Source organism: Thermobia domestica, chromosome 7 (assembly GCF_964235325.1).
Source record: "Thermobia domestica chromosome 7, izTheDome1.hap1.1, whole genome shotgun sequence".
Lineage (NCBI taxonomy): Eukaryota > Metazoa > Arthropoda > Insecta > Zygentoma > Lepismatidae > Thermobia > Thermobia domestica.
This window is the reverse complement of record NC_137460.1, coordinates 47,345,869-47,490,047: the sequence shown is the minus strand read 5'-3', so window position 1 is coordinate 47,490,047 and position 144,179 is coordinate 47,345,869. Positions and strand designations below refer to the sequence as shown.

Below are 144,179 nucleotides of genomic sequence, written 5' to 3'. Positions count from 1 at the left end.
TCATTACGTAGTGCACCACCCCAAATTTAGGTTGATTCTCCTAAAAAATGTTGTGCTAACCACTCTACATTTTCTTTCATGAACTTATAATGTTTTTTGTAATCTCCATTTACAACATTTCTATGCAGTTTATAAGTTATCACCAATGGGTGATATCAATAAAACGGAGAAGTTACTCATTACGCCCAATTTTGTAGTAGTTACTCGCATTGGTATCAATAAAAAGAGAACTGAGCACTACTCATCTCGGCTGACCTCGGAGAAGCCCCGCCCTTTTGAAGTAACCACACCTCTATTCTCGAGCCGAGTAACTACTCCGCGTTTGATATCAATAAAAATCAAAGACTCCTCTGTGATGCTAGTAACTTCTCCAAATTTATGGAGCAAACTAAATAGGTGACTCCGTGCGAAATATGGCAGAGTATATGATTGTTTTACTACGTAGAAAAACTTATAAACTGCATAGAAATGTTGGAAATGGAGATTACAAAAGCATTATAAGTTTATGAAAGAAAATGTAGTGATTAGCACAACATTTTAAAAGGAGAATCAACCGAAATTCGGGGTGGTGGACTACGTAATGATGAAAAGATGCGGGTTTTCTTCAAGGGCGCCGATCCTGTGGGGGCCCGGGCCCCCCAAAGCTCATGTGGGCCCCCTATTGTATTTATGAATATACAATATTTGGCATAATTAGAGTGCAATTTGTCTTAAAATCCTGATATATATAGGCTACCTTGTGCATCTGAATGCCCTCCCCCCAAATTTACAGAGAAATCGGTGCCCTTGGTTTTCTTGCGTTACGTGAGTGATCCGGGATTCCAGGTCGGAATGTCAGGGGATTCTGGTGTGGCTCAAAGTACTGTCTATGACTACCTGAAAATGGATTGTTTCCGGAAGTGTGCGTAATATACAAACAGCAAAGGCAGAGTGGCAAGAACAATATACATTTCCGGGTGCTATCGGAGCACTTGACTATATACAAGTGGCATTAAAGAAACCTAGTATTTTGGAGAGTAATAAGTTAATAGGAAGAGCTATTTCGTGGCTAAGCGGTTAGCGTACATGCCTTTGTCATAGGAGACCCGCGTTCGATTCCCGGCAGGAGCTCATGTGGTTTGGATTCCACGTTAATCAGTGGGTTCTGTCTCATATAGGCACGCTACTGAAAAGGACGTTAAACTAATAATCAACTCAACTCAACGTTGATAGAAAGGGTGTATACATGAGAATGTATTTTGTTTATGTCAAGGCGAAAACCGTATGGTGTGGAAAACGCAATCAGATGGACGTGAATTATGACGTGGGTGGCTGGACTTTTTTAAAAAGAAAACAAAGGAGCCAAGTGTCTGATTTCGTTCTTAAAGCCAAACAATCTACAAAGACCTTGGACAACACGTGATATGCGCTTGTCGTGTTAATCTTGATATTGCAGGATTCCAATCAACATCCATCAGCTCAAATAGGTTCATTCCCATGGTTTCAGTATTACTTTCTTCTTTCCCGTTTTTTTTTTTTTTTAATTTTTTCTTCTTTTTTATTTTTGTTTTATTCTCGCTCGAATATTAAAGATTCTCTTTTGAATTTGTGTCTCAGTCGTAGATAGATGTATTTGATATTTCGTTGCATTTCACTGTAATTACCTTCAAAGTTTCGGCTTTCCTTCGTTTACTTTCTGGTAGCTGTGACTTTGAAAGTACCACTGGAAACTCTTTTACAATATCCACAAATGCACTTTGATTGAAGCTATCGTTGCTACTTGCCCGTTTCATGGCTTTTAAGATACTACGCCATAGGTTAAAAACAACGAAATGACTGCGCGATGAATGGGAGAAATTAGTAATCACTTCTTTTATTGATACGACTCAGTGCTACGTGCAGAGGAAGCGCGAGTAAACGTTCACAAATCTGGAGCAGACTAGATCTGACTAGTGGCTTGTTTTATTGATACGAAATTGAGGGAGAAGATTACTCCAGGTGTAGTTACTCCGATTCTCGAGCAGGACTTCTCAGGAGTAGTTACTTATTTTTATTGATATCACCCAATACTTCAAAACTGCAATTATTCCAGAGATGGAATGGGTCAATGCAGCGCCGTAACTTAGATTTTTCTCTGGGGGGTAGGGGTAGGGGGCAAGCACTATACGCGTATTTGGGCCCTTAGAAAAAGTTGTTTCTCTAATTCTTGGGTCTCCTCTTTCCATCTTTCTCTTACTCTTTATGGGCCCCCCGGAGCCTGTAGGATCTCCCGCACATAAACGTCTGCGAGGTCGTTAGTTACGCCCCTGGGCCCGTTCCATACATGACAAATTAATTGAGGGGACAATATTGACAAATCTCAAAGCCATATGAATAAATATTATTTCTAGGACCCCTAATAGTAGATACTTTTTACTGAAAAGGGCTCACGACTCATTTTTATTTTATTTATCTTGTGTGTGCTGTTTTGTTTATGTAATGTAGAGAACCTGTTTGATGCTGCATTTATAATTTTATGTTCGTATCTTATATGGAGTAAGAAAATTTTGTTTTACAATGGGCACCCTTCGAACGGCGGGGAGCTTCCCTGGGGGGGCAGTTGCCCCTCCTGCCGCCACAAGTTACGGCCCTGGGTCAATAAAAACTTGACCCACGATCCACCGTGACGCACTCTAACCCACAACCCACCACCCACCAAAACCCATCGTCATTAAATCTGGCCCATGATCCACGCCCTTCTCTCCACTGAATAAATAGTTTACACTTATAATAAAATAAGGCTGTGAAATTATCACTAATCGGAGTTTGAATTTTTACGGCCAATCACTCAAACTCGGTTCTGTTGCAATACCAGTGGATCTGACCTTTACGATATAAAATGGTAAAGTGTTTGTCATGGGTCGTATTACAATGAATTTCAATTTAATCATCATACATAGCACGTCCAGAAACTAAGTTCCATTTCAATTTATCTCCGCTGCAGCGCTGCGATCGCAGTTCCGCACATGCGCGGTAGACGCTCTGTATCAAGGAGAATAAACGTGTGCCATTTGGAGATCGCTGTCAGTCACGTACGCTTTGTTGTGCTTGTTTACAATGTCGGTGTTGATTGAAAATCCCGCCGCTTGTGAAATCAGAGCGGTGATTCGTTTTCTGGTTCACGCGATTGATGACAAGATCCAGGAAAACCGCAGGGTTACTTTCATCTGTTTTTACATCTCACGTCTTTCCTTGGCGGTCAACACTTCAACAATGACGACGAGCTGAAAGAAACTGTTTCCAACTGGTTGAAGACACAGGCGGCAAACTTCTATGAAGAAGGTATACAAAACCTTGTGCCACGCTATGACAAATGCCTGCAAAATTTCGGCAGTTATATGGAAAAGTAGTTTAAGAGTTGTAGAATTTTGTGCAATAAATAATTTTTCTGTATTTGTACACAATTTAATTTTATTACCAAACGGAACTTACTTTCTGGACGTGCCTCGTATATAATTATTTCTTGTTGAATTACAGATACTTTTCAGTGGAAAATACGATGAAGTTTGAAAGTATCAAATCAAGTCAAAGTAGGCCAACGTAAAGGAAAAAAAAGTGTAGAATTTGACTGTCTCGAAAGCCAAGTAGTAAGTCTTATTGCTATTATTATAATTACAAATATCAATATGGAAAAGTACCTGAAGTTCGTTTTCCACTTAGATATACTCATCTCAGGTAAGTAAACAGAAACAAATGAAAAAGGAAGAAAAATGGAAGTCTTGAGAGTAAAACGTAGACAAATTCACCAGTATTCAGAAGATGCTGTCTACAATGCACTGAGCAAGGTTGATCGCGTCCTGTTGATCCACTCACAAATCTTGACCCACGACCCACTCTTATCTCTGAATTATTCATATACCGACCTGATTTTACATCTTCCTTTTCTTAACCCAAAGCAACTTTAAAAACTCTTAATCCCAATTATCCGGATTTTTGCATGTTCGAATAGCATCCACAACTTGTTGCTTAGAATAACTGAAATTTCTCTGTACTTATTTAGCAGTGGTGCCCACCCCCCCTTATGTCTATGACGCACCCCCCAAATTGTCTATCCGTAGGTGTTCTTCCATGAAAAAATATTCTTTTCGATTAATTTTACCCCCCCCTCATCAAACATATTTATATAGATTTTAACCCCCCCCCAAATATTTCAATGACGCAGTTTGCGTCATAGCCCCCCTTGTGGGCACCCCTGTATTTAGATTGAAAAGGATAGCAGTAATTTATGGAAATTGTTCTCAGTCTAAATAAACTCGAGTAAAGGTAGTAAAGAGTATCACGTGAAACGAATAATAATAATAATAATAATAATAATAATAATAATAATAATAAACTCTTGCAGTACAAATATATATATATATATATATATATATATATATATATAGTGAAACCTCCCTTTACGGACACCTCTAAAATACGGACAGATTTTTTTTGTCCCGGCAAAAATATATGTTCTCTTACGGAACAAAACCCTCCCTTTTACGGACACTCTCAGATACGGACGCGGACAGTCCTTTTTTCCCCCCAAACGTTTCAATAACCTCTTCATAACGGACAGGAATTATTCTCGGTTCTGCGATATATTACAGGAGGCCGAAAGTATCACACACATTCCACAAGTGCATCTATCATCAAACAGAACAACTTCAAGCTAAACTTGAAATCCTTTTTTTCTTCCCGCAATAAGCTGCTTTCTGGTGAAAATCCTAGAAAACCTTCAATAAGTAAAAACACTCATGCAGGGTTAGTCGTATGGTCAAGAATTCTATACGGATCTTCCCTTCCCTAACAAATTTGGTCTTTTTCCTCTGGGCCTTGCATCTTTTCCGATAATTTCATAAATAACAAGAGAAACATTAATCCAATGTTCTCGGGATTGCTGCCAGAGTGAGTGTTGCTGTGCTGAGCTTTCATTACCATATAGCGGCAACATCTTCAGAGCTGTGTGTTGGAGTGAAACAGAAACAGAAAAGCTAGAATACAGAGGGCCCCTTAGCAAGAAAGCTCGCCCCGTGAGTGAAGCACCAACCTATATCTACGTGCTCCTCCTGCATGCGTTAGTAAACCTAAAGCATGTGTCGGTAGGTGTGTTCCGCGGTTTCTATCGTTACGAGACATTTACACGCGAGTCTGAATTGTGTAAATAGGAAGAAAGAAAGGTAAGAAAAAGAAGATAGGAAAGCGCGAGAAGTTTTTACACATTCTGAGATTTGATAGAGGGATAAAAAACCTGGTAACCAGGAGAAAAAACCCAATCGGTCATGCTGCGTGCAATAGTCTATTTACATGGCAAAACCACACTTGAAGGGGTGGAAAAAATCCATGTAAATATGTCTGCAGTAATAAATTAATAACTTACCAATTTAATTGCAATCTATTTTAAAATCTGTTAAGTGTTAATACAAATCTGTGTTGTCTCTAGAGGGGAAGTGTTTTGTTAGTGTGATTTCTGTTATTTTTTGAGCATGCAATGCCGCTGTCTTGTTCCTTGTACTCGCCTTTTCGTCTTGTTGATCTGGAGCTACATCTGTAAAGAGACTAGGTGATCTGTTAGCTTTTGTGGTCATGGCTAGAAGCGTATTACACACATTTGGAATATACCTTTTATATACATTTGGCATGGAACTATATAGTCCTTTGTCATCATTTGTTATATATATTGATATATATATTTTTGTTTTTTATTTATTTTTTCTTTTTTATTTTATATTATATTTATTTATTTATTTTAATATATTGAGCCTAGGTACATATATACACGCATTCATACTTATACTTTGATACATATATACACACATGCACACATCTCCACATACACATAGATTTAATTTTTTTTATTTTTATTTATTTATTTATTTTTAATTTTTTATTTTTATTTTTATTTTATTTATTTTTTATTTATTTTATTTATTTTTTTTTTTTTTGCGCAGTACGACCCCCGCGTACTTTAAGTCCGCGAGTGTCGCCCCGCGCCGCGCACACACACATTCTCACAATCCTCCCTACGCTTCTAACCTTTAGATATTCATATAAGTGTATAGGTTAATGATTGTTTTTGGTTAAGTTAGTAGTTGTTTGGGTCGTCTAGGTTTGTCATATGGTCCTATGTCGTAATCTCTTTTATTAGTATGTTTTCTGCGTAATGTATGTTGTTGTAAAACTGGGCTGTGAGGTTTGTTATTTCTTCGTTTATAGGTAAAATGTTCATTTCCCTTTGTAACGGTATTAATCGTGTGTATCTCGGTCAATTCGTTATTAGCTTGGTGATTTTATTTTGGAATTTTTGTAGGTTGTAGATGTTTGTTTTTCGAGCATGCCCCCAGGCTGGTACAGCGTATGTGAGTATCGGTCTGATTAGCATTTTGTATAGGATTGCTTTGGCTTTCTTACTTAGGTTTTGGCCACAGAGTAGACATTTTAATTCATTTAATCTACCTGTTGCTTTAGCAATTTGTCTGTTTGTGTGTTCTTCGAATGTGAGTTTGGAGTCTAATTTATACCGAGGTATTTTACTTTGTTGGTCCATTGGACCTGTTGGTCTAAGATTTCAATGTTTGAAGTAGGGGATCGTCTACGTTTAGTGAAATAGATTGCCTCGCTTTTATTGGTGTTGATTTTGATTTTCCATTTGGTGAACCAGTCTTCCAGGCTTGGAATGTGTTCCTGTACATATTTTGTTGCTTGGTTCGGTTGCCAGCTGTTCGCGTATATACATGTGTCGTCTGCAAATAATGCTAGGTTTGTTTTGTGAAATTTAGGTATGTCGTTTATGTGTATACTGAATAGGATTGGTCCAAGTAAGGATCCTTGGGGGACTCCTGCTAGTATTTTTCTGTTGGTGGAGGATGTATTTGAAACGGACACATAAAATTTTCGTTTCGTTAAGTAAGAGCTTAATAACCTGATATAAATATCTGGTAATCCCAGCGTGATTAATTTGTAGATAAGTCCTTTGATCCATACTCGGTCAAAGGCCTTTTCGACGTCTAAGAATAATGACGCAGTTCCCTGATTTTTGTTAAATTTTTCTGTAATGTTTTCAATAACTCATATAAGTTGATGTGTGGTTGAGTGCTTGGATCGGAAGCCGAATTGTTCATTTATGATTATTTTGTGGTTTTTAAGGTATTTCATGATTCTTACTAATATGACTGATTCTGTGAGTTTAACTAGGGTGTTGAGCAGACTTATTGGTCTATAGTTTTGGGGAAATTTGTTGTCTTTGCCTGGCTTTGGTAAAGCTATGACTTTTGCAAGCTTCCATTCTAGGGGAAAGTGAGCTAGTCTCATGATGGCATTTATTATATTTACAAGAAATGATATCGCTTTTCCCGGGAGATTCTTAATGCAAATATTTTGAATTTCATCGTGACGTGCTGCTTTAAATGGCTTGAGTTTCTTGATTAGATTAATTATTTCTTTCGTCGTCGCTTTTTTTGGGAGATGTTATTTGATTACTGTGCAGGAAGTCGTTAACTGTTCTTGAAACTATTGCATCATGTCTTCTATTTTCATCTAGGTTGTTTGGTTGAAAAGTTTTCTCTAGAGCATCCGCGAGTGCATTAGCTTTATCAATTGGAGAGTATACTAGCCCATTTTCTCCGTGAAGGGAAGGCATAGGGGTGTACGGTCGCGTTAAGTTTTTTTTTTATCATTTTCCAAATACTATTATCTTTAAGGTTTAAATTTTCAATTTTCTTGTCCCATTTGTATATTTTGTAGTTTTTGATTTCTGTTTGGATTACCCTTCTAAATCTGTTTATATGATGTTTTAGAATGGGGTCTCTGTTTCGTTGTTGCGCTCTTCGTATGTTGTTTCTTAGAATTATCATTTCCCTGATTGTGTCTGGAAGGTCAATTTTATGTCTGTTATTAGTACAGTAAAACCTGTCTTCAACGGACCCTTTATTAAACGGAAAACTGTCTTGAACGGAAATATTTCACGGTCCCATGAATTTTGGAGAACAAAACGTGTAAAAAGTCCCTTCATTAAGCGGAAACTGTATTACGCGGACAACGGAAAGAAAAATAAACATTTAACGGAAAATTCTGAGTTCCGGACTACAGCGTTTAGAAGATGTTTAGACATTTTGTGAGACATATACATTACACTGTCTGCGATAAAATGTTAGTTCTTTTGTTAAATATTTCTGGACAGTGTTTACCTTCCCCAACCACTAGACTACTCATATTCACCCCCACAAATTGTCCTTAATCCCCGCAACTTAATCAAAAACCATACGGAATATCGGAAAGAAGAAAACGAGATAGAGGAAGAAGACGAATACGATACCGAGTTCGAAGAAGAGTGTAGAATAAATACATATCAAGATGCTCTCAGAAGTTTAAAGCAGCTGAAAGATTTGTCTTACGGAAAAATGATTCTGATTCACTTAGTATAATTTCTCAGGCTAAAGCGTATGCGGAAAGTCAAGCAGCCAAGCAACAATGTACACAGAAAACCCTGCTTGGCTATTAGAAAAGTAAAGAAAACGTGTGCATAGTATATTTTGTATTCATTTAAACTTTTTTGTGTATTTATTCGTAGAAGAAAGAAGTACTGTAATCGAACAATGTACGTACAGCAATATATTTTCAAAGTATGCCCCTTTATAAGCATGTATTTTTTTTTTTAAAGAGGTAAGGTCTACCTTCACTAATGGAAACCTGACTTTAACGGAAATTTTTGCAAGTCCCGCTCGATTCCGCTAAAGACAGGTTTCATTGTATTTTTATTGTTAATTGTAGGAATAGTTTCTTTTATTGCAGTTTGTATTATGGTGGTTAAAACATTAACTGCGTCGTCTATCTCTTCTTTCTTAGTTATTTGGAACTCGTTTGGAAGGCCTGCTTCTATTGTAGATTTGTACTTATTCCAGTCCGCATTTTGGTAGTTTAATGGCGGTTTTTCTATTGAAATATCCGGTTTGTTTTTGACTGTAATTATTATTGGTTGATGGTCTGAGTCGAGCTCGTTTTCGGTGTGAATTTCTATTTGAGAATTGACATTTTTGTAAAGTGCATAGTCTAGAACATCTGGTGTGTTACCGTTAGGTGGATAATGTGTGGGTTGGTATTGCGACAAGACTTGTAACGGCGAGGTTTGCAAGAAAGCATACAATCTTCTACCATTATCGTTTGTGTTAGTACTGCAAAAGAGGGGATGTTTGCTATCCCAGCCTCCTGCTAAGATTACGCTTTTTCCAGTATTGGCTAGCTTTTTTACATCTTCCGTGTTAATTTGGGTTGATGGGAAGTTGTACACCGAAATAACATTTATGGCTTATTATGTATGAATATTTTAATACCCGTTGCTTCTATTGTGTTTAGAGCTGGAATTTTTAGTTCCTCATATTTCATGCTATTCTTGATTGCAACTAGTGTGCCTAAGTTATTTCCTACTGAATGTTTATCAGTTCTAAAGATGGTAAATCCCGGGATTTTTACCACTGTATCTTGCTGGAGGTTTGTCTCGCTAACTAGGCCAATACTTATGTTGTTTTCTAACAAATACTCCGAGAATTCGTCTATTTTATTATTTAGACTGCAGGCGTTCCACGCGAGTATCCTGAGGTGTTTATTGTTATTAGTATGTCGTCCCATGAATGATACTGTGATTTAACTAGCTTATGTTTGGGTTTATCGTCCATTTTTACTGTTATTCAGTTTAAACACTACCAAATTTATCCGTGGCTCTGACTATCTGTTTCGCGCGGTTTAGTATCACATTTATGTAATCTTGCAAATATTGTACTATTTCTTCTCTGCTATTTCTATTTATTAAGTCCAAGTGTATGTTTGTTAGTGTGTAGTGAGCTTTGTAATTATTTTGAGAGTTTATGGTTTCTTTATTATCAGCTACGTTGCCTTGTTTATTTACATTGCTATTTTTATTTTCTTGATTTGTATTTTTGTCTGTTTCTAGTTCTGAGTCAGTTGTGCCTGAGTCATCCTCTCTACGATAAGTTCTGGTCTTAAATATGTTAGGTCTGTTTCTAGGTATTCTTTGAGGTTTCTGTGGTTGGTTTGTTATTGTTTCAGGTTGAGTTAGGTTGGTACGTTGATTGGATGATGTTGAAGGTTGGTTTTGATCAGTAGATGGGGATTTATTGGTGGGGTTTCTGGTTAAGGTCTTGTGTTCCTGTGTCCCTTTCTCTCGCAAGCCGCCAGTTTTCGCGGCCAGGGCCCTTCTATAAGACTCGCACCCACGATAGCTGCTGGGGTGGGGACCCCGGCAGTTAGCACAGGTGGGGTTCTCATTCCGCTGTTTCGTACACTCCCTGCTCCAGTGGTCTTGTCCACACTTAACACACCGGGGTTGGATAGTGCAGTCGCTTGCGGAGTGAAAGAATTCCTGACAGCGATGACATTGTAAAACTTCGTTTGGGGGGGGGGGCTATACTCTTCTACTTTAACTGCTAAATAGCAGAGTTGCTTGGTCCCTAGTAGCTTGCTTTTGTAAGCCGCGTCCGGAAGCTTGACGAGAAATAGAGGCATTGGAACCTTTTCCCTACCTTTCGTCCTGTCCTGTTTGTCTGTGTAAACTCTCCTAGACATCTGAGAAACCTGTACCCCCGTCGTCTCCAGTAACAAGTTTATATAGTCTTCTATCTCTAGTGTCGGCATGTCAAGTGGCAGTCCGCGGATCACCAACTTGACTTACTTTGGTTGTCGAGTCCTGAGTATACGTTCTATCTTATTATTCTCTATGTAACTGATTATGTCATTGTAGGCTATCTCGTTCCATGCTGAAATTTGATAACCCTGTTTTACAGTCTTACCATGCATATTACCCTTACATGCCTTCCTGATGTTTTCAAAATCTGTCCTATGTCTGACAATAATAGGTGGATATGTCTTTTCTACCTTTTTAGGTTTCCCTGCGATGGATTCTTCAGTACCTATCCTACTTTTGTGTTGATTTTTGCCCTTAGGGGGCCTAGATACTACGCTTGCATAGCTCTGTACTGAATGCACACTTTCGGACCCTAAAGATGTTTCTACGTCAGAACATACACTACTGAGATCGTCTATATCTGCACTGTTAATAGAAGTATCTGCTAAGTCAGACTCATTACCTGCACTATTTCTGTTAGCTAAGTTTTCGTTTGGCTCTTCTAGAGTTTTTGAATTAGGAATATTTTTACTGACCTGAATTAATGTGTCCACGATTGTCCTCGATGTTGGAGTCAGTTGGTAAATGCTCTCCTCCACTGTTTCCTCTTTACCTTCCATGTCTGATGATCCACACGCTTAGCACAACTTTAGCACTACTAATCGAGCAAGATATTTGAAAACTATTTGGTTCTCACGCTTTTTTTTTCGGGCGTTAAGCGTCTTATGTGGTCCTTGAAAGGGCCTATTCGATGGGCAGTTTTCTATAGAGATACTTTTGGAGGCGGTCCCCCTTCCCTAACTCACTGGGTCCAAGTCTCCCTGAGAGGGTAAAGACCTAGATCCGTACCCCAGTGCACTTCCGGATACACGAGTTACTTTGTCGTCACTCAAGGGCGGACAAGCACGATTGACGAATTAATATGGCTTATTGAACACTTCACACGCTTTTTCTCACTTGATCACTCGCGAAGCACTGAACACTAACTGTTATGCTTGTAGTTATATTATACGTTAGGCTTCTTGTTTGTTCCTTGAAAGGGCCTGCTTATTGAACACTAATTACTTCACACGCTTTTTCTCACTTGATCACTCGCAAAGCACTTGAACACTAACTGTTATGCTTGTAGTTATATTATACGTTAGGTTTCCTGTTTGGTCCTTGAAAGGGCCTGGCTAATTGAACACTAAATACTTCAAACACTTTTTCTCACTTGATCACTCGCGAAGCTATTGAACACTAACTGTTATGTTTGTCATTATATTATACGTTAGGCTTCCTGTTTGGTCCTTGAAAGGGCCTGTTCGACGATCAGTCGGTAGTACTTATGTTTCAGGGCGGTCCCTCGTCCCTATTTCACCAGGTCTAGATCTCCCTGTAAGGGTAAAGAACTAGTTCCGTTACCCAGTGCACTCCCGGCCGCGCGAAATACTTTTTTTTCATAGGAAAAATTGCCTGTGTGTTGGAGTGTGCAATTTATATTGTTGTCTTTAAGAATCGCTGTTTTTATTGGTTGTTTTTGTTGGCCAATGGCGTGCTCTGATTTTGCTGGTGGAAACTGCTCTCTGATTGGCTGATGGTTCTTTTCTACTGAGAAGCTGGATCCAGATGTCAGGTAGATGATAACCTTCGTCTCTGTTGATGGATGGCTTGTATGTACGGATGAATAGAGATTCATGTATTTTCCTGTCCCAGAACTGTTTGCTTTTCTTTAGTACTTTAATTTGGTCCCACATGGCCGTATGATTGTATTGTATGCAGTGTTCGGCTATTGCAGATTTTTCAGGTTGTTTAAGTCTGGTGTGTCGCTGGTGTTCTTTCATTCTGTCTTCGATGTTCCTTCCTGTTTCACCTATGTAAGTGGCGTTACATTCACAGGTGATCCTAGATGCCTGGTGTCTTTAATCCCAATGAATCTTTTGCAGTTGGTAGTAAACTCCTGATCTTCGGTGGAGGGCAGTGTACAGTCTTGATGTTGAATTTCTTCAATAGTCTTGCTAGTTGGTTGGAGGTTTTTCCCATATATGGAATAACTGCAATATTTTCCTTGTCTGCCGTGTTGTCCTCTTTTGTGGTGCAACTTCTGCTACTGTATTTTCTCATGGCTGTCTTGATCTGTTTCGACGAATATCCGTTGAATTTGAATACCGTTTCCAGGTGAGACAGTTCTGTGCTTATATTATCTGGATCTGCTATTTGGTATGCTCTGTGTATTAGAGTATTTAACACCCCCATCTTCTGTGCAGGATGATGAAAACTGGTCGCATCGAGGTAGAGATCAGTGTGCGTGGGTTTCCTGTAGATTGAATGGCCTAGACTTCCATCTGGTTTCTTGTATACGAGTACGTCCAGGAACGGGAGTTTTCCTTCTGTTTCTGTTTCCATTGTGAACTGAATGTTGCGGTGTATAGAATTCAGATGCTGCAGGAATTCGTCGAGTTTCTGTCTGCCATGAGGCCATATGACGACGATGTATATATATATATATATATCCTTATCCTTGTATCATAGGCAACCAACAATGCTTTGCTACTGCACAGGTTACATAGAACCTAGAGTGTCATACAGTTTAATGATACAGTAGGGTCTATCATACTACCCTTGAACATGCTTACGAATTGACTCCATTTACGAACACGACCAAGGTGAGTTTGCTCTAGCTATCTACAGCAAAAACAGAATTCAGAAGTTCAGTTTCGTTCAAGAGTTATAGTGGAGTAACGGACAAACTTTCTAACAGTATTATCTTGTAATTCGCGCAGCGTGATCCTCATAATAATTTATCACTTTGAAAAGTACCAGTATTAATGTTCGAATTATTAATTACGAAATGCGCAATTTACAGTCCTTGACATATTTCTACTCATATAGTAGTTGTTCTAACTTCTATTGACTTTATCGCTCTCTACATTTGTTCATACTTTTCTATCTGCTTTCTAGTTCATTAAGTAATTTCTAATTGGCTCAAGTGTGACGTAATATTAGATCTTTTGCAATCAGAAGAACGGCAGAAAGATACATGTAGAGCAAAGAAGCGGCAGGCAAATGTACGCCCATTAAAAAAATCGACTATGCTATCGATATTCCTATCGATTTCTCAGAGCCTGGTTTACTGTAAGCTCCTTGTTCTATTTTCTTCTTCGAGGAGAACACTCAACTGTGACGTCACAATCATCCAGTTGGAAGAAAATAAAATTAAATCTTTAATTTAACGTTTCACAGCTATGCCCCTTAGGCTGGCGTATCGGAAACAGAAATCCATAACCTCCTCGTGGAAGTCTATGGACCTGATGTGATGTCGAAACAAATGGTGCAGATATGGTGTTGCCAACTCAGTGAGGGGCGGCAGCAGGTGCTGGACACAGCGAGACCTGGAAGGACGTGCAGGCCACTACAAACGAAAATGTCAGGATGGTGGATGACATGATTAAAACGAACCGGCGTATCACCATCGATGAAGTAGCGGAGGAACTTGGAATCGGATATGTGCGAGCTCACAAGATCATCCATGACATGGTTGGCTAGTGGACAGTGTCAGCATGATGGATGTCTCGACAACTGATCTCGAACCGCAAGAAACAACGCATGGGCGTCAGCCTGGAACATCTCGTGCGTTACCATCGTGATGGCAATAACTTTCTGTTCCGGATTCGAAGGGGGAATGAAGCGTGGGTCTATAACTTCACACCCGAATCTAAGGTCACATCAATGGAGTGGGAACATCCGTCATCACCTGTCCGCAAAAAGTTCAAAACAACGCCCTCTGCAGGGAAAATGTTACAGTGTATTAGGATGCCCAAGGGGTGTTGTTGCTGGACTTTTTGGAGGTTGGAACTATCACTGCTGCGCGGTCTGTCACACCCTGTCGAACTTGAAGAAGGTGATTGGGAAAAAGCGGTCTGGCCTTCTAACACCTGGTGTTCTGTTGTTGGATGCCAATACGAAACCACACTCAGCGACGGCATCGCAAAACCACATTGCAACTTTTGGCTGGGAGTTCCTTGCCCATCCACCATACAATCCTGATCTCGCACCCAGTGACTTCCATCTGTTTCCGGCTTTGAAGAAGACTCTCGGCGGCAGGCGATTTGGAAGCAATGTTGAAGTCACACAAGCTGTTCAACGCTTTCGTGTGCAGAGACCTGCATTTTTTCTGAAAGGGTTTTTGAAGTTTATAGACCGAAATGACAAATATCTCAATGTACGTGGTACTTCTGTGGAAAAATAAAAGGTACGTCTGATCTTGAATGTCACATGATATTTTTGGTCTTACGCCCCCACCTCTGTCCACAGTCGCCTGGAAAATCTTATTTTCGGACTTCCCCTCTTATATACCCCTAGTTTCGCCTGTACACAGTGTGGCAATTTGAAATCTAGACTTATTTTTTCTCAATATGTGGCGAAGTTGTGCAAATAAGCTGTGGTGCAAACAAGAGGAATGTTTCGTGAGTCTGATACCAAGTGCATTGATCTTGACTGACAGCTTCTTGTGTGGGCGTGATGAGTGTAGACAGGTGCTGCTAAGATGCGTCGTGAGTTCGACATGGAACAAATAGCGAACAAAGTTTTGTAATAGTCTGAGTGAGACTATTACAGAAACTTATCAAATGTTGCAACACTTGTTTATGCAATGCGTCTGTATTTGCATAACACGGGCTTTCAGGGAGGGATCGGAGTTAATTGAAAACGATGAACATCCGGGTACAGCAAAGACAGTGGGGACATACGAATTAGTGGAGAAAGTTTGGGCACAGAAGACCAAAATGCGACACTGTCAACTAATAACATACATTTAATAGCATGTGTGGAATTAAAAATTAAGTTGTTCATTAATTCCTGTTTCAATATGACTTTTGCAAAACAAAGCATCATTATTTATTACTGTGATTAATATTATCCTTTCTATTTATTTGTTTTGCAAATTTGTTATTCAATAATGTGATCACAGTTTTCCAAACAGAATTTTAAGATGTTCATGAGCAAGGAATAAAAATCTCTTCTTACACTTTTGTTGTTTAAGAGTACAAAGGGCTACTACCTACTGGCGTTCCTCTTGCTCTTGTCAATGTACTTAATAAAATATGAAATACTATATACGGTATTTTAACTGAAAAAGATAGTATCCTATTAGCTATACAACCTTTTGTCAAACAAAATTTAGAATCAAGCAGGAAAACTAACATTTATATGCAAATATTCAGATCACGTCTTGCCCCCCCCCCCCCCACTTTTAACGTCCAACTGCCGCCACTGTATACACGTATGTATGTATGTAGGCCTATATACTGTATAGAATCGGAGCAGATTAAATCGAGGGAACCAGCACCACGAGTAAAGACGAGAGAATCGAATAAAGGTTTCTAATCTCAATTTGCAACCACATTTCCACCTGTGCAATTTGTGTACCTATTTGCATTTCCAGGTTCTAAGTCAGAACCATTAAAACATTCCTCGTGTTTGTGAGCGAACAAATAAATAAATTACTATCTTAAATGCTTTTGAATGAAAATTTCATGCCCATTATGAAACGAGATTTTCTTTCCTAAATCTTATTTAAAATATACACGCTAGGTGGCAGCACACAAAGCTACTGTTTAAATGACAAAACTGTGAACTCAAAGGAATATTGTTTGCAACAATAGTAAATGATTTAAAAACAAATTGTAAATTCACCTAAATTTTCTCAGGAAAATTAATACAGAATACGAGTAGTGTAGAAATATTGTGCTTCTTTACAGCTTCTATAGAAATCTGTAATAATATTGCTTATATGCGCGTACACAGGGCGCCTTTGAGTTTATGACATTAGCCATTACATGCCGACCTCGTGGTCGGGGATCCGTATTGTTTTTTGGAAGGGCACAGTTATTTGTGCTTGTTTAGGATAATAATTTTGTTATTACCTGACCAGGATAGCAGTGCGGTTTTGGGAGGATGGCGCTGCTGTTGTGTTTACATCAGTTTCTTGGCAAGCGTGGTGGGACAGGGGAGCGGAGAGTTTCACTCTGCAGTGTATCCGACGGTTTTTAAAAGTTGCAGTTTGGATGTTATGCATAGCCTAATCTCTTTCCGCTTAATAAAGAACGCCGTAAGTTATATGGTTGTAGTGAACCATTCCTGCAGTAATGCAGATGTATTGTGAATAGTGATATATATGAATGGAAATTACCAATTTAAGAACAACATAGCACAATTGACAATTCAGTGAGGTTCTACCGTGTATTAAGCAGATTGTATAAAAATTGATTACGTTTTATTCGATGTCATTATAAAACAGAAGCAGCCTGTAAAACGCTGCTCGCTAGTTTCTTCGCAAGTTAATATGGAGGGTGTATTTTTGTTGTAGTTGGTTTTTTGCTTGTTACTTAAGTTGTTCTGCAAATAACTTCAATAACTTTTAAAACTGTTTGTCTTAACTTGAGCCAGGGGCGGATCCAGGCTGAATGTTTGGGAGGGAGGTTGTTCGAAGTCAAATCAAGGTAAGAGTGTATTGCAAAAAAAAAAAAAAAAAAAAAAAAAGTAAAACAAATTTAGAAAAGGAGGAGTAGATATTGTCTACAATTTCTAGAACAGAAATGGCCACCTGCGATTTCGAAGGTGGACATTTCTTTTTTAACAAGAGCGCCAAGGTAAGTAATTTTTTGCAATTTATTGCTTTATTTGACTTCTGCAACGTAAAACAAAAAAAGTAAGGCCTACCTATTTTAGGTTTTATTTTACATTTATAATACAAAGGTGAAAATTCTTAGGTTTTATTTTTAAAATAAAAATATGCTATTCTGGGGGGGGGGCAATCGCCTCGCCCCTGAATCTACCCATGTCTTGAGCATATGCGTGAAGTGGTTTATTGCGAACAGGACAAAAAGAACTGTGATAGCTTTATTACAAGTAATCCGGTTAGAAACACTGCTGCTAGCATTTAGTTCCAAAACCGGCCGCCCGCACTCGTTCGCTGGTCAGGTAATAGAAGCGTGGAAATTTTGTTAAGATATCAGAAGGATCTGCAATGGAAGCAAATTCTAAAATGTTCATACATTGTTCTCTTCTAAAGACAAAGCCATAATATTATGGTAGGCTATAAACCTGCAATATATATATCTAATCTTATTGTTCATAATTACATAAATAAATATTACATTCCATATTTTCATCCAACATGCTCCCCTAGACCCGGATCTAGTGGTAATTCCGGCTTTGTACATAATTACGAATAAAATATTAATAAACGCAGTGGCGTATTTACGATTTTGTTTCGGAGGGGGCTTTGCCAACTTTCGAGGGGGGGCTTTGCCTGAAAATGCGAAAATTCAGCAAGATATTTTATATACTTTACTATAGTAAGATTTTGGGGGGGCTTAAGCCCGGAAGCCCCTCCCCCCTAAATACGCCACTGAATAAACGTGTTTTTTGTATATTTTTTTTTCTATTAATACTTTCAGTCATTTCTGAGTTTCTTTTAAAAGTTTAACATACCATGGTTATACCCCAAGGCTAAGTAAGGGAGATGGAGATGGTACTGAAAAACATTGTGGGATGAAGAGAGGGGGAGGAAACGAGAAAACGTACCGACATAGTTTGTGTCCATCACAAAGCCCATTTAACGGTAACTGGGATCAAATCAATAAACCCACGCATCAGAAGTAAGTGCTCTACTACAACTGAGCTACCGCGGCCCCTAAAAACTATACCCGAGAAGTCATTGAATAATATGAAAGTCCTTAGGCTTCACCATTCTAGTTTAAAGAAATTATGTGCGTCTACGTGTAAAAAATCGATAGTCTACAATTACACGTAGAGAATGCGTATTGATAGTCTAATTATAGATAGATAATGGAAACAGTGTAGTCTAAGTATGTAAACAATAGGTTTACATATCGATAGTCTACGTTTATATGTAGACAATGTAAACAACGTAAGACTGTGTAAATTATTTAGACGATGCGTAATCAATCTTATATTCAAATTGAAAAATATAGTTTTTAGTGGAAGAAATTGAAACTGGAAGTTTTGGTCTCTCTCTCGCTAAGAGTAAAATAGAAATTCGTTATTTTCCTTTGTAACGTTAAAATATGCGTATTGTTCCAATAAGTAGCCGTAAACTGAAAATTACATTGCACCATTTACCAGAGGCGGACTAGGAGTACACACGGAAAAGAAAGTATAGTGGTTTTCAAAGCTAAACCAAGTTTTCTTATCAGCAGTAAAACTGTCATACGGTTGTTAGCGGCCGCGTGCGGTTTGTCAACCAGTTGGATGTTGGCGGTATTACAAAAGCTTAGCCGCTCTCCCTGTCGCCAGGGTAAACAATGAAGTCTTGAACTATCCTTTCTGAGTGTAGCAAACCAATAAGCAGATACATAAAACCAGAATAACCATTTAAAATAGGGATAAAATACGTACAGGTCATTCAACAAGTAATTTTCTCTCCTATTAATATAATAATAATAATAATATTTTTACGTCCGTGCCGTTTCGGGCTAATGTGTATTTTCGGTAATGCTCGGAAAATAGAATAGATCTTGGACCGCAAGTTGGACCGATATTGTATTTTTACCCGTATGAATCGGGTTTGCCCAATTGAACCATATGAATAGGGATAATCCCGTTTTTATGAAAACAAGCTTAGTCTGTCATTATTGTAAATGATGTGTTGTTTCACTTTATTATCATAACACAAATTGTTCTAATTATTATGTACGAACTCATAACGAGTCTATCGGGTCAAACGGTCCAAACAGGCCAAAGAGGCCAAACACGGGTTTATCAAGTCGAGTAAACCAAACGCAAAAGGTATCGGGCGGGTACAGTTTACCCGAAAAGTTCAAGCACTAATGATAGGTTAAAGTCAATACTTAAGAGCTCTAATTGTTTGCATTCACTTTTTTCTTTTTTTAGTTAGCCGACCAACAAACTTGCGGATACATAAATATAAATGCTCAAATCTAAATTATTGCATTATATTATTGCAATGAACATCAACGTGATTTACTATTAGGAGTTAGAGTGATGCACTAATGTTATAGTCTTTTATAAATCTTATTATTATTATTATTATTATTATTTGTTTATGTACTCTCAGTAACTAGCAGCAGTTTCGTTGAAATATTTTCCTACAGAGCAAGAAACCACAAATAAAAAAGTAAAAAAAAAAAAAAAAAAAAAAAAGAAAAAGAAAGAAAGAAATTTCGCGGAACGTAGATAAAGCTTCTACAATACTAAATTTGACTATCCCCTGTTGACTAAGATTAGTAGTCTCTAAAGAAGCGACCCGCAGATCATGTATGGGGCAATCCAAATGAAATCGACCAATTTCCAGGTCAAACTTTGCTAACAACATTCATTTATTTTTTTTTAACCTTTTACGTAAGATTGTACCATATTCAGAGAGTTGAAAACGGGTACCGGTATTCATTTCTTTTTTAGCTCCGCAGGTTTGTTTGTGGCGGCCATTTTGTATAGACGCCTGAGCGAAATTCGCACTTTTCAGAGGATTCCGATAAACGCTGCAACTTTTAAGGTTTTAAAGATCGAGGGCCTTATGCAGAGTCGTTTTGACGTGTGATTAGTGACATGCTAAAGAGTTCGACTAACATATGTTTCTTGCAGTAGTCAGGTCTTTAGTATGACACTAATCATATGTCAAAACGACTCTGCATAAGGCGGAATGAGTTTAAACCAAAACCATATGAAAGATAATGAAATGAACAACATTCTGTTTTCTGTGCACATTGAGACGTACTTTAGAACGTCAAAAAAAAAGAAGCTCTGAACATTGAGGTTGGAAACCTAGAAATAGCCCTGTTGGAATGAACATTTTGAAACGAAATAAATAAGACTCACCTTCAATTCTTTGTCTACATAAAGACTGGAGTAAACAACGTCCTAAACAAGTTTCAGATCTGAAAACTATATACTTGATATTTTGGAAATTTTTACTTTGCGAATTTTCGAAAATCGTGTATTTTCACAATCAAATATCTCAGGGAGGACAGAAATGAAAAATCCCAAATTTGCACTAAATAGACGATAATTGTGCAGTAAGAAGTAACTAAAATTGTATCACTGAGACTTGAGTAGTTTCTGAGTTATAATTTGTTGCAGTGATGTGAAATTCGCGGTTTTAAAAGCTGAACAGATGTGCAGGTTTTGTGTTGATATAGTATCTCAGGCATACAGTTTATCTATGTTTCATCAGAAGTGCAGTCAAACAGCAATAAATTCGAGATTTGCTACGTGTAAAACAATTAATACCAGATCATATCATAGATTTGTACCTCTGGCGAAAACACTAATCAGATGTTATGAATACTCACAATCAGATAAATTTACTGATTGCAGTACTTCGGTACTTCCAGAACATAGCATATTGTCATTTGCACCTAATGATATCGTAGCCTGTATTTATGACAGAAATGGTGGATTGGGGGAATTGAAGACATCAGTCAGGAAAATAACTATCTTTTCGATAACTTTTTCCATCCCCATGGCCCAAGAACCTCTTTTAAACTATGTACGAATGACAAAGTGTGGGTGCCAATCACTAAGGTTCGCCGGAAACTCACACCTACAGGTCGTACTTTCAATAGCAGTGTCAAAACTCTGCACAAATTATTCAACTATTTATCTCACTGATGTCTTAGCAGCGCTATAGGCAGAAAAGAAATAACAAGACTTTCGTTTTTTGTACAAGATACGATTTATAAATGATGCACATATTACCCATTTAACATTACTGTCGTGTTATTTTGACTTTTGTTACAAAGTTTATATTCACTCCAATGGCGCTTCATGATATTAAGTCCCAGTGAAAAAAACCTTATGACTCAGAAACTACTCGAGTCTCAGTGATACAATTTTACCCACTTGTTACTGCACAACTATCGTCTATTTTGTGCAAATTTGAGATTTTACACTTCTGTCCTTCCTGACATATTTGATGAAAATGCACGATTTTCGAAAATTTGCAATGTTCAAAAATTTCCAAAAATTCAAGTATATACTTCTCAAATCTGAAACTTGTATGGGACGTTGTCTATTGTCTAATCTCTATGTAGACAAAAAATTGAAGGTGTTTCAAAATATACACTCCAAAACTGCAATTTCTGGGTTTCCAACCTCAATGTTCAGAGCTTCTTTTCTCGACATTCTGAAGCACGTCTCAATGTGCACAGAACATAGATCATTGTGCATTCCATTATCTTTCATATGGTTTTGGTTTGAACTCATTATGTTTAAAACCTAAAAAGTTACATCGTTTAACGGAATGCACTACAAAGTTCAAAATACGCTCAGGCGCCTATACAAAATGGCGGAAGACAAAACCTGCACAGCTAAAAAATAAATGAATACCCGTTTTCAACTCCCTGAATGTGATACAAACTTAGGTAAAAATTAATAACAAAAATTAAAAAAAAAAAAAAGAAAATTTTGTCAGCAACCATCATTGATTGATTTCATTTGGATTGCCCCATTTGTATGAAAGCAACGATGCCAATGAAATGATCCTTGACGTTATAATTCGTGCAGATAACGCAATAGAATGCGATGTTGTTTGAGAGCAATAATGCCAAATAAAGGGTTAATTAATTTAAGATAACTGAACGTTCTCACACGATACTTGAGTAACTGAAAGACTTATCAAATATTAGTATACAGTAAACAGTATTTTGAAAATGGAAACATGCATGTTATATCTTAGTAGCAACATAAGTAACACTGCTGACACGGATGATTTTCGTTGCACATGTTATAAGACTGCCATTCTGAAAAAGAGGCAATGCATTCCTCAGGTTCACTTTCGCCTCACTCAGTAGCACTGTCGCATTTTGCAACATTTCCATCGGGTTTGTCAGTACAGTCTTTATTTTTGTTTTATCACAGTAATCTGGCAGAGTTTTCTGAGTTTTTCAAAAATGTTAGCAAAATTCAACAATTCAGATTTCAAATTTTCATGCTCAACTTAACATTTTTCAGCTATCTTCTGCTAAGCACTTTCTGGAATACTCTCATTTAGTAAATCAGTAAATCAGCAAGGATCAAGACAAGAAGCATCAAAGATTAAGAAAACTTACTTTTCTGAGCAAAAAGCCTGAAGAATATGGCATGAACATCCATTGGGGTCCTCGTGCCCAGGGCCAAATTTAATCACTGATGTGCTCAAGGGAAACTGACCCTTTCCAATGCAACCACCCACGTCCAAAAACTTCATGCTTCATTAGTAAATAGAAGAGACTCGACACTATACTTTCGGGGTCCGATATCTGGAAACATCAGGCCCCGGGCTCGATTTTTGACATCACCGCTGTGCTGAGGGGACCACCTTTCCATTGGCACCTCCCACGTCCAAGAACTACATATTTAATTGGTGAATAAAAGGGACCCCAAACTTAAAATTTTAAGGCCCGATTTCTGGAGTTTCGGGCTCGTTTTCTGATTACCGCTGTGCTCATTTAGACCGTCCAACAACTCCATGTCTAGCATGATTTTCTTATCGTAGGAGAATCAGCTCCATGCTCTTTATGTTATCGATTGCACATCACATTATTGAATACATAAATTATGGACGATATTACATTTTCGAGTTAATAACTTATATGTAATTTTGAGACATGTAATTAATTGTCTTATTCATTTTTCAACAACCAAGGCTACAGGTTGGGCAGAAGCCCCCTTTGACTAGTGGTCCCCCCTTCGCTAGCAGCGTGGGCCCATTAGTTACGCCACTATTTACTACGAACGAGAACGGAATTTTGAATTAATTATAACTAATCGAGCAATTTCTTAAGTGATTTTGCAGAGGGCAGGGCCCACCTAGAAATTTCCGGGTATCCGGGTGACCCAGTCCGCCTCTGCAGTTTACTGTAATTTACTATATCATGGCAAATTAGCCAAACATCTACACTCTGCAATATGGTACTGAAGAAAGTGTTTCATTACTTTATGTTAGTTCATAAGTACTGCAAATATATACAGGGTGTTTCAAAACAATACCGACATTTGGAAGGTGATTCCTGACACCAAGATAAGGCAAAAAGTATAGATCAACCTGGGTGTAAAATTCCGTCATTTCGGAGTTATAGGCTGACGAAAACATGAAAAAATGAACTTTAAAGGTCCATAGCTCCAGAGGTATGGGACCTACCGTAGTCGGGTCAAGACTTGCTTAGGAACTAGTATGTGCCCTATCCACATATCCATGTTTCAGATTTATGCGGTACTTCCGCAACAATTTTTAGAGAGATAGTTGATGAGTACTTCAAATGATATGTTCGTAGCCAAACTCCCTCTATACCGTAGAATTCCGAAACATGGATATTTGGATCGGGCGCTTAGTAGTTCCCAAATAAAGCCTTGACCTGACTGCGGTTGGTTCCATAGTATTGGAGCGGAAAACCGTTAATTTTTCTTCATGTTTTCGGCAGCCTGTAACTCCGAGAGGAAACATTTGTGCATCCAGGTTGGTCTATACTTTTCATCTTATCTTGGTGTCAGGAATCGCCTCCCAAACGATGTCGGTGTTGTTTTCAAACACCCTGTATAAAGAATGGAGGGAAAATGCAATTCTCTCTGTACAGATCTGGGTGAATTGTGATGCACGTAGGCTCACTTTCTTGGACTTAGTCTCTGAAAGGATTTCTAATTTTTGTGTACAAAGGTACACTCGTGTCCAAAATGATTGTCGCATATCTATAACTGTCTTGTTGTAAGAATATAATTTGATAATGATTTTGCAGAGTATTTTTAATACTGATATTATGTGTATAATCGGGAAATATATATTTGTGGTAAATTTCATAGGAAAAGAATTATAAATACGAAAATTAGAATGAGTAAAACAAAATGTTGCTAATGGACAAGAAAGTTTTTTTCGTTTTACTATTCTTATTTACTGTCCTTTTAACATGAAATTTGCCACATACATGCCTTTGCCGATTATACATATACTAACATTATAAGAAATACCGGGCGAATTTGTTATCAAATTATATTCCTAGAACAACATATTTATAGACATGCGACAATTTTGGACATGAGTGTACATAGGCTTACAACACACACAGTGCTGCTTTTAAAAAAAATCACTTATATTGCTTCAATTACTGTTATCTTTGAGGCATGTAGTCCCTAGTGTTCAGAACTAGCATCTATGTCAGCAAAAAATTCTTTGAGCCCTGCCTCTATAAGGTAGGAAGACAGAAAGTGCTAAATTTGGAATTATTTAAAAATAAAATCATAAGAGTTTCCTTACAGAATCGATTTATTTTGAGTCTATGTAAAACTTCTTTTTTTCTTTCTTCATTATTTTGATGCATTTAAACAACTTTGAGCCAGATAATTTAATAAATAACATGAAATTAAAAATGTGAATTACATAACAAAAAAAAAAAAAAAAAAAAAATGTGCCAGCATTTGAAAGTAATAGCAACTATTTACTTGACATTATTATTTTTCTTTTGTTCAGTTATTGTTTTTTTTAACTTCTTTACAAGTAATGCTACGCACAAAAAAATATCAAATGTAAATAATAATAATAATAATAATAAATAGCTTTACTCTATCACCAAAATCAATTAACTAGAGTTTCTACTTAAGAATAGATACACAATTACAATAGATACCACTCATGTGTGTATGAATATATTTGATATCGATATATGTATGTATATATATAATTTATTTTATATATATATAGTAATAGATATAAAATGACGATATCTTTTTTTATCTGGTCTAAAACATGACAAAAAAAATGTATATCACACACCGACAATTCGTCTCTATTTTTTTTTCAATATTCGATTTTCCTAAAAGAGAGAGAAAAAAAAATATCTTACAACACTTCATTATTTTTAAAGTTTCTGATAATAATTTAGAAGTTCAGCGACAACTAAATAATGGATAATAAAAATTATACTAACATTTAGGAACTATGGAATTTAAAGGCTTGTTGTTGTTGTTTTATTTTTCTCCTAAGAATTTATTTCATTGATCCTGTTTTGGTATATAACAAGGTATTCACAAGTAACATCATCAGACTTTGGTAGAGGATTCCTTTTCTAAAATCAAAGGGAAAAAAAAGTCTAATACATCTACGGCTAAAGACACTTCATTTTGAGCTAGCAGATTTGCTGACAGTTTTAAGGAAGCTATTCGTAACACATGGCTCTACTGATGACAGTTAACTATAGATAATTGTATCTATTAAGAGCCTAACATACTAAAAATAGTGCAAAATTTAGCATTTTCTTTCGCTTGTTTTTCATAAGTGAAAGGAGGTAATGAAATGCAACTTACCACAATAATAGATAATGTTATTCTACGACAGAAAATATGAACCTGAAGAATTTTCAGTGTTGCCATCCATAGAAATTATAGTATTACCAGAATAACATTTTCCCAAAAATCTAAGTTAAGGCAGCGACTAAAGGAGCGAACTCAATTGCATTTGATTACGTATCATATTGTCTTGGAATCCTGTGAACTAATTTTTAAGTAATAGTTGGATTTACTTTGCAATTAACAAAATAGTTTACACATGCAGTTATTAAAATTAAATAATAATGTTATTTAAAAAGTAGTTCACAGGATACCACAACAATATCATACGTAACCAAATACAGTTGAGTTCGTTCCTCTAGTTGCTGCCTTAACTTAGATTTTGGGGGAAATGTTATTCTGGCAATACTGTTATTTCTATGGAGGGCTACACTGAATATTCTTTATGTTCATATTTTCTGTCGTAGAATAACATTATCTATGATTGTAATAAGTTGCATTTCATAACCTCCTTTCACTTATGGAAACAAGCAAAAGAAAAATTGTAAATTTTGTATTATTTTTAGTATGTCAGGCTCTTAAAGGAAGTAAAAAAAAAAAAAAAAAATCATACACGTCAAATTATTTGGCAAATAGCTGCACAAGTGACTTTGATTTCCAAATATACAAATTTGAAACTTGGTTGCGTTACGTCGCCATATGCATTTTTTAAATACAATTTATATAATAATTGAATCAGATTTGAAGAGATTGAGAGAGAATCCATCAAATGTCAGTTTGGTCGTCGTTATTTTCTAAACATGTTCTCAAAAAGTTTCTTTTATATATTATTATCAAATACAAGTTACAACACATTGAACCGTGAAGCAAATTCCAAGATGGTTAACCACTGTTCATATATTTATTACGGTAGCATTTAATTACTATCTTCCTATATCTATACACCTTCTCTTTCGACCAATGTTCACCATAACTTTTCCCTTTCACTTTGTACAAGGAATCATCTCCAAAAAAGCTAGAAATGTTATTTACCAACACCTTGTGTACATATATTTATATATTTTTTTTGTAAAAATGTTTTATTTCCTGAATGAATTAAAATGTATCACTAGTCTATGTATTCACGTAGTAGCATATGAACTAGAAATACAATATCACCCCTGATTACATAGCAATATTGCTAGTAATTCGTAACCACATACTGAAACATTACATATTTTATTTTACATATACCGAAAAACTACACAAAAAAGTTTGACAGTTTTCTTTAAATATATATATAGATATAGGTTTATTTATTATAGACAATATTTCATATTTTCATGTATTCTCCATTTTTTTAAATCTTTCTTTCAGTATTTTATCAGTCTATGATTACAGTAGAGCAACAGTTCGATTCATATATATATATTTTTTCTTCTATTGTAGGACAAAACTATATTTATAATTCAAACAGGAGCATAAAAAAATAGTTTTTTTTTTAAAGTTGTAATAATGTAATGTGAACTAAGTGGAATATTTAATAATATACTTTGGTATATTTAAAAACAACAGCAATCATCCCAATATCAATAACCCTCTCCTTATTATTAGATATAGTACAGCCTCTCTGCAGCACTATCATTGCATTATCCTTATCACAACAGATCTAGTTTTATTACTTTTAAAAATACGAAAAAAGTAAAGAAACTTAAAAACAGTTCTACATGCTTTTAAAATTACACATAAAAATGCATCGCCTAGCACGTACTTCTCTATTACAGATTTTTTTTTTTTTTTTTTTAAAAAAAAAAGGAAAAGGATAATTTGGTTTAGTAAATAATGATTCTGCTTTTAAAATTTACCATATAATAGTGAGCTTGATAAGAAATTAACAAGGTACAGCGGAAGAAGCAACCGATTACGTGCTTCTTATCAACGAGTTACGTGCACACGCGCACACACACCACACACACACATATATATATACTCATATATTTGTGTGTACACATGTATATATATATATATATTCAAAACTTATTACGAACATAGCACACAACAGCAAAAGTACACTTACTACGATACCCATCGTATTACTAAACATGCAAAAGGTAGAACAACCTATATTTTAAAATAAAATAAAAGATCAGACTTGACGCATATAATGTGATAATTAATAGGTTTTTTATTAACAGACAGCATTGCAAATAAAAGGAAGACGTAATTTCTTATCAGAATTACCAATAGTGCAGTCATTTTATTTGAACATTCTGAAAATCAATAATCATTTAATTATTTTTGTTTCTACTTATTGCACTGTTGAAGTTATTTTCTGGCAGCATTTGTTACTATGGGGGAAGGGGGAGGGGATTCATCTATTTAGCTAATTGAGAAAATAATGATTGTTCAAAGGCTGTAAATGCTTTGTTCCAGACTATATACGTATATACAATATTTCATGCTACTACCACTACTACTACTACTAATAATAATAATAAAATTAATTATAATGCTGTTATAACTGCCCTAATTCATCTCATTATTCACAGCAAGGTTATGTGCAGAACTTAATGTACATATAATAATTAAAGAAACAAGAAAAATACAGTCACTGGTAAATTGACAGCTTTGGAATGTTTACTTTGGCCCTTTCTTTTTATGTTCTGAAATATACACGTCTTCAAGTAAAGCAAATTGAATCACCAGAACATTATTTAAAAGATTGTATAATAATAAATTTCACTACTGCATGAAGTAAATCATATTTTTCTTTTTCTTTCAGTTATTGAATAGGTTATGAAAAAGTTATAAAATACATTTGTGACTTCAGTTATGTGAAATGGGATACTACAGTTGAACTAGCTGCATTTCTTTTTCTTCTTTGACAAACTGTTTTATGTAATTTGTGCAACTCATTAACTCTCGAATATTTGAACAATAAAGAGAATGTAACATGAAACATACAGGAGGGAGAAAAATATTAAAGGTAATGAAGGAGTTACGCTTTTTTTTTTTTTTTTTTTAACCCTGCTTGGGAAAATTGTATTTTCGTATTTCATTAGATCTTTTTTTTTCTATAAATTTTAAATCATATGCGGCAAAAAGATTACTACCAAACACTATTCAAGGCCGTTATCTTTCTTTGTAGTTATTAATTTTATAACATGTCTAACAATTCTTTCCATCATGGTTCTCATTTCTACATTTATTATTACCATTATTAGGTACGAAAAGAATGATTTTGTATATAAGATGCGTCAAATATCTTGGCAAAATTAGTTAACTTTATCTTAAAAAAAAAAAAAAAAAAAAAAAAAAAAAATTGGAAGTACTAAACTTGTATTTTCTCTTTTTTGTGGTTTGTGACTAGAAAATGATTTTGAATTCAAAAGACGTTCTTAAAACACTACTTACTGTCTGACTTTCAGAAACAGAAATATATCAAGTAAATCACACTATCATATTTGTGAAGGTCACTAGGATTTTTCTTTTTAAATAAGATAGCTACCTCATTAACTTGATCGTTTATCTGTGGAACATATAGACAAAACCATAAGCTATTAAGCTGACCACTTGTGCACGTTTGTACATTTGCTGTGGAATTACGGAGGCTAAGTTTTACAGTACAGTAAAACTTGTTAAATTGGTCTCGCACTCAATCTACGCCATAGCAATAAGACTAAGCAAAGCATTTAATCCTGTATACACGACCGTTTACAGAAATTTAAACCTTTTCCGTGGGATATAGATGTGTGACGTATACATATTTCACCGTATTTCAGTCCTTCAAGTACAGAACAATGTCCAGAAAGAATGAAAGGGCATAAAGAAACTGCCATGCAAAGAAAGGCACAATTTTTAAAAGTTATTTACAAACCTATTCTTAAAATAGTTCAGTGAACGAAAGTATGTTTGAAAATCAATGAATTATTCATATTACAATCGAGCAGTAACCAGCATCATTACATACCTCTCCTCTAAACAGAATCAGGAATAAAATAATTATTTAGCTCAACGTTAGTACAATGCAATTGATATCTATGAGATCTATTCAGAAGGAACACAACTATAGTTACAAATTTTTTGTTGCAACCTTTCCCAGCAATAAATTTCCCTCAATATATAACAAAATTATATACACAGGAATTTTAACTTGGGAATTACTTTTGCAGTACACATCTTTGGATTTTAAAGGAAGAAACAATTGAAAATAACGCTATTAAAAATATATATCAGTGCACATGATTTTTAGACCCAATAATACAAGTATAAAGTTCTATCTTCGCAACAAATAAATAAAAGACAATTTGATTCGTGTCATTTTTATCTTGACTTCTTGCGGTTTCTTTAAAACTAAGATAATTCACATAATTCAAATGAAACACTGAAGAAACCAATTACTTAATATACTTTAGCTTAATATACACAGACAATTACATAGTTAACAGTACAGTTATTTTGATTTACTTTCACAGAAAAAGAGCAGAAAAACAAATATACGTAAAAATGAAGGTTATACACAGACATTAAATTTTATTTCTGGAGAGCCTGTTTGCTAACTTTTATATCAACTGAAACAGAGCAAAAGTTTCGAACAAAAACTTGTAAGTAAAATACTATTTTAGTTGTTTATGAACTATACTCCTAAATGTGATTATGAAACAGCAGAAGGCATTTTTAACGAAAATAAGAATATTACAATATGAAACAAGAACTTTTTATTATACAAACGTCTCGACGAAGAGATTACCTTATGACCGAGGGACATGGATGCCTCTCAGTTTGCAATAAGGACCTCCAATAATGGCAGAACACCTATGATCATGATACAGTCTAGCAGTACGTTTGGCAGCTCCCCTGTCATCTCATGACTAGAGCACTGGTTTTCGGTGCACTGGGAATACAACGTATCATATCAAAATTTCACTAGTCTCTAAGTTCCTTTCCACTACAACACTAGACTCTGTAAAATGTGATAACCGTCTAGTGGGTAGCGCGCGCGCCTTTAGTGCACCCATCTTGAAAATTTTAGGTAATTTCAAAAAAACAGTGACTGAAAAGTTAGTGGGAAATGGACAGAAATGCAGGATTGAAATAATGTCTTTAACAGTAAATAAAAATTCTATTGTTTATACTTGTTTCTCTATACTCTTTTCTTATGAAATTAAATGAAATGTTTCAGTTTTACGCCCACATTATGCCGGCTAGGCTAAAGGGGACGGTAGTAATGAAAAATGAATGCAATGGTGGAATGAATGTGGGAGGAAACAGAAGAACCTCGGGAGAAAATCCACGCACACAGTTTTTGTCCACCACGAAGTCCACTTGACGCGAGCTGGGATCGAACCAGGGACCCCACGCATCAGAGGTGAGCCACCCTGGCCCCACCTTTTTCTAATGACACACTTATTAGGTTGTGTTTTCTGTTGGCGTTTGCACTCACGTACTTTTATTTCCTTTTAGTTCATCTAATAATGCATTTACACGGTATTGTGTGTCTGCCTATAGCCTCAAGGTATCTCATACACATGATTACAGACTTAAACCTTCTGGGTGCACAAACCTGAGAAGCTGATCGAATCACATTTTAACAGTGGGTTTCGTCCATTATAATACCGGTATTATACAATTAATCAATCACTGTCTGTTTCATATCATGATCTCAATATTTTCATTAAAAAGAAAGTACCTTCTACTACTTTTCCTTATGTTCTTCCTTCTCATTTCTGTGAAATACAAAATTTATTACAATGTATACGCAAGTTCAGCATTAATTACAATACTTTTTGAAAAACTCAATTACTACTTGAGTTCTAAAGCTAGTCGAGAAGTTAATTTGTTCATTTAAATGTATTACAAATATTTTTTAAAAAATAAAAATAGAAATCGTACATTATGGGCTGCACATGATGAATAATTAAAATTTCTTAAATACTCTACAAAACTGCCTCAATAACATATTTTTACATTACCGTTAGTGTCAAAACACACCGGGATTGATCTGTTATGTTCATATTTCATATTAACTACTTATATATCACAGAAAATTAAAACTGCTGCACTTCCTTAGCCTTTCGAAGAACGATGCTGCAGGAAACCAGAAAACATCACGAATATGTATATTAATAATAATATAATATATATAATATTTGTGTGTAGGTATTTCTCTATCTACCTTCTTTTGTTATTTTTCTAACACTTCATGATACAGTAATTCTCTTCTCTTGAAAAGAAATTGTGTCCACGGAAAGAGTTAATGAATAAAACAGTTAACATCTTCATACAGAAAGGCATGATCACCCTATAATTATTGTAAACTAGCACCCCTCACACTGATACACAGACATTTAAAGAATTCGCATATACACTTTCACTCACATCAAAAACTACTACATCGTGTGTGTGTTTTTTTTTTTAAATATTTTGTTTGATATAACAGGCAATCACACGTAAACAATTAAAGCAGTCTACTGCAAAAATACTTGTGATAAGAGATAAGCAGTAGCAAAAGCCTTACTCCATGCCTTATACATATATTTTTCATATATATATAATTACTACTAACAGAGCCATCCAATAGTACGAAGATTTCCTTCAGTATTTTGAACACATGTTGTGTGTGTGAATATATATGTATTTATATATATATATATAAATGAATACTGGGAGGGACGGTCGAAAGAAAACACTTGCACTACTCTGTAGTTTTAAGAGGAAATTTTTTTTTTTTTTTTGACCACTCCCCCGCAGATTAGGTGCAGGGACTTTGTGTGAATTCCTTAGCACTTGGACATCTGATAATGTGAACTTCATGTGTGTACGGTATATCCAGATGGTTCATGTTAGAGACGTATTTGAGCATGAATTAACAGTTTTTCGTTTTCACAGTAACAAAAAAACTAAATATCACTAAAGCTTTCTTCCTTTTTCATTAGTTCGTCACCAGTGATGTGTCCGTATAATATATATATATCTATACTTTAAAACTTTTAAAACTTCATTTTCACCTTTCAAGTCACGAATTAACACTATTTTTTAATTCATGAAGAACCAATAACAAAAAAAGTTTTTTGTGGCCCAAACAGTGTTGTGTTGTCCATTAAACTCACTGAAAATATGATTCTAAAAGGGCACAATACGGATGTGGATATGAAAGACGGCAGTATTGATAATAGTTCGTGTTAGCTGGTCCATAATCCCAGAGGAGGGCAACCTGGTTATTTTCCCGGACAAGCTTCTAGAAACAGTTAACACTTTTTTATATTTGAAATTTAGTTATTTGAAATTATTCCACGGTCTAACAGTCGTCAGAATGAAATTCAGACACCATAACCAATAGATAATGAACGCTAAAAGCACAATTCAAAATGCACCTCTGGAAAATGCTTCTATAACCAGCGGTACCTTGCCATCAAATCCAGCGATGTCCAGCATACCTGGGTCCTCTGTGTTGGCCAAACTGAACTTCTGGCACCCAAAGGCACAAACCACTAGCCTGAAAAATATTTTTTTTTTTTTAATTACTGCCTTTTCTTCACTTAAGAATATTGGGAATATTTGATATTTGAACAGGAATTGAAGCAATAGAAAATGAAAAATGACTGGAGTTGGGTTTAGCATTCATTCCAGCTTCAAGGTCATTTATGATACACGGACCTACAGCTTAACGTGCGATCAAAACCACATGAGCTCCGACCACGAACAGAAACTGGATTTTTAGCGCCAAATACGCACGTGCTAACCATGTAGGCCATACCCATAGGGGAGCTCAATATCAGCAGGGTTCCCACTGATTTGGCGAGCACGAATTTCCAGACTTTTCCAAGTTTTCTAGGTCACGATTTACGAATTTTCAGGTCTATATTTAATATTTAAAAAAAAGCAATTATATTTTTCCCGAGAAGAGAGTTCGTCATCTATTATGTATGTACATGTATATTGCATATGTGCAGCAACAGTAGCTTTCCAAAATAAACTAACTTATTTTATAAAATGTTCCCTACAAAATAGCAGGGTAAGACAAAAAGAGAAATGTGCTCTGAGAAGTAAAATTCCGTACTTAATATTCTCAGACTTTTTCAGGTTTTTTCAGCTTTTCATGTAATTCCCTACATTCTCTAGGACTTTCTAAGAGTACGCTGAATTCCTTGACTTTTCCAGGTTTTTTTCAGGTCGATGGAAACCCTGACCCGAAAAGAAGTGAGTACGGACATTGGATTCCGTGGGTTACTGATAAAGAGTTACATTTGCGATAATCAACAGCATTGCGCGGTAGAAAGCGAGTACTAGCCGCAGAGTTCTGAGTTCAGAGCAGCAACTGCTAACATGCCAAACGGGTAGCCATCAGTTTTCACTACCGTGCTGTGCGTCAAATTGGAAGTGAACGTTGGGAAAATGTAAGGAAAACGCACGTGGGTTCAATTCACGCAATTAATAAGGTCAGAAAGAGGGAATAACATGAGGCTGGGGGAGACCGGATGATTGTTCCAAGGAAAGGTGGACGTCACATGTACGTCACACCGCTTCAACGAGCTGCTACTGAATATCAGATGGCAACTACATTACAGATTAAGATAGTCACAACAGGAATGTCAAGTACGACCATTAGCAAAGATCTGCTGAACACGATATAGTTTAAATAAATAAGTGATTCATAATTGTATATTAGGTTCTAAGGTTACATTTTCAATTGAAATGAAATATTTCAGCTTAACGTCCCAAGATTATGCCCGTTAGGCTAAGGGAGAGAGATAACTAAGGCAAGTGACTTATAATGGAAGAATTGGTGGAATGAAAATGTGGAAGGAAACTGGGGAAAATGAAAATTTTGAGTTTTACGTCCCACTGTTTTGCCGGTTAGGCTAAAGGAGACGGCGATGATGAGTTATGAATGAAATGGTGGAATGAAGAAAGTGGGAGGAAACAGGAGAACGCCGAGGAAACCCACGCACACGGCGTTTGTCCACCACAAAGTTCACTTGGTGGGAGCAGGGTTTGAACGCCGGACTCCATGCACCAGAGGTGAACGCTCTACCACTGAGCCACCGCGGCCCCGGGAGGAAACTGGAATACCCTGGGAAAAAAACACGTTGTTCACCACAAACTTGACCGGGGATCGAACCAGAGACTCATGCACCAGAGGTAAATGTTCTACCACTGAGCCACCGTGCCCCCAACATTTTCACTTGATAGAAATTAATGTCGAGATCAATATTGTCAACAGACATCAAACCAATCTACAAATACACTTCCGACTCCAGTGACAGATTACTTTAGTAAAATGAAAAATTAATACGTTGAAAACGTTTGACAATATACAACAATGCTTTAATTCACTCACAGTACTTGGATATTTAACTTTCGGGGCAAATGGTTACGACATTTGGTTACGATTGGATTTGAGTTTAGCGTCCGTGTTAGTAGCAAGGCTATATGCGACGTGGACCAACAGCTTAATGTGGGATCCTAACAACATGAGTTCTTACAAGAATCAAACCCTGGTCTCCCGCGCGAAAGACGCATACAGCAACGAGGGAGCTCTACGTTTGGCTACGACTTTGATCCATGATGGGGAGCTTTCCTCCAGTACAAGCCAGAGTAGTGGTTCGGATTCCACTTTAGCAGGTGGTCACGTCTCATATAGCCTCGGAGCTGAAAAAAAAAAGTTAAAAGTCCAATCAATCAATCAACTGATAATGCATATCTCAAAGACACTGTTTGATGCATATTTTGAGTTCGTTATTATTTTATGCATGATGATTAACGCATAGACATATTTTACTTATATAGTACACTTAATAAAACCTGCTACTAGATTGGTTTTATCTAGTTCAACTGAGTAAAAGCGAAAATGACAGCAAAGATTACACTGTAGAACATAAATGCATCACATTGTGCGAATGTTAAAAAATGCACTAAATGCTTTAATTAATAATAAACAATGATCGCTACATAAAACATATTTATTCCTTTCTGCAACCACACATTCAATTTGTGGCCTTTCTTACACTGCCTATCAGTTTAATGTGGCTACTGTCAGAAGGGACGTACACAGGTATTTATTTCGGAAGATCCAAAACTTTTTGAGAGTCCAAATTCAATACGAGAATAAAATTATATTAAAATTTGTAAAATTATCCCTGAAACGAGACTAAATTTACAGTAAATTCGGAATTTCTGGGGGTCCAAACCTCGAAACTTCCCCTCCTGCGTACGTCCCTGACTATCACTAATCTTCAGTAGATCAAGTTATCAATTACTTTGGAATTTTCAAGAGAATAATAAACATCCCCTCACATATGATTAAAATAATACGAATTTTAGCTTTTAACTCCTTCAGTGTAGGTGGCGAGTTAACTCGTATCTTCAAAACGCACCTGCTGTGCGGATGGCGTATATATACGCTTTCATTTTGCTTTGGCTATTTTGTATTGTGTATGGCGAATATACTTGCCCATAGTATGAGTACTGTTATCTCGACAGTATTTAGCGAGTTTGCGCTCAGCTGGTTTCAATTGTTGCTTAATTAAAAGAAGAAGAGGAAAAAGAAAGAAATTAAAATAGACTTTGTGCTTCGTCAAATACAGTTTTCATTCTTTGTTTTGTTTGAGAGCAGACGGCACAGTAATGGCTTCAAAACGATATTTCAACGATGCTGACATCGAAGAAGAGATATTAATTAGTGATTCTGATGTAAGTGATTTTGAAACAGATTTAGAATCAATATCCAAAGTTCTAAAAAAAACTACACTTTTTACAGCGGTTCGCATCTGAAAATTACGCAATGAAGGGGTTAAGGCAATTGAGTAAGATCGCTGCAGTTTGTGTTAAGTGGGCCACGACAATAACCTTGATTTTACACATTCAAATACTTTTGCAGATAAACAATTTCCCGATATCTAAAAATATGTGTAACTTAAGCGTGAAACAGTGTATCATTTTCTCTTTTAAATATCTCTATACAGCGATATGCTGCACAAGATATTGAGATTTTCGTCTTCAAACAAACGTCATTCATAGTACACTATGCCATGTATGTGCGCTTTTGTCATACACCAGTGCGGTTAAAAGGGCAAAGTATTTGCAACGCCAATTGCGCCTCTACTGGTTATTTTATAACTCTATGCAAAATACCATCTTCATGTCTCTACCTCAAAAAAATTTCAAGATAAGACTATCTCATTACAACAATTGTAACTCTCATCCTTTTATCTTCCCACTTTCTCTTACATAGAAAATACCTAAAAACGCTGAAACGCCTCATTATTTATTATTATTATTTAAATGAAGAGCCCAAAATCCTAAATTATATGTCTCGTATCTTACGGGATTTCGAGATATGGCCATCTTACTTTAACAACTGGAATCCTCAACCACTTTTTCTCTCAGTCTTCTTCTCCCTTGCAGGCGAAATACAAAAAAACGCTGAAACGCGTCTTTAATTATTTTAAATATGAAAAATCGATGAATACAAAATTTCATGTCTCTAACCTTAAAGGTTTTCGAGACATAGCCATCTTGTTGTTATAATTGTAACCTCAAGTCTTTTTTCTTCTCGCCTCTTTTCCTTGTTAAAAAAAAAATTTAAAAAAAGCGAAACCCATTTAATTTTAATTGAGTTAATTATTTTAAATGAGAAGTATATACACCACATTTTCTACTCCTCAAAAATTTGGAGATATGGACATTTTACTATAGTAATTGCCACCTCCATTTCTTCCCTTTCCAAAGATTCTTCCTTAGTGGTACCTTACGTTAAAAATTCTACGCACTGTCAGAATTTCAAGTTTCTAGCTTAAGAGGTTTGTCCTGAGCGCTGATCACTCACTCACTCATGTCGAATTTCTTCTTTTATATATAGAAATGTTTTAAAATAAAAGTAGTAGTCATTTCTGAAAGGATGACTAAATATACAGGGTAATTTTCTTTAAACTCACGGATTTCATTTGGATCTAGAATTTCTAACAGATGTCCGATTTTCATGTGGTTTGTGACAAATGATCAAGGAAGGATGGGAGATTTGTGGGACCATGTTTACTGGTTTAAATTCATCCGGAGTAATATCGGCCACGCTTCAAGAAAAACCGCAAATATTCGCCAATGTACCTTACAATTGGAATCAAGTGCGGTGTGGTGTGAAGACTTGAGTTTTTTTCGTACATGGAAACCTCACCAAGGTCAATAAGAATAAGAAATAGGAAACTGCGCCGTTGTATTGGGGATTGCGCTGCACAATTCTGTGCTACTGTGTGAGTATAATCAGGACACAGTGAGAATAGTGTACTCTTTGGAGCAACATGAGTTTATCGTTAAACGGAATCTGTTGTTGCTTCGCGAAGGGCATTTAGAAACAAATTTGCCTCACGTTCTGCCCCAGATAGCAACATAATATACCTATGGTCGCTAGTGAATAAATTGGAAGAAACAGGATTGCTTCTGAGTGAGACAGGGAAACACCGGACCCTGTAGGCAGCTCTTGTGGAAAATGTCATTTATTGACTCCTTAGGTCGCCCAAGAAATCTCTCCGTCGTTTGTCGCAAGAAATCGGCTGTAGCTATTCAACATGGGATTTTTGGGTGTTATCGCTAACACTTAATTTGTATTCTGCAATTTCGCTTCAAAAATCCAAAACCTCATTCCAATTGCAAGGTGCACTGGCGAATATTTGCTGTTTTTCTTGAGGCGTGGCCGATATTACTCCGGATGAATTTAAACCAGTAAACATAGTCCCATAAATCTCACATCCTTACTTGATCATTTGCCATAAACCTCATGGAAATCGGACTTCAGTTAGAAATTCTAGATCCAAATGAAACCCGTGAGTTTTAAAAGAATCACTCTGTACTATCAGACTAGCTACACAATAACAATATGTCATAACATCACTGAATACTAACTTCTGATGTTCTATAAACCATGAAATTTACTTACTTCGCATTTGGTAGCTGTAAAGAGTCACGGTACTGCTGCAACGCTTTTGAAGGATGTAGCTCCCCTGGTTTCACCTGATTATCCGTCATAATGATGAACACATCCACAACTTTTCCTTTTTCCAAAGCCCACTGCATGGGTTTCGCCAAGTCCACTTGTCCCATTGGAGTCTGAAAAATATTTTGTTTCAATAATATTACACAGTACTATCTTTAACTTTTCCTCTGCTTTACGGTAGCATTATGCATGTGTGTCACCTGAATACTTTTGCAGAGACAGAATCAGAGATCAAAAACAGTCTATACTGTTTATAACATGTATTCTAATCATTTATCAAATTATAATTATCAAGTTTCGAAGACAACGATAAAAATAGTGTACGCGCCCACGCATATTTTTCTTCAGGAATTCAAATGCATATTGAAAACTGAAAACAGAATATATATAATAAAAAAAATCAACAGTCCAACGCTCTCCTTTTTATTTTCAAATACAGTATAAGCTTACTTTTTTTTTTTTTACTATAAATACTTACTACCTGTATTTGGGATATGAGAAAACACTAGTATCGAACTATCATTACATTAGCAATATCTAGTAATAATTGTACACTCGGTATTCTCAATACACTCATAAACAAACATGTAAACATATATCGTAATTTGCTCTCTCTCTCTCTGATTATCTATAACCAACAAACCTAACTTATTTTATTCTTTTGCCCTGAATTTTGATTTTTCTTCAGTTCGGCGCTCCTCAAGCATTTTACTTCTAAAAATACTTTTCTTTTATTAGCCTTTCTTTTCTTTTTGAATCCATCTTGATTCTTCGACGCGTTTCTCATTTCGTTTGTGGACACTTAAAAAAAAAAAAAAAAAAAAAACCGTAACTCTTTCGAGAATGAAGTACAATACGGATAGGAAAATTTTTGTCCACGAGCTTTCACGATCGAGAATGGTCTGAAACAAGGGGATGCGTTGTCGCCATTATTATTCAACTTCGTCCGGAAAATCAAAGATAGCAACCAGGGCCTAGAGTTGAATGGTGTTCACCAGGTTAACGCATAATGTTGATAATATAAATTTAATAGGAAATGATAGGAGAACAATAGAAAGAAATGCAGAGGCCTTATTAAACGCTTGCAGGGACATGGGTTTAGAAGTAAATGCAGAGAAAACTAAATACATGGAAGTTCGTCGGAATCGTAAAACGGCAAATTATGGATGCGTTAAAATATCAAATAATACTTTTGATAAAGTGCATACTTTCAAATATCTTGGATCAATATTAAAAGACGAAAATCATATTCAAGAAGAAATAAAATGTCGACTAAAAGTAGGGAACTCGTGTTATTATTCAGTTCAAAATCTCTTGTCGCGAATTCTGTCGAGGAATTTGAAGCTTAAAATATATAAAACGATAATCATGTTTATTGTTCTGTATGGTTGAGAAACAGGGTCGCTTACTCTGAGGGAAAAACATAGACTGACAGTATTTGAGAACAAGATCCTGAGACGTATATTGGGACCCAAGAGGAACGGGAATAGCGGAAACTTCGTAACGAGGAACTACGTAATTTATACGGTTTACCAAACATTGTTAGGGTTATCAAATCTAGGAGGCTCAGGTGGGCAGGTCATGTAGCCAGGATGAAAAAAGTAGGAACGCTTTCAAAGTCTTAACTGGAAGACCAATTGGAATACGACCATTAGGAAGACCTACTCGCAGATGGGAGGACAATATTAAGATGGATCTTGTAGAAATATGAATACAAAGTAGAAACTGCATCCAGTTGGCTAAGGATAGGAGTCGGTGGAGAGCTTTTGTGAACGCGGCATTGAACCTTCGGGTCCCATAGGCCATATAGTTAGTTAGTTAACTTTTTTGTGAAATATAATAGATTTTGTGAAATTTTTCTGACATTTTAATTTCCCTGATTCTTAAGTATGAACCCAGCTGAAATTATAGCAACGCAAGCGAAAATATTTTATCTAACTTGAAGAAAACGATGTTCTCGTCAGTTACAGAAATGCATACAAAAAGTTATCTCCATTTTGAAGCCACCTGAAAACAGAAGAAAAAAATGGCGGATACCCACTTCTGCTGGAGTCCTTATACACCATACGGAAGTTTTGGTTACATTTTATCTTATTGTGTGTTTAATTTGTAATAATACAAACCTGAATCGTGACTGTTTGAGCCGGTAACGTTAGCAGACACAAATAAACATATTTTTACTTGTTGAAAAAAGAAACAAAAAGCAATTTTCATAATTGGCAACGATTCGAGATTTTTGAAGTGTATAAACAAAAATTAGTGGAAATGTACATATAACCTTAGTACGTGCATATAACTTAAAATAAAATAAAAAAAAGAACTTTTGATTATTCGACTTCCAATGCTATGCGAAGTGTCAGAAATGTTATGGAACGGCTTTGTCTGTCTGTCGACAGGTATCAGAGCAAAAACGATAACAAATATCGAGATGCAATTTTTTGCAATCGATTCAGCTTCCCAAAGAGTAGGTTCCTTAACCATCTAATAAAACCCGAAGTGGTTTAAATTAACAATTTCCGGTTTCAATCTTTATCACCATAGACCAAAAACAATAAAGCAGAGTAATTGCTTTCTGATATGAATTCAGCGTCCGACGAACAGATTCTATTTTTGATCTTATTTATCTATCCCAACAAGCACTTACAGATACTACTTCAAGTTTGAGTATCGAATTCCCATAGTTTGGAAGTCTACCTTAATTTCGCACTGTGAAATGAAACTCTCTTGTTATAGTCTAAATATACAATCAAACGTTACCTCTCTGAACTTGTCAGCTGCAGTTTGCATATTTGTATCCTGAGGTAGGTCCACTTGCTGCATTCCATTTGCCCCAAATGCCATGATACAGACATCTCTTTCTGTTTTCAGCAAACACAGCGAAAGCAGAATAGCCGCCTGTGCTGGTGATACAGTGGGGCATTGCCAGCATTTCCCATGTACCATGGGGTTCCGTACATCAACTGCTACCAAATATCTCATGCCAGTCGGCGTCAGAAGCTGCAAGTTAAAAAGTATTCTTTTTTAAATTTTACTTACTTTTATAATGTTGACGGTCTGAAGACTTCTAATACATACTAATACATTTTGACTATACAGGGTGGTAAGAAACTATTTGAACAAACTTCAGGAGCTGATTCCCGACTTCGAAACCAGAAAAGAAAAAAAAAGTCCTTGGTCAGTGAGGGATAGTTTCGGCGATATAAGGTGCCGAAACCGTGGAAAAATTACCTTGGAAACCGTGGAAAAACAACGCAAGGTAGAGAGTGCGGTTTAGAACATGACACCCGAAGTCATAACTGCTCGATTGAAAAATGTATGCTTCAAACCTCCGCAAGATGTGTGCGAGGGATTCCCCAAGGAAACGTAGGGATTACTTGCCAGATTATAGGGAATACATAGTAACCTCACATAATATAATCAAATAGCCATATGAACTGTTTCTGAAATTTAAATAACCATGTATGAATGTTACTCTCAAACTATGGTAACGAAGGCGTCACATTACAAATATGAAAATTGACAAAAGATTTAAGTACATTAATCTATTTATTTAACTACGTTCTAGAAGTCTTTTGACAGTCTACTACTTATTTGGCTGTAATTTATGGTTTACTAAAAACACGCAAGTGTATCCCGTAAAAGTATAAAACCCAAACAGAAAGTTCTTTACTGCACATTTGATGCAATGTTAGAAACGTCAATTGAAAAGACTACAAACATTAAAAATCTTTCATATACGTTCTGTGTTCTTTACTGTTCTTTTGGAACAGTTTAGTGCTTATTTATTTAGAAACGCCAATGTTATATAATAAAATATGCAACGTTTAACGAGAGGGATTGATCGAACTGTTAATGAATTTCCAATCCTTCCCCTTACAATGTGCAAAGTAATAACTCATAATCAGTTTAATTGAAATCGCTGGGATTGTCACTCTCGCTAAACGTTGACAAACTTTTTATAGTCTGTCGAAGAAATAAACACAAAACACTATTAAAATCGGAACTAATAGATTATGCTGTCCCATTGGTCTCCTCCCACCAGCATCACTATATTATTTTAATATGTGGGCAAGCACTACCATCTTTACATCGTAGAAATATCTATAATCTTGTTCCAGTCTTCTCTTTATATCTTGCAAATCACTGAACTTACATGTGGTTATAAGCAAAGATCCAGTATAGAGTGGTATGCGTACTATTGTAGCTTTTGATAGACATTGTGGCAATTGCATCCACTCATCGCCGAAGTTTAATTTTATACTTATTCCAGCATCTATAGTTATATTATATCGTAATGCGTATAGATCTGTAACTTGAGGATACCCTTTCATTCTTCCGGGTTTTATTGTAGAGTAATAACCAGGACCGTATTTATAAAAATCACTGTACGTGACACGTGTGACAATGTACGGCTTTGGGTTAGTCCTAGCAGCCTTCATGGCACGGATGTAGTCCGCAGGTACATACATTTCTTGGTTAGCGATCTTCCTTTCAATCACACTACATCATCTCCTTCCTGTATATGCCCGACTTCTACACATTTCTGTGTAATTGGAACCTTTGTTTGGATTGTCAGATGAAGTGAAGTGTTGGCCATGGTAATATTTCGGTTCTGACTTGTACATTCGTCACTCCATATTATCATCTCTGTTAGATTGTGCGTTTGAATTTCTTCTTTGAGAACTGTTTCCATTAGTGACGAGAGATTCGTGCTTTCTATATCCCCATTACCCTCATGCCATACAAAGCAGATGATTTGAGGTTCGGGCACAGTAATCTTTTTTGAACATCAACATTATACACTAGAACATGTGAATTATTCATGGCTAGTTCTTATTTTTATTTTTCTCCTCACGAGTTGCTGCTTCTTTTCCCTAAAGATGCTGTTCATGTTCGTCCCGTGAAATTACTCTCACTTTTAAATACTGGCACTTGTCGCATTCATCTTTCTTCGGAGCATACAAACTGATATTCTTCTTGTGTACAGTACTCAGGAATGTTTTCCACCCTGCATGAAATAGAGCATTTCGCTTAGTACAGAACGCTTTGCACTTTTCATAAAGAGTACGGTAAGAACGTTAACTTGGTTCTAGGTACGCTTTTCTGAAAGTTACTCTTCAGTAGTAGAATTTCATTTTTGGAAGTGAATATAAGAACTCCATCACACTTTGAACTTGGAGAGACTTTTCCTGGTAAGTGCTTTTTGTAGATAGTTCCGCCGATTCTTCAGAACCCTATCTCTAATCATCCTTCCACCAATTCCTAGGGATGATAGGAACATGGTTTGCACACACACCGTTCCTGACCGTTTATGTGCAAATAATATTGAAATAAAGATTCTGCGGGAAGATTCTGGATTTGAATTCTTCCTCCTATGTTAAGGAGCTGTATGTTGAATCCAAGATGTAACCAGAGCCCTCTTTGCATCCCATGCCATCTTCCACTGTTTGAGGACTGCCACATTCCTTACAGTGTAACAGCTATCACAGTCACTTCATTATTATTTTCCAACTAGATTATTATGTATTTTATTTTTTATGATATCATCAGGACAATCAAATATTTGTAGATCTTCTGTTGTTATACCTACCTAATGTTAAAATGGGAGTAGCTGACAATATCTCAACTTGCGTCGAAGTAACTCACTGTCAATACTAAAAAAGCAAAATCTACATACAACGCTTTGCTGGGTTGAAAATTCGCTACAAAAACAAACAACTTATTTCAATTCTTTATAACTCTGAGGGATATTATTAGCCGGATATATACGATATTTTGCCAGCTGATAAAACAAATACTGCCAGATCCAATGCTGGTGTTAACTAAAAATACCCAAATTTTAACATACCACGTATTGCAAGATACAGAACGATATACTATTTACCTTGAAACCCCATGTTACTTTTAAACTATTATATATATATATATATATATATATATATATTGCTGTAGCCCTAAAATTTTCAGAGGATGTACACTGATCTGTAATCATCTATGATTATCATATTATCATAAAAGACAAAGAAGGTAATTTTAATGAACAATGTAAAACATATATATGAATTCAATTAAAATATAAAGGATACAGAACTATTTTATAGTCTAAAAGCATTTCATGCTATTTTCTTGACACTTGTTACTTAAATCACCCCCTCCCAAGACTCCCATCAACCATTCACGGCACCATTCCATCCATTTCTGTTGTGTGTGCATGCGCTTCACTCCTCTGTCTCATAGTTCCGGGTCCATGGATCTTAAAACCATAAATCCATTTATCATGAACAGACTATATCAAGGTTGGCACTTGGCATTAAAAAAAAAAAGTTCGCATCCGACGCTTATCTTTCTACTATGCTCAAGCGCAGGCTTTAAATGCCGGGTGATCGACCCGGCACAACCCTCAACCTGGAGGACCTGGACTGCAGTTCCGAAGAACTGGGCGATGAAGGCGTCACATCCCGACGCCCGGTTATCATTGGAGTCATGACCCAATTAAATAAATAAATAAATAAATATAAACGAAACAAAAGTAGAAAGTACTATAGCTTTGAAGCAGAAGGTACTCTAATGACTAGGCTAAGCAGAGGGAATACGGCGTGTACCGCCGTGTACCCTCGACTACAGCCCTGTTTATAAATAAATATCCAAAACGCAAAACGATCATGGGTTGATCCAGGCCAGCTATTAAATCTCAAGTAAAACGCAATATACACAAGAAGAAGCATTTACTTCGCATGTACTGGGATCAGAAGAGCGTTTTGCACTTCGAGCTGTTGAAACTTGCTCAATTATTGCAAACTGCTACAGACAACAACTACTGGATTTGAACCGAGCTTTGAAGCAAAATCGTACAGAATAAACAAACAGATGGCAGAGTCGTGCTCCTTCATGATAATGCTCGGCAACATACTGCCAAGCATGTCCGGGAAACGTTAGAAGCACTGGACTGGGATGTTTTACCCCACCTGTGTATTCTCCAGACATAACCGCCTTTCGACTACCAGTTGTTTCGTTCGATGTAACATGGACTTTCGGAACAGCGCTTCCATTCTTATGAAGAAATGAAAAACTAGCTTAAATAGATTGCCTCGAAAGATGAGGAATTCTTCCAACGAAGAATTCGTGATTTACCTGAAAGATGGACGCAGATTCTACCTAACAAAGGACAGTATTTTGATTTTTTTTTCGTTTAATAAAATAATCATCGTGTTTCACTTGTCGAAAAATCCCACAAGTCATATGCATATACCTGTACACATTACACTGGATCCATAAAAATAGTTCTACAACAACATAAATATCTACTGTCTTTAAAACATACTTGGATATTCATTAAACTCGCTAACCTTGAATGTCGAGAGGCAAAGCTGGTTCAGAGCTTCAATAATCTTGGGATTTGGTTTTGGTGTGGCCTTATTTTGTTTCTTTATGGGTCCTTTGACCTTGTTAGCAGCATCTGCAGGGTTTCTTGAAAAGAACTGAACACTGAAATAAAAAGATCAAAAATGTACATCTCGCTATACCTGATGATTTAATTAATTAATGTGCATATGTTTTGTAAAGCATTAAAATAAGATACTAATATTTGTAACGAAGGGAATCTCCTTCAGTAACAAGATAATCCTTATTACAACACACCATGCTCATTCAAAGGCTGATAATCACGCCACACCACATATTTACGAAGATGCTATAAAAGAAATTTGTTTTATATTAAGTGTGTGGATTTTGGTAAGTCTACGCATGTCTTTCTGTGTTCTAAATCTCTTTAATTCAGTGGGGCTTATGCAGAGTCGTTCTGTGATTAGTGCCATACTAAAGAGTTCGATTAACATGTTTCCTGCAGTAGTCAGGCCTTTAGTATGACGCTAATCATACGTCAAAACGACTTTGCATAAGGCCTAGTATCTCTATTTTAATTATTTGTTTATCATTATGCAAACGTCATAAAACATTATTATTGTAAGCATCAAATTCGAACCCTTCAAGTTCAATTCCCTCGATATATATACAAGATGGTCCATGTTTCTTGAAACAACTTTGTACACAAAAAAGAAATGGTAACATTGTTATAATTTGTACCTGGCTTTATACACAGAACAACACTTCTAACATTCCTTCAATGTAATAGCCTCCCATCTCTATCACCTTCTGCCACACTTGTGGAAGGTGTCGTGCACTATCAGCGCGTTAATCTTTACTTATATCCGGAGGGAGAGCCGAGGAGGCTCAGTGACAGAGCGTTCACCTCTAGTGCGTGGGGGCTCTGGTTCGATCGCATTCTTTTTTTCTTCATTCCACTATTTCATTCATTTATCATCATCATCGTCTCACTCAGCCTCGGTGCATAATCATTGGACGTTAAGCTAAATACTTCATTTTATCCTCACGAACCGTCCCATATGGCACTGATGTTGGCTCCTCTTGTATCGTAGTGCTTCACGCAAAGTGCCTCCTTCGTTTCGGCGAAAAGATCATCACGAAGACCCTGAAAACATTATTGTGCCTTCAATCTTGATCCACGCATGTCATTCGTCTTTCCGAAACATTCTGTTATGGTGCTTCTACTTTTCTCCTCTACTTAATTGCACTGCTGCTTTTGACTGAATAACACAGGTCGTTACCACACTTCATTGCTTTACATTCCCTTAACAGCTAAGGAACTCTTGCAGTGCTGAGACACAGGTCTCTAACGTAAAAAGTGTTGTCACTATTTTTTATCCGACCTACGTAGCTTTTAAGCTAAGAGACAAAATTCGATGAAAGTTTCTAACATGCAAACATCGACAGGAGGATATCGTTGGACATACTCTGCAACACAATCATATTAACAGTTTTGGCGGCCAACCAACATTTCAGATTACTATATATTTTAAACCGACATGTTAAACCAGCCATGTGCAACAGCCGGCCCTCGGGGCGTTTCCGGCTCATTGACCCCTTTAATCCGGCCCACCTGAATCGTTACTAAAAATGATTTCTTAAGTAATCTCTTAAACTGAGCTGTAAGTTTTTTCTTGGGTAACATATATCCATCTTGAAAATATCCTTCGAGTTGGAACATCCAGTGTAGAGTGTACCACCGAACATTCTACTAAAGCGGTAAATAGATTTAAATAGATTTTCCTGCTTTTCTTAAGTTAAAAAAAAAAAAAAATAGTTCCGTTATAACAGTTTTTATGATCCTGTGATATTAGTGTACGATAAACGATTTTATAAACTGCATACGGCTATTCAATTCTTGTGAAAATGTTGTACATTGTCTCGTACGGCCCTCGACGCCAGTTAAGTCCTCTGTGGTTGGCACACTCCCTGTTTCAACTTGCACATGCATGTGTTAATTTGCTCTATTTAATTTATTACTCAGTGCTACAAACTAAGAACGCTACAGTATCACGAAAATTCGTAGAATTACAAACTTCGGAGGCTTCTACAACAGTAATAACACAAGCGAGACAGACGTGACAATACATATCGGAAGTAGCTTAGTGTCGAATACGGTGATCATAATACCACAATAAATGTAAAAATCATGTTACTTACAACAATTTGATATCTGACCTAGTTCCGGAGATATGATAAACAATCGTGAAGTTTGTAAAACTGCTTAAAATTATGTAACTGCAAGAACTTTCTGTAATTATAACCACCAAAACTACTGCTGTAATGTTCTTGAAGCAGACGGAAGCAACACTTTTTAAAAACAATTTTCCGCAACTACGTCATTTTAAGTAGTATTGCAATCTCTATGCTTTTCGTATCTTTGGAACGGGTTAAGATATTAAACTGGTGTAAACGCAATTATGATCTCCATATGCTGCTAAATCATCTATGTGAAATAAAGCTCGTCACGATCATGACGCAAAAACATTTTAATCTGTTTACAAATGCACGAGTCCAGTTTTAATCCATGTAAAGATATATCAAGTAGCTCAATCGTTTCTACGGAATTCGGACTGACGTTTAAGAATCGTCTCGGAATATAAGTTGCTCACACGTTGGTCAAGATACGAACATATCAGTTTGAACATACACATAAATGCTCTTACCTGCCACAGGCCTCGTAGTTCCGCATAGTGATGAATACTTGTGCTGGATGAAGGCGAGATTCTGCCACAGCTGTCTGGTTATTTAATGCATCTATCACTTGTGTCACTCCCTGCTGCCCAGATTTCAAAAATCCAATGTTAGAGAGGCGCTGAATGTTCTGAAGAAGAACTCCAAGGGGAAGGATTGGAATCAGAGCACTCCAAACCTGTTCAGTGAATAGAAAGTGACTGTGAATAATGCCGATGATGTTATATTTATATGTAAATCACATTTTATCATTTTTACCCCACGACAATACCCGATTAAATTTTGAAAAAAACACAAAAGCCCAGTTTTCTTCTCAAACTTTGCTATAAATATTGATAAAATTTATGCAATAGTCATAAATCACCAGTGTTGAAGTACAATGTAAAGATCGTGTGTTGTGAAAAAGAACTTAAGAAATTGTGCGTCCTTAAGGATGGGTGTCCGACTGTTACATTCGAAATATTAGAGCAAAGATTGACGAGGAATATTAGTAGGTCAGTAATTTGAAGTACTAAAATGTGTTCCATCCGCTCAAAAAGGGTGTCCTCTATTTTATAACCCGTGGTGAAATATCGATTCTAAGCAGAGGAGCATACTTTGGAACAAAGAGAACAGTAAAAGAACCAGTTGAGAATGCTCCAAGAGCACTGCCAGAACGAACTTTAAAAGAATTATTTTTCTTATTAACTTCTACAGGCTTTATACCAATTGTTCTAAGTATTTTATTATTATACTCACTGAACAATTTTTGTAATATATCTATCCATTTATAATTTCCTTGAATACTAAATTTATTCCACATGTTTTGTTTAAGAGTTCTGTTAAAACCTTCTACCATATTGACAACCTCTTCAGTTCGTGTCTGAAATTCGGGGATGATGGTGTGAACCGAAGAAGTTACCTTCCACTCACCATCTGAAATGAGTGGGTATGTAGTTTACTAATATGCGAGAGGTAAACCCTTGATTCATAATCTTATGGGGATTTTAGTATTGGAATAACAACTCAGAACTTCGATAGTAAGTGACATGTGTATTTTCATAATAAAATGTACGTAAGTGTGAATGTCGTGTTTAAAAACGGGTAATTAGAAGTTTTGCCAGATCGCACATCGCATACCAAACATTGAGCTGTTGATCAATGAATTGAAAGCAACACATACCTCTTGGCTTCTGGTCTGCTTGTCCTCTGGTGCTGATCCTCGGATGCCTCTCTCACGACAAGCTGCAGGCTGAGAGGTAACTCCGCTGATGGTATCTCCACGATGTGGGACGATGGTTCGAATCACGAACCAGATGTAGACTAAGCGGTATACATTGAAGTTCTGCTATAGGCGAGCGTAACGACTATACGTCGAAACGTATTTAACTTTTAATGTTCGTCTGTTAAACGTTGAATTCGTGTGACTTCAGACTAGTCACACTAAACATGCTGTTTTTATAGAATCTCGACTATCGCGCTCTTACAAAGATCTATCCTCGACTGATCTCCGTGAACTGATGTCCATCGAACTGCCCTGAGACCTCTGGTCCTTCTGGTTCTGTCCAACTTCCACTCGGCCGGAATCCGCCGTTTCTGCACGACGTCAGAGGCGTGTGCTCTTTCTTGTCCAGGAAACGAGGTTGTTTCCTCATTGTGATCAACAACTGGCAATCCTTGGAATGCTTCGTCTCACGATTCCTTTCAATTCTGACATACCCGAGAAGGTGTCTGATGTTGACAATCATTTTACAAATGCACTTACAATGGATTTTATTAATTCTTCTCATTCAAACATTTATGAGATTTTAATCCTTAATTCCCAGACAAAACAATTTGCTAAAGACGATGTTCTAAATAACTTGTTACATAAGATTTTAAAAAGTAATGACTGCTACATTTATGTAATGTGTTATGCTGTTGATAATCGTTTCCGTATTCTTTTATTATTTTACAATTCTTAAACCCAAAATATAAATCTTTAATAAAATGAAATTGATAAAAATATACTTAAAAATGAATATGAAATATGGGCTCTGCCGCAATATGTTGTTTTACGAACACATACTCAAAATTGAAAAATTCGCAAAATATCATCTCTCTATGACTTACGGTTCCGGAGATGTGACTCCTTAAATCTCTCGAAATCGGAACTTTTCTGGCCAACATCTCTAGAAACTGTAAGTGACGCGAAAAATTCCATCACTTTTTCAGATACTTTTTGTTCTATTGAATGGACGGCTCAAAATTGAACAATTCGCATATAACACAGAGACAGACAAATATATATATATTCATCATGAAAAATTTCATGACAAGGAAGACGTTAAAGCAATTCTTTTTTTCCACAGCGGATTTCAATAGTGGACTGAACAGTAGCGGAAATGTATCGAAACCAAAGGACACTATTTTGAATAACCTTCATAAGTATCTAATAGATGTATCTGCTTTCACACAAATTTCCGAATTCTTCCTTTTCCAGAACATACACTTTTTACATCAGAGGAGGTATTAAGGGATGAAACCTTAAATAAAATATCCAACATTTTTCTTAAGAGTGAACTAGTTATTTCTATTCTTATATTACTCCTCATATTTGGTAGTCACAACTACCGTATTTATTTGTTCGTTGAATTTTTGTGTCATTTAAACTATTTAAGCTATGAGAGAAATGAACTTAGAGTTTAAGATGGAATCTGACCCACCGCAATGAGTTCAAATTGGAGTTGAGGAAGGTTTGGACAAGTTGGTCACCTGCTCTCGTGGAAACTATGTCGAACAATAGTTCAAGGTTTGGTCTTTCATCTAAAAATAAATTTGGCTTGAACAAAACTGTTTTAGTATTTTTTTCAAAACGGTACTCACTTTTCGGACACACGCGGCTGAAAATGACTTACAAGTTCGTGGCGCCCTCCATCGGTACTGCTGGAATTCAATATGGTGTTGGCCCACCCTTAGCCTTAATGACACAGCTTCCACTCTCGCAGGCATACTTTCAATCAGGTCTGAAAGGTTTCTTGGGGAATAGCAGCCCATTCTTCGCGGAGTGCTGAACTGAGGAGAGGTATCGATGTGGGTCGGTGAGGCTTGGCACGAAGTCGGCGTTCCAAAACATCCCAAAGGTGTTCTATAGGATTCAACTCAGGACTCTATGCAGGCCAGTCCATTACAGGGATGTTATGGTCGTGTAACCACTCCGCCACAGGCCGTGCAGTATGAACAGGTGCTCGATCGTGTTGAAAGATGCAATCGCCATCCCCGAATTGCTCTCCAACAGTGGAAATCAAGAAGGTGCTTAAAACATCAATGTAGGCCTGTGCTGTGAGACTGCCACACAAAACAACAAGGGGTGCAAGCCCCCTCCAAGAAAAACCCGAGCATACCATAACACCACCACCTCCGAATTTTACTGTTGGCACTACACACGCTGACAGATGACGTTGACCGGGCATTCGCCATCGGATCGCCAAATTGTGCACCGTGATTCGTCACTCCACACAACGTTTTTCCACTGTTCAATCGTCCAATGTTTACGCTCCTTACACCAAGCGAGGCGTCATTTGGCATTTACCTGAGTGATGTGTGGCTTATGAGCAGCCGCTCGACCACGAAATCCAAGTTTTCTCACCTCATGTCTAACTGTCATAGTACTTGGAGTGGATCCTGATGCAATTTGGAATTCCTGTGTGATGGTCTGGATAGATGTCTGCCTATTACACTTTACGATCCTCTTCAACTGTCGGTGGTCTTGGTCAGTCAACAGACGAGGTCGGCCTGTACGCTTTTGTGCTGTACGTGTCCCTTCACGGTTCCACTTCACTATCACATCAGACACAGTGGACCTAGGGATGTTTAGGTGTGTGGAAATCTCGCGTACAGACTTCTGACACAAGTGACACCCAATCACCTGACCACGTTCGAAGTCCGTGAGTTCCGCGGAGCGCCCCATTCTGCTTTCTCAAGATGTCTAATGACTACTGAGGTCGCTGATAATGAGTACCTGGCAGTAGGTGGCAGTACAGTGCACCTAGTATGAAAAACGTATGTTTTTGGGGTGTCCGGATATTTTTGATCACATGTGTCTTTTTAACAATTTTCTGAAATTTTAGGCTGTTGGTGTTACCTGAAGAAACTGATCAATCTTCCTGCGACTTTTTACACGTTATATGGATGACATTTTGCAAAAGAAAAACAAATCACAAGGGTAAAATAATTTTACAAGAAGTAGAAATTCGATGCACCTTAGTGTATATATATGTGATGTTACAGATAATCTATAATGTTCCAACCACATAGGAATAATTAATTATAAAAATTAGTAAGTAAGAAATAAATCTTTTCCTCTCAATTTCATAAACAATTAATGCCATCCATGGTACGCACAATACGAATACACAGGTTGGATGTTTAGCAATGGCAACAACGGTATATCTTGAGAAGTAGAGTACTTACAAGGTTCGAAGTTTTACAGATTCTCGATGTAACCACCAGCATTGTGAATCACGCGTTCCCAGCGATGTGGAAGCCGCTGGATGCCGTTGGCAGTGCCTAATCTCTGGATAGTGCGGATGGAGCGATCGGTCGCCCGGAGATGATCAACTGTACGGAAGCGTGTCCCACGAAGTGGTTCCTTCATCTTCGGGAAGAGGTCGTAGTCGCAGGGACTTAAATCTGGAGAATAGGGGAGTGATACAGCACTTCCCAGCCACAACGATGCAACAAATCAGTGACCGCACCTGCTGAATGTGCCCTTGCATTGTCATGCAGAATGATGGGTGGGTTCGTCAGGAAGTGGCGTCGTTTTTGTCTTACAGCTGCTCGCAGATTGTTTTGCAAAAAATTGCAGTAGTACCCTGCACTAACGGTGTGTCCTTGGGGGACCCAGTCGTATGCAACAATGAGCATAGTTTTCACATTGGTTGGGGTATTCCGAACTGTTGGTTTTCTTGGTAACCCAGGATGACGCCACTCGTTTGATTACCGTTTCAGCTATGATTCATACGCTCTGGTCCAGGTTATCATCAATAACAATGATCCGCCGTAAGAAGGTCTCACCTTCACATTGATACCGCTCCAAGTGTGTTCGAGCGGCATCATATCGCAGCCACTTGTGTTGTTCAGTCAGATCATGTGAAACCCATCTTGAGGCGATTTTACACAATCCCAAGTTCTTCTTCAGAATTTTCAGCACAGTCCTGTATCATTGGCCAATTGACGAATCGTGGCGTTCCGATCCGCTAGCACTAACGCGTTCACCTTCTGCACATCTTCACTTAAAGGAGGATGGCTTGAGCGAAGCATGTCTGTGACATTTTGTCGTCCGTCATTAAAGGCTTTGACCCACCTTGCTACTGTACGGTATGGTAATGCACTTGCACCGCAAACATCTTGCAATACTTCGTAACACTGTTTTGCATTCCTACTTCTAGCGCAATTTTCTACCAGCTCCTGACCTTGTTTTGTAAATATGACTGTATTCCGCGAGCACTCACTCAGAACTGCCTTCTAACTGCTGGCAGGCAAATTCATGCGCTCTGAGGGAGGGTCGGCATGCAACCTACCGCTGGTATGAATTATAATGGATTACTTTATATGTATAGCAGTGTTGCCACTACTAAAAATCCAACCCTTGCTAACTAAAATCGTCCATAGCAGGAATATGTTACGAACTATTCTTAAAGTGTGTTTCTAAGATTCAAAGATTGACTAACCTCCTTAGATTTCAGAAAGTGAGCTGGCAGGTGTTCCAAAGTCAAGGAATGCATCTCAATCTGTCGTGCGGCTTGTTGTTCATCCTTCTCGTGCTTGAAATCTTCAATCTGCTGTAAATAATTAAGTACTTGTTGAGCTTCAGGTTTTTCTCCGTATTCCCTCTTCGCTTCTTCCAGGCCTCGAATGACATATTTCAGCACAGCTGCTTTAGCTGAAAACCGGGAAAACAGTTACTTATAATAAATTTTCAGACTAAACTGAAAATAAAAACAAATAATGATTATAACTTAGGAATGCGTTTAATTTTTTATTAATGCCGAAGTTTTCAATGAAAATCCCCATTTTAGTCTGCGGCTTATCTGTTTAATATAAGCACACACTGCTTATAATGGAAAATAGTTTTCAGTGGGTCAGGATTCAAACTGATATTTTGGTATTGATTTTCCTGAATATCCATGACTAAGTAAGTAATTTTCTGTTACCCGCTATACTGCAAACCCTATCATTTATGGTTAGGTCCAGAAAAATATTAATTTTTAAAAATTGGTCTGCACCATTCCTATAGTCGTCCAACGCACTTGTTTTTATTTTCTTATACACAGTCAGTATAACACTGTGCATTGCGAGCGATTATTATGAGTAAAAAAAATTTAGTACTCACCACAGAAAATACTTTCAATTCACTAAGGAGCGCTTTCGAAAATCACGATTTCCATCATCAGATTAGTTCGAAAAAATTAAAACATGAAAAAGAAAAATGGATGGGTGAGAAAAAGTTAAATAGGAATTATATATATATATATATATATATATATATATGAAGTGAAAGAAGTTCTTGTTACACTACGAAAGTTAATACACGTTGTTCACTACTTTGTGATCTCTGTTTCTAAATATAACCACCGCTCGTAATACACGGTCATATACAATCCCACGATGCTGGTGAAAATACGAAAGTTCGAAAAAGCCAGACTGAAATTACAAAATAGCTCTTTGGGCTTACAATTTTTACCTCATCAAGGATTACCTCCGAATTTTATACAAATTAGATTACCACATTTAGAAAAGAAATTTTCTGCAAAAATTCAAAAGATAACAACTACTGCACACAGTTATCAGATCAAAATATCAAGAAACTGACCTTTTAAATCGTAGCTGCTACATATAAAAGACCTATGACCTTGCACTCAAGTAAAAGGAGAACTGTTATCTACTCACAAGTAAAAGGAGAACTGTTATCACTAAGTGGTGAACAACATGTGTTAACTTTTGTTCGACAAGTTCTTTGACATGATATATATATTTTTATTCCTTTCTAACCTTTTTCTCACCCATCCGTTTTATTTTTTTCAAACTAAGCTGATAATGGAAACCGTATTCTCCGAAAGAGCTCCTTTCTGAAGTGGAAGTACTTTCTGCCGTGAATACTAAGCTCTTTACTCATATTTTACGTGCAGTCAGTATAAGCTTGCTTTCTTACTGAAAATAGTTATTATGAGTCAAACTTCATGTATTTGGAACACAATAAAACACTAGTATCTAACAACAATATACAATAACGATATCTTTGGCACACTGAATCACTTATGAACACGAATTTTGATTTGGCCTATCTCTTTCATTATTTACAATGAAGAAATAAACTTTTTTTTTTTTTTTCTTCTGAAGCATCAATTTTAATTTTACGTGAAATTTGTTCTTTCAAAGTTTGAAATTTTAAGACTTTTCGGTGTTCTTCAAGCTTCTTTAAAAAAATATCTTCTTTTTAATTTGTCTTGATTCTTTGAGGCGTTATTCATATAGTCTGTGGGAAATTTAAAAAAGTTTTTCCGTAAAATACAGCAATTTCTCTGACTTTCGGCATACCTAGTTATTTCATAGTCAAAAGATTCAGACCGTCGTTTGACTATGCTGGGTATGAGTGAGTGCTCCCATCTGGGTACTGTGGGTAAAGTGGGTCCTTGAGCTGTTCATTTCAGTCAAACACACAACAATCATAGCGTTACACAAGGTGGCTATGCCTCCACCACGAGATTTCGCCACCTTGAAATCGCTGTAAATCAAAGAACGATTTGCATACCGCACCATCCAGCGTTACAATGAAACAGGAAGTGTCAATGACCAACAGGATAATGGCAGACAGCGCATAGTGAGGTCACCACAGGTAGTTAAAGCCGTAGCTGAAGGGATTTGACGAAATCCTGTTAGAACTCAACCAGTGATGTCCCGAGAGATCTCCATTTCGAGACCAATCATGTCACGAGTGCTTAAACAAGACCTGGGACTCAAGAGCTACAAACAACGTACATTGACTGATCCATTACGCTAGCAGAGTGGTGAAAGTCAAAACAACTCAAGCGTTACGCACGAAATGTCACAGGACAATTTTCTTTTCCGACAAGAAGCTGTTCACAATTGAGCAATCCTTTAACGCTCAAAATGACCGTGTGTACGCATCATTACTAGTGCAAACTGCTGATGTGTTTCCAAAGTGCAAAGGTTTCATCACGCTGGATTACTCATATTTCACTTAGCTATCTGATGCTTACTTCGATATTAGCTTCTATCGATTATTTGGAGAGCGCTACTCCTATCAATACTGAAGCTAGATGAAACGCAGAGCTACAGTTTAACATGGGATCTGAATTTCATTTACTATTACCAGAAATTGAAACAGGATCTTTCAGTTAAACTTTAGTTCTTTTCATGATGTCCAAAGAGGAAAAACTTCGACTGGACTACTAGTCAAACACGAGTTTCTGGCTTACCTTGGTTCGCAACTATGCAGGACGTGGCATGAGAAAATCTTTCTCTACTCAATTTAAAATACCTTTTAATGTTACTTAAATACGAATATACATTGTTGAGACGTAAATATATTTAAATATTATATATATATATATATATATATATATATATATATAAATCAGGGATCTGGGAGATTTACCTGTAAGTAAACCAAACAAACGAGGTATAACTAGGGACACGAGTTTTTCGCACTATGAATTTGAAAACTTTGCGTTTTGTCGCATTCAACGCAATCACAGGGAAATGAATTGAAGCAAATGAACACGTCAGTTGCTTTAACGTGTCATTCTAAAACGCCGATTTTCAAAGGTGATGGTGCGTTCAATTTGGCGCCAGCACCGATGACAAGATAGGCACCGCTTTTTATGTGGTTGATCTTGAGTAGCAGAAGACAGAAGGTGTCTGCAATGATGCCATTGGCTAGCTAATTGAAACGGCTCCTCCCCCATCCAGCTGAGATTGAGATAACTACCGCGCAACATCATCTCTATAGCCGTGTCTGAATCAAAATGCATCGTTCATGTCATGTTCTATCGTTCCGTCAGCGGAAAACTGGCGTTTTTAAATTAATGAAAACGTATTTTTAAAATTTCGCGCAAAACTGTCAATTTCCCGTTTTATCGCGCAACGGTAACCAATGAAAATACACATAGAATATCATAAAACGTCAAGAAACTGAAAATCACTTAACTCTGGTACATTTAGTTTTATCGTGTATTGCGCAAAACTCGTGGCTGTAGGTATAATTCATGCATTCAGCTGCTAGTCTGGTAATCTTTCGCGAATTTAACATAATTATGTGTTATCAGGCATACTATTTCTCAGGTGTCCAAATAAACGATGTTATATGAACTTGCTTCTCAAAATCTATATCGATAATATAGCATACAAGTATCCATCGCGTTAAACGTGATCTCACTTTAAGCGTTTTCGTCAAAACGCGATTCAGGGAAGAAAAAAGTGATTTTGAATCACCTTACAGTTTATTTTACGCGTTCTCGTGTTATGTGATAATTTCTTGGAACAGACTAATCGCGTAATTTGAGGTATAGGTGTATTTAATGTACTTTAAAAGCAGATATGAAAAGGAAACTCCGAATATTTGACTTCCTTTCACGTTTACAAGAAAGAAGGTTCAAAATAAATGCATTACTCTAATTGTTTCAAGACTAATGACGGCAATTAAAAGCTACAGAGAACAGAAACATGACTTACCTATATCATCCGATTTTGGGTGAGACAACTTAATGATATCCCTGTGAGTCCAACCGTATCTTCCACGATACCTTGTCACCAGTTCAGCCAATTCCATCGGATCTCTCTTCAAGTACCAATCATGGATTGCTCTCCTTAAGCCATGACCCCAACCTTGAAAAAAGTAATTTTTATTTATACTTGATTACATTCATAACTACAAAACCAAGCTGAGAATCCATTAAAATATAAAATGTATCATATGAAGAGCTTTGAATCATTTTTTTTCTTAAAGTTATCAATTGATTGATATTTTATTGCGTAAAAATATTCCATTAGCTAGTAATTAATAGCTTAATCGAAACTCCTAATATGGGAAGTTCACATATGGACAAAAATTCAACTACAGGCCTACAAGGAACACACACTTTTAAAGTTTTACAGACTCAAGAGTTTTAAGAAAATTGCTGAAATATCTACATGGGTGAAAGAAAAATTGAAATCTTTGTTTTACGTCTCACAGTTACGCTGGTTAGGCTTAGGGATGTAAAATACCTGGGTATTTATTTCAGCGGGTAAATACCCTGGGTAAATACCCGGGTATTTACCCAAAATGGGTATTTTAGTGGGTATTTTATGTTTCAATTACCAACAAATGGATTTTATCGTTGCCAATGAAAAATATAATAGTTATTTGTATCACTTGCCATAATAGCACTAAATAACCACCTAATTAATCATTTTTTCTAATAATTAAGAATGAATTTGATATTTATTAAGTAACACAGTACAGATTTCCTAGCTACTCACCATTATTTTTCTTTATGCTTACACTCAATTTCCTTTTATTACCCTTGGCGGAAAATTATTGTCCATTCTACCCCGTGAATTCTACCTAAGTGTGCCATTGAGGCGTCCAATCAGCTGCACGGTAGAATTCAATAGTGGATCAAACCAACACGAAAATATAAAATTTATGACAGGACATGACGATGACTAAACAAAATGCAGTCAGTTGTCACCAAACTAATCATACACTATTATTAAGTATTCTGTCTGTCACCAGCTCCTGGTATTAGTGACACGGAATTTAAGTTCTTGCTTAGGTTCGCGTCTGACGAAACTGCTTTCTCCATTTTTTCTCGACCTGGCGCATCTTCTTTTATCTTCCAACAACTTTTCCAGTTTTTCAAATAACCTAACCTAACCCACTAACTAAACCATTTAAGTTACAGGAGGATCTCTATAACTAAAATGAACAACCATATTTCGTTTGGTTTATCAAATTTATTAATCGCGAAAAATGAATGATTAATTATTTTCCTATTTTAAGGATCTAAAGTTTACATTACCTTAAAAACTGCATAGTACTGATGACAATTTTTTAATAATTAAAAAATGAACTGATATTCCAAATACATCTGGTTACTTTCTTCACGCAAAATAATATTTTTGTTATTTTATCTATAGGCAATGAGATGTCCTGAATTGTCAATTATGCAACAAAAAAATGGATCAAAAGTTTCTTATATTTTACTCCTGGTTTACTGAATTAATAAATTAAATCTGTTTAAGGAACTACACTATAACAACTAAGTTGTTGATATAGTTATATCAAAGTAAAGAAACAAGACTTTAGTAAGTAGCCTAATAACCTAGAAAATACTTAAAAAAACAAATTACACATTAACCTAATTTGCCATTCTGTAGAAGTAATTGTATGATTAGAAAAGTTGTAGAATAATCAAAGTAACTAAATTTAATAAATTGGTCGATCAAATTATTTAGTAAATATGCCGTTGATAGAAAATTATCCATAAAATAAGAAATAACGGTTCGTAAATCACTTAAGTAACTAATTCCTGATTTTTAGAAGTGTTCACTAATTGAAGTTTAACACTAACAATAATGCTTTGTGAAAATATTTATTGCAATAGCATATTTAAAATATTAATATGATAAACAACGTTAAGCTGTATAGTAACTCAGTGAAGGAAATATTTATACTAAATTATTCAGTATAGAACAGCATATTTGGAGCCTAGAACAACCTCTACCATATTTGGAGCACTGTAAATAAAACGACTACAAATTTTATCCTCCTACTCGGAATCAACCGTAAGATCAGAGTCGGAATCATCACACATTTCTTCAGTGTCAACATCACTATCACTCGTTTCTTCATTTTCTTCTATGTCACTCATTTTTTCTGTGTCCTCTTCCAATGTCTGTGGTTCATTGTTCTGTTCCATGCCAACAGCTGGTGATCTCTTCCTTGATGACCGTGGTCCTGAGTGTTGCATCCGTGAAACTTCAGGCAATTTCTTAGTGAAAAGCTTCCAGTTATATGAAATATATGTTAGTTTCCCTGCCCTCTCATATGATAAACGATTTATTGCTTTATTATGGTCCAACTAAATATAGAGAGAGTTCTTTCTGTGGCAGCAGATGTAACAGGAGCACTAAGGATTCGAATGGCGACATCAGCTAATTCAGTGATATATCGAAACCCTCTCCATCAAAGTGTTGAGCTCATTTGTTCCCACAAAAACTTCCTTGCCCATATTCCTTCCTTGTCCCTACAGTCAGTGAAATGTGCTCTCAGTAAAACAGAATTCAATCCCGTTTGTTTTCCAACTTCACAAACGAAGTTTACTTCATCAATCAATTCTTCAGTGGTCAATTTGCAGCCCTTAACGAAATTGTAACCCTTTTCTCCCTTGAGATTTGTGTAAATAGTGCTTGCAAGTGATGGCTAAGTTGAATTGTTTTAACAGCATCAATTTACACTTCCCAGTAATATCTATACCGATGGACATTCGATGATGTCAGAACAAAGCAAATGGAGAAGATGAGCAAGACAACCCAAACATACTATATTAGGATCTGTTTTACTCATTTAAAAGCTGCTCTCATGTTGGACGCGTTGTCTTCTATGATTATTAAAATTTTTTCAGGGTTATGTTTTTACATAACTTTCATAATCTCTTCAGACAAGTAATGTGCATCGTGTTTATTTTCTTTCGACAACACGAAATCAACAAAAACAGGTTCGGGCTTTGAAATGAAATAAATGATAGATTCATTTCTCAAGTTACTCCAACCGTCACACTGTAAATGTAGGTTCCTTGATTCCTCTTAATGTAAATGTAGGTTCCTTGATTAAAACTTCATTTTAACTTCGCCTTGCATTTCACTGTATTGAGCATCCAAGTAACTCATAGGCAGGCGATACCTTGATGGGAGAGCATACGAAGAACAATTTATTTTAAAAATTCAATCCACAAAGGGTGATCAACAAGTGACAGGGGGACACTCACTAACGAAGATCGCTTTCGCAAGGCTTTCGTTCAATACTTCCTGTAAGACTTCGTTATCGTTCTATACGTCGGTATTTGTTTTAAGAAATATCAACATCAAGATTCTATCAAAAGTCCTAAATAGTAACATTGAACCTAAGAAGCCACAAAAAATTAAGAAAAGTCTGTATTTGATGGAAATTGATGCAATGTTTTATCTTCAGAATTTTTTTCTTATAATAAATGCGACTACACCTAATATATCGAACTCACTTTCTTCTTTCATGATAAAACTACTCTAAAATATCCTTTTAAGTTCGAAACTAGTAGACATAAGGCACAATCGTTTTCATGATTAATTTGAACTCCACAATGTTCGACTCGGAAAGATTTGAATAATTTTGGTCGTTTTTATTCAACTAGTTGTAGCCTCTGATATGTAATGCTTTGGATACATGATTCAGCCTTCGTTTATCTTTTATTTGTGTGTCGGATGTTTGAGTTGTTTTATGATAATTTTAAAATTTCAAAATTTCACATTTCGGGAAAAATTGTTGGATTGAAGGAGTCTCAAAACATCTGTTCTCAAATGAAAATACACAATAACTTGATAGAGTTCTTGAAAATCGTTGGCGTATCGAGACTTTACATTTAAAACTGAGGCTGTCTCCCAAAGATTCAACAAAGAGGGGATTTCTATATTTGTACAATCTCAGGCTTGAAGTCATACTACAATTTCTTATTTTTTTTTAAGTCTTCGTGAAACTAATTCAAGTTTAAAAACCGTTGACACTTTGGTAAAAAGGACACAGGTGGATTAGTAAAATAGCCCCAGATCAATCTTGAGACGACAAGTGGATGGTAATGTAGGTACCTCGAGGAGACATTAATCCCTCAAGTTTCAACTCTGACTCTGATTCTTAACTCTGATTTGTTCGTAAGCAATGACGTAAAATCGAAAAAGTTGTGTGAATTATTTCTCAAGATTGGCTCTATCGATATTGTTCAAACTTAGATGTATGTATAGGTGTACACGAGGGCTTCGTCTGAAGATTGTAACAGCTCACTCCCACTATTTCCCATTTCAAAAAATTCGTTTCAATATTTTGAACTCATCTTTACCTATGATCATTATCTTCGAGAAACATTATTTTAAAAAATTGGTTTTAGATGTCCCTTTAACCTAGGATAATATATAATATCAAAAATTGTAACGCGGGTGCGACATGGTCAAAATTGCCTGCAAAACCGCACCGCACCTGAATAGGGTCAATTTGTTACTATTTTGCATATTTATAGTGAATGAAAGAGAAACCACGCTCGAGAGACCCCAAAATTCAGAAAAACTTCTCCGGTATGGTTAACAATTCTTAAAACTTCATAATAGTTTAACTTTCGTAAAATACCCATTTTTTGGGTAGGTAAATACGAAAGGGGTAAATACCCGGGTAAATACCCACTTTTTATTTACCTACCCATTGGGTATTTACCCGACCCACATCTCTAGTTAGGCTAAAGGAAACGGTGAGGATGAGAACACTGGAATGTGGAATAGTGAATGAAAGTAGTGGAAAGAAGAAAGTGGGAGGAAACGAAAGAATCCCGAGAAAACCCACGCACACGGTGTTTTACATGCGTGAAAGATAAGCTTTACATTGATAGTTACAAATATTCATCGTGAGACTTTTTTGTAACATGACAGACGTTAATGTTCTAAGTCGATGTTAATAGTCGTAGCAGCTTAGTGATGCGTTGTTTTACGTTCATCCACACTTGTATGTAAGAGAGGAGCAAATACGCAGCTATTCATGTATTCCCACAGGGTGCGGCAGCGTTCATAGCGTAATTTGACTTGCGTAGTACAATGACGTACTGCATGAATGCGCGCCAGCTCGTGCCGCATTCGTGTACTAATGAGCTGTCATTTCGAGTGTGACAGTGATATGGAGCGGTGGAATGCAAAGCATCGTGCCTTTGCTGTTGCAAGTTATTTCAAGAATAACGACTCTGTTATTGCTACCCAGCGTCTATTTCGGCAACATTCAACTTCGGACGTCATGGGAAAGTTCCAGATGGACGGACCATTGTGAGGTGGGTACGTGCATTTCGAACAAGAGGTTCTGTTTGCAATGGCAAAGCGGAAAGAAGTGAAAGAACTGTGCGGACACCAGAAGCCGTGGAAAATGTTCGTGCTGCAATATTGCGTAGCCCAGAAAGATCTGCTCGTCGTCATTCGCAAACTGCGCATATGTCCGATCGGTCATTCAGGAGAATATTGCACGAAGATCTCCATTTTCACCCATATAAGCTGCAGATTGTTCAGGAAATTAGGCCTCGTGATTGGGTTTCACAAGAAACATTCTGCTTAACCATGCGTGATCTCCTTCGCCAAAATCCACAAATGTTGCACACCATCCTGATGTCAGATGAAGCTAATTTCGAGTTATGTGGTTCAGTGAATAAACAAAATATGCGTTATTGGAGTGATGTAAACCCGCATGAACTGCACATCAAGCCCTTGCAGTTCTCGTGTCACACTGTGGTGTGGAGTTGCTTCCTTTGGGATTATTGACCCTTACTTCTTTGAGGATGACAGCGGTGTGGCTGTAACTGTCACCAGTGAACGCTACCTCAAGATGCTGCAAGACTTCGTTCTTCCCCAATTAGGTATGGTTGATTTGGATGTGGAACAATTATGGTTTCAATAAGACGAAGCGACCTCGCATACAGCCAGAATTTGCATGGATTTCTTGCGACAGACATTTCCAGGTAGAGTAATTTCCCGTTTTGGTGACATTTCCTGACCGCCTCGCTCACCTGATCTTTCATGTGTAGACTTTTTCCTTTGGGGCTACCTGAAGCAAGAATGTTCCGAACACGTTGTGCCACCATTCGTGAGTTGAAGGATCACATCAGAACTGCCGTCGGCAATGTCCCAGGGAATACGTTACGCTGAGTTATGAAAAGCTTCCAACGCCGCCTAGATGAGTGTTGTGTAGAGGGGGCATCATTTGACAGGAATCATATTCAAAAAGTAATCCACGCAATGGACAATGACTTACACATTAGTAAATGACATACCTGTAACTATTAATTGCCATAAGAATTAATAAATAAATTACAGTTACTGCCTGATGGTGTGTTTTTAATATTCTATTATGAACGCTGCCGCACCCTCTAGTTACACGGTGTTAAATCACGATTTCTTGGTAGTCAACGCATCAAGAGCTTACTCTGTATGTTAAATGATAAATCCAATTTCTAGATTCAAAACCAGCGCGGCCTTTTGACTGGTTTGATTTAAGTTTAGCGTTCTTGCAGCTGTGATGCTATATGAGACGTACACCTACATCTTAACGTGGGACCCCAACATGAGCCCTTGCTAAGAATGAATCCCAGGTCAGCCACGCCAAAGGCGCGTATGCTAATCATATCGCTCCGAGGGAGCTCTGCCAGCGCGATAAATCGCTATCTTAAACAAATATGAAATTGTCATTATCTTCCTGAACTTGCAGCAGCAGCGCCTCATTGCTGATTCATTATACAGGGTGTTTCAAAACAACACCGACAACGTTTGGGAGGTGATTCCTGACACCAAGATAAGACAAAAAGTATAGACCAACCTGGGTGCACAAATGCTTCCTTTCGAAGTTATAGGCTCCCAAAAACATGAAAAAAATGAACTTTAAAGGCCCATAACTCCAATAATATGGAACCTACCATAGTCGGGTCAAGACTTCACTTAGGAACTAATATGTCCGATATCCAACAATACATGTTTCAGAATCCTAAGGTACTCACGAAGCAATTTTTGAAGAGGAGTTTGGCTACAGGAATATAACTTGAAGTACTCACCAACAACCTCTATAAAAATTGTTGCGGAAGTACCACAGGATTCTGAAACATGGATATTTAGATAGAGCACGTAGTAGTTCCTACGTGAAGTCTTGACCCGACTACAATAGGTCCCAAATTTTGGAGCTATGGACCTTTAAAGTTAATGTTTTCAAGTTTTTGGCAGCCTATAACTCCGAAAGGAAGCATTTATGCACCCAAGTTGGTCTATACTTTTTGTCATATCTTGGTGTGAGGAATCACCTCCCAAACGTTGTCGGTATTGTTTTGAAACACTCTGTATATGTCATTCCGTAATTAATTTTTATCAGAAAGAAAGATCAATCTTCTTTATCGGAACTACAACATTTCCCCTGGCCCGGCAAATTCTTCCTTCTCCGAAATGAAGTTCCTTTCCTTAACTTTCTATTCGTCGTGTCCGGCGGTATGGGACAATGATTAACTCTAGTTTATTTGCCTCTACGGAGATGCGTGCGCTAGTAATGCAAATGTGAAACATTTCTTACATATAAGATCAGTGCTTTTTCCTGGCGGAATGTAACAATACATTGTAGTGGCACCTTTCTTCTGAAGTTCTAAAAGAAATTAAGTTTTTCTTTTCTTTTTTTTCTTTCTTTTTTTTTTTAATTAAAACTATCTACTCTTGCTGAAAAGTGATTTTATTTTTCTTGTTTCACTTGTAGGGGATATTACGTAATAACAAATAGCATTTTCCGCGTTTTGTGCACAAAAATATAGGTGATTACGTTATTTCAAACTTGGTCTTAAAGTCACGTGTTTTGGGGACATTTCTGTCTTTTCGCAACTGTGGAAGGAAAAAAAAATAACAAATATTATTTATCGGTACTTCAGTCTCCAGTTCATGTGCATAAATCAACCACAGTGTTCCCTCCTGCCTTCCTTCATACCCAGAAAATTTTATTTACGTAGATAGTTGTGAGTCATAGGAGGAAAGTGGGTGTTTTTTTTTTTTTTTTTTTATTTATTTATTTTTTAGCTGATAGTTTCGTTATAATTTTATTAACGAATGGTAATTGAGTGGTGCAATTTGAGTGTATTGCGTAGCATATTAGAAGAGTATTGCTACTGGATTTGTTTCTCCGATAGTATCTTATCGAAAGAAATCATGAAGTTTTTTTTCCAACACAAAAGTCTTTTAAGTTCTCAAAGGATTTCATACATATGAAGACGGAATAAATGTTGAGATTGGTTCTGACAGTGAAAGTGTTGGTGACGAGGAAGAGGAAGAGGGGCACAAGATGAAAAGGAATCCTTTGGAGAGGTTTCCCTGTGTAACCCAAATTTTCCTCTTCTCGTATATTATGCATAGATGCGCGTGGCATCATTTGAAAGCTTGTTTCATTCTGAAGAGAATGCCGTGTGAACCATGATACTCGTATAAATAATACTGAACCAGTATCTACTTAACTGAAAGTCAACATGTTCCTCTAAAAATTCGAATATTGTAAAAGGGTTAAATGAAAGAGCAGTTCGTGACTTCCTCACCTTTAGGAAAATTAGGTCCTGGACATATTATTCCTTCTAAGACACACACTGGCCACAGCTGTAAAATTTTCCAGCGAATGTGAAAGGGGGTTACCTTACAGAAAGACACTCTCGATACAGTTTACGCATAGCACGTATGTGGACTCACAGCTACTCCAATGTTGCCAAATAGCTATTCCGACGTCGTCTGTGATTGATATCAAACGCAGGAAGTGATCTACAAACGACTAGGGTACTTCGGGATGGAATGTTAAAAGTGTGGAAACTGCTGCTAATAACATACTCAAGGAAAATACCAACACATTTTTTTAAATACATAGTTATTATCTGTAACTACTACTATTCTTTAGCTGGAGACTAATAACAGGTTAGAAAGTAAATAAGAAACTTACCTGTCTGTGGTTTGGAAAGCATTGCCGAGAACTTGACAAAGAGAAAAAGCTCTTGTGGTGACTTGCAAACGGTTCTTATTGCACTGTACGCAGCTTCCCTGAGTTCTTTGGATTTTTCCTTTGCACATACTGCCAGTGCAAAAATTAACGATTCAGGGTGCGCCGAATAGCCATCACTGTAAGCTTTCACGATGTGAGTGACAGGCTCCACAAATTTATTATCTGCTGTAAATTCCTCGACTGAAGGAAGATTATCTTTCAAGAAGTAGCTGCGAACAAATCGATCTCCTGGTTGGTACAAAGGACTCTCATGGCCGTAGTGCAAAAATCTCTTCAACCTGTTTTCCGGTTTTGTCATTTTCGCTTGCTTTGATCAGGAATACTGAAGCTACCTAAGGTAGTCAGTTTGATGATGTACTTTTCTGTGGACCTGTAAGGAAATCAAGGTTGAGATTAAATTTCTTCACGAAAATCGTCTGAAAATATAAATAAGTTACAATAACCATAGTCGTTGGCAAAATCTCTTATGTAGCAGGTATGATAGTAAGTTTAAACATGAACATATTCAGTACAAAGTACAAGAGTAACACTTCTGCTGTAATCTGTCACGTTAGCAGAAAGTTTTCTCTTTCCCTTACCTAATCTAAAGGCAACCCTCATAGATAAACTACTACAATGGAGTCATTTTCCTCCGTTTCTTATGTGTAATAAGATATGACATTGGAAATATCACAGTGTGTTGTACTTTTAACATCCGTTCTCATGGAATATTTCGGTAAGTGTGGTCATGCTGTAAGAACAAGCACAATGTAATACAAATTTAGCTACGTACACAAAGCATGTAAATGTCAATAACAATATGATATGTAACTTAGTCAGACGAAGTAATAATTTATGTATTAATTTACAGAAATCCTTGTAAAAAAAAAATCGTTCTAACGTTCCTTACTACATCGTCCATCTGTCATTCATATTCTCCATTAGATAGTGTCTGATGAAGCCAAGTAGATAGTTGCCGAAACTGTTATACGTTACCGGTAATAACTTTTATAATAAACGTGTTGTTTTGCTCAGCGAGTAGTTTAAATCGGATTCTGTCATCTATGTTTTGTTGATTTTATTTAGTGTCATAACAGAATGCAAGGTGAAGAAAATATAATTATAAACGTCCATTAACAAATAAATGTCAATCAACGTAAAATAAATACAGTATATTGCAATACGAATTAAAATCAGTTCATATCATTATTTACAAAAAATTCTAGTGTTTCAAAAAATACAACGCGCTTGTTCTGGCGTTATTTACTACAGATCCCGCCCTGAAAGGTTAAACTAACCCACTAAAATCAAACTGAACTTCGGTCAAAATTAGAGATGTGGGTTGGGTAAATACCCAGTGGGTAGGTAAATAAAAAATGGGTATTTACCCGGGTATTTACCCCTTTTGAATTTACCTACCCAAAAAATGGGTATTTTACGAAAGTTCAATTATTATGATGTTTTAAGAATTGTTAACCGCACCGGTGACGTTTTTCTGTATTTTGGGGTCTTTCGAGCGTGATGTCTCATTCATTCACTATAAATATACAAAATAATAACCAATTGTCCCCGTTCAGGTGCGGTGCGGGTTTGCAGGCAATATTAACCATGGTGCACCAGCGGTACAATTTTGGACTTATATGTTATTCTAGGTTAAAGCGATATCTAAAACCTATTTTTTTAAATAATTTTTCTCGAAGAACTTCATAGGTAAAGAGACCAAAATATTGAGTCGAATGTTTTGAAAGGGGGAAATGGTGGGGGTGAGTTGTTACATTTTTCAGACGAAGCCCTCGTGTATACCTATACGTACATCAAAGTTTGATCAACGTTGATCAAGCCAATCTTGAGAAATAATTCACACCACATTTTACGTCATCACTCACGAACAAATCAGATGGAGAATCAGAATCAGAGTTGAAACTTGAGGGATTAATATCTCCTCGGGGTACCTACATTACCACCCACTTGTCGTCTCAAGATTAATCTGGGGCTATTTTACTATCGGTCTATTTATCCGTCTATGCCCTTCCTTCACCAAGGTATGAACGGCTTTTAAACTTGGATTAGTTTTACACCAAGACTTAAAAAAAAATAACAAATCGTAGTATGACTTTAAGCCTTAGGTTGTCCGAACATAAAAATCGTACATAAACCCCCTGTGTTGAATGTTTGGGAGACAGCCCCAGTTTTAAATGTAAAGTCTGCAAAACGCCATCAATTTTCAAGAACCCTATCAAGTTATTGTGTATTTTCATTTGAGAACAGATGTTTTGAGAGTCCTTCAATCCAACAGTTTTCCTGAAACGTGAAATTTTGAAATTTTAAAACTCTCAGATATGTTTCACAGAAAACAACTCAGACACCCGACACATAAATAAAAGATAAACGAAAGTTGGATCATGTATCTAAAACATTACATATCAGAGGCTATAACTAGTTGAATAAAGACAACCGAAATTATCAAAATCTTTCCGAGTTGAATATTATAGACTTCAAGTTAATCATGAAAAAAGTGTGCCCTATGTCTACTAGTTTCGAACTTAAAAGAACATTTTAGAGTAGTTTTATCATGAAAGGAGAAAATGAGTTCGATATATTTGATGTAGTCGCACTTACAGGTATTATATGAAAATATGCTGAAGTAAAAAACATTATATCAATTTCCATCAAATGTACATTCTTTCCTTAACTTTTTATGGCTTCTTAGGATCAACGTTACTATTTAGGATTTTTGATAGAATCTCAATATTGACGTTTCTTAAAACAAATACCGACGTAGGAAGTGTTGAACGAAAGCCTTGCCAACGCGATCACATTAGTGAGTGTCCCCTGTTTCCTGAAACGTTCTCTCATTCTTGGTCACTCTTTGTGGATTGAATTTTTTAAAGAAAATTAGTCCTTCGTTTGCTCCCCATCAAGGTATCGCCTGGTTACAAGTTACTTGGATGCTCAATACAGTGAAATGCAAGGGGAAGTTTAAATGAAGTTAGAGGAATTCTCCAAATCTACATTTACAGTGTGACGGTTGGAGTAACTTGAGAAATGAATCTAGCATTTATTTCGTCATTTCAAAGTCTGGACCTGTTTTTGTTGATTTCGCGTTGTTAAAAGATGCAAATTACTTGTCTGAAGAGATCATGAATGTTCTGTAAACAATAAAACCCTGAAAAATTTTTAGTAATCATAGGAGACATGAGAGCAGCTTTTATATTAGTAAAACAGAAGTATTGTAATATAGTATCTTTGGGTTGTCTTGCTCATCTCCATTTGCTTTGTTCTGACATCCTCGGGTGTCCATTGGTAAAGACATTACTGGGAAGCGTAACTGATGTTGTTAATACAAACATAGACATCACTTGCAAGCACTATTTACACAAATATCAAAAGAAGAAAGGATTACAATTTCGTTAAAGTTGCTTGGAAAAACAAGATGAGGAAGCCATTTACACTGCCTCCAAAGTTTGCTTGTCAATAACACTAGGCTTCAGACGCTCGCTGTGAGTGAGGAATTGTCATTACCTTCAGAAATCAAGAGATCGAGAAAAATGGAGAAAGCAATTTCATCAAACGCGAACCTAAGGAAGAACTTAAATTTCGACTCATTAATACCAGGAGTTGCCGACAGACAGAATACTTAATAATAGTGTATGGTTAGTTTGGTGACAACTGACTTCACTTTCTTTGGTCATCGTCATGTTCTGTCATAAATTTTATATTTTCATGTTGGTTTGGTCCACTATCGAATTCTATACTGTGCAACTGATTGGACGCCTCAGGGGCACACTAAGGTAAGAATTTACGGGGTAGATCGACAATTATTTTCTGCCAAGGATAATAGAAGGAAATTTAGTGTAAGTAGAAAGAAAAATAATGGGAAGTAGCTAGGAAATCCGTATTGTGTTACTTAATAAATATCAAATTCATTCTTTAATTGCTAGAAAAAATGATTAATTTAGTGATTATTTAATGCTCCTGTTGCAGGTGATACAAATGACCATTATATTTTTCATTGACAACGATAAAATTCATTTATTGGTAATTGAAACATAAAATACCCACTAAAATACCCATTTTGGGTAAATACCCGGGTATTTACCCTGGGTATTTACCCACTGAAATAAATACCCAGGTATTTTACATCCCTAGTCAAAATAGTTTCAAACTTTATGTCTATTTTATTCAAAGGAAAAACCTTTACGCTAAATTCTTCTCACACCCCAACTAGTAAATCTTCTAACAACAACAACAACAACAACAACTTGTCGACAAATCTTAGTTCAATTAATTATTCTTTCTTATCCCCCCAAATTAATCTCTCATCTATATTAATGTGTGGTCGAATTCCTGCAACCCATGTGTTGCTATGTTTCATTGACAGCAAATATATACTGTGGCCTTTTTCCTTCGTTTCTTTGTATATTCTTATCAAGTCTACACATTAGTATTACAGAACCAGTACTTATTGTGGAATACGATCCACGAGTTGCGTCAGTGTACGAGAAATGTTGCCACCCATTCTTTGTTCTTTTCAAAAATATTCAATGTAGCTAAGTAGAAAGGGAAACGTGGTGGCTCATTGGTGAAATGCTCGCCTCTGATATGAACAGACCCTTATTTTTTATTGTAATCCTCTGGTGCACATCGTGTTCGAGGGTTCTCTGTCCTCTTCATTACCTTCATCTTACTAATACTTCATAAGTAATCACTTGGTGTTAAATATCTTTATCTTTTAATCTAAGAGGATATAATCATGGCATGCTAAACTAGATTTATTTCAATTAATAGCAAGAAGTATATATATATATATATATATATATATCTTGACAAATAGAAATACATATATGATAAATGAAGGAAATAGAGAGAAAATATTAAAACTACACCATATAATTCAATCATCAAAAGTGTTCTCTAATGTAGATACTGGGTAGTCCACGCACAAAGAGAGTTGTGATTTAGTTTATGTGGTCTGACTAGCTGAACACAGTAAATGTGATAGAATGTAGTCCGTTCACGGAGCTGAGTGGGTAGCGTAGTGATTAACCGATCGGCATGGTAAACCAGACCACAGCTCAACCCAATCGTGAGCTTATTTCATTCTTTGTATATCATAGCACTATACTACTATGTTTCTCTTTTCGAATATTACGGGATTATAATACTACATACCATTGCTAATGCCATACGATATGTGCCAAAGTGTTTCTCAAATACTACAAATCCCTGTCACTGGTTTAGAAGGCTCTATATTAACTTCAAATAATAATAATAATAAGAAGAAGAAGAAGAAGAACACTGCCCTTGAGATCGGATTTGATTCCAGGCGAGAGCTCATGTGGTTCGGATTCCACTTCAATCAGTAGGTCCACGTCCCATATAGCCTCGCTGCTGACCGGGACATTACACTCAAAATCAACTCAACTCAAAAGTATTACTCTCAACTGACTGCATCTTTCAGCATCAAGTAATCTGGACCACAGTTCCATCAAACTAGAATCTTCTGCACCAAATGTAGAAAAGACTACAATTTAGCAGTAAGGCAGTCCCAAAAACTACAGAATATTTCTCTTCGTTGGGCAAAAATTGGTTGATTTTGTAAACAGTTATGAGAAGATAATGAGTCGAATTTTTAGTAGTAGATTTCGATGGATGAATGCATCTAATTAGATGAGAAGATATATGACTTGTATCAAATCGATTAATGTAATTGTGTCGACTTGTGATTAAACCTAGGGAGTCACTTAATATAATGAGTTAAGCAGTAATAATTGAAGTTAATATAACTGTTTGGTTACTCAAGGAAAATGAAGGTGAGTAAATGTGATTTCAAGAAATACATCTAGTCTGATGAACAACAATGTTTCCCGCATCTGACATCTGTTCATCGTTCTGTATATACTAGGTTACTATTTTGGTATTTCGATACTGGTTTTCAATTACACCAACGTACAGTGTGTTCAATTCCCGATGAGAGCTTCATGTGGTTTGAATCACACGTTAAGTTGTAGCTCCACCTCTTATATAGCCCAGCTGCTGAAAGGTACCGGTACCCTAAACTTCAATCCAACCAATCAACCATATTTATGATCTTCAAGTTTGAACCCCGTTTAACAAATGAATAGTAAGAAAAAAGATGCAGCTGAATTACGTAGTATGTAAAAAGGGAGTAGGTTAAAAATACGAAACCTCTGATTTGTAAAATTTCAAACGAAATGCGTACTGTTATTTCCAAAGATCAATGTGTGTATTTTATATATATACAGGGGCAGGGTTGGCAAAAACCATAGTTTTTATTGAAAAAACCAAAAAAACAGGTTTTTTTGGTTTAAACCCGTTTTTTTTTTTTTTTTTTTTTTTTTGTTTAAACCAGGTTTTTTTGGTTTATATAATTTGCTCTATGTATTTATATCACATATCGATAGAAATGAGTTTGTTTCGTCTTGGTGTTATTATGCAACAACCGGGTTATGCTGGAAGAGGCCACATACGCTTACAGTGGAATCCAAACCGCTTCTCGGCTTACATCCAAGATAAATTGTCCTCCATTTGAACTCGAAACCGGGACCAATTGGCCACAAATGCGATACGTCTGCCGACTCACTCACGAAGGACTCCTGATAAAAATACGTTAACTGATCTTTACATATTTGTTAGTATAATCGTCAATAGTCATTGGGACAGAAGGACAAAAAGATAAACAATTGCACAAGTGGAACCATTATACAGAATTACATATGGACAGTTTCAAAGTACTACAGAGTACAGAAGAACTAATTTTGTCCAAGTTAGTTCACTACGACTTTTATTAGTCCAAGTTAAAGAAATATAACGACTTACTTTGCATATCAGTAAGAAAAGTGATTAAAGATACGAATTATTTGAGTCCACTTTGGCTCTGATCCATTTATACATAAATAGTTACCAAAGATTCTTGTTATTTCAATATCTGTCTCTAGTGGGTTTTGTATGACCTCCCTCCCCAAAAAAGTACAGCATTTCGATGCATTTTATCAATAGTAAACATTATTAAAACGAAACAATGTTTAGAATTTTCCTTTTGTTGCGTAACAATAATAACAAACTATAAAAAAATCACAAAAGAAACATCCATAAAGTTACATAAAAAAAGTTGCTTTTGTAATATAATCTCTTTGAGTAAAGAATGGGAAATTTATGTCTGACTATAGTACGAATAATATATGGGAGTGAAACGTGATAACCCACAAATATGTGTTCATCAAGATTTTACGAATAGTTACACTTTTATGAACATTTTTCATTTTTTGGTTTAAACCAGTTGGTTCTTTTGAAAAAACCAGCTGGTTTAAACCAGCCAACCCTGTACGGGGGTTGGACAAAAAATCTAACACGTTTGAAAAAGTGTGAAAATCATACCTAGTATGGTGTGGGGCCTCCTTTCGCGTACAAAACAGCTTGGATCCGACGTGGAATGGACGTATACAGCTCCTGAATCGTGGTGTGTGGAATTTTGTACCAATGTTCCTCCAAAACATGCTCCAGTTCCGTAAGGGATGCTGGTGGAGGATAATGAGACCGAACACGCCTTTTAAACTTAGACCACAATGACTCAATAGTGTTCAGATCTGGTGATTGTGTGACCCAGGGGAGGTGTGATAGCTCCTCACACCATGATTTCACCGTTTTTGCAGCGTGACAGGGTGCCAAATCATCTTGGTAGATGCTATCACCATCAGGGAACAATATTTGAGCCATGAGTACAACCTGGTCCCCCAAAATGGCCTCATGCACCTTAGCATTCATCATTCCATGCAGAACTATGATTCGACCTGCAGAAAACCACGATATCACTGCCCATACTGTAACAGAACCACCCCCCATGCCTTACAGTTGGGAGCAGACAGTCTGTATCATAGGCCTGCGACACGGTGTTCTCCATACGTAAACACGACCGGTTGTTGGAAACAAGGTGAAGGTCGATTCATCGGACCACATTACGTGTTTCCACTGCTCATGAGTCCACGCCTCATGCGTGGTCCTTGCACCTCTAGATACGCCTCTTCGCATTTACTGCTGTGACCAGGGGTTTGGCGATAGCGGCCTTGACATGAATTTTTATTTTATGCAGTTCCCGTCGCACTGTTTTCGATGAAACCGGGTTCTGTAGGCGGGAATTGAGTTCAGACGTAATTTTCATTGCAGTGGTCATCTTTTTAGCTGCTACAATCCGTTTTAATGCCCTCCGGTCCCTATCTGACAGGATTGTCTTTCGACCACTGTTGTGCTTTGCAGACGTCGTTTGCCCATGAATTGTTTATGCGCTCGTGACATTGGACACAGTGCCTTTCGATACCCCCACAATGTTAGCCACTGTTGCAACTGAAGCTCCAACCAGACGGGCACCAACGATCATGCCTCTTTAGAAGTCTGTCAGGTCGCCCATTTTAAAGCACCACTTTCACACCACGACACTCACAGGTGAACTGGTTACTGCTGACGGAAGAGGAAGGTCCACATGACACATTGAAAACAAAAAAACGATCGGCAACCGCAACACGGGTTGTACAGTGGAGGGCCAAGTGTCCTGTATAAAGTGTTTTTAGATGTTTTTGTCTACCCCTGTATATATATATATATATATATAGTGTTAATGAACTATACCGACAAACTGTTAGAGGTGATTCCTCACATCAAAATAAGAAAAAAAGTTCATATGGACCTATGGGTAAAAGTGCATAGTTTCAGAGCTAAGGCGGTCCAAAATCGCGAAAAAGCTAAATTTCAACAGGCCCTATTTCGAATTCCAGAAACCGTGGGTGGTGGTCCTTATCAGCGTAAAGGAAGTCACGCATACACAATCCAAAAATGCATATTTCATCAATTTTCAATGGGTGTGTAGGGTATTCTGTAGAGGGTATACTTCTCAAATATGCTCTTGAGTTGTCAGATGTACCCTGATTTCAAGGAGGGTCCAAAGTAGGCAGGAGGTAAGCCTTGACAACAATCGACATCCAGTGCTTTGGAATAACGTGTGATGCGATGTATTTCATCACCAGGACCCGGATTTTGTTGACAAGTCAACTTTTCTCTGTTACGCATAAGACAAGGCAAATTCTAATAAAAACGTTATCTATCAACTGTAGGTTCTAAAAATATATATTTTTAGGGTCAACTTTTGGTCACTTTTTGCCGTTTTGAAGTTTCAGGTCATTTTTTTTTTTTTTTTTAATATTTTAAGGTAAATTTTAGGTCACTTATGGTCTTTTTATTCTTTTTCTTCTACATAAGGAAATCTTAAAATAAACATTGTTTACGGATGTGAAGAAGACGAAGTTAAATAATTTCTTTTCATGCTTCCTGACTATTCGGGCGGAAAAACTGCATTCTTAACAAACTAATGAAAACTAAGCAGTAGCTGGTTGACGAAAGGTGAGGTTGGCACGTGGCCGAACGGATAGTTTTGGGTTGTTGACCACAAAGGATGTGATCATATGAATAACTAAAAATGAATTAGAAGGTGTACAAAGATTTTAAACAGGGTATTTATCTATTATTCTCATGTAGTCTACACTTGCGAACTTTAATTGTTTAATAGTGCTTCCTAGTTTCAACTCGGGAGTGAATTGACGGTTTCAGTACGTACAATGTCGTACAATGGACTGTTTAACGAACATAAATGGTCAATGGACTGCAACTAATTGAAACAAAAATTTTTGAATATGAGTGACAAACGTTAATTAAAATCCAATGGATATTTAAAAAATGTCAATGTTTTACGAAAACAATGTTAAACGAAAATATTTAAGAAAACAAAAGTTTTAAGGTCAATTTTTGTGAATTTTAGGGGCATTTTACAAGAATTTTAGTGTCATTTTATAGGTCACTTTCTAGAAAATTTTAGGTCAACAAGATCCGGGCCCTGTTCATCACGGTATATTTAACTTTTTTTTCACTTGTAAGCGTGAAAGAAAACATTGCAGTATGCTTTTTTCACGAGTACTAGAGACCCGTGCTGCAGACGATCCTTAACCCTTCCGACATCGCGCCAAAGAATCCCGTGATCATTACTGTTAAGACTTATCGTTTGCTTACTTTGGACCAATCATAAAGTCAGAGCAGTCAGAGCATATCTTATAGTTCGGCTGATGGCAAGTTTGGAAAATTCACCCTGCAGGAAATACTCTTTACATCCATTGAAATGTGCATCTTTGAACTGCGTATGCATGACTTCCTTTACACTGATAAGGACCACCAACCACAGTTTCTGGAATACAAAATAGAGCCTGTTGAAACTTAGCTTTTTCGTGACTTTGGACAGCCCTAGCTCTGAAACTATGCACTTTACCCATAGGTCCATTTGAACTCATTTTTCTTATTTTGATGAAAGAAATCACCTCTTACAGTTTGTCGGCATAGTTCATTAACACCCTGTATATATATATATATATATATATATATATATATATATATATATATATATATATATATACCTTGCTTCTAACAGTGTTATACGTTAAAAACCGTAATGCAAAGTATATACTCTTTTAGGATGTCATATTGCATAAGGAAGTTACGATAAAGTACTGTGCCCAAATTCTTAACCTGTACGGTAAAAAAAATTGAATATATATTTCTTTAGTTTTACTCTAACAATGCTTGGCCTTAGTCTCTACAAAGAGCTATGTTTGGTTAGACAGCTTTTAGTTGGATGACCCACACACTGGCTATCATCGCCTGTCATTCCTAGCTTTCGCGCTGGAAATCCTTGATTCTGAGTCAACATCAAAACTCCAAGTCCATCGGGAAGCGAACTCACGATCACGGAAACTATGCATCACAAAACATTAGAAGTGTACATTATAGTTACAAAAAAAAAAAAAAAATCTGTTTACTATGATCAAGAGATGAAATGAAATTTTTGAGTTTTACGTTCCACGATTATGCCGGCTAGGCTAAAGGAGATGGTGATGATAAGCAAGGAATAAAATGGTAGAATGAAGAAAGTGGGAGGAAACGGGAGAACCGCGAGGAAACCCACGCACACGGTGTTTGTCCACCACAAATTTCACTTGGCGGCAGCATGGTTTGAACCCGGGACACCATGCACCAGAGGTGAACGCTCCACCACTGAGCCACTGCGGCCCCCTACTATGATCAAGAGTGGAGCTAATTGTTAACACAACGTCAATAGGGAATTCAAGTTCAAAAGTTACGCATACAGAACTATAGCCCTCCCAGGCTCGACAACCGGTGGGAGAGCACAAAAGCATTAATTTCACAGCCATTCACTTTCATTAACCTAAAGGACGTGGAACGTTAAACTTTTGCATAGCATTCAGTATCTTCCCCAAATTCATCGACGACTCCGGAGCCGGAACTGTTATTTACAGTGAGCTGTTTTAAACGAACTTGTTTATGAGTATACTCACCATCCCTGACCCGCCTACTCCTTACGGATGTACCCCCCGCTCCTATTTGCCCCCCGCCCCCCATTGTTGACCTGACTCGTTAGATAACATTCGTGCATTTTAGTGGCCACCTAGCACAAGTTAGTTTGTGTTATGCACTAGTTTTTATGCTATAGTGAAGAAAAGGGGCAGGTTCGGGATGGGATAACGAGATATATAAAAATAATAGAAAACGACTGATATCAGTAGCTAATCAATGGTTTTCGGGGTTGCTAAAATGAATAGTGACCCTTCCAATACTGTTTATGTCAAAATTGGTACCACATTGGCATGGGGGTCCATGTAAAAATAATCGGACCCTCTTAAATTAGTGTCCAATCAACAGTACTTTGGGTCGCTGAAATGAATAATGGCATTCTCAATGGCGTTTAAGTCTACATTCATCACTCATCCGAATGGGAGAAAGAAGGTAGCCAGCACAATCAATGGAAAACGACCAGGGCCTGATATTAGTATTTACTGAGATGAACAGTGACACTCACAATATCATTTCAATCCAAATTCAGCTTCCCATCGGTATAGGTCCATGGGTGGGGGAAACAAGACGACACACAAAAATAATAGAAAACGACTGATATTAGTGTCTGGTCCATAGTTTTCAGGGTTCTGAGATGAATGGTGACATCCCGTGCGAAGATAGTAATTATCAAACTTACTACTTTGTACCTAACAGATCACAGAAACTGCGAATTATCTTCCATATAATTTATTTTGGCCAATATTTAGTTGAAGGGGGCAATCTTTTTTATCGAAAAATGTTACAATTTCCCTAACTTCAGTTATTAGGTTAGGTGTTTTTAGCTTAGGGCTAACTACTTGCACCCTTGTATCATATTCCCTTATGTGCGCTTCCGGTAAGTATGCGTAGTCTCCTTTGCTTTTCGAATTTCTACAAAATGTTCTTCTAATTCATTCTTAAATGAGACACAAATCAATTAAGCTTCCCTTACTTCAACTCATTTTTCTTGTACGCCTAAATCTTTTTTTTCTTTCTTTTGGTCCCCTTAATCTAAATATAACCCTTTATTTAAAATCAATGCGTATTTTAGTTGAATAACATTATGTACGTATTATTTATGAATATTTGTTGATGAAATTGCTCTTGATTTAAGGTTACAGTATAAACAGTACACAGAACGGCAATTCAAGGTTTCATATAGGCCCTATTCGATGTTAACACCTACTAAAATATTTCAATAAATTAATCTACTACATGCATTTTTATTAAAATGTAGTAGTCGTCAAAATATCTAACAATTATCAAATTTGATTATTCGTATAAAAACCTATTTATCTCGTGGTCACAATTTTGCGAAGTTCAAGGTCGAAAAAACAGACCAGCTCGTGCACGCACCAACTATTCAACTGACCACTTGTAAACGTGACATTCCTTCCTTCCTTCCTATCCTTTGCGAATCTTTGGCGTAATTCCTCAAGTAACCAATACTGCGTTCCAAATAAATGTTATCGCTCTGTGGGTTCATTTAAAAATATTAGCAAAATTATATAATCTGACTTCCTATAAATTGTCATTTGGAGATTATCTACGATGAAGTATAAACAACTCACGTAGAAACGTATCCACCATTGTCTACGTAGCTTTTTTTTTTTCTCCGTATTAATAGCGTTCCGTTATATATTCTATATGCCACATATACTATTCGAAGTATAATGTGTCTTGCATTTCTTTAATTTTTGTTTCAAAGAGTATTTTTAAATATTTCAAATCCTGCATATATTTTTAATAACATTCCTGAGTAATCAACCAATCTTAACGGTACGTCTCAATCACACGCACAACACACAAATAACATCCCATAAAAGTCATTTCGAGGTTTGGTTATTCCTTTCTAATACAAACAACAACGAAAATCAACTATAAAGCACAACATTATTTTAATATATACGATTTTACCTTTAACACAATAATTCTTCTCTCCTTCTGCTCCTTATATGGCCTCACTACTCTTGGGTTAGGAAAGGCACAATCAAAACAGGTCAAATTAATTACTTTTTACTAAAAATATTACTACACATTGTTCATATAGAACACAGAAATTAAAGCATTGATATTTTTAAGGATAATTAACAGTATATTTTTATTATTTTGCTGTGTTCTTATATTTTTCAGTTTAAAATATTATTATATAGAAATAACTTGGTGCATCAGTTTTTCATACAAAAGGCATTTTTGCTCAGTGCTGCGAACTATGCATATAAACATTTCCGTATTTCGTTATTACGCGTCAACATGCAGAAAAGCGTAAACGGCTCATAATAAAAATGAAGTACGTCAACTTACGACACAATTTATGATAAATATATACGTATATTAAATATAAAAGAACAAAATCATTGCACGTTCGCCGATAGCTTCAGCGATAAAGATCAATATATTATATAAAAAATAATTTTGTTTTAAAACGTGTATCTAGTAAATTCCTGAGTATATAAATCAATGAGTAAATATGGAAACAATTTCCCAATTTTCGAAAAAAAAAGCCCAAAATTACAATGAACTACTGTGACATAAATCTGACATGGTCATAAATTATGTTAGTTGGTAACATTGAGTAACGTCAAATGGTTGACTATTTTGTAGATTATAGAACACAGTAAAGAACAACGGCCTTTACTAGTATTATCATAGATACGCTTAGAATTCCTTCTTGAAAGAATGATAAAGCGTCTTTTAAAAATAAGAATAATTTCTTCATTTCCTTCAAAAAGACAAAAATGTCAATTTTTAAAATTCTTTTTTTAACTTGCAGGGGCGATCAGAGAGGCAATCGCTCACCCCCAGAAGAGGAAAGTTTCTTATTTTATACATAAATAAAACCCATCCCAGAGTTTGGAGCTCTTAAAAGTAGCTCTAAGTAGCAGTTACAACTCACCGCCCCTCAAAAGTCCGACCTGGATCCGTCCCGCCTTCCTAGCGACATACAGTAGTTCTAATTCTCAAAAAATGTGACCAAAAAGTCAAAAACGTGATTTTGTCTTTGTAAATCTCAATGCATAGGTGTCTTTGAAATTGCTGATGTAAAATTTGATCTTATTTAAAAAGAAGAACAAAATGGCGAACTTATCACAATCGTCATATGTATTCTGTCATTATTAAGATGTCACAGCCAGGGGCGTCATTAGGGAGGCAGAGAGGGGCATTTGCTCCCCCCTGAGTTTGAGATTTATATGGATTTTATCAATAGAATAGTAGTAAGTCAGTAAAAAAGGCGAAATTTTACTTATATCAAGGGGTCTTGCCCCCCAAGCCAAATCTGAAATGACGCTACTGGTCACAGCACTGCAGCACTACTACTTATTAAAGTTATCCACCCGCAAAAATAGTCTGATATCATCGCTGTGTGGAATAATCTATCGATTCAACTTTAGAATTGGAATACCCAGACAACACGTACGTGTACGGCAAATGTACATTATCCTTGCATAAGCCGTACATGTGCACGTGTGGATGATGCACACATACATAATCCGCGCTTAAGCCGTACATGTGAATTTTCGTGGATGAAGCACACATTCATAACCGGTGTATGTGCACATGTGCATTTGCGTGGGTTATGCACACATACATAACCCGTGATTAAGTCGTGCATGTGCACATATGCATTTGCATGGATGAAACACACATTTAGGCCGGCTATACACTACAAGATAGATCCTAGGAAATCTCTTACGATTTATCCTAGAGTCAAAATCTCAACGTGTATGGCAACAGATCCCATGTCATTTCCTGTGTTCTGAACGATCCTATGAGATTTCTCTTGTTTAGAGCACGCTCTATTTCGGAAAGAAAATTCGTAAGATTTCGATTTAAGCGACATCAGGTGAGAGAAAGTGAAAACAAAACAAATGAAAACACAAATGATGAGGTATCTTATGATCGTGCAGGTTTACTTTAGATGTACCACTCGAAATAATTGTTGAAAAATTATAATTTGTCACTATTTCCTAAATGATTTGCGTTGACCGACATGAAAATATCTTACATAGCATAGATAAAATCCCTGAAGGGGACCAACAAAAGCAATTGTTGATAAACTACAATTCTTTTACGATTTGCGTACAAATACGGGGTCAAGATATATATAGTATAAAAACTATAGTGCAAAAAACGCAAACCAAGTTGTGCTGGGTTGTTTCTAGAAAGTACGAATGCTATTTAACCGAGTCAGAGCAGGGCTAAGCGGAGTCCCGAGCGTCAGTGAGGGGGTGCGAGCGAAGGAAGCAGGCGCGTCAGTTGATGTAGTGAAAACGAGTGCGTTTTGGCAATGATACGAGTTTGAATAGCACTTGTCATGGTATCGTGGTAGTAGCGCTCCACTCGTAAACATAAATTATAGCTTCTGTAAACTATGCAGAAATACACCGGTGGTGGAAAATAGTAACACCGGTCAACTTTCATATGCACTCACTTACGTAAAAGTTTCGCAGAAGGGGTCCAGAAGTAAGCAGAACATACACAATTTACAGGAGAAATGGAAGATGCAAGTACTTAGACCTAAAACAACCTAACTAAATCTAACCTAATGAAGTTAACTAGCTTAAACTAACCTAATATTAATAGAAGTAAGCGAAATTCTATCACTTTTTGAAAATTGTGTTGGACCCATGTACTAATATAATCTAACGTAACATAACCGTAACTAACCTGAACCAACCTAAACTAAACTAATGTGAATATAAACTACCGAAATTGTAGCATTTCTTAGAAAAAATAGCTGGACCCTTTTTGCTCAACATTGTCTCTAACCTATTTTATCCGTCGTTAAAACATTTATAATGATTTTACACTAGTAACCCTACAGTTGTAAACATAAAATACAGATGTATTACTTTGTATTTAATTATGTTGCTTCCAAAAAAATTGTTCCTTATAAATATGTCTTTTCATGCAAAGTATTAAATTTTACTTGTAAATCTTCTAAAATGTGGTGTGCCAAAAGTATACCTGCACACTTCTGACTTATGCTTTTTTTTTCTTTCTAGAGGTATCCAATTCAACAATATAGCTCCTGATATTAATATCAGTGGGATGTGCAGTGTGGTTAGCATAGTAATTCTTCAACTTTATACTTTTATTAAATAGAACTATTTATCAATGTTGATATACGTCATTCGGTAAGACAGGAAAAATCTTCACGTGTATGGCACACAAGGGTAAGATTTCCTACAAGATATGTCATAACATTTTTCCGAAGATAAATCCTAAGATATTTCCTAGGATTGATCTCGTAATGTATAGCGCGCCTTATATAACCCGTGCTTAAGCCGTTATGTTCACATGTGCATTTGCGAGGATGCAGCGCACGTACATAACCCGTGCTTGAGCCGTGCATGTGCACATGTGCATTTTCATGAATGAAGCACACATTTATATAACCCGTGCTTAAGGCGTTATGTAGACATGTGCATTTGCGCGGATGCAGCGCACATACATAACCTGTGCTTGAGCCGTGCATGTGCACATGTGCATTTGCGTGGATGAAGCACATTTAAATTGCCCGTGCTTAAGCCGTTGTGTGCACATCTGCATTCGCACGGCTACTGCACGTGTATGACACGTCCATAATACCGTGCAAGTGTATACTAGAATGGAAGTATACTTTCATTCTTTTACTCTCATTCTCATAAACAATATAAAGTAACCTGCATTTTTGGTAGTTGTCGTTTTTCCTACAGGCGGTTTTATAGAGAGTTTTCGACGAATGATAGCTGAATGACTGTAAAAACTCCGTAAGGTCCGCTGAGCCAGAATATGAGATCAACAGGTAGTAGCACTGTACTGATATAACTACTGTCAGACAGTTCATAGGTTTACAAAACTATTTTCGTGACCGATTACAGCAGAACATGTTGCGTTATTTGTTACTTGGGAAACATGTCAAATATACTACCTAAAGCTTTGCTCATTGCAAATAATAAACTCCAAAAGTAAAATTCTCACTGAAATTATTAGTTACTTCTGATATACTTGGAAGGTGATGTCTTTGGAGAAGCCCTCACGACACCGAGGGAGATACAAGCAATCATCGAAAGGATCAACGCACACCGGGCTCCAGGTGTAGACCGAGTGACGCCGCAGGCACTGAAGCACCTCCCGAGAAAGGCCCTGGCCCTACTCTGTAAATTGTGCAACGCCATAATGAGAACCGGATACTACCCAGAAGCCTGGAAAGAATCAAAAGTCATAATACTGGCCAAACCAGGAACGACAAGAACAAACCCGGCCAACTACCGCCCTATCAGCCTGCTCTCACATACCAGCAAGGTGATTGAAAGAGTACTGCAGAGCAGACTACAGCAGTTCAACGAAGATCACGACATCATCCCGGACCACCAGTTCGGCTTTCGGAAAGGGCACTGCGTGGAACAGCAGCTGGGATGGGTGGTAGAGAAGATGTGTGACAGATTCAACGAGGGAGGCCACACCTTGGGGCTTTTTCTCGACATAGAAAAAGCATTCGACAAGGTGTGGCACGAAGGACTCATCCACAAAATGATGCTCCAGGGAACTCCCCACTACCTTCTGAGGACAATCAAATCCTTTCTACAGGGAAGAACCTTTCGTGTCGCCCATGCAGGACACCTAACACCCCCCAGACCTATCCTAGCAGGAGTCCCCCAAGGATCTTGCCTATCCCCAACCCTCTACTCCATATACACGGCGGACATTCCCACAACCCCCAACACAGCGGTAGCAACATTTGCAGACGACACGGCAATCTTTGCCAGCCATGGAAATCAGATACGTTCAACTATACCTTAGCCGACACGCCGAACTTCTCCAACGATGGACTGAAGAATGGAAGATTAAAGTCAGTCAACAGAAGACCTCCGTGGTAAACTTCACGAGAAACAGAAGAAGGGTTCACGTCAGGATCACCATGGTTGGAACACCCCTCCACAATAGAGAAGATGCCAAATATCTCGGAATAGTCCTGGACAGGAAGGTAACATTTGCACCACACATACACTCCATCGCCAAAAATGCCAGCCAACGCCATCAAGCCTTGCTAACGCTAGTCCTCTCCCCATCCCTCATCCTGAAAACCAAATGCCACATCTATCAGATGAGCATTCGTCCCGTCATTATGTATGCCCACCCTGCATGGCAACACGCAGCAAACACGCACCTCAGACAATTACAAGTCATCCAGAACAGAGTAGCCAGGAATCACAGGACACTCGAGAGACACTCGCCTCGAACAATTACATGAAGATTTGTAACTCCCATTTCTACATGACTACCGAATCCACCGAACAGCCAACTTCTGGAGGACAGAGCCTCGCCACACCAACACATAGCCACCATAGGAACGGCAAATCCAAGAAGACAAATCTACAAGATGCCGCACCCCTAAAGCGCACAACAAATAACATGGCATAGGAACAGCTAAAGAGGAGCGCGACAGTTGCGTCCTCTCTCACAACAAATACGCACGCAAAACCACACGACAATCAACAAAACAAATGTAAGGCAAGGACTCCGGCCCGGTACTTAAAGCAACAAAGAAAAACCGTCAAGAAAAGTATGAATATGAGTATGGGGTTAGGGCGACATTTCTGACACTTCAAGTGAGCTCGGTCTTGTCATAGACCACGAGCAACTCCCAGAATTAAGAGAAACAGTTCGCCCACAAATCCATCAATTTTTACTTTCAAATTTTGATCCTAAATACTCGCTGGCACATCATTTGTATAAGCAATTGGTTAAATACATCCAACGAGCCATCATCACACAGATTATTCCCAGACGAAATGGCACAATCTTACGAACCCCAGATCCCAATTTTGGTACCACATTACGCAATAAGCACGGCTTCGAAATCTTTGGAAAAAACAGCACTCTCACTCGGCTCGCTCAGAAGCCTCTCAAACAGCCGCCTCCACCACGGAAAGAACCTTTATTATCAGTTGTCATTCGTGGGGTAGACACTGATATTTCAGACCAAGAAGTTGCCGATGAACTCGAGGAAGAAGGCTACACCATCTCCAAGTGCATCAGGATTCGCAACAACAACGGCTGACTTACATGGTCAGAGTTCTCACTGAATCCAAAGACACAATTGACGATGAGCCTTCTAGGTTACAGCCCCCACTTCCACTACGTTGCGAACGATGCCAGCAATATAACACTCATTCAACCGATAAGTGTACAAATCAACCGATCTGTGGTTACTGCTCCTTCCCTCATAATACTCGCCAATGTCAAAATCTTCAACAGCCTGCAAATTGTCCAACGTGTCATGAATAACACCCGGCGTTTAGCTACAAATGCAAACAACACCACCTCCGGAGCCAAATAAACCCGAAAAGACTGTTCCGCTGCAACATCACAACAAAACTACGATGTTTTCTCACGTACCTACAGACAAAGCTTAGCCGGTCACCATTGAACAATTTCTCGCCTTCATAACTCTCATCCTCCAGAATGTTCATCCTTTTCACCGACCTACATTCTACAAAAGATTCAGTACTCGACACGTGCGATCTTTCATATGAATTCCTATGCAACATATAGCGGAAATAAAGTATACTTCCATGTCAACCCGTTGGAAACCGAAGTCTAAACCTATTCATTACTCCTTTTCTATCATCATGGCGCTTACTTTTATATTTGTAAACATCAGGTCTATAATTCAGCACAAACCACTCTTTTCATTGCTCTTGCAGGAACAACGAACTTCAGCTTTTCTTCTCAATGAAACGCACCTGACACCCCGAGCTACATGCAAAATATCTGGTTTTACCATCATCCGTAAAGACAACACTATTCCAGCTCGGCGTGCAAATGGTGGAGTTGCTATAGGATTTCCCCCCCCCCTATATACCCAGTCGTCATTTTCACCTTCCACAGTCTAATCTACCAGAATATCTCATACTCACGCTTTACTTCAACAAGCTGTATATCAATCTTGCAACAATTTACGTTCGACCTGGTCATATTATCCCAACATACTTCTTTCAGTATATCTCAAACAACTTCAAATATTACGTAATTATGGCTGACATTAATATCCATAGTAGAACAGTTCAACAACGGCAAGATTTTTCAATTTTCTTGCAATTCACACAACTGGGACTCTTCATCAACTGCCAAAGTCCACACGACCATCCACAAAAACCACTCCTGTTGTTATAACGTCTACTAACCTGCTACCTTCCTGTACCATCGAAATACTGGACCAAATCGGCAGTGATCATTTACGATCAAATTTACTATCAATCATCGCCATCAACATCCTTCAAACCGCCAAACTTTAATGCGTCCATCACTCAACTATAACAAGGCAGACTGGATCCGATACCGCACTTACATTACGGACAAACTCTCTAAACTTCACGAACTCACCTCAGGAGACTCAATGTACGAATCTCTTAACCTCATAACTGAGACGATAAACCAGGCATCCAATACCTACATTCCAACAACTAGTTCGAATCCCCTTAGTCCAAAATTGCCACCTCATTATCTTCCACTCATTCGCAGATCTCGTCAATTCTACCGAGACAACGAACGTACAGGCAATAGAGACTCATTACTTCGGGGTCACCATTACTTACAACGTGTCGTCAGAAATTACATAACAGCTTATAAACAGCGGCAGTGGGTGAAAACTTGCAACACTTTATCTGAAATATCATCTGACACAGTACTGGAAGGGATTCAACCAACTCACTGGAAAACGTTCGATCACAACATACCCTCTTATTCATAATAATCAGCCGCTTCTAACAGATACTGGCAAAGCTAATGCGTTTGCTGCCTATCTACAAGATATATTCACTCCACTTTCCCCATCACCTTACCCACGGCGACATTCCGCAGATCACATCAACTTCCACTCTCCTCATCTGCAACCTGCACTAGACCACTCCTTAGCCGAAAATCACGAACTCACAGCACCTATAAGCATCGATAACATCTTATCCGTTACAAAGCGAAAACGAAATAGTGCACCTGACATGGATAATATATCTTACCACCATACCAAAGAGGCTCCCTATTGTCTTCTTCATTTACTGGACATACTTTTTACATTTATTCTTCGCACAGGTCTCTTCCCTATTACATGGAAAATATCAAAAACTCTAATGTTTCTAAAACCTCAAAAGCCCGCAAGCCTTGTTTCGTCATATCGCCCTATTCAATTAACCAGCACGCTCAGTAAAATATTCGAACGAATTCTAGTAAATCGTCTTTACATTTACTGTACCAGCCACCGCCTTTTACCGCTTTATCAAGCCGGTTTTCGCCCTCAGTTCAGCATAAATGACCAGCTACTTCGACTCGTCAATCATATCTCCAATCAATTCCACTGCACCAAGCCTTCTTGTCTTGTACTCTTTGACTTTGAAAAAGCTTTTGACACTATCTGGCATGGTGGGCTGGTTTACAAACTGAATAAGTATAATCTACCTCTTACCTACATTCGTCTAATATTCAACTTTATCACGGGACGCATAGCTTATATCTCTATTAATAATGCATTATCCCACCCAATTTTCCTACATTCCAGAGTCCCGCAAGGATCTGCATTGTCTCTGCTACTTTATCTCCTTTATGCGGAAGATCTCCCAACTTCCCCACGTAGCATCAGTATTTTTCAATATGCGGATGACACAGCATTTCTGGTACTTCTTCGTAAAACTATTCAACCAATAAACAGAAATCTTCAGGAAGCTATAGATTTGTTCTCGTCTTGGTGTCTCAAATGGCGGCGTAAGATTAAAGCTGTCAAAACCCAAGCAGTTGTTTTTATTCCTCCTGGCAAACGTACTCGAGTTCATCGCAACCCAACCCTGCTGAATATACAAGTTCCAGGCACACGGATTCATTCTTCTAACACAACAAAATATCTTGGGCTCCTGTTGGATAAACACCTCACATGGAGACCTCACTTACAATCTATTCTGACTAAAGCATACAATAGGCTTAATTTACTCCATCACTTGACTGGCACAACGTGGGGCCTCAAACCTTATACAGTTCTTACAACCTATAAAGTATTTCTACGACCCGTACTGACATACGGTTACACAGCCTGGATAAATGCTGCCCCTTTCTTCTATAAAAAGCTCCAAATTATTGAACGTCATGCCTTCCGAATCTCCTATCGTATACCTTTGCCCAGTCATACTGCCGACTTATATAGCCGTATTACGTTTCCTACTCTTCTTGCACACATAGTATCGCTCCGACTGAAATTTATCACTCAACGCCTGACTACCAAACATGCGCTTCTTATGGACACTCTTCACACTGCAGCAGACTTCGTTACTCTCCCACCTTTACACCCCACCACTCTTTCTTTGCTCTTTACTCTGTATGGTTTCACAATTCCTCCTGATCATCCCGATATTCCTCTTCTAGATGCCTTTCAAATTCAAGTTTATTCACCTTTCATCTTTCCATCATATCAAGCACAGTAATCCTAATGTACTAACAGGGCTCCCCCTGTCTTACATCAATGCCCCGCGTTGCCCCGGGGCGAGAAGATAACCTCACTCGTCTCTTTAAGATTACCTATGTATTGTGATGTGCAAGCACTTCTTCATGCTTTCATACCTCATTTTCATCATTACCCAACCATATGTTTATGATCTAAAGATCATAAAATCCTAAATATGTTAAAATCAATGAGACCTTAATAAATAAATAAATACATAAATAAATAATGAACACTTATCCCAACCATAGTAATAAACCTTTCCAAATTTCCTTAATACCTCTTCCCAAATCGAGGGCATAACCCATGGGTGGGACTAGCTTGTGCTAGCAAAAAAAACTTTCGTGTTATAGATGGTATCACTGCGTAAGGCACCAAATATACAACCTCTTTCTTTCGTTGCATCTCGAATAAGCTTTTACTTCACATTTGCATTACGAGGAAATTACCTGTGTCCTACATGTAAGTCATCTGAGTACTGCGTGTAAATCACCTATGTGCTACGTGTAGATCACCTTTGTCCTACTTGTAAATCACCTGGGTACTGCGTGTAAATCGAATACGTGCTACGTGTAAATCACCTGTGCGGTAGGTGTAAATCACTTGTGCAGGACGTGTGCGTTGCACATGTCCTGCGCACATGAAGATGTTGAACAGGACCAGTGACGCATATGTGGATCACATGTACAGGCATGCATTTATACAGATGATGCATATGTTGCATTTTTGCAATTGTGCATGTACTATACGGGTACTGTAAGTGCATTGTGCTGTCTGGGAATAGATTCCAACAACTAGGTATGTGCATCTGACTCTCAAAAACGTAGTTTCTAATGGTAAAGATACCAAATCCACTATTCAAAGTCTTAAAAGTCTCTGAATCAATATTTCAGTTGGAGGATTTCGGCTATTTCTGGTAATCGAGATAACTCTGCATCGATAAGAAATATGAAATGAAATGTAAAATCAAGTTTTACGCCCTACCAAGTGAATTAGTAGGTAATAATTTATTGGAAAGATAACATTAAAGGAAATACAATAACTCGATGTTATAAATCACAAGCTCACACGGGCTGGAATCGAATTTTCATACCAGAGGTAAGCACTATAACACTGTGCCCCTAGCAACGACGGGAGTTGAAATAGTCAAATAATCTTGATTTGATCGGATTTACTAGTTTTCTAACTTAAATACTGGAAAAGTTGTTCGTATGTTCTTCCATCTTTCCGTATGAACAGAGATCTAAGAAGAACATAACTTAATGTGTTGAGATGAAACTAAGTTTTTCATTTTTTGTTAGATATCCCAGAAAATAAACTACTTTCGAGAAATGAAAGCAATTTGCATGCAATGAAGATGAAGATTTGTGAACTTTTCAAAACATTTTTGTTCATATTTCATTGTAAGTGTGTAATTCACAATTTTACAAAACGCCATAATACATGTATCTTGAAATATTTCTGATGGAAACTAACATGATTCGACTCATATATCAAGTTGTGGGTCCATTTACGTAACGGCGATGCTGAAAGGTTCATTAAACTTCTAGGGCCTTATACAGAATCATTCTAACATGTGATTAGTGCAATACTAAAGAGTTCTACTAACATATGTTTCCTGCAGTAGTCAAGCTTCTAGTATGACGCTAATCATTAGTCAAAACGACTCTGCATAAGGCGGCTAGTCTAGTAAATGATAGCAGGATTTCAGTGGTTCGGGCGAATCTTTTCTCTACATGTGTCTACTTTATAAATATTTTCATTTGCAATCTTGTAACATATTATAATGTATAATCTTCTATTACCATTTTCTTCAGAGTTGCTGGTGTTTTTTTTTTTTTTTAATTTTTCCACTCTGTTTTTTAAATGTCTATAATTATTCTTATTCATATGACATCAATAAATATATACTCATTAAAATACTTCTAAAATACAAATATTGAAGGAAAAAGTTGACTTGAGTTTGTTACGAGTTTAACGTCCATTTCAGCAACGAGGCTATTGAGACGGGACCTACTGAAAAACGTGGAATCCGAACCACATGAGCTCCCGCTGGGAATCAAGGTCTCCTACGTAAAAGCAGCGTACGCTAACCGCTTAGCCACGAAGGAGCTCATTGAAGGAAAAAGACAGTTACTGGAAACTGTAACAAATATTTATTGAGATTTTATAAATAAACTATTTCGGTAACAATTAACAAACGTAGCATGATTCATGATTTTAATTCTAGAACCAAAAGTTGATAAGTACTTTTACTTTATGTATATGTATATCCGTGTATAATATGCGGCCTCATTCCGTATCTACACAAAATTTGTGGATTGATGAACAACGCAGAAATTGTAAAAATATACATCATTGCAAAGTAAATGCAAAATTTGCGTTCCGGTTACCCCGCAACGTAAAATATGCGTTTTAGTTTACGTAGAGGTTGTAAGTCATTCTTGAATGTTTTTCGTATTGTAACGCAATACATGGGATGCAGAAACTAATTATACTTACTATACCTTTTATCACTTAAGATAGAGCAGTTTTTGCGTTTTGTTGAAGCAAACATTACGCAATGAGACCTCTTTACAAAAGTATTCTTTCTAATTTAAACATGAATTTTTCATAGTTGGATGTGTGAAGTGTGTCTTTAACAGCTGGCATGTCAGTCAGCTGGAATGAGAACATGGCGGCTGGTGGCGGTAGAGATAAAAAGTATGATGTCATTTTTTAAAAATAATCTTTGTTAACTTCTAAATTATGAAAAATTATTTTATTCTAATTTCTTTTCTATGAGGCATGTCAAATGTAAAAGATAGTTTATTACTGGCATTCGTATTTCATGTTATTTTAAAATAATATATAAGTAATTTAGTGTGTTGATAAGGCGGGAACAACTTGAAAACCATTCTTGCGTAAAATCATAGCAACGGAAGTCGTGATATTATAAAATCACACCATATAAATAACAAATATCTTACATATATCACAGTTCTTGTATTGACATGATGTATGTAAATGCTTTTCATGTTCTAGCCGTATACCCTGTTTGATCTTGTATAATATCGAATATGTTTGTGCTGTGTAGTTTTGTATTTCACATTACCATAAATATACCCTTTTCGTTTACTACAAAAATGCATTTTCACTCGTAAGATAAGAGTATAATGTTGCAGGTGTAGTTTTGGCACACCACATTTTGGGAGATTTACAGGTAAATTTCAATACTTTGTATAATGTATATAAGGAACAGAATGTATAATGTATATAAGGAAATAAAAGACATGTTTATAAGGAACAAAGGATTGAGTATAGCCCGCTCCCCACAGTGATTTTTAACGAATCATAGTGATTCTAATTCAGTAGATGCCATTTTTCACCAGCGGCATATTTCTGCATAGTGTACAAAGTCTGTATTTTATATCTACAAGTGCCACGTTACTATGAAAACATGATTAGTGCTATTGTAACTCGTATCATTGCCAAAACGCACTTTTTTCCACAAGCTTTGCTTGCACGCCTACTCACCATCGCTGACGCGCCTGATCCCTTCAGACGCAGTACCGCACAGGCCCGTGAGCTTCACCGTAGTCTAACTCGGCTTGATAGCGTTCGTGCTTTTAGGAGGTCACCTAGTACGGTTGGTTCGTGTTTTGCACTAGTTTTTACGCCACGCGTGTGGAAGTAGTATTTATGTTCAAGTCATGAAAGAATTGAAATTTTTCAACAATTACTTCGGTGGTCCACTTGAATTTTTTTCTATGCCGAATGAGATGTCGTCCAGTAGAAGCTGTTTTGGGGACAATAAGGAAATTAGTGAAAATTATAATTTTTCAACAATTCTTTCTAGGGGTGCGCCAAGAGTAAATCTGTGCGGGTAGGGTAGCATATCTTAATATCAAGTGTTATAGTGAAAATGTAAAGAATTAAAACATGGAGATGTACAATACACCGTCATAAAAATAAATTTACGGTTAAAATGAGTGAGTATATATGAAAGACACTAACATGTAAGAATTAATTTCCACTGGCGAAGTATTGCTGCTTAACGTAGGGAAGCAGTATTTTAAAAGTGCTATAGTATGGTTAAAATGAGTGAGTACATTTGAGGAACGACTGTGTAGGCTTAACTTTAATTTCCATTGTCTGAGTAGTTCTGCACAACATAGGGAATGTATATTTAATATTTACATGCATAGAGTTACTAGTCTGAGTTGACACATTCTCTACTTTTATGGGATATAAAGTGTGTGTGTGTGTGTTTTTTCTAACGTCTGTGTGCATACTCTCCATTAAAAAACAAGCACAGTATCGTATAAAAATTGAACACGTGTATAAATGAGAGTTCTTGTCACAATTTCTCACTAGTATCTTTGCACTTGTAAACATTAAACACCAGTTTCCTACATTGTGCAGGAATGCTCGGCCAGTGGAAATTAATATCCTAGACAGTCCTCCTGTTTCATATGCACTCACTCATTTCAACCATAAAATGGTAACCAATTTTTGACAGTGTATTGTAAGCCTACATCCTCTAACGTATGTAATTTTATGCATTTTTCCACTCCACTATACTGGTTTATGCTCGAGCACTTTTGCTGCGCTCCTGCCCTGACTCTGTTAGATAACATTCTCGTTTATGGTGATCACTTAACGCAAGTTGGTTGGTGTCTTTCGCGCAGGTGTTTTTGTGTCATACGCCAAGACGAGTAGTTATATCGCAAGGGGAAGCACATCAGTTTGTACGCATATTATCAATCTGTATGCAATTATTTGGGCATGCACCAGGCTAAAAATAGTCTACAACATATTAGGGAATCGTTTGATGAAAGGAAAGTATATATATATATATTTCATATGACGGACTATTCTGCATCTGCACCAAATAATGTAGTTTATGTTAGCACTGGTGTGTACTTGTATCTAGAAGTGCGAAAAACATGTATAAATATGGGATTGATTGCCGAAGAGTAAATCCAGTCCTGTAATACAATATATAATCATTTTATTGGGAAGAAGTTTCAGGAGCTAGGTTTTCTGCTGATACAAAAGCGCACTATGTTTTTTTTTTTTTTTCTTGAAATCTATAAAGAGAATATAAGTATTCAGTGGTATAAGGGTTTAATTTTGCTTTGAGAGTTGGCCAGTTCTGACCATTATTACTTGATATAATTAACTAAGAGATTCACAAGTAAAATTGAGTTCTTAATACATTCAAGTAAAAGTTTTTTTTTTTCCTTTCCTCTTACAACATAATAGTTTTTTTTTCTTTTTAATTTATTCGGTAACTAAATATGTTTTTGCATACCAATTTGGATAGCTTTTTCAGAGCAGCTTTATTAATATTAGTAATATCATAATGCATTTTAAATTTTTGAAATTTTAAATACACTTATGAACCCTAGCTACAAGAGGGTTTGTACAGTTATGTGTGTTTAGATAAAGCGTATCAGGCCAAAGTAAGTAATATAGTATTAATGCCTTAATTTTATAAATCCACCTTATAGCGCGTTAGTTCATCTAAATTCACCTTTAGTAAGTATCTTTGCACGAGTAGATTTGGTCTGTGACCTACTGGGAACTGTTTGAGCAGAGATGAGCAGCGAATAGCGGACAAGTTTAATAGATTGGAGCGGAGAACGAATGCTTGTAGCATGGAGTTAGTATTTTGGTTGCGAAGAGGGTCCTGCAGAGACGTTATAATAGAGTTCAAGGGTTAATATTTTGTAGCTTACATCTTTCCCGTAAATCCTTTTGGTCCAATACTCAACCCATTTTTACTCCTTTGTGCTTTTTTTTTTTTCTACAGTTTCTTCACACTTTACATTCGTTTTTCGTTTTGAGAAATATCCCTTCAAAGATACCGACAAAAGTACGTAGACTGTGCATATTGTATACAGGACAAGCACTTTTAATTATGGAATTTGTGGTGCTATTTTCGTAAAGTTGAACAAATTATTGTTATTATTAATGGTGTTGCTTATGTGTTTCATTGTTCACTTTACATATAAAATTACTTCTCAGTAAACTGCTCACAAATCTGGAGTAAAAATACAAAGAAAGAGAAAAAAAAATCCGTTCTTGTGTCTTTTTAGTAATCGGACTTCCTACTTCACTAGTAATAGATTTGCCCTTGTAATCATTATCTTCTATTCGTTAACTACAGTTCTGCTACAAGGTGTGATCCAAGAATACGGTGATTTATTATTATTATTATTATTATTATTATTATTATTATTAGCAGCAACTGCTGACGCTACAGCCATTTGATGTAATTTATCCGATGCCTGATCCGTTGAGACGGGCAGCGTCAAGTTGGAACACGTTATGACTTGTGTCAGTGTCCAGAGCAGCTAAAGTGAGGTTGTGTTTACCATGTCTGTCGCTCATCATTGATTTCGAACAACGCGTGAACATTAAGTTATGTTTCAAGTTAGAAAAAAATACCAAAGAAACTCAAGAAATGTTGAAAGTGGTGTATGGCGATAATGCTGTAACTCTCAAGATTGTTTATAAGTATTGTGAGCGATTTAAAAGCGAAAATGAGTTGATAAGAAGACGAGCACCTTCGGAACGTACATTAACCTCAAAAAACAGAAGCAAACGTACTATTCGAGATCTTTCCGAAGTACTAAACTACTAGTATCGGTCCGTACCAAGCATTTTAACCACCAATTTGGAAATGAGAAGAGTGAGTGCGAAATTCGTTCCCCGACTTTTGATTGACAAGCATGAGTTTTTGGCCGAAACAATACTCCTGTCTGTCCATATCCACCATACTCTCCAGATGTAGCATAGCGCGACTTTTCCCAAAAATTAAAACCGTGCTTAAAGGAAAATGTTTGGACACCATTCCTGACATCATTGAGAAGGCCGCGACGGAGAAGCTGAACGCCAAGTCATGGATTCAATGTTGGGATTAGCTTATTACTTTGTTTCTAATAAAATTATTCACCTGAAGGAGATTAAATCAAATTCCATGTAAGCTTATTACTTTGTTTCTAATAAAATTATTCACCTGAAGAAAATTAAATCAAATTTCATGTAAGCTTATTACTTTGTTTCTAATAAAATTATTCACCTGAAGGAGATTAAATCAAATTCCATGTAAGCTTATTACTTTGTTTCTAATAAAATTATTCACCTGAAGGAAATCAAATAAAATCCCATGTAAGCTTATTACTTTGTTTCTAATAAACTCATTGACCGTATTTTTTTTATCACATCTCGTATGTCGTGGAAAGGTACATCGCCGCTCCACTTTGGAATGAAATAATTGTAGGAACTCCTCTTTTGAAGGTACGCAGAAATCTATACAGTAGAATTATATTGATAAAGTAGCCTTCGACTAGCTGGAGACTTCTACCCCAAATTCCCGCGTTTGTTCGGCCTACTGCCTCGCATCTTATATTTCAGACTTTGCTTCCGTGCCTCGCACGGCAAGATTAAGTTTATAGCATTATTCTTTGCGAAAATTTTAATTCTCTTTCCTCCTTGGACTACGCATTTCAATCAAAGTGAGATGATAGAATCCCATGTCGGCCCAAATGTTAAATGTGTTCAAAAATTCATTTCAAATAGTTAATGTTTCCCGTAATGACGAGACTGACAACCTGGGAGTAATATTTATATATTAAGGGAGAGAGAAAGAAATTGTCACCCTTCGTTCGTTAAAAATGGAATTTCTGGGAACGTTGTGGCATATACCCACTTATTTTGAATACGGAGTTTATATACACCGAGTTTTATATCCCTAACATATCTCTAATCTCAAAGGATTTCGAGACATGGCCACTTTATTATAACAATTTCTTCCTTTCTAAGGAATACGTCAGAATACTCTTAGAATCTAGAGAGATTCAGAGATATGGGTATCTTCTTCTAATAATTGTAATTTTCCCTCCTTAACCTGTAGCAGCGGTGGCGCAGTAGAATGTTCACCTCTGGTGCATATGGGGTCCTTGGTTCGATCCCATCTCGCACCAAGTGAGCTTTGTGTGGGACAAGTACCGTATGCGTGGATTTTCTCGGATTCTCTCGTTTTCTCGTACGTTATTCATTCCACCATTTCTTTCATTCTCTCCTTTAGCCTAGCCGGCATAACGAGGGATATAAACCTTAGTATCGTTTAATCTTTTCCTTCTTACTCCTTTTCATCATTTTTTAGGTCAACTACCAAAAAGCGCTCGAACACGTGTCTAATTATTTTAAATGAGAAGTCCATATACCAAATTTCTTGTCTCTAACCTTCAGATATTCCGAGGTATAGATATTTTAAAATAATAATTGCCACCCTCCTCCATTCCACGTCGAATTTCCACGAATTCTTCCTTACTGATACACTACATTACAAATTGTATACCACTGTGATATAAGAGTGGTTATTTTCTCCATTTTAATACATATCGATTCAGTCGGAAGAAGTGTTCTATAATGCAGTCTTCCCCAAGCACAACAAAAGTCGTAGTATACTCCACGTGATCTGAGTTGCTGAGTGCAGACTTCTGAGTCATATCTTTGTAACTGGTTAGTTGAGTTGAGTTGATTTTGAGTTTAATGTCCCGTTCATCAGCGAGGCTATATGAGACGTGGACCTACTGATTAACATGGAATCCGAACCACATGAGCTCCCGTCGGGAATCGAACCCGAGTTGTAACTCTTTAAGAGGAGATGACTGGATAGCGTAAGGTTAACGCATTGATACAATAAGTGAGTGACATGGGTTCGGATTTTGGGCCATTCGAGTTTTTTTGTTTTGTTTTGTTTGTTCCATTCTTTATGTATCACATAGTGGGATGTCCACTGAAAGAGAGATTCCTTTTGTATTAATAGTGATCGTTTCCGCCTTCAGTGTAAGTGGCTTTGGTTTGAGAACCAGTGGAAATTGCTCCAATTATTGTTATATTATGTGCACTAAATATATTTTATTATTGTGCCCATGTCTTGTGGTTGAGATAGGCATGAGATACCGATATTCAGTGCAAACGGGTTGTGGAAGATTCGGAATTGTAATGATAAGGTTTTGAAAGGGCTATTAGGTAGAATTTGGAGATAATCGAAGTTATGGTTGTATGGATTTACTTCAAATTGATATAGTCGTGTAAGGGTCAATGTAAAATCCTATCAAGGAACATTTATCTTAGTGAAATCAATATATATATATTAACTGGTGCGCAGAGAACCTGTGAGTTATTAGATTAATAGTGGTTTCCTATACTTTAACAGGTTTTCGCGTAAAGTTGACCGTGTATAATTTAGCTGTGCAAAAACACGGTCAACTAATACAACTCTTTCCTTCAGGCAATTCATTCATTATTACAATTCTTTCGATTCAGTGATTTGATTCTTTCTGTTCAGTAATTTGATTCAATTCGTTTCTGTTTTTTAACGATTCTGTTTCATTCGCTACACCAGAGTGATTTTGTAGCAGGGAGTAGAGAAGTCATTTTTTTTTTTTGGAGGGGTCAGCTTGTACCTTACAGTAATCATTGGTCGGGCAGTGTGTGATGAGAGTGAAATGTGGCGCGCAATTGAATGCCGTGTTTGAGATTTGAAAATAATAGTAATAATAAAATAATGGGTATCGGTGAGCTATTTTTTGAGGAATGACTCTTTAATTTAGATTAGGCACATGGTTCTGCAATTTGCTTATTACGTATGGAAAAGAAAATTTTGTAGTGATGCCAGTGTTAGTAAAGAGTATGTAATATTCGTGAGGCATGCAGGTGAATTTTATTCATCTATATAATTTTTTAGGTATGTAGTTATATTTTAAATACAATTATTATTATTATATAATTTTTACGTACAGTAGTAGTTAGTGTTGGGAAATATGGGGTCTTCCCCCCTTCCTCGAGTGAATAAACTCTCAGTATTATTTTACTTGCTTCTGCTACAAGAATTCTGATATAATGGTTAGTTTTACGTTTTGTGAATTTTGTTCTAGAACTTGCTGAAGTTGAGAAATTTGGTTATTCCTGGTATTTGAAACATTGATTAGTTTAGGACTAGTCTAAGACTGGAAATTAGAATAGTAATACATTTTTCGTTACTTCAAAAAAACATTGTTTAAAATAATTAGTGAAAAATTCACAGCGGGAACCACCATGATAGCCAACCCAATTTCATTTCGGATGAACTGGCTCCTCGAAACATTGAAGGAACTGTTGCGAGGAATCAGTTCCTTTGGAATCGGAATTGGAATATATTCTGCAGCATGCTTCATGAATAAAAAATATTTTCCCCAATGCTATAAACAAAATAAATACAATTATACTGGGTTCACTTTCAGCCGATCAACTCATACTGTAAATAGCAACTTATATCTTTTCCCACATACATTGCAATTTCTATTGAGCTGTAATAATCCGACAATAAAACAGAACCTGTAACCATTAATATCACTGTCATATACTTATGTTGATAAGCGATATAAATTTAAATCTTTTATGTGTTCTTTGCCAAAAGGAACGTCCACTCCATTAGACATGTGCTACCGTAACAGAACAAACCACATGAAGAACTGGACAACACTGACAAAGATGACGTCAAATCATATCCCCGCTCATTAAAGAAAGCATCAACAGTACGACACTACTTCCCACGTGACTCGATACCAGTGGAACAGATACGTACACTGGAGCCGGAACCAAAAGAACAAATCACTAAATCAAAGAATCGCATAAAACCAATGACATGATCTAAGTAAAATTTTGCCGATTTGAAGATTGGTACTGTTGCACTTGTGTCAGAATAATAATAATAAAAAGCTACTGATTGCGTTTCTTTTTCATCCTCCAGTGATGTTAGCAGAAATGGCGAAGTTGGCAAGACTTAATAATGTTTTCTTTGTTCACCACGAATGCCCCAATTTAATAGACATGAGTTACGTATAAGTATGAGATATAAATGAGATACGTTATTAAAAAGTTTTTGAAAATTCATTCACAACTGGAACACTATATGCTACATCATTCTGTTTTCATTGTACGAAAGAAGAATACATAAACAGACCTGGTATACCAATTGTTAAATGACCATGACCAATCTTAACGGTTATTTAATTTAATGACTTGAGGTTAATACTTTTTAATTTAAATTTCTCCTCCACAGATACTGAGTAGACCTCGTAGCTTCCGTCCCCACTGCGAATCAAACTCGGTTCGTCGCGCACAACCAGGATGCACGTGGGTATAGTAGTATGATATGTTTAGAAATTTGAAATTTTCATTTATCTAGTTTTAATTTTTTTGAACAGGATGATGAGTGGTTTGTCAAACGGAGATTCGTCTTCTGCGGAAGAAACAGATCCTTTGCTTCCTGAACAAGAAGAGGCTGATGATGAATTTCAATTTTCTCCTGAGTTGACGTTGGAGAAACTGTAAGTTAAATTAAAATTTAAGTACTGATCATATATCCCAAAAAAATGTGTATTATACTTCATTTCGGTAGTTCATACTGAACAAAACTCTACAGAAAGCTGAAATAATTGGAGCGAAGCTCCTCTTTACTCGACTTAAGCACTTTTCTTTACTCAACTTAAGCACTCCTCTTTACTCGACTTAAGCACTCCTCTTTACTCGACTTAAGCATTCATTTATCCGGATACTCCTCTGAGATGCGTGAACTGTTCTTCACCATGGTGATTCGAGAGCGTGTGCTGTATGTCGTAAGGGAACATATGTCCCGATCGGATATACCATTAAGGAATAATCACCGAAAAACGGGATGCCCATAAACTTTTATCTTATGGAAAAGCATTTGGGGCACGAATTCTCATTGTTAACAATGGAAAATGGGATTTTCAGCGTTAGAAATAGGACGAAGCCCTTTTCGTTTCGATCTGCGAACACAGTTTCTCAAAGTCGAGTCTGCTTTTCGCTGATATGTCAAATTCAACTATTATTTGCATATTGTGTTCGTTCACGAAAACAATTGATGCACTAAAAAGTGCTATGAATCTTTATTATAAAATTTAAAGTGACTATGTTTGTGACTCTAATCTCTTGAAACTCTCGACTGATCTCCATCAAATTTCCAACATAGATAAGGTTCGGGCCTGGGATGGTTTTTATCTATTCACTTTGATGAAACAACGAGGGAGAGGTATAAAAAAAATAAATAAAACTTAATAAATCTCGAACCACCCGACCGATCTTCATCAAAGTTTCAACATAAATGAGGTTCGGGCCTCCTGGGATGGTTGCTATTATTTCACTTTGACGGTGCAGCATAGGAGAGGGGGTGGGGGGGAGATAATAAAAAGTAAATAAAAATGAAAGTGTCTGCCTTTGTAACTTCATCACTGTTGCACCATCCGACCGATCTCGATCACATTTTCAACATAGATAAGGTTCGGGCCTGGGATTTTTATTTTTTAATCGTATCACTTTAACGGTGCAACTTAGGGTAGAGGGAGAGACATTTAAAAATGATCGAAGATGACCGATATTAGTGTCTAATCTAGAGTTTTCGGAGTCGTTGAGATGAACAGTGACACTTCCGATTCTGTTTAAATCCAAATTCAGCCTCAACTTGGGGAGGGGGGAGATATATAAAAATAATCGAAAATGACTAATATTAGTGTCGAATCCATAGTTTTCGGGATCGCTGAGTTGAATAATAACACACTTCTGATGCCGTGTCCCGTAACATGAGGGAGGGGGAGATATCATCGAAAATGACCGATATTAGTGCCAAATCCATAGTTTTCGGGTTCGCTGAGATGAACAGTGATACTTCTGATGCCGTTTAAATCAAAATTCAGCCCCGCAACTCGGGGGAGAATATATATATATATGATTAAAAATGACCAATATTAGTGTCGAATCCATAGTTTTTCCGGGTCACTGAGATGAACAGCGGAACTTCCAATACTGTGCCGCACAACATGGGGGAGGGGAGATATAATCGGAAATGACCGATATTAGTGTCTAATCCATAGTTTTCGGGCTCGTTATGATTAACAGTGACACTTCCGATGCCGCTTAAATCCAAATTCAGCCACGCAACCCTGTTGGAGGAGGAAGTTTTTTAATTTAACTAAGCGAAGCGGGTAATTGATGCTCGTAATGAAAAAAAGGTCGATCACTTTACTCCAAATTTGCAATTAATGCATACCTAGTTTAAATATAATACATTTTTGGGATACGAAGATACTTATTTTAATATAGAATATGTTTCACATAGCGTGCATTAGTCAGTAAACTGTAAGACAGTTGATATAATACTGTGAGTAATATGTGGGTATTAGATTAGTGATTTTTAACCTTTAGATATTGCTGGCGGTAAAAATAGAAAAAAATCTTTAGAGAAAGCAAAGAAAAAGCAAACACTTTTGTGCTAATTATTTAAGTATATGAATTGACGTATTTTCATGTTGATTTGTAAAATTTTAGTTTTTAAGGAACTTGGTTTATGAACCCTTTACATATGTACACTGTCCGTGTATGCGAATGGGAGACTCAAGAAGCACTTCGATGTATCACCAGTCGCATAGATCCGGAACAGAAAACGAAATGTAAATGAAATTCTGTACCAAAACAAACATGAGTTTGTATCTCTGTCTTGCTTTATCATCATCATCATAATTATTCTGCCATTATTGGCAGGTCACTTGCCGCTGCTGAGAAGCTTCCATGCTCCATGGTCTTCCGCTAACCTCTTCGTTCTTTCTTGCCACCATACCCTCTAGCACGTCTCTCATGATACAGTTTCTTCTTAGCCAATGTCCCAACCAGTTTCTCTTTCTCTTCGTGATATCTAAAATTATTTTCTTTTTTTTTTTTTCCTCTCTCTCTTTTCTGTTAGTTTAAATTTAGGGAACCAACACGCATTTTTTTTCTTTTTTTACGCACGCACTACCCTAGCTAACTGTTTTAAGTTGGTTACAAAGAAGCGGGTGAGGTTAGATTTACATAGAAGTTTCACCACCCGAGTGTGACGTAATGTCACATGGTATTATCAAGGTGGAACGAAACGAGCCCTTGGGGACTTCTAAGCCCCTTTTCTCGCTGACACTCGCTCAGCTATGTTTCGTAACGTAAATAAATCACTTTATATGCATTATATATTACGTAAAGGGCAAATTAGTATTGTTTTTGTTGTTATTGTATTTTAATGATAAAAGTGTTATGAAAATTTTTAAAAAAAACTTCGCTTGGGCCGGGTTTGAACCCACGCTAAAAGCGATTTTATTACTAGCCCGCTCGCTAGCATCCTCGGCCACGAGGACCGACAGCAGCTGGCATTTGATTTGTGCTATATGTATGCTACGTGGCGAGAAGCGGATAACTTTGACCAATCAGAACCGTGTATTTACAGCAGCTGGCATTTGATTTGTGCTATATGTATGCTACGTGGCGAGAAGCGGATAACTTCGACCAATGGGAACCCTGTATTTAGCTCCTGTGACTAGGATTGAGCGTAATTAAAATACATATTGAATCATCCCAGCCCTTGTGATATGTGGTTTATATAATTTACAGTTGTTGTCAGTGTGAATACCAATAAAGATAGCTCCGAACTGTATATAGGACAAGGTACTTTCTTAATTGTAGAATCTACTACAAGAAAACATTAAAATTTCCTTTTTTTTAAAAAAAAAAATCTTTTTATGAGAAAAAATCCCAAAAAGTCTACTTTTTTGCATGGAAATATGATAGTGATAGAAATGCTTACAAATATGAGAATGTCCGATAGGTAGTTAAGGGCAAATAAGATACAAAATTATGATGAATCTATAAGTTGATTTGTACGATCTGAGTTATTATGAAGATCTTATAGATAGTAAATATGTAATAGCTGTGGAATGGTCAAGATGAATTGTGATGTATAAAGAGTGCATACGGCACAGATTTATGATAAAGAATTATTGTAGAACGCAAGTATTTCTTGTATACATAATAAGATTGAAGATAGTTGCTAAGAGGATTAGACATGGGTCCCATTCTTTGGCTCTGTTTTAACATTTTGAGCAGTGAATATATTGGTTGTTTTTATTATTTTTTTAACACTTTTTGTATCTTATATAGTACACAGAAAAAATTATCAAATAACAAAAACTCCATTTATGAATTGGCAACTATGATATGTTAATAACTAAGCACAGAAAACAGTAATGGTGGGATCTAAATTTACTACGTAACTTCGTTCTTTATAATTTTAAATGTATATATGTATATTTAAACTTAATTTCTGACCCATCTAGAAATTTCATGAAACGCATGAATGAGTAAGAGTACAATGAAGAAACGTTGCACATCTGATTTATTTGAAAATAAAAAATGTCCAATATATCAGTAATCAGTACTGTTTCTCTGACTTTCCAAGCATTGTAAGATCCTAGTTCGGAAACACTCCACTAGATTATGACAGTCCTCTTGTGTGATGACGGACCACTCTTCCTTGAGGCGTTGAATCCAAGTTTTTCTGTTGCAAGGACTTGTTTTCTGAAACACGCTGTCCTGCAGTCGAGACCATAAGTGCTCAATAACATTAAGGTCCGGACTATTACCTGGCAATCATTCCACACTCCGGGGAACTCTTTGGTGATCACATTCATTGTTGCCTTTGCAGTGTGACATTTGGCTCCATCCTGCGTCAAAATCGCGTACTGCTGAACAGGAAACATGGTGGGATTAGTAAGACACGCTCGGTAGACTGGAAGTATTATCTCGGTAGTATTGGGAGTCAATCGTCTTTCCTTTCTCAACAACAATATGTTCCGTTTTCCATAGCTTGAAATTCCTCCTGCCACTATAGCCTTTAGGCCGAAATTGAGACTCCGTATAGGAGGTATCGTTTCAGGAGACGATGTTCGAACCCGATGATTTTGCCGGTTCGATACAGGAAAGAGCTCCATCAGATTCTCATCGGTAAATAGCAAGTTTCATTCGTCCTCACGAGAGTCATCAGCAAAACCTTCTTGCAGTTTCTTACAAAAATTGTAGCAGTCCGATATAGTTTTCTGCGAAAGCAGTGGTTTTTGAGGCTGCACATAACATTTTCTTCCCCAGTCGGTAATCTGAAGATATTTCTTTCCCTGAGATTTATATCTTTGTGAAAAGTTCAGTCTCTTAGCTACAGTTCTTGTTCCAATACCTGGTTTGTCTTTAACCCATTCCCATATTTGCGTCTTTGTTCTTGATGTAACTTTAGTTGGCTGCCCTGTTCTTTGTGCATCCTTAACATCCCCATCATTCTTTCGCACCCACTTCCTTATAGTGTTTCGGCTAATTCTCAGTTTCTTAGTTATGATTCAGATACTTTCACCATCATTACTAAGCACTTGAATTTTATGGCGAAGCACTTCTCTATCTGTTGACATTGTACTGTATTGCACGTTATACACTTGCACTTAAAAATGAGTTTGCACTTAAAAAGCACTTCACTTATTTTAAAAAGAAATGGAATGAACTCTTTCAGTTTCACGTCCCACGATAATGCCGGTTAGGCTAAAGGAGAGGGTGATGATGAGAAATGAATGAAATGGTGGAATGAAGAAAGTGGGTGGAAACGGGAGAACCTCGAGAAAACTAACGAGCACGGTGTTTGTCCACCACAAATGTTGAGTTGAGTTGAGTTTGGGTTTAACGTCCCGTTCAGCAGTGAGACTATATGAGACGTTGACCTACTGATTAACGTGGAATCCGAACCACATGAGACCCCGCCGGGAATCGAACCCGGGTCTCCCACGCCAAAGGCGCGTACGCTAACCGCTTAGCCACGGATGTCCACCACAAAGTCCACACGGCGCGAGCTGGGATCGAACCAGGGACCCGAAGCACCGGAGTGAACGTTATTTTGAAAAGAGTACATCTTAAATATACACGTATGTGGTTTGAAAATCCGTGCAAATTTACCCAATAAAAAGGGGATCAAACTGATTTCTTTTTTGTGTAAACTTAATTCCTGATCCGTCTGAGTAATTTTTCGCACAGGTGACCCCAAACACATGCTCACAATTTTACACTGGTTGAAGCAGTATCGCTGGAAGTTTTACAGTTTACTCACTAAATAATGCCAAAGACAACAATGCGATAATTTGTCCGATAATGAACAGTATTGCTTACAAAATAGACCTCGTCATGCGTAGTATATGTATACAAGCAGGTTCGTGATAACAACATACAGAGATAAAAAAAGAAAGTAACGTATATATGAAAAATTATTCGGTCAAAACTAACCTATGGAAGGGTGGTAATTAAGATATGGAACTTTATAGAGGTCAGTTGATGATCCGTGAGACCTGTGTAACGCGAAAAATCAAGTAACTTAAAAAATGTGGTGGGTCAGAAATTAAGTTTACACCCTGTATGTATAAATATGTATAGGCTGCCGAAAACATGAAAAAAATGAACTTTAATGGTCTCTAATACTTTGGGACTTATCGTAGTCGGTTAAGACTTCACTTAGGAACTAGTATGTGCCCTATCCATGTATTCATGTTTCAGAATCCTGCTGTACTTCCGCAGCAATTTTTATAGAGGTAGTTAGTGAGTACTTCAAATTATGTGCTCGTAGCCAAACGCCCTCTATAAAAATTGCTTCGTGAGTACCTTAGGATTCTGAAACATGTATTTTTGGATAGGGCATATATTAATTCCTAAGTGAAGTCTTGACTCGACTACGGTAGGTCTCATAGTTCTGGAGCTATGTACCTTTAAAGTGCAGTTTTCAATGTTTTCGGCAGCCTACAACTGCGAAAGGAAGCATTTGTTCATCCAGGTTGGTCTGTACTTTTTGTCTTATCTTGGTGTCAGGAATCACCTACCAAACATTGTCGGTATTGTTTTGAAACACCCTATTTATATATCAAACTAACTACTAACTAGTTTAATCAGCTGATCTTGAACATAATAGGAATTTTTCTGTTTATCAAGCTATTATTTATTAATTTAATGTTGAGGTTCACTTGAAAATAATAATTTGTGTTTGTAAGCTATCTTGGTCGGAAACATTGAACGGGTAAGGCTGTTCCGTAATTTCTTTACGTTCATTTTCTTCTAAGCTCATACATATATATATATATATATATATATATATATATATATATATATATATATTATTGTTATTATTATTAAGCTTGATGAAATTAGCAGTCTGTTTCTGCCGAAAGACAGATTAGCAGTGGTCGAAGTGAAACGGTATGCGGTGGTATGCCATACCGCCTCTGGTTTTTCAGTAATGAGGACATACCGTCTCTGGTTTTTCAGCGATCAAGACAATATTTAAATAGCCGGTATGTTGAGCCAGAATCATAATAAAACATACCGCCTCTGCTTTTTTTTTCCACTTCGAACATTGCAGATTAGTCTTTGAAATATAATCACAGATGGTTGTTCACAAATATGTTTTCAGGGAGTATATGGAGGTGAGTGTTAAAAATACAATCTGTAACTTCTTTATTTTTAGGAGGTACTTACAAAGGCAGTTTTGTAATAAAAGAAACTGGAAGAAATACCATGTGCCACGAAATATCCTTCTTGCATTGGTTGGAGAAGTCGGTGAATTGGCAGAAGTATTGTAAGTAAAAATGCTGTATCTAAATCCATTTATGCAGTTTTAGTTCTGTGGACTGAACATGAAGCTTACTTCTACGTTTTACTTGTTTCCTCTCAACATTCTACCCCGTCCTCACTTTTTCTTTTTTGTATGGTATCATCTTTTCCGTTCGTTTGTATTTATGTCATTTTTGTTTGCCATCGATTCGGTTTACTAAACTTATATATTGTGTGTTTACCCTGTTAGTTCGTATGTCCGTCCGTCTGGGAGAGAAAAAAAAATCTCAGAAACTAGTTGAGGAATCATCAGAATGTCGAGAGTCAAAAGTTAGAGATCGAGTTCCGTTTGATGGAGGTGATCCATTTACCGGAAGTGGTAGAAATAAACTATTTCCGGTTTTTACATTGATTACTATAGAGCAATGATTTTCTGCAATTACTTAAGCGTTTTAAAGAATACGTATCTCCATTTTTAACTTCCTACTACAGGGTGTCTACTGATACCGGAAATACTTGAATTTTACTGGCATTTTGATCCACATATTGGAAAAATCGTGAAACTGGTAATTTGTTAATGTTTTTTTGTAATTGTTTTAATAGTCTTAGAAACAATTTTGTATCTATTGACGTTATAATTTTTTCCAAAGAGTTGTATAGATTTTGTAATTAGATATTTAAAGCAATAGGTGGGGTGGAGTGCTGTGAGGGGAGTTGGGAGGCCCTTTAAAGAATGTTAAAAAAATCATTTGTACAAATGTTTAAAAAATCAAGGCTATCTAAATTTATTAAAAATAAAATGTTTTTGATGGTAAAACAATTACTGTACAAACCTGGAATCATCAAGAATGTGATTATTCCTAAAGAACTTTTTTTTTTTTTTAATCATTATATTAGGTATTGGAATTTTGCTTATGGTTATACTGAATATACTGGGATTTTGAAAATGAAACTCAGTAGACACCCTGTACTAAGACCAAAAGTGATAAAAATTCACTACAACTTCCAGTTTCAATGTTCATTTACGTAGAGCAAAAATGATAAGAGACAACGAGAACAGTTTTTCGAATTGATTTAGTGTTCTAAGAATAGATACAATCTTCTCTGGCTCTCAATCTCTCATTCAACCGAATGTAGCAGAAATCAATCACTTCCAGTTTTAACGTTGATCGCCATAGAATAAAATCCGTAATATATATATAGCGACAAGTTGTTTTCTTTTGTAATCAATTAAGCGTCCCAAGATTATATTCTATTTTCGCTCAAATCTCTACTAAAAGTGGGGCCGGAAATATACCACTACTTCCGGTTTCAACAGTTATTTAGGAAATACTACGGCGTACAAACCAAACTCCTTATTGTTTTTACATATGTTTACAAAGGTTGTGCACATAAAAAGTAACAAGCAATAATCAAAGTCTGATGGTCTTCCTTGTGCCCTAACAAAGATGTGTTATGTGATGCTTATTACCAACTGCGCCAAAGTATGAAAGAAAAACAGTTTACATGAGTTATTCATTTTACAGAAACATCAATGCCTGTTTTTCTTATTTGTAAATAATTCGTGTTTTATTAATTAAAGAACTGATAGAATGCACATTTAAACTCACTTAGGGCTGCAGTGGCTCAGTGGTAGAGCATTCATCTATGGTGCATGGGATCTCTTGTTCGATCCTAGCTCGCGCCAAGTGAGCTTTGTGGTGGACAAACACCGTGTGCATGGGTTTTCTCGGGGTTTTCCGTTTCCTCATTTTTTTTTCATTCCACCAATCATCCGTATTTAATTATTTGTATACGTTTCAATGAATACTTGTCGCCAGCCTCACTGCGCGTCTATTAAAGGATTTTGTATGTTGATTCGTGGAGTCACATTGCGGTAAATTTCTGTCCTTACAAAAATTGTGAATTTTTACTCCAATAAACCGAATGCCTGACCTCTTGTGCATGTCTTTGATTAAATACTTCGTAGATGAGTAACCAGCTCATTTTAATTTTACGCTTATAATTTAAATGATTATCTAGGCTCAAATTATCGAAATAATGAGAATCACTCGTTGTTTTATATTCTTCGATCTTCATTGTTCATTATTCGATATTACACTGATTTTCTTAATCAAACATACACTCGATACAACTACAATTTTAACTGTTGAAACTTGCACCTTAGCGATTTATATATTTCCTGGTATTCTTAATTTTTTTAAAAAACTTTATTTTACGTAATAAGTATAAAGTGTATATTTATAAACTTCATGCTTTCTCTTTTTGACGTAAAATGATGTTTGGATACAAGAAATGCTTGTTTATATTTCCTTTGATAGCATATTATAAGCACTGTGAAATTTAGACAATTTAATTTTACATTTCTGTCAGTATCACTAGTAAGTATCTCAGTGTGTTACCACGAATGATTTTTGCTTATTCCTCCTTTTGTGTTTTCCATATTAAATTTCACATCATGAGTAAATGAAATATTCGTATTCTTTGTAACAAGAATCCCACATAATTTTGTGTTTGTACTGCTGGCGATTCAAAAGAAACGTATAGTAAAATTTCACCCTTAGGAGTGGAATTTCGAAAAATGTAAGATGATGAAAACCTGCCTCCTATATGGTGACCTGTTATCATATCAAAAAATCAGTGTGTTCTTGAAAGTAATTTTGCCGTTGTAATACAGTTTACAAAATTAGCTTATGTCGTAAGATTCCTTCCTTCCTACTGCGGGATTACATTTTAATAAATCGGTATATTCCCAATACAGCGGTCAAAATATATATCCAAGATTCACACAGTAGTTTTTGCATTGTCATTTTCAACATTTTAACATTTAAAAATTTCATGTTTATATAATATTTTTTATTTTATTTTATTTTATTTATTTATTTTTAAGTATTGTGTGTACGTTTTCCTTGTATACAGTATTTGTTCAGTATCGTCGTACCGTAGGCGGCACAGAATGACACCAAACTCAGTGCGGGCTTACTTGTGATAGATCGTAAATTAGTCGATGAAGCTGGCAGGTTTCTGTGTTGCTTTGTTTTGGGAGCATTTCTGTCGCTTGTGTATCGTGGACTTTCATTCGGCGATTATTATTATTATTATTTTCGAAAAATTAACTCTCGAAAGCGCAATGGGATACATTTTGTATTCCAAACTTTCAAATTTGCATCTGTTTTTGTGTTTTTTCGCTGTTCTTTTCTTAGCTGAATATTTTTGGCCCTTCTACATTTTTCTACATGAAAGCTCCGGTGAATGTAATTAATTATTGAAATAACTGGAAATTTTTAATACTGGGGTACAAAATTACCCCTGTGAGCTTATTCCAAATTTTTTACATCAGATGGCTCTACTCTTTGTGATATTAGCAAGATGTTATTCACCAGTAATGCAAACTTTTGAGAACTTTACAAAATTTAATGTAACTAGATACTTCCTTCAATCTTTTACATTTTCATTTCTTGGAGTTTGCTTTTCTAGGTTCATATTCAACAAAATCTCTTGTTATCATATAAATCTTAATTCTCTTTTTGCTCTTCAAAATAGTGTAACATATTGTTTGAATTTATCAATATTATCAATAAAAGCTCTGCACGCAAACAAAATAATAATCTTAATTCCCCCCCCCCCCCCCCAATATTAAGGTAAAAAAATAAGTTGGAGTGCAAAATGTACCCGCACTGGGCTTTCGCGAAACAAAAGGAACTTGGGATTCCAAGGGTTAAGCAATAAATATTAACACTAAAGAAAACAAAAGAATGTTCTTGACTTTACAACCTTGAAAATTTAGTAACAAATTAAAAAAAAAAAAAAAAAAAGTATGCTCCCATCCGTAGTAGGTCTAAATAACCTTAGAAGTTTAAGTTATTTATTTAAAGAGTTCCAGTTACTTCGGGAAATTTCGGACATGACTGAACATTGAGGGACACATTGATGGGTTGGATGGTTGTTGGAATCATTTGGCTGCTATTTTGTGGTTACGGGAAAAGGGGAGCCTTTGACCTTCTGAAACTGTTTATGAGGAAAACGTCTCTGCTTATGTTTTAGTATTTTGCATTTAATTTTTTTCTTTCTTTGTACGAGCTTCTTTAACCCAACCCAGATTATGTCTAAACTGCCCTAATTCTTAACCTAGCTCTTATCTATTTTATCCTTTCTAATAAACGTGACAAGCTAAACTTCTGAAGATATTCTTTCTTACAACTTCTTAAGGCTAAACACCAGATGCTTAACAAATAGCATATTTTTGTTTCTTCATTTTGTGTTTAGTCAGTGGAGAGGAGAGGTTGGCGTAGGTTTACCAGGATGGTCAGAGGAAGATAGGACACGCGTAGCGCATGAGTTGAGTGATGTTCTTATTTACCTTGTGGATTTAGCTGACCAGTGCAGAATTGACTTGTCGAAGGTAGTATTAGAGAAGATGGAACTGAATGCTAAGAAGTATCCTGCACCAACTATTTGATGCAGTTCCTGTATCAAATACTAATTTCAACAGGGACCAAACTCAAGTTCACCCACCTTGTAATTTTATTAATTTATTTGTGCCATACTTGTATTTAATAAAAGAAATTTTGCAAGTTATTGAGGCTAGTCATTTCTTCGTTCTGTGATATATTGAAATAAAACTGGCAGATTAGTCTTGGTTTTACCATTTGTACCTTTTTTCTTCCTTAGAGCGCCGCCCATGTGAGGAAGGGGGCAATCCCGACAAATGTTGGGAAGACCAGGTCTTTAGGGAAGACGGAGTGTGTAAAAGTTTATCTTTCTCTCTCTGTCTCTTTTCAAGTTTTGTTCCTTCAATTAAGATTGTTTCAGGGACCGCGGTGGCTCAGTGGTAGAGCGTTCACCTCTGGTGCTTGGGGTCCCGGGTTCGATCCTAGGCCCCGCCAAGTGAACTTTGTGGTGGACAAACACCGTGTGCATGGGTTTTCTCGGGGCTCCCCCGTTTCCTCCCACTTTCTTCATTTCACTATTTCATTCATTCCTCATCATCACCGTCTCCTTTAGCCTAACCGGCATAACCGCGGGACGTAAAACTTAAAGATTATATTTTAAGATTGTTTCAAGTATAAAATTCATACCGAACTGCGTGTAGTGTGTGGTCATATGTACGGCCAATTTTCCCAGTAATATTTTTCCGCAGAAACTGTTTATAAATGTAAAATAATGAATAACAAGTTAAATAAAATGTAACTTAGCTGTTTTCATTAAAAAAAAAAAAAAAAAAAAAAACACGAGAGTTGGCAACAGTACTGACGACTGTTGCGGGAAGGGGGACTCAGAAAAGTTTGGATTGCCCTCTGAGAAAGTTTGGGAGCCATGATATCTGTGGGCGGCCTTGCTTGTAATGATCATCTGGGGATCAAAAGCTGCAGTACATACTATTAGTGATTTTATAGATGTGATAGTTAGCCATGTAAGTACCTTATATATTGGTTTATCTATGTTCAGGTTTCGATAAACAATGAGTCAAAACGTACAAACTCTTAAATGCATTGTATTTAAATTGTCCTGTACAGTTCCGACAAATATGCCTGTCTTCCTTCATAGGTCGGAGATACTATTTTTAAAAAAATGTAATTATTTGCAGGTTCAGAGAACATTTGAACAACTAGTTCTATTCAAAATTAGGAAGAAAACAGCTTCTTACTTCCTAATATATACATATCTCTTAAGGTAATTTCTTCACATTAGTAAGAATTAAATTGATTAATAATGATGACCGTTTGTTTCGTGTTAACAAGAAACTTCGGAAACTGATTTAAAAATTGCTTTCAAAAGCATTCAAGCCAGCGGTTCAATAAGAAATGATAGAAAAAAAAATCTGTACGTTGTGTTTTTTAGTAAGTAACTCGGGCCTACCGAGGAAGACGCAAGTATTATCTATCGAAATTATATAGGACAATTTAACACGACGCTTTTAGTGGTCAAGTTTGATTAATTATGCAACAGGATGTGTCAGTCCCTTCCGTTAAATCAGTATTCTTTGTTCTTACATACGAGATCTGTGAAATCAAAATCTGCATAATTTTGATCGATAGACAGTATTTTAAGACAGAGAACAAAGTTCGTACTTACAAAATTGATTTCTCACATTCTTCATGGCAGTTAAAAGAATAGTAGGAAACAAAACACTTAAACATGTTTTTAGTGATATCCCAGTTTTAAGCAGACGCAACGTTATTTCCATTTCTTTGTACGGTTGGTTGGTTGCTCTGGAGTTTGGCGTTCCATTCAGCACCGAAATTACATGAGACGGCCTGCAGGTTAACGTCAAATTCCAACCACATAAACTCCCATCAGGTCTCCCGCAGCTTATGCCAGTACGTAAACCATGTAGTCATTTATTTTTATTTTTTTTAACAGAGTGGGGTTAGCAGTGACGTAACTAAGAGGGGGGAGGGAATGGGGCTTGTGCCCTGGGCGCCGGATTGGGGGCGCACAAAACTGGGCAAATATTTATTTTCACTATAAGGCAAGGGAAGGAGTTTTAGCACACCAAATACCATGAAAAATTACGTCAGAAACTTGACAAGACAACGACGACTCACCAACCTTAGGATGATATTCATAGAACATAAGTTAGCATCAAAGCTATCTTTTAAGGACATTGTAAAAAGCTTTGCAGCCAAAAGAGCCCGCAAAGTTAAATTTTAGTTCCAGCTTTTTGTGTTTTAGCGTACAGTGATTTAAGTAATTTGCAAAATGTCCGAATATAATCCTCGAGTCAACAGCTTGACTGTTTGTCATAGTTGATTCATTCTACACATATGCTCATCCCAATATAATTCCAAAAACATTGTGATTTGCAGTTATTATAAGACTGTAAGAATATGCCAAGAATGCTACTTTCAGATTATTTGGCAATCAAATTTGGTTACTAACAGGGTTGATATGTTTAAAACAAAATGTTTAAAACAAGTGTTTAAAACATGTTTAAAACGAGGGCTGTTGTTTTATTCAGTTTGTTTTAAACGTTTTAAACAAAATGTTTTAAACGTGTTTTTTTTTTCGATGGTGGTTGAACATGTTTAAAACAATTAAAATATCAGATTGAGTAAGCTAATTTAATTTTCTATTAAACAACCCATCTTCCGCAGGATTTGTGCATGGAGTAAATTACAAGCAGAGTTATATTCTTATTATAACAGCAATTACTGAACGAAATTCTGCACATCAATGTGCGTATAACTAAACCAACAGAAATTCAAATGAAGTATTTCAACATTTCTTAATTTCCAAGAATAACGGAGGTTAAACACACTATACACTATTCTAAGATCCAAAATTCACAAATTCAAAACTTGTGGTATTTTTTGATCACTATCGTTTCCATAATAAAGAAGAGTTCTCACATCATAAGCTAGAAGAAATGTTCTGACAAATACAATACAACTCATAGAAAAGAGCAGTGACTAGCCTACAAGGAGCAAATGACATATTTTAACTAAACAGTTTTCAAGATACATCTCTATCTGCAACATGGATAGGTAACAATGATTAGTGCCTATGGCATAACAACACAATTAACTTTTAGACGCCCCGCCAGGGATTTTATCAAAATGGTAGACTCTCACGTTCAGGGCTCTGGTGACCTCCCTAATTATCACAAAGTCATGAGTTATACACCATTGGAAAGCTTATAGACCACAAATTCTAATGAGGTAACATTCGTGAAATTCCCGCCGTATTCGTAGTAAAAAACAGACATAAAAAACATTAACAATATGAAAATATTGACTTTGCGGGGCCCTGGCAACCCTTGCAGGCCACCCTACGCTGACAAAATGATGAATGCGTAGGCCACATACTTGTGCCAATAATGTAAGAAATGGTAGCCATTGCGTAATGAATTCGTTTTATGTAGGAAATATTTTCAAATATATATATATATATATATATATATATATATATATATATATATATATATATATATATATATATATATATATATATATATATATATATGCGCAGAAAACATTCATTGAATTAGACATTCTCTCCCCTCCCCCACTAGTACCACGTCCATATGCAAATCATTTTTGCTGCACACATCATGTGTACGAACAAGAATTATGCTTCTAGACCACTTCAGTGAAATATATCTTGTGTTATATGTGACAGTCCTGAAAATAAATGTAAATTAACCAAATTTGACTCCCTCCTCCTCTATAAACAACAAATACACATACAGGTTACTATCATGTAGGAAACTACCTCATTGCTTCACATACCAATTTTTATGGATGTACCACAAAGGGGGAAGGAATACCCGCCAAAACCTGATGAAAAAAAAATGATGAAAAATTAAAAAACGAACTTCATCCTCCCTTTCACGGCCGTACATACGAACCCCCTGTATACATAAAATGCAACTGAATGAAAGCTTCATCCCTCAAAAATACTTTGGTGCCAAATCATCTTTCTAGCTTAATTATAGGCTGAGCTATTGATGTTTGTTTTAAAAATAAATGTAATTTACGTCAAAAAACTTAAACTCCAAAAATTGGCTAACTTTGCCCCCTCCCTTCTTCCCCCATATAAGCAAGAAGTACAAATACACGATATTACCATGTAGTGCCATTTAAAGATTAAGAATGCAGACGACCAGTAGAACGTAACACAAAGAAACTAAACTACACATTCCGTGAACGGAGATCGGGAAAATCCCGATTTCTTTATCCGGAATTGAACATTTGGGCGGATCGAGATTAGGGAAGTTCCCGAAATTTGATCTAGCGGTTGAATATAAATGGCAAGCAATACGTAAGAGTGTAAAAATGTAATATATATGCGTACTTAGATTATTGTTTTAAACAAAATAAACATTTTAAACATGTTTTTTTTTTGTTTAAAACAAAGTACTTTGTTTTAAACGTTTAAAACGTTTTAAACAAAAAAAACATGTTTTAAACATAAAAAACGTTCTTTTTGATTTTTTAAAAAAAAATCATGTTTTTTTTCAACCCTGGTTACTAATTAGTTTGGTGTTTTATCTTGTACTAAAAATTAAATTATGTACTAGTTTTGAAATCAAGTTTTACCACTTGAAAAAAAATGGAATAGGAGAATTACTGTGTGATGCCAAATATCAGGTATAGGGGGGAGGGCTAAGGCGAGTTCTTGCCCCGTGCAACAACTAGCCTAATTGCGTCGCTGGGGGTTAGGGAATGTAGTGATGTCTGGGATAGACATAGTAGCCTCTGATGGAATAAATGGTATTTTTGATACAAAAAAAAAAAAAACCCTAGCAGCTTCCTAAGACAATAAAGAGTTGTTTCAGTGATGTTTCTCAGACTTGAAAAATTAATATATTTGGACGATTTCGTGTAAACACCGAACGAATGCTAATGGACGATGAGTATGACGTTTGGTGGTGATGTGAATATGCACTACAAGTGGCACCGTAGTGGCTGTGAAGAAAACTGCCTGAGTTTACTCGAGATTACATACGTAATTCAAGTCTTGGGAATGTGACAGAATTCGGCACACCATCCGAGCTGTGTTACGTGTACCGTTAATAACTGTCAACACTATTATAATAGTGCTGTTGAAACGGGAGAGGAAAATGTCTTGTTGACTGACTAACGCCACGCCTGAAACGTGAGGTCGTCCAAGTGTAGACTCACTCTTCTGAATTTGCCAATAATAAATATCGCAGCCGAGTTTGACAGATCAATACGAACCCCTCGATAGTATTTGCGCAGTGAGAGAATGTACCGACGCGCATTGCCGAAGATGCTTTTGCTTACGAAATGATACGGAAACAGTTGGGTTAGCCCCATGTGGTTATCATGTTGGTATCTCCGATGAAGGTCGATTTCGCCAATTCTCGGACAGCGATCAACAGACTACAATTTCACTATCCTATGGCGAAATACTGCGGGATGTCATGATTTGGAGTATAATTAGAAACGGGTGGTGGTAGTGTAAAGCATGCTGCGAATACATCAAGGTATTCCGAGAGTGATTGATGCCTTTCTTTGACAGAGACGAATTGTTGCGGACTACATACTATGGATGCATGAGGGGGACCGATGTCGTCGAAAAAAAAAAAAAAAAAAAAAACCTGACCGCTCACCCGAAGAGGCAAAGTGGAGCTCAAACTCTGCAGTGCAGCTATGACATCTGTAGAAACTGTTTACTACCTCCTACAATTAAAGTTGCAGCAATCATACAGACCCTCAAACAGTTATTTGAGACATTTGTGTAGAAGTGTATGAATGTCGCAAATTGTCGTCGAAAAATTACTGGATCCCGTGCCATCAGAGGCGGCTCCTAAGGAAAGTCACGTTGGTTTAAAAATTAAAGTTTTTATCGCTTGAAACTAAGGGAAGAAGATAATCTAATGTATTAATTGTTGTATACAACAATTACTACATTAATAAATCTCTCTTCGTTTAGTTTCAAGCGGAAAAATAAACAGTATGACTTTCCTGACAAGCCGCCACTGCATGCAGCGTAGAGTTGAAGCTTTAGGAGCCTCCAAAGAACCTTCCAGCATCAGGAATATTTCCTTCCGTGCAGTAGTACGTAGCAATGACATACGTTCATTTTTTGGGTGTCTATTTATTTGTCAGGGTACTGTGTGTGAGTATATATACTACTTTGTGTGTGTGTGTACATACATACAGAGTGTATCAAAAGTTCAGGGCCATAGACGAACTCTGTTACGTGCAAAGATAGGAAAAAATGGAAGAAGAAAACTGTTGGAAATGAGTAGTTTCTGTGTTCCTGAGCATTATTATCAAGTATGGAAAGGTAAATTTAAGAGATTCAAGACTAGGTACATGGAGTAAAGGTTTAACAGTACACAAACCTTAAAACACTATTAAAATTCATGCTTTTTTTTTGTGACACGTGGTCCTGGGTTAGATTCTTAATGGAGATGCTTGCCTTTAGTACAAACACGAGGATCTCACTTTAAGCACTGTGTGTCTTTGTTCTGAAAAGGAGCGTTAAACTCTTAACCAATCAAAAATTTACTTTTATCTCCATATTTCGTCGTACATGTAGGATTGCGTGTGAAAAGTCAATTTATTACTTATGATTTTTTTTATTATTTTTTTTTTTCACTTATAGGTCGGTGGAGATATTGGTAAATGCAAGTCATGATCTAGTATGCTTATTTCTTGAATTCAATTATTTTTATTTTCTAATAAAGAAAGATTGGATAAACCCCGGTACTCTGTCGTTACGAGTCCGAAAAGAAGAAAGAAAGAAAAAAAAAAAATCACGTGCGCGTTATTCACTTTCACATAGCAGACATACCTACAAGGCGAGGAGGATATAGGGAAATCGATGTTTTATATGTTAATAATAGTCAAAGATTTGTGCGTACTTGAATCTTATATTCCAGATTTCCTATTATTTCTAAAAATGAAGATAAAGGAATATCATAATGGTTTATCAGAAGGTTAATTTAATAGGAATGTTATTGTAAATCAATAAAATAGACGACAATATGTTACTGTGGAATGTTTTATTTGTGTAGTATTACATTACAACAATACCACAATATTTAGTTTCATTATTAGCGCAAATTAAACATAATATATATAAAACAATTTGCACACATAATGTGTAACATGACTGTATACAATCACAAAAAAAAAAACTTATGTACATAAGTTAACATGAACGTAAATATAAATCACGTTTTTATCAATTGTTATTTGACGTGAGTCAGTTGTCTTTTACGATAAAATAACAAGTAACGAGAATACATAGGGAAAACTAGCAAAACACAGAACAAAACTTGTTGATTTTGCTTCATGAATAATTTGGCCATCACACACCTAGGAACTACGTACATATAGTCCTGTGGCATTACTACTTCATAAGGTGGCTACCTTATGTAACTTTGACAATTTCTCTCGAACAGGATGCAACGTTGACAAATTTTACTTGGTAGTGATACATTGCTAAGAAGCGAACTTTGTTGTTGGCTTTCTTTTTTTTTTTAAGGAATACAATAGAGTATCGACAAACCGGTTTTTCATAAACACTCATAAAAAAAATACCTAAAACAACTAAGAAAATGTAACCCTTCCCGGCGCAAATATGAAGTCGATCTATAAACAATTAGTATAGTAATTTCAAAAATTTTCTTCTTGGCAGCTTCAGTCAAGTTCTGAATGTTTATAAGACACCTGTTTGCTTCTTGTTGTATGTTACAGTAAGTTATAATCCGAATGAAAGCAGCAGTGGTGGGTCTTGAGGAAAGTAATGTTGGTAAAAATTAAAGGTTTAATACTACGAGCTAAGGAAAGGAAACTAAATTAGTGTAGTAATTCTTGTATCCAGGTTTCCGAAGCTCGATGAACCTTTCTTTAGCATATACCGATACCATTTAAACTTTTTACCGATGTGATTTCCTTCATGTGCCACTACTAGAAAACAGTGAAAAGAATAAGAGAAACAAAAACTGTGTTCCTACACAAAAATAAATACATTAAACTGCTGGCATTGATGTTGGGAGGTTTTTATTTTTAACAGTACGGTAATTTGTAAAATAAAATGCACTGTAGTTTTAGTCATACTGTACCGCTCTTGTAGAGGAAAAATCAAATATTCTTCCTTTCCTTATAGTCAGGTAACCTCTGTCTCGTCCAACTTAATTATCGATACCCTACTGTAACGCGAATATAGAATATCAGCAACTTTCAATGCAATTATGGTGCTTTTTTTCCCCAGTATAATATTCCAGTTGTGACTAAAATCGAAGCAAAATAAAATCTTAAATCGATTCAAAATTTCAATAAATTTTAAATATTTTGAAGATGTAAAACCTAAAGAGGGGACATATCTAATCGTTATTATCTTTTCGGAAGTACAAAAATTGCATTATTTTGACTGATTTCTCAACATATAGGCACTTTCTAATTATCACGACATTTCTTAGGATTCTAATTATGTTTCGATAACAGTACTTAAATACACCCAGAAATATATTTAATAGTGTTTTTAGGAGAGATGAAAATGTTTGAGGTAATTAATTTTGTTTCAGCTTACATTACTTCAGTAATTCTTATCAGCATAAAAATTGGATTGGTTTTTCGAACAATAATAATAAGGCACGGTTGAATTGTGTATTTTGTGACGAAAAAGAAAAGAAGCGCTTTACATGGAGGTTAAAAATATCTGTAATATGACGTACAGTTTTCGCAGATCCTTCCTATTTGTTTGTCAATAACTTAGGAGCAAAAGGATCAGTTAAAGTAGTTTTGTTTAACATGTAGAAAGAGCTTACATTCCTTGTATGTTATCAAATACTATATTGAAATTTATCTATTCATCAATATGTTACCGATACTCAAATGAGCTCATGTATCTATTACAAAGTACTATATTCAAATTGCCCGATTCAATTGCATGTTAGCGAATACTGTACTAAAATTGATCAATTCATCCGTATGTTACCGAATAGCATATTCAAATTGGTGAATTCATCTGTATGTCACCGAATACCAATCATACTCAGATTGGTCGATTCAGCTATATGTTGTTGAATACTATATTCAAATTGGCCGTCATCTGTATATTACCGAATACCATACTCAAACTGATCGATTTGTTCATACGTTACCGAATACTATATTCAATACAGAATACAACACTCAAATCGGTCCAGTCATCGGTATGGTTACCGAATACTGTATTGAAATTGATCAATTCCTTTGTATGTTGCCAAATACTATGCTCAAATCAATGAATTGATGCGTATGGTACCGAATACCATACTCAAATTAATCCATTTACTGTGTGTTAACGAATATCATACTCAAAATAGTCGATTCATTCCAAAAATTATCAACAAAAGACCGTCTGACGTGGACATGATCTTTTTGAAAATTGAATGAAATTTTAGTTTCTTCCACTTCTATACCCTGTAGGCTAAAGGATAAGGCTGATTAGTGAAATCGAATGATTATGATTTTTTTTATGTGCGCTCTCTCGCCTGGAATCGAAACCGGAACCATGTGTATCAAAAGCGCGCGTGCTAACCACTAGCCCAGCAGGAAGGGCATATGCTCTTTGTGGAAGGTATAGTTAAAATTCCTGTTGATACGTACTAGTTTAAGAATATTAATATACTAATTATACATACACACGATTTTTTATGTAGTTTGCTTTGTAGTTGTACAATAATTGTCTGAAAAGTAGAACGACTATCTTTTTACTCAAAAAAAAGTAACTTCCTTTCGCAAAACCTGTGTCTATATATTTTCCTTTCTTCTCACTACCATTTCAGTATTTCCTTATTACTTCCATAAAAGAGTCCACACAACAGTAAATTAATCACATAAAGACATTTTACTTATTTAAAATGAATAGTAATACTTGAATATGAGTGTATTTGTAAAAATTCGCATCTGTTTATTCTATAATGAAACTAATAAATTTTGAATGGTACACCGTAATACTAATGTCACTCAATAATTTGAATGTGGCAAATAATATACGTTCCTTTTTGTTTTTGCTTTTTGTCTTTGAGAATTAATTCTTCACTCTGCAGTTAAGTTAAACATTGATTATAACTGTGTACAAAGAAACCATTTGCAAACCTAATGAAGGTAAAATTTCCAACCTTCAATATTTCCGATATATATCAATAAGTCGCTATTAAAAATCCTACTTCTCATAACTCCAGATTTTGTTGTAGGTAAACGGCAAGGGAAGGTGTATGAAGGATGAATCTTATAACGCTAACATGTTTTGCTCGATCTCCAGAATAATGAGAGAGAGGAAAAAAAGAAATATTATATCCCACTCTCAAGATACTAGAGACCAACCATAAGTTGTTAAGCTTTCTAAAAATATATTGCTGCAAAACAGACGATATATTTGCATAATACATAATTCGCAATTTCGAAATACTATGTATCAACCAATTATTAGAGGTACGAGATTTTCGCAATGCGCGATAAAACGAAATGCGTCAGAATTAAGTAGTGTTCAGTTTCTTGACGTTTTATGACATTCTATGTATATTTTCATTGTTTTCTGTTGTGAGATAAAACGCGATATTTTAAAAATACGTTTTCATTAATTTAAAAACGCTAGTTTTCCGCTGACGGAACGGTACAACGTGGCATGAACGATGCATTTTGGGTGATTCGAACACAGCTATAGAGAACATGCTGCGCGTTAGCTATCACCATTGCAGGTGGATGGGGAGTTCCGAAATGATGATTGTTTGAAGTTTGTTGTAAATGCATCTACATGTATGTGGTTTCCAACGAGCAATGACAATTGTGAGAGGTTTTATTTTTTTTTTTTTCGAATATGGACTAGTAATTAAGTGACAAACGTACCACAATGAAGGAGGAAATGTGGTAACATGTAACATGCTTGTGTTTAATAATGCTTAAATGTAACTTGCGCCTATGTGTTTTTAGAAGGCAGCAAAACTTTCTACTCATAGTAAGTTTATTTACTGATTTTCCTTCAGTGTGATTTTAAAACAAATAATTTTCTATACGGAAATTTACTATGCCAAGTGAAATATACAGTGTATTTTGTTTTTAGGTTATGAATGGTTTATTTCTGTAGTGATCTATGAGTAAAAGGGACAATTGTAAAAATGTCGGGGAATATCTTTTTCACAAGAGCTACAAAATGCGAAATTTTATTCGGAAAATGCGACAAAACGCGAAATATGCAAAACGAAACGCGAAATTTTCAAATTCTTAATGCGAAAAAACTCGTGCCCGTACTAATTATTTATAATGCCAATTACACAGTTCAATGAAGAAAGAAAAATAAAATGGCTGAGTAAAATATATTTATTTCCAAATAGCTCGAGAGTAACAATGAGTGAGCGTGAATTTTTTTTCCTTAAATGGTGCCATATTAAAATAATAATGAAGTTACTATTAGAAATCCGATATTTCGCATGGTAATGACAGATAGCCGCATGTAAGAAAGAAAAAAATAGTGTAAGTATGAAAGGAAAAGCTGGTTCTCAACTACATACTGTCTACCAAGATTTATTTCAAACTATCTATTTTCCAAATAATTCCGTTATAATCAATTAACTCACAATCCAACTTCCCGCAAGTATATTCGAGCAAGAACAACTAAATTTACCATATCATACCGTGTATATTGGAATATCAGTAAGGATCAATAAGGAAATATAAACTAAAATATAAATTAATATTGTACGTTTCTGCTTCTGTGTGTTACATATTTGTTAGAAGTTGTAATTTAAAGCTAAGAATGAAACTATACTATGAAAAATAATATATAATATATATAATTGTAAAGTAATATTTGGCTTAACTTTGGAAATAATTGTCACATTATGTTTCATATATTAAAATTAACTTATTACTTGAATATACTTAGGAAAAATTGGATTATTAGCTAATTGATTTTAACGATTTATTGATGCTCTTTTGAGATTTTTGAAAGATAAATAGATGGAAATAAAATCTTAGTAGACAGTATGTACTTATAGCCAGTTTTACGTTTCATCCTTCACACCAGTCTTCTGAATCACTTTCTTGCCTTTTCGTGGCTGTATGTGGCTTCACCAAATGGTTTGTAATAGCGACTTAAAAAAATGAAACCATTTAAGGTAAGACTTTTACTATCAGTAATGTTTAATAGTTACTAAAGCTAGGATTTCTATGACGTAATATTTTTATCCTGTCATCTTTTTGCATGTCTAATTAAATATATATACACATTACTGCCTCTTATGAAGACGAAAATATCTTTTTATTTGCCACATAAATCCATATATTAGCTTTAGGTCATATTTGAACCCGAAGTGTCATAAAAACATATTTTTGGTCATATTTTATAATATTTACCAGCATTGGTAACAAGGTTATTAACATGGATCTCGCAGAAATAGGAATACAAAGTAGAAACTGGATCCATTTGGCTAAGAACACAAGTCAATGCATAGCTTTTGTGAATGCGGAATTGAACCTCCGGATGCCATAGAATTATTTTCATTTGAAAGAATAGTACACAATGTGAGGAGTAAGAGTTCTTCACCTGCCATAGCATTAACCACTTTGAAAAGATAAATCGTTACCTTAGACTTTGTCTTTTTTTCTCCCATGCAATGATACCTGAAGTGCAGTTTCTTTATTGCATATTAAGTACGGTACGGTACTGCGTATATTTTTCACCTTTAAGTATTAGCACACTATACTTTGCTTTTTACTTTAAAATGAACACTACTTTCATTCATGTTCTCTCTTTATACTCAGTATTATGCTGTGATGGATGCTTCACGGCTTAAGGACATTTATTCAAGAAAGAACAAAACTTTGTAAACATAAAGAAAAAAAACTCATCTTTTCTCTTCATGGGTCAGTAATCTGTTGCAATCTATGCTTCAGAGCATGGAAGATATTTATTTAGCAAAAAGTAACTTTGTAATAAATTCCTATTCTTAGGAACTTGTGTTAAGTATTTTTTTGTGCGTCATTGTCATATTTCGCCGTATTTAGGGCATAAATGCATGCATATTTCCAAAGGTTTTAGGTCATAGAAATCCGAGCCCTACTAATTACCAATAGTATTACATATTCTGTCTTTACCATTAGGAGTATTGATTAAATTTTACAGCTTTTCTAGATTTTTCAAAATGCATATTTAGAAAAGAAGAAGAAAGATATTAAAATTTTACATTTGTTTTTCTATTAAATGATTAACAATATCTAACATTGACAATGTTTTCAAAAAATGTCTTATTGCTGATATGGCGTCACAATCCACTTACAGGCATATTAGCTAACAATAAGTAGCAGCTTCAACACATATTGTAACATTTTGTGCCAAGAAAATTAGTCACATGTGTAAAATTTCAATGCTATAATACAATTTTATATTTCAGAACAAAATTGTGAAATTATACCTATAATTCAACTAACAGTCTTAATTTAATTTGTTTCTATTTTAAAATTAAAAATTGTATCACTTTTTAAATCCAAATCTTAAAAGAGGATAATAGCCTACAATTTGTTCCACCATAAACAGTTAATTCTCCTTGTTTTTATTATGTAGTTGTTGAAATAATATTGCATTCTTATACTTCTTGTAAATTTAATTGTTATTAATATATCACAGTTAACTCTTAAATCCACGCACCATCTTTAAGGGAAAAAGAAGTTAAGAATATTATAGAATAATGACTGAAAGTCTTTGGTTCCAGTCTTTTTTGGTGTAAATTGCAATAGTTAATAATGTTCTAAAAGCAAGTAAATTCACTACATTATATCATATTATTTCACTTACTATATACAATTAATATTACAATAAGAGTTTAAGAATAGGAAGAATCATCTTGAGATCCTTTATGATAATTGTTAAAAAAAAAAGGCACGACAAATCACTATTATTATTATTATTATCATTACATTTATATATTATTGTGTCTTTGTGTGTCATAGATTGTTAATTGTTTTACAATTTGCTATATTGAGAGGTGATTTCTAGTTATTTCACACTGAAACCTTCAAATCTATTTTGGCAAATGTTCGGTGTGCTTTACGTATATGTGAAGTTACAGAGTAAGCAATCTCTTAACTCATGAATTCACAAAACAGAGCAATTCGGTTCTCTGTAAATAATTTAAAAATATACAGTCTTTTTTCAAAGAAAAGTCTGGTACGAATTTTAGAAGACGAGGCTTGGAACTGGAATTTCCACAATTGACTGAATTCGTTCTTGTAGAATCCATTGCACAAGTATAGCACGATTGCCAAATATGAATACTAAAGTAGTTTTACTGTCTATAATTTCTCGAACCGTTTAAGTAAGTTTCATTTATAGTTCTCGAGCTATACTAGACTCGCCGTTAACTCTTGCTTTATCACTGCTATTCGAGCACAATACAGCAGATAATTCGCATGTGAGAGGCACGACAGAGTCGGTAAAATAAGCTATTGATATTACCAGAAGCTCAAAGAAATACAAGAAGACATCACTCGAAACCAGGTAAAATAACTTTTAAAAAATGGTGAAGGATGTATTTTCTCGACAGTCTCGTTTCGTAAGAGCTTTCAATACATCATGTGACTCGTTGATTGGTACAGCTGACAACACAAAACTTAAAAAGATGGAAACAAGCAAGAGCTAGGGTGTATCGAGTATAGGCAGCATTGAAAATCTTATTTTCATGTTCTGCAGTTCATATCTCAAAGGATGCGTTTTTTAAAATTTACATTTGTCAGACTTTTACTTTGTTTTAACGAAATCTTCTGTAATTTTGTGTCCGACTTTTTAAACAGGCTGTATATATAACAATGTAATCTGGGAGTAAGTAGTAACTATTTTGGATCATGATGATATTGTAACAATATACAGGATAGTCATTTATTATGTAGCCAAAATCCATCGCTGAAATCCTCACACCTAGACATTTAAAAAAGTCCATACGAACATAAGGCGAAAAACGCGTTGTTTCTAAGTTAGGAGATGCCAAAATCGAGAAAATTGTAACTGAGGCTGCCTGGCTTGAAAACTATGAGAGATATCAAAGGCGGTTAAAGAAATATGGACGGACTCAGGGTAAACGGTAACAAGTCATTTTTATTCATTTTTCAGGAGAGTCATCTTATTCCCTTTTACCCAGTGTGGATTCCATTGTAGCTTAATTATTCCCTTTTGCACGTCCCTTATACTTGTTTTTGGTCACGTTTTTTTCATAGGGCTTTTCATACAAAAAAGCGCCATTTAAAATACTACAACTCTGTGTTAAAAACCGAAAATTGTAAAAAAAAAAAAAAAAAAAAAAAAAAAAAAAAAAAAAAACTTGTTACCTTTTACCCTGAGTCAGTCCATATTAGAGGAACTAGTACACTGTCTATCTAAATAACTATGTTTCAGAGTTGGGACGTATCGGCGCAACGGATTTTATAGTGGGAGCTGCGGTACAGGTTCCGCTCTTCCACCTCTCTCTCTCTAAAATCATGTGCACCGGTGCAACTCAACTCTGAAGCATAGTATTTAAATAGACAGTATACTGGTTCCTCTCATGTTTCTTTAACAGCCTTTGATATCTCTCGTAGTTTTCGAGCCAGGCAACCTCAAAGTTACAATTTAATCGATTTCGGCATCTCATAACTTTTGAAACAACGCGATTTTCGCCATTTCACATGCACTTTTTTTTATTGTTTAGGTGTGAGGATTTCACCAGCGGATTTTGGCTTCATAATAAATTAATGCCCTATATTACCTAAAAGTAAGATAAAAGTGCTGTTTATTGTTACTGCACTCTTCAACATCTGAACGCTTGTAACGGAAGAAAACATGTCACCCTCGTTTATATTATTTACCTACTGTTCTAAATATTTTCGTAGTAATTTCAAATTCGACAGAGTTACGAAGCTTGCCTTTTATTGTTAATCGTGTAACAGGTTTTTCAAATGCCATTCAAATTGCTTACAATGCCTAATATTAGAAAGAAGAGACTTTGGTTTATAATCGAATACGTACACTCATGTCCAAAATGATTGTCGTATATATATAGCTGTCTTCTTGTAAGAATATAATATGATAAAGATCTTGCAGGATACTTTGAACAATGATACTATGTCTATAATCGGGAAATATATATTTGTGGTAAATTTCATAGGAAAAGAATAATAAATACGAAAATTAGAATGAGTAAAACAAAATGTTGCTAAATCTACAAGAAAGTTCTATTTTCGTTTTACTGTTCTTATTTACTGCTCTCTTGACATGAAATTTGCCACATACATGCCTTTGTCAATTATACACATACTAACCTTACAAGAAATACCTGACAAATTAGTTATCAAATTATATTCCTACAATAACATATTTATAGACATGCGACAGTATTTTTGGACATGAGTGTACATTGTGGTAGTAGAAAACTAAATATTAACCTCGTTCATACTTTATTTTTATTATTACATATAAACAATGTTAAATATGTCTCAATCAAATTCATTTTATAATTCTATTACACGAAACTAATAATAATCCATATATTTGAAATAATATATGATACATATTTGCTTTCTAATACCATTAATTTGATTACAAGCTCCTTTGGTGAAATACTGCTGAAGCTGTGAAATGTTCTATTATGTATTTTCTACTTTATTCCGAAATAATTACTAATTTAACACAGAAATAACAATATCACAACTATATGGAATAATTTTGCATGAATTATAAACGTTCATAACATAAATAATGATAAAGTTAAATAAGCTTATACAAAGAAATGAGTAGGATAAATAAGAATAAGGAATGTACAGAAGGATTTCTCCAACATTCACTATCATACTTATTATATCTGTCTCGAGTGTCATTTATTGAACGCTTTTATGCTATTACCTACAACCAGCTAGATGTCGCACTGTCATTCATTGAAATTAGATTTAAGAGGCGTAATCACAGCGAAATTAAAATACCGCTAATTTTACAGTAATTATGTGATATCTTCAAATAAGATAAAAGATAATCGAAGTGTGGAACAAGAGCGCCCTAGACAATATTATTTTGCGTAAGGTACTGTTATCACAATTCACTTATCTGCTTTCGATTTCCCGCCATTTAGAAAATCGGCATTTATTTTCGCGTTTCTAAATGGTTGTAAAGGGAAAGGTACTTGGTGACTCGTGATAACAGTACCTCATGCAAAATAATATTGTCTAGGGCGCTGTTGTTTCACATTTCGAATGTCTTTTGTCTATTTGAAGATTAGTGTAAAATTAGTGGTATTTTAATCAGGTCTCTTAATGTTTTGTCTTTTAAGTGTATATATCACAAACTACTACTATTTATTAATGATACAGAAATACACACATACATACAAATGACGAAAACTATGTATATTAAATGAAATAGAAATATAAAGATTCATTGTGGAATGAAATGAAGTAAGAAGGAATCTCGTAACCACTGTACGAACGAAAAAGAGTTCTTTCGAATTCAATTAACTTGGATTGTACTAAATATACTCATAAATATATAATAATTGTACATCAATTTGTTTTTAAATGTTTACTGTCCCAAGCATTTATATTAACGTTTGTGCTTTTGCAACCTTCCACCATACTATATACTCTCTGATGATATACCTGTTCAGCATTGGTATTGGTCCGAGATTGCTGCATTATTTGTGTAAAATTTCTAAAACTAAAATTCGAAATCAATCTCATTTCTTATGGATATCATGTAAATTCCTGAACAATCGAGAAATATAGTGAAATAAACAAACAAAAGTTCTATTTCTGCAACAAGTTTTTACAAGCTAACTAGTACCGATAAAAAGATAGGTTGCGTTTAGTATTACAGGTATACTTCTGATGAAACATTACAATTACTCTGTATGAAAAAAAAAAATAGTAGTTGTTCTCTACCTATCCCACACCTCCTCGACATGCCGTACCACTTTTATTTATTTATTTTTCTATTACTACCTGTCAGTTATGTTTATATTCAAGGCAGAAATTGATGATTCAGTCGTAATTTATCTGTTTCAGAAATCTTTATGCTAGAAATACAGTAGTATATAGTTTGAAGTAAAACAGTAATATCTATATGTACTTCGCAAATATATGGAAGCATTTAAAGAAGGAAAACATCTTAGCGCAATTTCTGTTTAAATGCTGTTATATAATGCTTCAATAATTAGAAATCTTGTCTAGATATATATGATTTAAGTAGCTACGAGAAAATATACTTATTCATTACAATTATATTGGTAACTGTAGATTCATTTTACAAGCAAAATATATTTGTGTGTATATATATACATAACAAATTAATAACACACATGCATATACATATATTTAGTGACTTATTACAAATCTATCTATGACACAGTCTTTGGCATAAACCCTGAGGTTTAGTCGATTTTAAACGGAAATAGGAGTGATAATCCTTTATTTATTTCGGAGGTGGAACATTCTCAACATATCGGCCAATGAAATTGCCTGGTGGATAATAATTGGCCACTACAAATACGTGCCCATCCTTGCTTCTTGCCTTGGCAATACCCAGCTCTAGGCTTTCTTTCCATACTACTTGGGTGAAGTGACCTGTTAGTATATATTAAAAAAAAAAGAAAAAAGTTAATTTTAAGTTCAAACTAAATTTAGTATTTTTCTAATAGCCAGAAGTACACTTTTATTTTACCCATACGATAAATACTCATGTGAAGTACCATACTGCATATCATGACTGTTCTATAAATTCAAGAATTATAAGGATAAATCGTTAAATGATGAACACATATTATTGATATTTTACGTATGCTTCCTGGCAATTAATTTGTTACATCACAATTTCATTGGTAAGACCGCCAACAGTATCTTTAAAATTCTATTCAATTCCTTAATTTACCCAGGAATGTATTAGAGAAGTTAAAATTTTATTCAACATTAACCTTGTATTTCTAATAAGAGGAGGTTTATGTACTTATTTGGTATCTTCTTTAGTACCAAGCTTACATGAATTGGCTCTGTATAGGGTGGCCCGAAACTAGGTAAACAGTCTCGTACGGATCACCTCATTGCTTTTTATATCATTTCTTATTGTTATCCATCAGGTAGACTTAGTTTCTTTATCATTTGTTCTTAATGTCTTTTTTACTTATATCTTAAGCTCAGAACAGCCGAAGCAAATAAACCTATAAGCTAGAATGTTATACTTGATCAATAAAGGGATGTATATCTACTTTTGGGCCACCCTGTAGTTCTTCTGACGGTGGGGAAGAACTACTTTATTAAGAAAATTAGGAAGGAATTCAGGAATTTCATACATTAGCAGAGTTTTCCAGCAGTTTTTTTAAACCAATTCCGTGCTATGGAGGTGGTCGAGCGGGGTGCAGTGTTCGTAGTTTAAGGGAAATTTCGTAGGTAAATTCAGCAAAAAGGGAATTTTTTTAATGAAACGTTGAAAATCCAGGGAAATTCTCGCGCTGACTGATTGGCCAATATACATGCTTATTATTATTATTATTATTTTGTTCTTTAGAAATAAGCCAATACAATAATAGTTTGTGTGCTCATAGTAGCTTAATTTACACCCATCGTTGGGTGTATTTGTATTTATTTTGTAAAGAAAAAAAAAGGAGGAAAATGTAAAACCAATATAAGCAAAGAGCAAATAAATAAAACAAATATGATTGGCATTTCCTTTAATATGACTAAATTAATCTTTTCACTTATCTTCTGTAGTAGAAATTGGATACTCATCAAACTAGGGAAAATTTGATAAGAGGGAAAATGTGTCAGTCGAGGGAAATTTTCTTACGGAAACCGCATATTCGTCGAATACATGCCACGGCAAGGACATACTGGAAACATTTTTTTCACTGCCATTTAGTGTAAATTCTTTCTTAAAACCTTAGCAATGTTTGTGTTTAAGATGTTAGAAAGTATGAACGCACGGCGAATAATAATAATAATAATATAATTTTTAAAAATCCTGTGTAAATATGCAACGTAATAAAAGGATATCAATTTTGTCTTAAAATGTGACTTCAAGAAAGAGTAACTATCATTTTAACCCGAATGTTTGTTATACAAGTACACAACTTACTTCTGTAGATGTAAGTTAAGTAAGTAGATGTAAGTAACTTACTTCTATGATTTACTGATTTGCATTGTACCAAAACTCACTAAATATAAGCTAATGAAACTTTGTCATCACTACTAGCCATATTAGAACAAAACATCTCTAGGATTAATACGGTCACGTGACAATTCAGGGTTGGAACCTGTCCTTTCGTTGGCCACGTAGCGAGCTCTAGTGATGTGGAGAAAGGATAATATTGTATTCACCCCTCAAGGATTCTTCAAAGCTCACATACAGTATGAAAAAGAGTACTCTCACACACACAAAAGTTTATAGCCTGAAAAAAAGTACTCGGTAACCTATATGTATTTCTCGTTTCTATGTTGTTTGAAATTGTAAGTGAATGAAAAAATAAATAAAAATGTAACCTTTGAAACTTCATTTAAAAAAAAATTAGGTACCTTATATTTAGAGAAGCACAAAATAATTATAAAACGTTACTCTTATAACGTATATCCATATATTGTGACGTATATATTCTTTCCTTCATTGTGAAGGAAATTCAGTTAAACAGAGCTACTCTTAAGAGTAAATGATCCACATTATATTTATTGATTATATCCTGCTTAAAGATGATGTAACTTAACCTAACTGTGACGTAACCTGGACGTGACTTACCACAACTCATGAAACATATATATATAAACATAAACTATAAGATGTTCCACCTAAATTTGAAGAAACCGACTATGCATCAAGGACTAAACACTCGGATCTTGCTATAAATGTTGGTGTCTCAGGAGGAACATTTTGTTTTTATCAGAAACAATCTTGGAGGACGCGCAGTAGCTGAATCCACACGAGAAGAAATCTGGAAATGAATCTTGATCTAACTACCAGTCATTTCACCTAAACCAGTTGCATTATCTTGACACATGGTCTCTTTCCGAACAAGAAAGTTGACATGGACATTTTGTGACCTACGATGAAGTTTCTTGCTGGATCGACTACTCCGATTGCTGAACAATCAAATTCGATTATTGATCTGCATTGCAACGAATCTGTTGCCTTGTGATTGAGATCCATAACCAGAATTCATCATTTTGTTGGTTCCAAATTTCTGCAGACCACTTCCTGGCTCATTTTAACTAACTGGACGCTCGATCCAGAGAAATCCTGTCAAAGTTAAGGAATCTCGCTCTCATGATTGTTTTGGATTTTGTTTCATGGATCAAATTTTAAGAGATAACATGAGATTATTTTATGTATTCACAAGTAATTATGTAATTATTGTTCCTTTAATAAAAGAAAATTTCATGTATGTGGAAATATTATTTTGCAACAATGCAATATTAAACTTTATCACATTGTTAAAATTTTAATAAGTTCAGCTTGTAAATTATTCATTGTAGCTTTGGAAATTCAAGATTACTAATAAAACTCCAACTGACCAAAACAGTATATATATTTTAAGATTATATATTTGTGTTACAGTTTCGGCTATGTAATATAACCTTCCTCAGACACATTATGAGAGAAGTATCCAATTTTGACACCTTATATACAATGTGAATGCAAGACATGCCCACTTTCTCTTTACAAAACATAAACTTTTATTTGGCTGTAAAAAGTAAATTTTTAATTACTGTAGTCACTTTTTCTTTTAGCGCATCTGTCATGAAACTCTTAACTAGGTGTTAGCCACTTGTCCATCTACTGTTCTCCATAGTACACCTCCTCCAACAGCTCGTGTTGATCCTTTTAATTCTTTATTTCTATTTTGTTTATCATCTTTTCCCATAATTCATGTATTACAAGTCCACTAGACCAATTCATCAACTTCTCCTTCCCATATTTCTTAATCCACTGGGCTTCTTTCCACTTTCTTATCATACTCCTTTGTCCCGTTTCTTTATTGTGTTTATATATTGCGTTGTTCTCTCTTTTTAGTCTGGCATCGTCCTTATGTTGTTTTATCCTTTGTTCTAATCTCTTTCCTGTTTCCCCTATGTACTTCATATCGCACTCTTTACAATTAACCTGGTACACTACTCTTTCCTCTTCTGATCTTATCTCCTTTTCTCTTTTCTCTCATTAAGTCTATTATCCTCTTTCCTCCTTTTCTGTGTTTTCCTCCTTTTCTTCTTCAGAGTTCTTTAGGATCTCTGTTTCCTCTCCTAAACTTTCAATACCAAACCATCCTTTTCCTTCTTTCTCTGCTTCTTCCTCTTTTCTTCATCTCTTTCTTTCTTCTAAATCTTCTCTTCTATATCCATTTCCCTTTAGTAAGTGGCACACTATTTCTATGTCTTCTTTCCTTCTTTCTTCGTTGCTATCTATCATTTCTATTTTCTTTTTCATGTTCTGTATAAAATTCTTCTTAGTTCCTCTGTCTACGTCACTCCAAGAGAAAGTGACTACAGCAATTAAAAATTTACTTTTTAGAGCCAATTAAAAGTTTACGTTTTGTAAAGAGAAAGTGGGCGTGTCTTGCATTCACATTATATATAAGGTGTCAAAATTGGATACGTCTCTCATAATGTGTCTGACAAAGGTTATGTTACATAGCCGAAACTGTAACACAAATATATAATCTTAAAATATATATACTGCTTTGGTCAGTTGGAGTTTTATTAGTAATAAGTTCAAATTAACTTGCTAAATAGTTGCTAGAGGCAGTTGGTGAGTACTTCAAATTATATGCCCGTAGACAAACTCCCTCTATAAAAATTGTTGTCTGAGTACCTTAGGATTCCGAAATATGTATTTTTGGATAGCGCACATATTAGTTCCTAACTGAAGTCTTGACCCGACTACGGCAGGTTCCATAGTATTGGAGTTATAGATCTTTAAAGTTCATGTTTTCGGCAGCCTATAACTCCGAAAGGAAGCAGGTTGGTCTACACTTTTCGTTTATCTTTGTGTCAGGAATCACGTCCCAAACGTTGTCGGTGTTGTTTTGAAACACCGTGTATATAACAATCTGTACTTATTAATGAAAACATTATAGAAACATATAGAACATCATAGAACCCTTATAGAAAAACGACACAATCTTGGAAAAAAATACTTGTTTAATCGTAATTAGCGATTCGAATCTGATAAACCATTACTCAGAGGAAAACGCTGAACTTGAAAGATCAATGGTACACATAAATATTATTTTGATATTGGCGCCCGCAGCGGGACAAGAGGGAACAATTACCCCTTCTGGATTTCAGAAAGGGGATTTGATTCTTCCAAGTACATATCAAAATAAAATTTGCTTACTCACACACTACAGTATTTAATATACTGTATATACGAGGCTCATGTAAAAAGAAAAACCGATATTTACAATAATAAACAAGAAAATGATAGAAGAAATTTAAGAAATTTATTATGATTGATACACAAGTGCACACCTTGGCTATTTTTCAGCATAGTCACCATGAACCACCAGAGATTTCTGATAGTGTGGCACGAGCTCCTCATAACCTTACTTGTTAGTGTTAAGATCTGCCGCCTGAAAGAGTAATCAGTCCAGAACTGATGTCTTGAGCACTTCAGTGTCGTTGAAACGTGACGATACAAGCCATTTTTTCAGGTGAAGAAAAAAGAAAGAAATCGCTGGCGGTAAGGTCGGGGCTGTAAGGGAATGATTATATAGTTCCCATCGACATCTTTGAATTGTCTCAACAATACAAGCAACTGTATGTGGGTGGGTGTTGTCATGGATCAGAAGAATTAAAGACTGTAGCATTTCTTTCTACCGATTTTGGAAGGCACGTCGCAAATTATTCAGTGTTTGGCAATATGCATATGCAGTAATTGTTCATCCTGTTTCAAGAATTCCACAACAATCACACCCTTTTGGTCCCAAAACACGATTATCTTGATTTTATGAACTAGGATTGTTTGAATCACAGTGCTGATTGTATTAACTTCTGATTCGACTCCCCAGTGGCGTACGATATCCAGATTTCATCTCCCGTAACTATGTGAGAAAAGAGATAATCCCAATCTTTCCCCAGTGGGTAGTGGCGTAACTAAAGGCTTGGGGGGCTCGCGGCAGACAGCGTGGAGTGGGGCCCCTTCTCCACGTCCCACTTCACAATTTGGGGGCCTCTTGATGGCTTGGAACCCCATAATGTGTGGTCTGCGTAGGAATGCGCACGAGACAGAATTTTCCTGAGAAAATTCGAGTCGAGACACAGCTCTTCCAATAGAAAAATATACATTTTTCGAGTCGAGACATCACTTTTACAGTACATTTTCGAGACCAGACAGCCTCAAATCTTATCTCGTGCGCATCCCTAGGTCTGCGGGACCCTTATTTACACCCCTGCCAATGGGCTAAAAAATCACGTGCAGCTGTCATTCTTTGCTCTTTGTGAGCATCTGACAGCATTTTTGGCACCAACCTCGCACACAGTTTGTGATAACCCAGTTTGTCAGTCACAAGTCGAAGCACTGTTTTTCGCAGATAGTTCTGGAAACTCTTCGGCGAATTGAGTTATTGTGAACCGGCGATTGGATCGCATTTTCTCGTTAACGTTCCACCAGATCATCCGACTGAATACTAGGCCTTCCACTACGCTCATCATGAACATTTGAACGCCCTTCCCAAAACTCTGCACCATTCTCTAACCTTTCCTTCACTATGCATTGTCTATCAGTAAATGTCATACAATTCCCATTTTTTTCTCTTACATACTCCTTGTATTTAGAGTTGTTTTGCATTACGTATTATATGCATCAAGATGTGTGAATTCGCGACTGTGCATGTTTGCAAGTCCTCTGTCGTCTTTTACAAAAATCCTGCGGGTGTTTCTGGCTTACAGCTCAAAAGAACACTTTCTTGATCCAGGTTTCGATTCTTGCCTGGAAGGGATTCTTGTCATGTAACCAGAAAACTAATTACAACAGTCTATTGGTCTGTTGTCAAGTTGCTTATAAACAAACGGATTTGGACGAGTTTATTGGTTTTTCTGCTTTGAGAATCTTGTAGTTGGCATTTGCTGCCTACATTCAAACAGGGGCGGATTCAGAGGGGAGAGCGATCGTCCCCCCCAGGAGAGGAAACTTTCTTATTTTAAATATATAAATAAAACCCATCCCAAAATTTGGAGCCCTTAAAAGTAGCAGTATGACAACCCACCGCCTCCCCCCCAGAAGTCGGTCCTGGATCCGCCCCTGCATTCAAGTAGTCTATATTTCTTTCTTATGTGGTGCTGTTAGTTTTAGTATGATTGAAAACAAACTGATTCAGTTGGGTACGATTTCAAATTAGGTAGAGGCTAAGGGAGACGGTAATGATGAGAATGATTGAAATTGTGCAATCAAGTCAGTGGAACGAAACGGAGGAACCCCAAGAAATTCTACACACACGGTGTTTGTCCACCACAAAGTTTATTTGCCAAGAATTGGAGTCGAAACACAACCCCATGCGGCACAAGTAAGTGCTATAACACTATTGAGTTTCATGCCAGCTATTGAAATCTGTACAGTTTAAATTGTTAGTTGTTACTCCGGTTGATGTACGTAATACATTTTTCCCCTAGCGCCTGTATATGTATTCAGCTTGTTAGCTGCTCAGCTTATGTATTCACTGTATTCAGCTCAGTGTTCGTAAGTTGAGGGAAATTTCCCAAATCTAGGGAAATTTCATAGGTAAATTTAGCAAAAAGGGGAAAAATGATTTATTTTTCGGTGAAACGTGAAAATCCAGGGAAATTCTCGCGTTCATTGATTGACCAATGTAAATTCTTAAATTTCTCTTTGTTCTTCAGAAATAAATCGATAGAATAGCAATAGTTTGTGTATGTGCCTGTTCAATTTATCATAATTTGTACCCATTGTTTGCTGGGTGTATTCGTGTGTACTTTTTGTTTTAAAAAAGTGACGTAGAAAGTAAAAAAAAAAAAAAAAGCAAATGAATAAAACAAATGCTGTTGACATTTCCTTTACTATAGCTAAATTAATCTTATCACAAAACTTCTGTCATAGAAATTGAACACTTAACAAACGCGGGGAAATTTGATAAGAAAAGGGAAAATTTTTGTGTCAGTCGAGGGAAATTTTCTTACGGGAACTTAGGAACACTGGTGGGGCGACATCCCTGGGCTCCGAAGTAAGGGGGCACAAAATTCCGTAGAATAAAGAAAAGGGAAGAAAAAAAGAGAGGAAAAGTTACTAATAAGTTCTTAAATCCTTCCTGCTTCAGGAAGTGGTCCTATAATGTTACTGATGTTAGGAAAATGCACATAGGCTATATAAAATGGAAGGAAAAAAGAAATAAAAAGTGCTCAAAATCAAGGAAAAGCAGGGTTTATTTTTGAAAATTTTCTTACGCTTTGCCCCAACCATAGAGGTACTTCGGCTCGTCTGTGGACCTCACTCATATGTACGGGGGCGCCGTCTTGCCCTGGGCGCTGATTTTCCAGGGCACGGCACCTTTTTTAACCTTATTTATAAATTTTATTATAAAAAATACTTGAAATTAACTAATTTAATGTTTTAACACCCTTTGGTTCAAAAAATGTGTTGTTTTTGCTCTATCTTGTACATTTTCAAAATATATGATCCTAAAGATGAATATCTGTGGTAATTACGACTAGGATCAAATTTTGTATAATTATATACGGATGTGAAATGATGTGTGTATTATTGTTATTGTTTTAATTGAAAGTCTGATCTTGATATGGTATGTAGGACCAGGCCCGTATCCAGGGGGGTCTAGGGGGGCCGGGCCCCCTAAATTTTTGCTGGCCCTCCTAAAATTTTCACGGTTGGCTTGCAAATGAACTATAATATGGTGATGAACTATCATATGGCTGGATCGCCCCCCTAACTTCAGCCGCCCCCCCTACATTTTTGGGCTGGCTATGGGCCTGTGTAGGACCATATTTTAAAATCTTGTATTACGCCAGAAACGTCTGTGCACATTTATCTTATTCCTGATTTAATACTTTGACAATGGCAAATACTGATAACTACACTAAAAGTAATCTGATCAAATTGTTTCCAGAATCAAGTGAATAATTAGTGTTAAAATAACATAATGGTTACTTTTATTATGCTATGTGTAGTACAAATGTTAAAATATTAAATAGGCCTACGTGGATTTATCTTTACCGACATTCTTGTCTTTAAGTACGAGTAAGTACTTGTTTTAAGTTCTCAGACTTATTCACTGAATAAAAACTAAATTCGGTAGAATAATATCGACTACCGGTACTGAATTAAAAAAAAAAAAAAAAACTCGAAAACTAAAATGACAAGATATGTTTCCTAGATCGAGATTTAATTACGTAATTCCTGTTTTATTTCATGGATTTGTAACTATATTTTATTTATTTATATATTTACTTATTTATTGTAGTCACTTACCAGTTTTAAGATCTCTGGGCTCCCGTCCAAATGTGTGGTCTTTAATTTCGCTATACCATTTGTCAACAGGCTCTGCACCACCTACATTGTGATTTGGATCAGACGACCAGCTATAAAAGATATTTTCTCCGTACTCAGGATTCTCACTATGTTGAGCGCGCTTTCTCACAGCTAACTTCTTAGCCCAGCTGTCACTTACTTGGCATATCTTGAAACAACAAAAACATTTTAAGTATGTAAACATAAAGTAAATCCACAAACAAACAAAAAATCTTACCTCAACCTTATGCTTTCCAAAATAATAATAATAATAAAAAAAAATAGAAGTAAAGCATCCCAACAATAAACCGGATGCATCTAAATCTGGGGTCATAAAATTAACTCTGTTAGGCCTACGCAAGTAAAGATTAAAAAATATTGTGTAGGAAATAGGGTTCTATTTTTTTTTTCAATTGCGTAAGTAGTTTGGGTTCCAAACTGGTTTGGTGCCCAATGTTAATGAAAGGCAATGTTGCCAGTTCAGTACATTGTTTACTTGAGTACTCACTATGTGAACAATTCAGCATTGTTGGGAAGCTGATGCGATGTCTTTTAACCTGCGTCACATCAACAATGTACACATTCCCTGTGTCATTGTTGCGTGGCCTTATATTCCGTTTCACCAGCCCGCTGAACTGGCAACGTTGCTTTTTCATTTAACATTGGGTGTCTTATCAGTGTGGATCCCAAACAGTTGCTGCGATTAGAAAAATTCCATCATTTTACAATAAATTGAAAAGCACCCTCTATTTCTATTTGTTCGTATATTTATAACGGAATTGGCCTATGGTCCCAGACTTTTGATACGCCCGGTACCATATAATGGACATTATTTGTTCGTCATCAAACAAAGGAAAGCTATCAATGTTGCATTTCAAAAAAAAAAAAAAAAAATGTATAGTTTTCCGTGCATCTGGACAGAAAGAACATTCGGAACGCCCTGACAGGCAAATTACCACTAGTGTAATCAGACCCAACGGGACCCTCAATATGAGCACACAAATACTAAACAAACGATTGTTGAAGCGACAGCAGCGTACGCAAAGCGTGATTTGAGGTTCTAACCTCCCTACCCCTGAGTAAGGTAAGGAAAAATAAACACTTACTGTATTAAGATATGTATCACGTGTATCCTGAAAGGATATAGGGATTGAGTGCTTGAATCCTCCGCTTGAAATCCTGCATACGTTGCTGGTTGGAGACAGGTTTACGTTTCCGAGCTCCCCTCTGACACCTGCTCATCGCATTGGAAGGGAAGAGGGTGGACAATAAACTACGGCCCGTCCGGCCTCCTTTTGGTCTTCATTCAGAGAAGCATGACAAGTGCGTCAGCCATCTCGACATTTTGTGAAACCTATGTTCCAACGGGATAATGCACATCCCCATACCGTCAGAAAAATTCAACGTACTTCACTCAGCATACGGATTCTCTTCTGGCCTATTAGAACTCCGGACCTAAGTCCTATCGAGCATTTGTGGGGCGTGATGAAACGGCGTCTGACCTCCAATTGGATTTCAATCACAACGACTGCCCCACTACATCAAGATCATCAAATGTGGGAAACCATACCACAAAAAGATATTCAGCAATCTGTTTTGAACAGCTAATGGTATGTTCACTCAGGATGTTCACAGATGCTATTGACCATTTTTTTAAAAAATATACTATTTAGTATCTGACAGTTGGGCACCACGTTGAAACAACTTGGTTTGTTTTATTTAAAAAGTAGTGTATGTAAAAAGTTACTATTTATCCAGGTTTTACTGACAACCTATTGCTATTAAAAATGAAAATGAAATCTTTAAGATTTACGTCCCAGGGTTATGCCGATTAGGCTAAAGGAGACGGTGATGATGAGATATGAGTGAAATGGTGGAATGAAGAAAGTGGGAGGAAACGGAAGAACCCGAGAAAACCCACGAGCACGGTGTTTGCCCACCACAAAGTCCACATGGCGTGAGATACTGCTATTAAGTGGCTATAGAAATAAAGATATTGAGGCTTCAAATATGAATACGTCTTGTCTCATTTTATTACTAATATAGGTCGCTAACTCTCTCGCTTCTCGTGCGAACAGTGCTGGGTTCACTTCTCGGTGGAGGCCTTGGTCGAAAATGTGTAACAGCTTTTTGATACCAGACATCCTGAGTAAGCTTTTCCTGGCTTTTATTCATTCACACCAGGCAAATGCCGGGATAGTAGTACTTAATATACACGTCCTAGGTCACTTCCTTCTCTGAATAGTGTACTCGTGAGGGATGTCATCCCTTATACGTGATGTGCTTGAAGCCATAGATGCTGGTAATGCACAGCAATATATAAATTATTACTATTATCAGATGAATTAGAGACGAAATTTATGAGATCAGGAAAAAGCTATACTTGCAACTTAAGCTGTAAGGTGTAATCGAATGAAATACCTAAAGGCGTCAATTGTGTAGACCTACGACGACATTTTGATGAGGAACTTGGTTCTCATACTAACAGATGGCATTAACGCCATCTATATATGTAGTCATAAAGTTTCTTTTCAATGTAGAAATAATCTTGGTTTCCAAGCAGGGGCGGATCCAGGACTGCCTTCTGGGGGGGCGGTGAGTTGTTATACTGCTACTTTTAAGGGCTCCAAACTTTGGGATGGGTTTTATTTTTATATATAAAATAAGGATGTTTCCTATTCTGGGGGGGGCGATCACCCCCCCTGGATCCGCCCCTGTTTCCAAGTCATTCTGACAGCATTTCGTTGTTTGATAGTTGCTTAAATAGACGTGTTTCGAGTAACCGTGAAAAATGAATAAAGTTGAATTCGTGGTCTCTTTCCCCCTCCCCTAAAGGGAAAACAGCAAAGGAAATTCATGTGAAGATTTACATCGGGTGGCTCATGTTTTTCTCTGAACTGTTTGACGGTGGCTAAATAAATTTAAAAGTAATAGAACAAACATAAAAGACACACCACGTTATAAATCCCCAAAATCGGCTGTGACACCCGAAATCATTAATCAAGTCCATGATTTAGTTATACCGTAGGTGAAAGAGGAGTGAAAGTGGGTGACTTAACAGAAGCTACAAACACCTCAACTGAATGGGTTTATATTATTTCAC

The 144,179-nt window shown here is 36.2% G+C and overlaps 3 protein-coding genes across 6 annotated transcripts in view; 1 reads left to right on the top strand and 2 right to left on the bottom strand.

Annotated features, from left to right (window-relative positions):
• Positions 1–26,118: 26,118 nt before the first annotated feature.
• On the bottom strand, positions 26,119–81,236 carry LOC145690059 (RNA-binding protein Ro60). 3 transcript variants are annotated; one of them, XM_081764569.1, is made up of 9 exons: positions 81,103–81,236; positions 67,699–68,128; positions 58,668–58,820; positions 54,644–54,855; positions 48,926–49,131; positions 46,223–46,361; positions 41,634–41,873; positions 38,820–38,989; positions 26,119–33,383 (listed from the first exon to the last, which is right to left on the bottom strand). In XM_081764569.1, exons 2-9 carry the CDS (start codon positions 68,054–68,056, stop codon positions 33,251–33,253), a joined length of 1,611 nt encoding a protein of 536 aa, XP_081620695.1. In that variant the 5' UTR covers positions 68,057–68,128; positions 81,103–81,236; the 3' UTR covers positions 26,119–33,250. The 3 variants fall into 3 exon arrangements, with proteins under 3 accessions (XP_081620695.1, XP_081620697.1, XP_081620696.1); XM_081764571.1 differs by lacking the exon at positions 81,103–81,236 and adding an exon at positions 80,757–81,050; XM_081764570.1 differs by lacking the exon at positions 81,103–81,236 and adding an exon at positions 80,474–80,668.
• An 11,977-nt stretch (positions 81,237–93,213) lies between these two features.
• On the top strand, positions 93,214–113,722 carry LOC145690058 (dCTP pyrophosphatase 1-like). 2 transcript variants are annotated; one of them, XM_081764567.1, is made up of 4 exons: positions 93,214–93,358; positions 101,902–102,024; positions 109,059–109,169; positions 113,411–113,722. In XM_081764567.1, the coding sequence occupies exons 1-4, from the start codon at positions 93,306–93,308 to the stop codon at positions 113,601–113,603; spliced, it is 480 nt and encodes a 159-aa protein (XP_081620693.1). In that variant the 5' UTR covers positions 93,214–93,305; the 3' UTR covers positions 113,604–113,722. The 2 variants fall into 2 exon arrangements, with proteins under 2 accessions (XP_081620693.1, XP_081620694.1); XM_081764568.1 differs by having other exon boundaries at positions 93,267–93,359; positions 101,906–102,024.
• An 11,191-nt stretch (positions 113,723–124,913) lies between these two features.
• Positions 124,914–144,179, bottom strand: part of LOC145689173 (uncharacterized) — a 124,767-nt gene continuing 105,501 nt past the window's right edge. The window contains exons 6-7 of the mRNA XM_081763304.1: positions 141,038–141,245; positions 124,914–132,186 (exon numbers count right to left, since the gene is read on the bottom strand). Coding sequence (XP_081619430.1) covers positions 132,035–132,186; positions 141,038–141,245 — 360 coding nt within the window. The 3' untranslated portion in view covers positions 124,914–132,034. The remainder of the gene's footprint in view (positions 132,187–141,037; positions 141,246–144,179) is intronic.

Bases quoted from the DNA above. Each gene is read 5' to 3' on its own strand.
- LOC145690058 (XM_081764567.1), top strand. From the start codon at position 93,306: ATGTCAGTCAGCTGGAATGAGAACATGGCGGCTGGTGGCGGTAGAGAT. The intron at 93,359-101,901 runs GTATGATGTCAT...TTTTTTGAACAG, and splicing joins GGTGGCGGTAGAGATAAAAA to GATGATGAGTGGTTTGTCAA. The intron at 102,025-109,058 runs GTAAGTTAAATT...CTTTATTTTTAG, and splicing joins GAGTTGACGTTGGAGAAACT to GAGGTACTTACAAAGGCAGT.
- LOC145690059 (XM_081764569.1), bottom strand. From the start codon at position 68,056: ATGACAAAACCGGAAAACAGGTTGAAGAGATTTTTGCACTACGGCCAT. The intron at 58,821-67,698 runs GTAAGTTTCTTA...ACTTTTTTCAAG, and splicing joins GCTTTCCAAACCACAGACAG to GTTGGGGTCATGGCTTAAGG. The intron at 33,384-38,819 runs GTAAGTAAATTT...AATATTTTTCAG, and splicing joins TTACAGCTACCAAATGCGAA to GCTAGTGGTTTGTGCCTTTG.